Below are 144,179 nucleotides of genomic sequence, written 5' to 3'. Positions count from 1 at the left end.
ATGAAAATACTATCAAATAAAAATTAACAGATGATTATTTTTGGGCGCGACAAAATTAGAAAATATAATTGTTTTTGATATAACAAAGAGAACAAAAATAATCAAGGGTTATTTATTTTTAAATTTGCATATTTATCAATATAAACTCGCGAATATGATAAAAAAATAAAACAAGATAAGCGTAAAAAAATTTTAGCTGGATGCTTTGAGAACTTTAATAAGTCTAAGCTGCAACATTAATAACTGTATTAGCGCAAAGGTATATAAATCAGTAATTTTAAGAGTTTAAGAATGATCGAATATGCGTAAAAATCATGTATGCATAGTATATAATAGTATGTATATCGTATCACAAATTTTTCCGCACTATTTTTATTTTCTTTAAAAATCGCATCCATACTTAATTGGATAAACAATGTTAGAATGATATATAAAATGATATTAAATACCCAATTTACTAAATTGTTGCAGCAGTCACATGTGATTCAATATTTTTGCTTATAGAAATTATAAATATGTGTGATTTACGTGTAAAAGATAAATTTGATAGACAATATACCGTAAAATTTTAATTTTAAATCATATTTTTGCATCGAGTATAAGAAAAATATTTGAAGTGTGACTTTTTTCAATTTAAAAATTATTACCCATAACATGGCCATTGCAAAATGTGATTTTGTATTTATTTTTAAATATATTATACGTTTTGAATAATTAATCCAGAATCACAAATAAAATACCTTACACATGCATTTAAACTATAATGTTTTATATTTATATCAAAATATCAGTTATATTTTTAACACGGAAAATTCATATTTAATAATTATATTTTAAAGTCTTTAATTGCATCAAAATAAAAGTATAGACTTTTTATTATGGTGCCATGAGATTAATAATTTTTTCTTTTTTTTGTATAATATAAGTTTTTTTATTACATTAATCGCAAGAAAAATTAAATTTATACATTTATACCATATTAGAAACATAAAGTCCGACATCTGTGAATTTTAAAGACACGAAATGAAATAAAGATAAAATGTTTACTAATAAAGGGATGATTATACATTATATCTTAAGTTTTAAAATACCTATTTGTCCCATATATAAGCTAATTGACTAGGTTTTTCATAATATTTGAGAAATTTTTAATATAATTCAGGAATAAAATACATTCAACAAGTAAATTATTTTGTACTATCTAGCGCATATAAACGGCAGTATAATTATTTTACACAAATATTATAGGACAAAACTATACTGGTATCTAAAAATACAAAATATTATAGAAAATTTAAAAGCTTCGTCATTATTTTTAGATTTTCGCAGACATTTTACTTAGTTCTGGGTCGAAGAACATTGTATGTCCAATGGATAACATTATCGTTAATTTGGCATCTTCATGCAACATATTATTTTCTTATAAAAAACCAATTTCTAATATTTGCTTATTTCACACTATCAATTTGATTTTATAACTTTTCTAAATAATTTAATCTGAAATAAAATTTATGTGTGATCTTTGTATTTGTTTGGTTTAGTGATATAAAGCATATTAATTCCATGCTTATGCTGAAACTTTAAACACGCTATTTGTGTCGTAATATTGCGTATATACATTATGTTAAGATTATTTGATAAAAACACAATGTATTAAGGAATCAATTTTATTGTATAATCTATAAATATAAACCGTTAAATAGTTTCATATACTCAATTCATATAAAGCAATCTTTTTTCTAAATATATTCATAATATGACTAAATTTCAATATTTTCATAATATCAAACATGTCTTGATCTCATCGTTTCATCTTAACTGAAAAAAAAATTGTATTTAAATATATAGTTATTTTTTCATGTTAAAATCTGGGCAAGAAATAATTACAAAGAATCTTTTATTATTGTAATTATCCTATAAATATATGTTCTTTATATAAAAACTAATTTTATTTTTATAAATTTATGTAAAATATTATTAATCTGGAAAAGCCAATAGCTATACTACGTTGAAATAAATTTTTTGATGATAGCGGATTTTATTTAACTTTATAATTTCAAGAATAACTTTGATCAGAAGTTCGTAATATTATTTGCGTTTTTCGTTTTCGTTAAAGGGAAAAAACCTAATGTTTCGATGTTTGTTAGCGCAAACGCGTTATAATACTTGTTTTGTTTACGATTGAATTGTTACTTCTTCCTAATCAATAAATATTTTGTTTTTTATAGAGCTTGTATCATATATCCGTTATTTCTTCTTCTAAAAACATAAGTGAAATTTATAATAAATAATGTGTAATGCATTTTAAAATCGGTGTAGACTGCATTCATACCTTTAATTCTTAAATTTGACAACACAAACTATACTTGTAACATAAAGAAAGAATCAATTTATTACACTATCGATTGCTAAAGGTTAAAGACAAAAACAAAAATTTCATCATAAATTTTATAATTGCAATCATCAATTTAAAATATGCAAACATGACATAAATAAATAAAGATAAAATATGCTATACACTATATGATGAACGAATATTTACTCAAAGTAAATGTTTAATATGAATTCTTTGCATCTCTAAATTATATCAAGCTTTATTAACTGATACTTCATATTCTTCACAGATATTCTATGGGTGTGGAATATATTCATTCTCTTCTTTACATATAAAAGTTATATTAGAATGCCGCATCTAAAGCTATTTATCTCTGATTCGAAGTATATTTCATACTGGATAGTTTTATTTGCATCGAAATGTATTTCAATTAGCTGCCATGTGAGAAAAATTAAATCTTTAGCTCAAAATATTAATTAATGATTATTTAAAAGTATAGTCATTTTTAATCTACATAATTACATAAAACTCAAGAATATATATCGAATCTTCTATATAATGAAATGAATATTAAACAAAAATTGGTAAAAAAAATACGTCTCATGTTTAATCGTTAAATCGACTAACTACTAGCTTATAAATCAACTGATTAGATAAAACAAAACTTTAAACCAGAATTTATTGATCTTCAATTTTATTTTTATCAGTAAACAGAAAGCCACTATTTGGATGTTTAAATTTAACACACCTGGCTAGATTTGACTATATATCGTCTGTCATGCTTCGAAATATCCACTAACGCAAAATTTAGTTAGATATATATAATGTTTCGTATTTATCTATATATCTTTGCTTTCTAAATACAATTAAAAATATTAAAACTCTATAGCACCTTTAAACTTTAAATGTCTTAAAATAGAATCCGGGCATCAAAAAAGAAAAACATCCATAATTCATTGATGGTGTGGCGTATGGTATATTTCCACATCCTTTGGTAAGTTTATTTGGGAAATAAATAAAAAGAAGCAACCTTTATTAGATGGATTCAATTCAAATATAATGGATTTCTTGATCTATTCAAAACTAAAAAAAGACAAATAACTTTATGCAATACTTGAGCTAGTAAAAAAAATATAACAGATAGGTATTTTATCTGTAAAAAAACTTTATTAGATCAATACAGCATTTTATATTCAAAAGTACTACTAACAGCTAAAAAGTGTTTATGTCCACGTCTATATTTCTTTGAAATAATACAATCCAAAAAAAAATCTGTCTAAAAACACGTTTATATTTTTGAATATAATTTTCTGAACAGCCTATATTAAATGATTGAGTTTTGTTTGATTTATCACAGTGTATTACGTAAATATATAAATAAAAATAGAAGTTTTAAAATACGATAATTTTAAATTATACATTCTTTGACATGTTTTGTGATTTTTTATTATTATAAGAACACACGGAATTATTTTTTTTGCATCATTTTACTAATTGGGTTTTGAAGTTTTACATGATTCAAATTTTATAAAAATAATATTCAGAACAATATCTTTTTTAATAAAGTCTCGTGAAGAACATCTTAAAAGTTCGTTGTTTTCATAGTGTGCATTTCCCCTCTTTCTTTTTCCAAGATAAAAATCTTTTAAAATTAGATGATAATATCATTTAACTTTAATTGCTCTCAGAAGAACTTAGACTAATTGTTTTTTAATTACGTCACAAAAAGTAAATATTTTTATCAAAGAAAATATATATGTAAATTATAAAATAAATGTGCTCAGATTAGATGTAAAAATCGGTAAAGAATCGAAAATATCTTCCTTTATATAAAAAATTTACTTATACAAAATAAAATGTGTATGTTCTGTATTTTAAATCATAAATACAGTTATAAGCAATACATTTTTGTCCAACGATGTAAAAGAGTAGATATCGCTAAAATATCTATTGAAACCATACGAAAACTAATAACAATTGATTCCCCTTAAGCTTTTTCAGATTCATTGCTATTCATTTGCCAAATCATTTAAAAATGATATGAGCACAATTTATATTTCTAATTTATCAACGGCATTAAATATTATAAAGCTAATTAAAGGGTTGTTTTTTTATGACCATGAACCATTATAGCAAGTGAATCTTTAATTTATATCTATCATGCTTGTTTATAATAATTGTATATGATGTAATAAATTTTTTATGCTATCTAAGCATATAAAATTAAGATTTCGAATGCAAAATTACGCAGTTTATTATTTTTAAAGAATAATAAACTAATTATTTTACATTAAAACATTATAATGGCCTTAAGCAACATTAAAGAGAAACTTATGATTCTAAATGGAGGTGAATTTTAATATTAATATCGTGCCAATAAAGCATTTGCAAAAAAAATGAGTACTTTCATAAGATAATTCTTTAAATATTATTTTAGATATATTGAAACATGAAAAATAAAATAAAATAAGACGTTTTTATGAAGAAACGACAAGGATAAAATAAATATCATTATATCATAAAAATTCGTTTTTGATATTTTGTATTTGAACAAGCTATGATTTATAAAAAGAAAAAATTTCGTCATTATATGATTAAAATGATAGAAAAACCAAATTTATTATAATATGCTCGTGGATTAATTCTAGATATAATAAAATTCACATTCAACAATTTTTTGTATAATTTAAAATCAATTTAATAACCAAAGATGCATATCTTAATCTCTAATCATTTTATGTGAATAAATCGCAGGTTTAAAAGATTTGAATGATTTTTTGCGAAAAATATTTGGAAAATAAATTAGCTTTTATTTAAAATATAGGAATTAATTAATTTAAATAAAAAAATATTATTGATTAGAATACCATTAAATTTAGATCAAAAATTATATATAAATTATAATATTTTTCTAACGAATTAATTCTATTTTTTTAACTCTTTTTATGACGTAAATGACCTAACATATGCTAGTAAAATAATGTATAAATAGTTGATTTAATAAAATAATAAATATATCATCTAACATTTAAATATCAGATTGATTTAAATAAAAAATATTTAAACTATACTCTTTCGAGGTTTTGAATTTTTTGATGACTTGATTTATTAGAAAAATTTGGATTTAAAAAATAATTTTATACTATTTCAAAAGAATTGCTGGAATAAAAAGTTTGTAATTTTATATAAATATTTGTGTTAAAAATGAAGGTCAAATTTTTATTTATTAGTTTGCTCAAATTATAATCATCAATATCTTTTTTTATTTAATCTAATTATCTTTTAAATTTTATCAGAAAATTTTAAATCCGACATTAATGATTATTTTTTTTTGTGTATTTGCCCTTAAAATTCGCTTTGTTTATTAATATCCTCGGATTTCTTTGTACATCCTAAACATGCATCGAACAAAGGCGCTACTTAAAAACATATGAAGTTAACGAACATATGTCTTTAGATTTCGCTGTTTAAGATATGAATATTCACGAAGATTCAAGATCTTACTTCTGCTATAAAATATTTAACAACTTCTCACCTGAATATTTATACATAGGCCTCAAGTTTATTCAAAGTAAAAGATTTAAAAAATTTGATGCATTTTTCGTACCTAAGAAGAATTAGATAATTTGTACGAAGTATAATAATAGAAAATCAATTTAAAATCACTTTTACTCACAAGGACATCCTGAAATTCACTTTGGTTTAATTTCATTTTAGCTGTTCTTTATGCTTTTACCACTAAATTAAACAAGTAACATAAAATAAATTTATTAGATTTATATAAGAGCAAAAACTAATTATTTACTGTGTTTATTATATAATGGCACAAAACAGTGGTCCAAACGTCTAGCAAATATAATTATTTGGGTTGTAGATGGGATCATATATGCAACTACCATATAAAATAGATCTTTCACGATAATCTTTTTAATGTAATTCTAGACCCAGCATTTATGTTTATAAATCAATTAATGTACCATTTACTTACAAATAGCAAATTAATAATTACTTTTTACAATATTCCAATAGACCTGGTTTCGAATTGTGATGTATCCAGTAAACTATAAATAAAAAAAACAGAAATATTATTTTTTATTCAATCTATTCAATTAAATATAACGAAAAAAATATAATTGTATAGATTTCATTGTAAATATTCAAAAAAATATCTTCGCAAATATGGATATTTCGAAATCTACACGAATTTAAACATCACAAACTAATGGGTGAAACTAAAAAAACCGATAAAATTTTTTATACCTCAACATATTTCTGATAAAATAATATTATTGGATTCCAGGTATTTAATCCTCAACTTTGCATTCAGCCATGAAATATATGTTATATAATTAAATGCAACCGTTATATTTTGCCAGAATTATGGGATTCTAAATTATCAACATGTGATACCGTAAAAATGATCGGATAAATATATTAACATGATTTCAGTTTCGAAAACTTACAAACAGAAGTAGATTGATCTGATTAAACATCATAAATAATTAATCCCTTGTAAAAGTTACAAGTTTATGATGATTTGTGGTGTAAGTTATGATTAGAAGCTTGTTTATAGGTTCATACTTTTTTTTCAGCGGATAAATCATCGATCCTCGAAAATATACATCACATGCAAATATAAGATATTATATATTGTGATAAATAAAATAAATGACCAACAAAATTTTATAATAAGTATTATAGAGAGAATGGAATAATAAAAAAATGTATTCTGGTTCCTAGAAACCATCGTTGGAAATTTCCTCGCAAATCATGTTTCCAGAAGCCAAATTCTTTCTATATCAATAACCCATATGATAGCTATATTTGTGAAGATCACTTTAGTATATATTTTTTAATGGCTTTCTGAATTATACAATATTGATTTTAGACACCTATATCAAATTAATGGTTTTCAAAATATCGACCTAAACTATAATATAATTTTATATTATATTAAATACGTATCTATCTTCTGGTAAATTAGTTGTATAAATATCATCATATTTACAAACTAGAATTCTTTTTTTGTGTGTGGTAAATATTTAGGTTTTTATAATAATACGATGTGAAAAAAAACCTAAGAAAATATAGCGCGATTTTCGATTTTTATCATGATCTAATACTAATGGCGTTTTATTTGAATAAAAAACTTATCTTGTGGCAATTAAATGTGATGACGAAAATATACAGGGATGCGGTTTATCGCGATTTTTAAGAAAATACGCACACAATCATGTATGCATAGCAAAAACCCTTCTAATATTTGCATCAAAACATATTTAGACTATACCATATAACAGTTAAATCTATAATTTTTTTTTTTTCATATAGCACAAATAAATCGCACATTTACATACTTTTGACACTGTATGATTCTATGTGCTTTAAATTTGTTAGCAAGAACTATATAAGCGATTAGCTAAACTATAGTTAAATATTGGATGAATATATAGGAAGTATGAAAATATTATCAATACCGTTATTTAACTGTACATTTATATATATTAGAAGCAATAAAACACACCGATTCATTTGTTATAGCGCATTTTATCAGTCCTTATTATACTTTGGAGTCTTAGCCACCCCATAAATTTATATAAGATAATAAGGGATTAGATTTAGCGTCTAATGTGTTTACATTGCACAAATATCGCTTCAATCCGAACATATTTGAGCTATTAATAGGCAAAAATGCAGAAATTCATAATAGATGCGACAATTATATGTAAATTCGGCGCTTACGATCATCATATGATATTGGATTTCTATATTGCTAAGATATTCTAGTGTCAAATATTTAGAGTAAAAAAACATCTTAAACTGCATAAGAAAATGAAATAAAATCATTAAAATACATTTTAAATAATCTTTCAAAAGAAAATCTAGATAAATTATGAGAAAAAATAGTTTCCAATATTTAACGTTGATAAGTAATTTAACTCCTAAGAACACGATGGATGTAAATATAATAATTAATTTTATATTAAGGCTTGATATAGTGATTCATAATTTTAAAAAAGATAAGATTCTTACCGAATAGGTGTAAAAGTTCTGATTAAAAACACAAACACAATGAAATTTATTTCAATCTGTAAAATATACATTAAACATTACCGTATTTCTTCCATTTACGGCAAATAAAATAATTTTCTAGGCCATAGTAAATGTCTGTATATGAGGATATAAAACTAGCAAATTGTAGAATATCAAAATAAAGAAACTAGATTCTATAAATTAAAGATTTAAAACCGAAAAAGAGAATAAAATACACATGCTTTTAAATAGATGAGAATACTTCAATGTTTTAAAATATTGTTTTTTAGGCGAAATTATTTTTATATGATCGTCAAACACTTTAATATCTTAAATATAATAGATGCGATATCAATCTTCCAAAAAAAATGATGCCATAATTGTAAAAGATTCTTAAAATGCTTTTAAAGAATAAATAGAACATAATTTATCAAAAAATTAACGTTAAAAATAAGGATTGATTATAATTTTCTTTCTTTTCTTCTGGATTTTCTTTCAAAAAATAAGATAGTTATTCTAAAGACTTTAAAAACCTTTAACAATTACGTGAATGTAGAATATACATGTAGTAATAAATATTATCGAGATTTATATATAATATTTAGGTTTGAGTGAATCTTTAAACTTATACTATTTGATGTATTCATATACCATGAACGTGATGTTTTATACCTTTTTTATCATATTAAACTTAGTCTAATGCACTAAATATATTCAGTTTTTTATTTTTAAATACGAAGAAAAAATCCTTTATTATGTCTAAAAGCTCTTAATATGTGATCTAAGTAATTATAACAGTGTGAATGTTCTAATTAATATGCAATATATATTCGATACTATGGTGGATAACTAAAAGTAAACAAAAAATAATATTCTTTTCCTTGAAGAATAATCCTAGATAAATGAGTTAGGTTTGTGCTCTTTCATGCTAGAATGTGCAAATTGATTTAAAAAAAATAACTCTGATGTTTCTGGGATATATATGTGCCTTTTTTTTATCTAAAAACATTTTTAGCTATTGTAAAGCATTATTTTACATTCACTTTGTTTAAATTTTTTTCTTTAATGTGAATAACACCAAAATAAACATATATTCTCATTCTTATGCAAATCAATACTGGTACATATAAAAAATCGCCTAAATTTTCAAAAAAAAGCATCTGTTGCAAAAACTTTATATCTTTTATAACCTAAGACCGCAAAAATCGTGTTAACTCGAGTGAATTTTACTTTGAATTATTGCATAAATATAAATTACAGTTTTATAATATATAATTTAATAATTGCAATATCAGTTTACCTGTTTAATCTAAGCATAAAAAAAATCATGAAATACATTTTGTACTTATATTTTTTTCTTCAACATTCCTATTTTTTTGTATTATTAGATTTGTACAAATTTATAATTTTATCATAAAAAAACCAATTTTAGAAACCTGCGATTTTAGTGAAAATTGGCTCAAGAGATGATATTTGTGTGCTCAAGAGATTATTAATTTTGGAATAGATTCATACAATTTATTCTGTGGAAAATATAAAAAAAGTAACCACCACTATATTCTGAATTCAAAAAAAATCTTAACTTTATCTAGGTAATGCTAATTTACTTGTTACTGCAAAAGATAAGATGGTCTGTTTGATCCATAATGATTTCATTTTACGTTAAAGAAAATAATGCAAATATACATTATTCTTCCCATAAAGAAAATTAATACAGTATGTTAGAAGCAGAAGCACGTAACAGAAGCCGTTATAATATATTTAAACAAACAAAATTACATCTAGCCATAAATAAACCTTGTTGAAAATTATAAAAATGCTCAAAGGCAACAATCTGAGATGCTTGTCTATTAGAAACCTGGAGATATAACAATCAGCGATATTGAATTATCAGGGAATGCATAATAGAAACACGGAAATGCATTATTACAGAATCAGTAACGAAAAACGATTTTTTTCGCTTTGAAGCGCTACATTACGAAAGCTTAACATGTATTATCATTTTATCTTAATAAAATTGTTTTGATTTTACAAAATGTGGATTCCTATCTTCCATTAACGTGAGTAAACTGACAGTCTAAAAATATAACTCAGGTCAAATAACCTTTTCCGGGATTACTAAAGACTTTTCCCGTTATGAAGATGTATTGGGCCTAGGAAAATTAGAAGATATAACACGAGGTATTGGTTATTTGTATGTCTAGCAGATAGATGAAGATTATCGCATGTTGATTTTTATAATTTAAAAGATATATGTACTGATAGAGTGTTGCGAAATGAAGCAAAAAATGGGGGATATTTGCATTTTTTTAAAAACAAAGAATTTAACTTAATAGTTTATTTTAATTATGTTGCATTATAAAATATATTATCGATGTTTCTAGACCACCAATTTAAAGGATCCTTATTAATACGCAGTTCATATCATTAACTATATCCGAACAAGCGCAACAAGATATCTTGAGCACACAAAAAATGTATGCCGATAAAAAAATCTGGAATAAAATCTTCCAAGAAAACTGCAAGTTCTTAGGCAAACGTTAGGTTTATGTTAATAAAAGTCTTTGTGTTGAAAAAACATATTAAAGCAATTTTTAACAAAAAAAAGTCTACCATGTCGATTGAAAGATGAATTATTTCTATCGAAACCTTGCTTTTTTATGCAAATAACACATAAACAGAATGAGCGAATTTACACCTACAATGAAAGATACAAATGTGTTTTTCATGCGTAAAATAATAAAGCCTTTCTGATAAAAGTGTGATTTTAAAGAAATCTTATTTCTGTAAGAAAGACAGAAGAAATAAATTTTCGGCAATGGCATGAGATCCTAAAATTTCAGAGACTTATATGAACAGCAAAGGTTAAAACATTTCTAAATATTGTGGAATCCATGTCATTATAATATGATGGCTAATCTGTGTATTTTGATTAAAATTTAGATAGTCTGCAGCTCTCGTTTAAACCTCATCTTGTGAACACAATGCAGGGGCTTGGTGAACTTCAAATGGTGCTATTGGATATATCAGTGAATCAAAATACTGAATCACATTTATACAATAAGAAGATCTATTATATATATGTAAAATGTGAAGGAGTATTCTAAATTTTACCATAATTCACGCCGTTTTTTATGTTTTATAAGTACGTATTGTCGTGTCTCTACCTTTTCTCACCTTACTTATATTAAGAAGCAACTAAGAATACAATTGGCAGATATAATTTCTGAATTCAATTAAATGGAAAGGTGTGTGAATTTGAGCCAAAATATACACCATTTGTATCAGTACAGTAACACCAACTTTTACAATAAATAAAACGCATTTAGAAAATGTCTTTTATAGTGTATATGTGTAAAAACTCTATATTTATTAGAATTCATAAATATTTAATTGCGGTCTCGTTACTATCTTCATAACAAGAAAGTGTTCTCACAGGCATAAAGGTTGCCCACACCTGGTATGTACATTTAAATATTCATTTAATATTAACGGTTTACTTATATGCTATTTTTTTATCTCTTAGAATCATATGAACAATTATGTTTGATTTAGATACAAAAAGCATTGTAAATTTTATTTATGTGTGATATAAAATATATTTCTTCTTTAAATTTTTATTGAATCAAAAATCGCAATTTTTAGCAAATAAGTGGATTCTAAAATTGAAAAGTAACCTTTATTTAATTTTATATTCTATATTTTACAACTTACTTAAAAAATATATGCTTGCATAAGAAATATATAATTTTTGTTTTTCCTGCATATAGAGCAATAAACATCATCTGTTTTTAATTTTTTAAAAATGTGTTCGTTTGTAAACTATATATATACTTTTGAACTTATATTATATACAAATAATTCTTATGCGTATTATTCTCCTTAAAACTTTCAAATTATTTAATGTGCTTTATAAAAAGACGTTTTTATCTTTTCATAAATATTCATTTTTTGTTTTCTTCTTCTATATGTCTGCACCATATGATGTAAAATATGCGATTTTTTATAATCCTATTGCTTTGAATATGTTCCATTTTCACAAGCAGTTTTTAATGGTTACAGGAGAAATTTGGTGATGTATTGTTAAACTATTATATTATTACGCAAGATTGCATTCTTGTGCTGTGCTTGTAAATTAGAAAAAAAATATGTTTAGAAAATAGTCTCGATGGTTATTCTTTTATCACTGTCGTGTTTTAATCGATACTATTTTGATTTAAAAATTATAGCAAGCTTCTACATGCTATTATCTATGGGAATAATAAGCCAATTATATTAAAATTGCGAATTTTCATTACCAAATAAACCGTAAATTTTCAGGTTACCACTCTATTATTTCACGAGTAAAGCTTTCTAATTTTCTTTGAATTTTGACATTATATTTACCAGGGATCATATTCAAAAGCACTGGACCGTGTATATTAGATATTGCGATCAAAAACTTATTTTAGTATATCCGGTAGCCGACAATAAACATTTTATATGGCTATGTAAATTAAATTTCCAATAAGCGCAATGCTATTCGCCAACAAAAAACAAATAATGCTCTTTTTATCCGTTGAATTAAATTTATAAGAGTTTAATGTTCTCTTTTCGGTTTCAACTAAATATAATCATGGTTTTATATTATACACAGTACATTTTACACCTTTTCATATTAAAATAAGAAAATAATAAAAGAACTCAAAGAGTCTTCGATAAATTGCTGTACAATAGCAACTGCTTTAACTATTTTTCAATAGGCTGGTGCACATGAATTAGACTAAATTTATAATTATTATTAAAAAATATAAGTTATGCCAGAATAGAACCGGTAAATTCAACATCATATTTTGTCAGTGCTAATAGTTAAATGGTAATTATAGATGAGTGTATATTTGTTTTCTTCTATAATTATTGTTTAAAAAGTGTATTAAAGCTCTTTAAATTATTTAGCATTTCGAAAGACTTTGCTTTGTGATGCAGCTATTTGTAAACATAATAATTCCAGAGAAATTTCACTGAAATTTATTATTTTGCCTAGTTTTTTGTTTTATTAGATACTTCAGGCATAATTATCGACTTTTTATTTCCTTCTTGCTATAGCCGTAGTTATGTTTCATCTGTGAAGTTGTTTTATTCAGATGTTAAAATAAAACATTAAATAGATAAAAATAACCATTACTTTGGATAAAATGTTATATATCCCTACAAGTATTTACATCTCTTCATTTTTGGCCTGTGTACACCTTTTTTTTATCTTTGATATTGTAGTCAGCGTCATAATTTTCCTCTACATTCATTCTCCATGAATTTTCTAAAAATCTTTACATATGAAGTTATTTAAATTTCGTATCTGTTTTCTCTTTCAATTACGTTATTTAGAGTTTATACTATGTACCGATATTTGTTAACCGAAAAAAGTATCTTTTCTAAAGAACTTGTGATACTCTAACGATAACATACAAGCATATAAAACTATAATTGAAGACATAAATTCCATATAATTATCATAAGCCATTATATAATTTGTGATATTTTAGCTCATAGGATAATATTACTTGGTAAGATAACGACATATTTTTATGGTGAATATTTTCTCTAAACCTTTTTTATGAATTTCCTAGGATCACTAAATACGCTTGGATTTTTTTATATCTATACTCGAGCTTTTCTTGCTTCTATTTCTCATTAAAATATATGACTATTCTCTATGTACCAATCGTTGTCTTCAAAAATTTGATGCTAACAATATAAATGGATAATGCTTGTTTTGGAAATCTAAATTCATTTTACCTCCAAATAAATTTTGCCACCATATTTACGGCAATTTTTGAAATATTTCTAAGATTTAGATGTAAATCAAATGAATCTATTAATCGGAACATTCTTCTGTTAAACATGACGCAATACATGTCTCGTTTGATAGTATGAGCAAACGTGGCAATGCATTAATATTTCACAATTATAATTATATGAAATTTGGCTATTTATTTACCTATACGCTCATCTCTATTCCTCAATATTAGAAGTACGCTGGTAAGATGTATGGGCAGTTTTTATTAAATTTAAAATAAGCATAGAATATATATTCTGGTAGTTTTGTGACAAATCAAACATAAATATCGGTTCTAATAATTAAAAATTTTTAAAATAAAAAGTATTAAAAATAAAAGGAACAGAATTATAATATATATACATCTTGAAAACAAATATAAACATAAACATAAAAATAAATCGCATAAAATACATAAAAACTCATCAACATTTTCATTTTATCATAAGCCAATGTAAATTTAAACAAATAAGTGTTCTTTTAAACAAACTTTTGATACGCGATAATATAGATAATAAGTAGGGCGTAACATGAAAACGCATTTATATTTTACAAGTAACTTTTATTGAGTATACAAATTAAATACATAAAACAAATTTATTATAGTAACAATATGATACTTCATATTAAATCAAAATACATTTTAGTGAAGAAGAATATGAGTAAAAGATTTTTTTTCAAGATAAGAAAGGCCAAAAATGAATCTTTTTACGCTTATAAAATATCAGTAGGGCATAGATAACCCTTTTTATTCGGTTGTTCAAGTAATTAAATGGTCTAATAATTCATTAGGGTGACTGTTTTATCTTGATATACCATGTATCGTGTAAATTACATATAAATTGTTTCTAAATGTTGTAAATTCATATTTTAATCCATCATATCTATAAAAAATTGCACTTGTCAAGACACTTGAATCCATATATTTTTACAGAAGACGTGATTTTTGTGAAGAAAGATCACGGGAAGGTGTCATATAATGCATTACTAAGAAGTGCAACATTATTAATGGGCTTTATATGTCAAATTAGATGGGATTCATAAAAAGAAGAAACTTAACCCGTTAAAAAAGAACTACAAATCTACATAAATTTTTACTGAAATTTAAAGCTTCAATATATAAATCTAATTCATTTGTTATTCAAAGGATCCATATATGCAATATTTTAAGGATACTACTGATCTATTCAACTTTTATTCTATTATTTTTTTTCCAATTTTACAAGTATTAATCTATATAAAGAAGCAAAACTTCTGCATTTTTTTTTAGCTCGTATGTTATATTCCAGTTATTCATTAGGCTAATAGGAATAGATTATAACTAATTAAAAGTCATCAAGTTCGTGAAGAAGTTTCGCAACGTTTTATGTGAAATGATTTGTATCGATATACTATAAATAGGAAGCCTATTAATATATTTTTACTTTATAAATTATTTTTTTGTTTTTTTTTATGAGTTATTGTATATAATTCTTATGAGTTCAAAGGAATTTTTTTTTCTAATCTATAATAAAAACTTAATTTTTAATTTAATTCTTTAGCTAGAATTTTTGATTCTAATAGTTAAATTCTGTTTATAGCTAGTAGATATTAAATATATAAACTTCATAAAAAAATTCGAATATTGATAATAATTTCGATCAAAGGCTAATAATAGAATTACTTTAAATCTGTTAGTAAATTTTAACACATATTAAATATAATGTAAGAAGATTATATAATTATTTTACGCCTAAGTCTTCATTAAACTTAAAAAATATATTTAAAGACAACAAAAGAATAAATATATATAAAACTCATAAATTATGACTAGCTATTATTAGAACTGATTTCATTTTATATATAAAATAAAGTCTGAAAGAAACAATATTGTAGAAATATATTATATTAATTTTGTATAGTTTAGAAACAAAATGCTCACAAAACATATAGCTATCAAATATCTTAAATTGTCTGTTATTTTATTTATATCTTAGCAGTAACATAAAAATTTAAAAAATTAGTTCATTGATAATGCTTTCAAATATTTAGAAAATATGTAGTACAGAATCAAACGCAATTTCAATAAAGTTTTTATGTTTATATAACCAAGACCAACATTTTAAACTTGAACGGATAAATTTCTATGGCATTTACACCCTGTTTTTGTCAAGAAGGCAAATTAGATATATTTGCGAGTTTATATTCTCTAAAAAGTCTGTTATCTATATATATTCAGAAAAAGATGTAAAATGTATTTTTAATCATGCATAGATACATATTCAACTATTTTTTTTATCTATAATCGTTCAAATGATATAAAAATAATTAATATATATGGTGGAATGAATTTCAAAATTTAATTTACCTAGAAGTCTTTCTCTTCGTTGAACACACAATAAAGCAATATTATTATATAAAAATTCGAATCTTTTCCATTACTATTTTAATCGTTATTTAGATATTTATGCCAGAATTATTTAGAAAATTTCTTTCATATTATTATTTTCAAGTTTTTCTATGATTCATTTGTTTTTATTTGAGCAAATATTTCCCTTTTGCCGCTATCTAAGTACAACAATTTATAAGCATCAACTTGATTATATGAATGTATTTGGCGACTTTTAATGAGCTTTAACTATGATAAAACCTGAGGTTTATTTCATACAAAACAAAATAATATATTTAATATGATTTATTCATAAATTGCACAATTTATGTATGATTATTTATTCAATTAAAATCTTTATCCTTATTTTATCTAATATCATATTTTTATCTTTAGAAAAAACATTAATTTTATTATTATTCCAGATTATTCTATAATGACATAAAATTCAATCTTCTATGATTACTATTTGTGTATATGTAACTTTATTATTTATTTATATTTATATTTCAGATTTGGGCTTAAGTAATTGATAATACTAGGTAAGATATTATAAAACAAGCGACGATCATATAAGATTCTAATTTTTTCTTATAATTAACTATATTATTTCTATAGCTTTTGGTTCATATATGTTATATAGACTTTTAAAAACCACAATTAAAATACGATATGCAACATGAAATTCTGATTAAATTGTTTTTGTAATGCCTTCTATCCCCTTTGTAAAAAGTTTGCGTGTGAGTATGTTTTTTCATTCAACGTTTCCGTCTAGTAAAATATCTAGCCCTTTACAATCAAACAACAATATTTAATTATACAATGGTATTCTGTAAAAAAAAATATCTATTATATATGATTCTTATAAAGCAAGAAAACTTTCGCAATTAAATCCTGAACTTTCAAGTGAAATTTTTGTAAAAAGTTACATCGTGCATATTAGTAACTCTAATAATCTGAGTGAAGTGCGTCAAATTTAAAACAAGAAAACCTCTTGATCTTTCAAAAAAAAAAAACATTTAAATTTTTATGCTGTGTTTTCAATTCAAGAGAACATACTAGGTCTTTTGAATCTTTTTTCATTTTCCCTGAATATATTAGTTTCTTTTTTTAAATTTATATAAATCGATACAACCATCGCGTGTCAAATTTTAATTATATAGATTAAATAAAATTCCATCTCATCACAAAGATGCAATATTTTGCGTAATTCTTCTTGTACAATAAGATAAGGGTTTCAGATATCTTCTTTTTACAAATATTTTATAAATATAAAAAGATGTTAATTATTTCTCAAATGAAACTTAAAATGTAGCAATAATTTTAAAGCAAGAAAATGCAGTTTTATCTAAATTATTCAATATTAACCCTCATGCATCAAGTTCTTTATATTTTTTGGTTAAATTTTTGAAAGGTTTATCTTCTAAAGAGACAAATTGTATATAATTATATTGAAAAATATTGTTTTATTAAGTTTTTTGACAATATAATTGAGTATACTAATATATTTGATGAAATATTTAAAGCAGAAAAATAAGCGAAAATTTACCAAATATGAATTTTCTAGCCTATTATATTATTTTAATGCATAAAAATTAGTTTTATAATTTTGGCATGCTTTCTTATATTTTGTGAGTTATTAGTTTACAGTGTTACCTATTTAATCCATTATAGTAATTTATGTATTTAAATCATGTTAGTTTGCCTATTTTTTAGGTGAACTTGGTATGTCGTCTTTATTAAATATACTCTTCACATTTAACTATTTAATAGCGCATTTTTATACAGTTAATTATATTTTTGAATAACAAAGTTTTTTATGAAGATAAACGGCTCGCATGGCTTCTTTAATTATATGAGTAAAATGACAAAATGCGACAGAAAACCAGTTTTTACTTTTATTTTGTACATAAAAGTAATTTTTTTATTTTTTCTATATTGTGCATAACTTTAATAATATGAAGCTTTATTCGAATTATAATCAGGTAAATGTATATTTCTTCTAACAAAACACTCTATATTTTCTTTTAAAATCAGTTCTTAGTTTTTTGACATTAGTATATTGGCTAAAGAAAAGTGCAATAAGAACAAAAAACCTATATAGTTCTGATTTTCCAATATAAAATACGCAATCAACATATTAAGCATGCTTTTTTTAGAAAATCACGCATAGAAAATTTAAATAATATAGATTTATATATCAAAAAAATTTGTACTTAAAGTGTACAAATAAAAATTAAATACACATAATAGCTATAAATTAAAATATGAAAGGGCTTTGTTTGGATAAAAATATTACATAAACTAAAACAGCTAGTAATTTATTGACATAAAAGCTTATTTTATAAGTTTTTAGGTATAGAAAAGATGTAAAACAATGTCTATGTACTGAGAAATAAAATTTATGGCATTGTGCAATAGGTATTATATCGAAATTTATATTCAATCTTTGAATATATAAATTAGAGATCCTTTAGAAATATTATGTTATATTCAAACATTAGCAAAGAATAAATGAAGATGCGTGAAAGACTTTGATTGTATTTTAAATGAGTATTAAAACCAGGCGTATTTTTTTATAGAAGCTGTAATTTGAAAACGTTTTATAAGCTGTGTCATATTTTCCTCGTATTCAAGAACTTTACCAACATAATCAAGAAATTATATTTTCGGGCTTATAGAAATACTAAAATCCATTAAATATATATAATTTTGATTTTTAATTATTAGAAATAAAATCATAATAAGTGTAAAACATTCTTACAATATATAGACATTGTGGAATGAAAATCTTGAACTTAAAAACAATAAATTAGATAGATGCAAAAAATTAAATATGAAAACTGTAATATGAAGAGATTGAAGTCATACAAATTTTGTGTGTATATAAGAAATTCTATTAGTAAAATATAGCTTACCCGTGTTCGCAGATCGTGAATCCATTATAAGGCTTTATAAGCTAATTTTTCGAGTAAGATCACACTAAATACAAATAAAGAGTCAAAAAAATCTTTCATTTAATATAAAAGAAAAATTGAAACTTTTTAATAGAATATAAATTATGTTAGACAAAACAGACAAATAATTTAGTAAACTTATAAAGCCATAAACGAGATTAATACAAGAATATATGTAAAATTGATGATCACATATTATATTTCTATAATGTTAGAATACAAAATTACGATTGATATACATAAAAAAATATTAATTTTTTTTCTATAACGAGGTACCTGCATAAATTTATATATAAATTCGAAATTTATAGTACATGAAATGTGGAAAAAGATCTCAAAAGAAATGATATTAAAGCTATATATATTAATCCATGTGAAATACTGTTCATACATTTTTTTTAATAGAAGATGTATTAATTTACCTATTAAATCTTTTGATCATTTATTTTTTATAGATCCATGCAAAAAATGTCGTCCTTTTAGGAAACATTATTTGAAATTTGTAAGTTTTGATTCAATAAAAGCCAATTTAATATATTTTGAGCATGAATTACAGATTTTTTTGCGTTTTTATACATTTCAAGATAATTATTATGTTTATTTGCAAATTATGCAAACCTTTAGATTATATTTACGATATATATTCAGCATCATACGCTGTGCGCATTTCTCATTAAAAAATTTATGCAGACAATGCATTTACCGATTTTATTTCTTTTAATGAATAGAAATTTATATACTCAATACCATGTTCTGCTATCGATCCTAGGAATAATAAAATCTACATTTGTTTACTTACTTAAATTTATCACCCAAAAAATACCAAAATAAAAAAAAGTAAAAAAAAGTAAAAGGTATAAACATTCTTTGCTAAACATAACATGTAAATTTGTATAAATTTTTTTTCAAGTGAAAAAAACTAAAGAGATAAATATTTTAAAAAAATCCTTTTTAGATAAATTATGGTGTGATATTGATATACTTATCAATATTTTTTTTTATTATTATTATAATGTAATTTATTTTATAATTACTTTATATTAAATAAATATGTTGAATAAAATAATATTTAGCAAATAAAAAATAAGTTTACCAAATCAAAAATTATGTATATAATGATAGATTCAACCTAATATATTATTTTAGTTAATAGTATCATTTTTATATAAAAATTATATCAAAACAGTATATATCATCTATGTCTTTAATTAAAATTATAAAAAAATGCATTTTTATTTAACGACGCTTATTTCGCATTTTTTTGTGAAACCCTTTAATTGTTTTTTTGCATGTAGTTTGCTGTCATTAATGAACACAAAGTCTGTAATTTACATTTTCTATTGCAGATTCTTCATAAAAACCAAATTTTAAACAATAACTTTTGTGCAGAGAAATATTGATATTTTTATAAAGCCTCTGTCATAGTAGAATTTTATTTTTTTTAGTATTATAAATTTTTTTAGCTTTTCAGAGCATAATAATATACTTTGGTAAATTAGACATGATAAATTAAAAATATTTTCGCAATATCAAGTTTATTAACTTATTTAGCAAGAAAAATATACAATATATTTTATACAACACCGAAAACAGGTTTAAACTGCAAGAAACATAAAATAAACTCATTTAGCTAGCTTTAAATTTTTTTTGCATACATTGCGCTAAGGGAATTTTATATTTGCATATAATATTATGAAGAATATATCAGTTATCAATTTTAAAATACACATAAGACGAAAACAATATAAATCTTTCTATCGAGTCATTTAAAAAAAATTTAATTATTAAGATAGAAGAAATACATTAAATACAATAGATATTGTATTAATTTTGGTTTTTTATAGTTCATTACGTGTAATTTATCGTATTCTGCATTTCTAATTTTTTCAATCTAAACATAAGATAAGATGATATGTTACATGTATACACACAAATATATCAAATTTTAAAATCTATAAATTTATATATGATTCGAAAAAAAAATATAGAATATGCATATTTTTTTGTATTTAAAAACAATAAGAATTTCCATCCTCTATTGCATAAAATAAAAACGTATTTTTTATGATGTAAAATGATGTTCAAATATAAATTTGTAATTAAATGATAAAAAAAATATTTTTACTCCATTAATTCCTAAGCAATCAATAAAAAATAACTTTATCTCAGAATTGGGATTTTGCGAGTGTAAATAGTAATTCGGGTTAGTAACATTATATTTTGAATAAAGGATAGAATTTATAACTTGATTGGGATAAAAATCATACATTTTATTTAATCGTGTCCTAAAATGACTTCCACTATATAAAAACAATTTTTGTATAAAATTCATATAGCAATGCATTATCTGGTATACGAATCTTATTAAAATTATGCAATATAAATTAAAAGATGGGCTATATATTATTTTAAAAATATGGTGTACTATTATATTTTAAAAAATTTTAGTATGGTGTATTTGGATATAAAGATCAAAATTACCACATGATATGCAAAACTTTCTTAATTTATTTTTTGTTATCTAGTTTAATTTCGCATAACAAATTATGCTATACCCAAAGATTTGTTGTTATATAAATTAATATCAAATCATAATGATATAATGTGTTGAACGATTTATTTATCCACAGATCATTATTATGAGGATGTAAAATTAATTTTTGTGGTTATATCTTAAGATACTATATTCCGAGTTCAAACGCAGTGATCGGCAGATAATATAGATGTTTTTAAATCTTGATGCGATCCTGTTTAAAAGAAAAATTTATTTTCGGCAACGGTCTTTTTTAGTTACAAAGCATCTAAAATTGTAGGTTAGTGTTTATGTGCAGCGTTTCTGTTAATTTATTATCTCTAATTGTTATTGATATTTGCATATAATTTATAGTCAAAGAACAAAAAAATTGACAAGAGTAATAAAAACATCGACACAGATACTGCCATTTTTTTTATGTTTGTATGCATAATTGTAAAATCAACTGCCATTAGATATTCAAGACCATTTATACTGTAAACGAATATTGATTTTTCATGCATGAATAATTTAAAAGCTCGAAGTGAATATAAGACTAATAATATATAGAAAAAATAAATTTTTACATTTTTTATCATCTCTAATTGTGTAAATATATAATATTCAGGTGAATTCACATATAATAGACGAGCAAAACGAAGATTCGGGATTAATTTTGATTGTGAAAAAGAATGTTTGCTAGACATAAAATGTATTATTATTAACAAATGATATTTATTCAATATAAATTTTATTTTATTACAGAAAAAAATCTTTCGTGGCTGTAATAAGGATAGATTTTGCTGAATTTTTATTTAAAATATATAAGAAGATTATAATCTAGGAAAATTATAAATTTCTATTTTTTGTCTAAACATTTTTCATATCCGTACATAATATATGCATGATAGTGAAAAACCAAATATTAATTTGGTCAAGTTTTATAGACATTAATTTATCTGGACTAAATATTTTTGTTTTTATTTTCAATTTATTTTATAAACCTTTAATCTTACTTTATGTAAATCAATCAAATGTTGAACGCATGTACATTATAATCTTAACGAAAAAATACATATAGAACCTCATTGAACATCGTGTTGTTCCCCATCTGTAGTAAAATTCTTAAACACAATCTAGGTGCATACACTCTTATGTTTTATTGTTTTCTAACCAAGAAAAAGATATTTTGAACCAATTTTTATTATAAAACAAATATGCTGCATGTTTTCAAGTTCTATATTATCAGTATATTTATTATAGTATGTGTTTTTTTATTAAACATAATAAATGTTTATCAGATAATTTTTTTCAGTGTATTTTGGTTTTTAATATGGTTTAGTATACTTAAAATAATTTTACGCAAGTATTTCATTTGCGGGTTTATCAGGTTTTGATATATTAATTGAAGAAATATTAGAAGCGAATATGTATTTGGTTTTTTTCAAAATCTTATTTAAATAAATAAAATCAACCCATAAAATTTTTTATCAATAGACAGCAATTTTATATTACAAAATATTGCTTGTAGAGACATTTGATAATATAAATTATAATATGTTCACAAATGAATATTGAAATGTGTATTAAAGAAATCATGTGACTATCGAGTGGTATCCAGCTAAAAATATATTGGCTGGAAATAAAACGTAGTGTTTATACTAAAATTGATTTATAAGATTTTGATGGCAATAGGATGAAAGAAAAAGAAAGATCTGGAAATTAATGAACCTTTCATGTGCTGACATTTTCAAATACCAGATTTAGAGCAAATTTTAGTGTATGCTGTGTTATCTTGCCCACTAAAATAGATATGCTTATATAATACTAGAAACCGATCACCAGTCTTTGATATTTGATCAATGTACCTATATATATAAATAAACAGGGCAAGAAGGAATTGAAATAATTAAACATATCTTTGAAGATGGGTATTTCAATGTATACACATTCTAAGGTAATAATCGTTTATACAAAAAATCAATTTAAAAATTTATCACGCTTATGATTAAGTTTTTTATGTTATGAAAACATATAAAAGCATTTATCAACCTAAGTAAAATTTTTATTGAAAATTATGGCTATAAGATATCCGATAAGTAAAAAAAATTGCAAAATACGGTTTAATTGTATTTATCGCAAGCATATTTTTCTAATTCATAGCTTCAGAGCTATTATTTTAAAAATTTATTGTTTTTTAAGGGTAAACAATAAATCGTAAGAGCCCGATATTTTCGTGTGCTGGTTTGGTTACGCATAATAAATACACAATTTTTGTTTTATATAATATATACAAATTTAATACTGAAAATTTTGAGGACTTGTAATTTTGTTATAATTAATTAAATAAAAACAAGTGGGGATACAAAGGCAAAAAAGAAGATTATATAGTTATATTTAAATAATGAAAATATATTTAATACAAGTATAAAGCATTAAATCATTAAATCCCAGCTGAAGTTAAAGCAAAAATACAAGCAATAGGAGAGAGAAAAAACTTAAATTAACATATCTTGAAAAACATGTAGATTGAAAGTAACTATAAGATTTTGTTCTATCAGAAGTAATGTACTTTACTGTATAAAAATTATCTTAAGATTTCAATGGATTTTTCCTGTTCTAAAGATCAAATAAATCAGTAAATAAATGTAAGTCACCTTAGCGATATACGATTTATAAGAATATTTGTATCATTTTCGTTGATAAAACAATTTTTTAGCTAGAATAGAAAATTCAGAAATTTTATAACATTTATATTTATAAATCCACATCTGGTAGTATTAACCAGACTGAGGCATATATACAAACTTTTGGATTAAGAAAAACTTATAGCTAATAAGTATTGAACGGAGAAGAGGTATTGAAGAATATTTATGAGTGGGGGAACTAGCCGACAGTATTTTTACACGTTTGTAGGAAAGATCAAGCCAGTTGTGCTTGAGAACAAAAACTAAAATTAGAACGTATAGTTTTGCCCTAAAATAAATTTACCTATTAGCTTAAAGCTAATAAAAAAATATAATCAAAATGCATGTAATAAGTGCACAAAATGCATAATAATAATATCATAATGATCATTTAAATAAATTAAGATACACTCTGGTATCACAAACTAGCTTGAACATCATTTAATACTAAAAAAACATTATTTGTACCCATTTAAATCGTTTCTTAAACACAAACACATTACTATATGAAATGGCCAAAAGGATGCTACTTTTATGTAGGTCCATAACAAATAGTCATATTAAAATAGCTGCTTTATATATTTGGAAAACACTGAGTCATCTCTCTATATCAACTGAATTTGTATAGTGCATGGTTATTACATTATTAGGCCATGTAGAAGTTTGACAACATATTATGAAAATAAAAATAGAGAAATGGTTTTTAAAATTTGATATACTAGAACCCTTGTATAAAAAAAGATAGTTAAAATACGTTTTAGAAACTATAAAAATGACAATAAGGTAGAATCGTGCTATGTAGTATAATTGAATGGATCCCTTCATAGAAATTGTAAGAATCTATGGAATATAATTTAGTATAATTTTAATCTTTATTTATTGTAGATTATACATTGTTTTGTTTAAATAAATACAATTATTGAAGAAACGGTATTAAGAACATATAATGTAGAAATCTCTTGTATATTGAGCTTCTACCTATAAATTAATTGATGCCCAAAAATTTAAATATTTTTTTAAATATAGTATTTTTAAATCGTTTTTTAATTTTCAGTAAACGCTTCAACATTGAATATTATTTATTGACCCGTTATTATATATTATAGGGTTCATTTACCACTTCGATCTCTTGATTTTATGTTTTAAAATCTATGCATATTTTTAGTTTAAATCGAGGCCACATCTTCATTATATATAAAAAAAAACATTTTAAAACCTTTAAATACTAGATACTATCAGATAAATCTCGATTTCTCAGCAATATTATTTATTATTTCATTTCAATAAAAGTCTTAAATTTTTATAAAAAATACATTATTGAATATAAAATAGGTAAATTCCTAAATGCAAATTTATAACTTAAATTTAATAATTTGCCGATATTTTATATTTTTATAATTTAAAAAGCATTAAATTTGCCATAAAAACTTTAAGTAGATATAAAATTATGGTAAGTAAATGCAAAATATTTTAAATGCGTATGTATAATTGCTTCAATCTAAACTCAGTATTTTTAATAGATATAAATCTTTAACAACAATATATAAAAAAAATCGTTCACGAGTAACTAAAAAATCACAATTTGGGTTTATTAAACCTTAATAAATAATGGACTCAAATTATATTTTAGATAATAAAAGAAAAATTTATTTTTTGAGCTCTCAGAATCCAGACTACATTATATTTATTATCCTATTATGTTCTAAATAAATTCAGAATAATTGTAGATGTGGCTATTATGCATATAAATCTTAAAAAATATATTAATAATGAATATTTTCTAATATAAAAGTGAAAATCTTATAGATATATAAGACTCTAAAATACAAGCCTATTTAAAACTTTATTTCTATTTTATGTATTAATTTTTAAATCATACAAAATTATAGTATAAATATGGTAATTGGTGATTGATGATAATTTTAGATATTTATAATTCAGTTTTCTAGTATATTATATGCACAAAAATAAACAGAATAACTTTTTTTTTAAATTACTTAATATATTTATTGTGTTTGTGATGTTTTGATGTATTTAAATAATAGATTTGTAGTAATACAATAATATAGTTTTATATATAGTATTAAAACGCGTAATATATAAACTCTTAGATCCAATTTATATGTTTTAGCGCTGTATAAAATTTCTCTGATAATATGTCTATTAAAAAAGGGTTTTAGTATATTTAAACATGCGCATGAAGATTGTTGGCAAATATATAAATTATAATTTTTATAATAAGAAGAAAATGGTTTCTGTTAACGCTTATTTGTTCCTTTTATTCGTCTATTACAAGAATAAATTGCATGACATTTGCAACCTTTTTTGAACCATGGCCTTAATTCAAAAGCTTATTTACTTTTTTATGTAATTTTTTCTGATCATAATATTTTTCTTATAAAAAATGTGAACTAAAATGCCGATGTCTTAATTTTTATTTTTGATCCATAAGTATCAACAACATAAAAAAGCCAATATTAATTGATTAAGGTGTGAATGATCTCATAAAATTTGGTTCCAACAAGAATATCATCTGCAGCTCTATATATTAGAGAATAAATAATCTGCATGTTCAAGGGAACTTCTCTATTGCATGCAAATTTATCAAAAAAAAGAAAGATTAAATAATTGTATGAATTGATTAATAATGCAATAATTTATGAAATTTTAATGGCTTTTTTTATTTATGTATCGTAAAAGTATTTTTTGTTTATGGGCTATATTTATTGTCGTAATTTTAGTTTTTGTTCTCAGGCACAGCTTGCTTGTTTCTCTGTACGAACAGCGTATTTAATCTTCCGGCTATCTTCTCCTCTCCAAAGTCTTCTTCAATACCCCTCTTCCTTTCGAGACCTATTAATTCAAGGCTTTGTCTCAATACCAAGGTTTGAATATATGCAATTACCTGGTTCGTGACATCCAGTTCCTTCAGGTACCTTCTATGAAATCGTGTCACCACACTGTCCTATGTTATAACATATTGATAGATTTTGATTTACATTTGTATATTAATGACAGCTTCAGATGCAAGCTATTCTTATTAGCTTAATCTTATATTTTTAACTATGTCTATATTGTCAATAATTGTCACGGCAATTTCGATCAGAGTGATGCATTTCTTCTTTTTGTCATATACAAAAATATCAGGTCTGTCATTCGATAACTTGATGTCTGTTTCAATTCTTGTATCTACTTTGATCTCCGCGAATTCATTATCCATTATTTCTTGTACCTAGTGTCTGTGAATTTTCTTGGTTTTTTCGAAATTGTATTTTCATGCCAACATGAAGTGAAAAAATCTTACAATCTCGTTGTGTCTTCTTGTATAGTCATGAATAAGCATTTTTTTACATCTGCTTTCTAAGTGATCGACAGTTTAGATTGTGTCGTTACAGTGCAGGCTCCTTGATTCTTTTCCACAGAATACATTTCTATCTTGAATAAAACAGAATCTCGCCTCTTCTAATGGTCTGATATTTACATATTGTAGCCATTTTGAGGATCCATATAATTATAGCGTTAAAATTTTATGAACATCAAAGAGTTTTTAATGTAGTGTTTTATGTTGTATTTTGCCTACTAAACTCTCTTTTTAGAATAATTCCAGCGCTGAAGGATCATTTTCAACGAGTATATATTTTGTTCTTTGTAATATATTTATATCGGATAGGTGGATTGCATTTCTATTTTTAAATTTTAATATTGCGGCTTTTCTGGGTGATTGTCCTTTTTCTCTGCTCAGAGTTTTATATAGGTGGTATTGTATTCTTTCATATTTAAGCTAAAAATTTACTAATCCACATCCTAGTTCATTTCTTCAAAGATATAATCTTTCTTTTTTAGATGTTACAAGTTTATTCCATAGTCTATTGTATCTACCTAATTTTATCGTTTAGCTTTCTAAGTCTTCTGGTTTTAGTTTAATATATCCACGTAGTAGTTTAAAGGTGATTTTGCATCATTTATCGCTTTAAGTATTTTTCACCATTCATTTTTGTTTTGCATATTTTATAGAGCTTTCTATCATTACTTTTCTAATTTAATATATTGTTTCGGGTTTAGCTCTCGATTTGGAATCTTACAGTATCCCAAGATATTTAAATTTATCTTTTCCTTCTATTACTGTGGCAATATCTTTGTAATTTATATTGTTAGATGCTGAATCGACCACGTTCATTTACATTACGATACATCTGAAGATTTGTGTTGCTTCATCGGACATTAGTTTTAAGTTCATTTATTATTTTGCTAAAATCTTTAAATCGTCAATGAAATGGAAATTTATAGTTGTAAATGCCTTTTATCAAGATAAATGGTTATTGATGGAAACTTTTCATTTAATCGGCGGCTTAGCGGATCCATACAAAAACAAACAGTAGTGGAGATAGAATATTCCCTTGTATAATACCCTTTTATCTTTTTTTCTGCTGTATTTCTTCATTACTAAATCTTAGAGATAACCTTAAATTTTTTGTTAGTTTAGATATAAAGGCAATTATCCATCATGCATTGTAAGATTTTTTAAGCAGGAAAGAAGATACTCGTGGTTGATTGTGTAAATTTGCTTTTTTTAGGTCGTAAAATGTTACGTGTAATTCATGATTGTGATTACTTTTTATTGCAACGTAGATCATTGCCTGATCTTTGGCTCCCTGTACTCTTATGACCGTCCCAAGTTGGTTTTCCGATAGTAGATTGCGGGATTCGACGTCTTTCTGCAATATCATCGTAACAGCTTTTTTCTCAATTTTTATAAAGTCAACATGCATGTAAAATGTCTGAATTTTGATACATTTAAAGCTTCTTGTTTGAGTATGAGGTATGTGATCCCGGTATAACCAACTGTTTACCTCTTTGTTTTCAGGGCATACTTATTATACTGTTTCATATTATATTGGGTGCAATTTTGTCGTTTTTTTGTAAAGAAGTTGTATATACCTATGCATCCAGCAGCTTTCCAGTTAGGCAGGTAGTAGATGATTTTAAAGAATTCGGTTTCAGAAAAGGAAAACCATTTGTGGTGTGTTTTCTAGCGGGTTTTGATACAGGTAAGATCGAAGTTCATAATTTCATAGCTTTTAGTCACATATTTGACCTGAAATTTACAATATTTTCTTTTTCTGCCTTGATTTCCGGTTTTACTGTATATGTCAATGCTCTATAAAATTATTTCTGGTTAAATTTTAACTGACAGTTTGTTTTTGTAAATTCTTTCCTTTTTTTATATTGCTTACACATGAATTCTAATCGAATTTACTTTATTTATTTATGTTTTACTTCTATTACCTTTTAGGAAGTTTGCTTTATACTAATAGGAACCATTTCTTAACTGCTTGCATCACTCTGTGAAATCCCCCCAGCACTCATTGCCACCGGTACTTACCGTGGATTGGGCCCTTTCTCATATATGCAGTCATTATGTGGAGGATATGAGATTCTGTCTACTATAAATCGCTAAGAGTTACAAGCAGCAACCACACACTACACTTACTTATATCTTTGCTGAACGGAGTAGGATCTTTTTCATTCTGGAGGCACAGTTCAACAGCTTACGTAGCAACCTCCCGATTCTCATGGCTTTAAAATGCTTTATAGTATATCTTTTATTGTTCACTGGCCACTCCTAACCCCTTTCTTTAGTGTAAATTCGTTTCGGAAATTAGTGTAGTGTGTGTAAGTGGAACCCGCACCCCTCACACTGGGGTCCGACTTGTAAACCACTCAACCATACCACCCTTACACATGAATATAGAAAGAATTATGATGGATTTTTGCTAACAAAAAATATCACAAATGTCAAAAATTAGAATATTTGCAAAAAACAATGCCCCAGGTAAACGTTACACCATAAAAAAAATTTATGATAGATACATATATAGGTTCCATTTGAACAAGGAATAATCTTATTTTATAACGTAAATTAAAAAAATACATCTAAAACTCTATGGTTTAATGAAATTTTACACACAATAGCCATAAACTTATATAAATATCACAAAATAGACCTGATATTTTTCTATACAATAAAAAAGAAAATATGATTACGCTGATCGAAATAGGTATAACGAGCCTTGATAACTTGACTGAACTGTGAATGAAAAATATAGGAAATATGACATCTTGGCAAATGAACTTGGTTTAATTTACAAATGCAAAACACAAATAATACCATATGTGATGACTTGGGATGGGGTGGTCACAAAATATCATAAAAACTATGTTAAGGAGTTAAAAATACCGGAAGAAGTAGAAGCATACATGCAAGCTCTCACACTCCGCAAGACACTTGAACCCATCTCATTTGAGAGAAGAAGAGCAGTTGATGAAGATAGATCAGAGGAAGGTGTCAAAAGATGCATCAAGGAGTTTTGCAATATTCCCAACACGCTGAACACGTCTAAATAGATAAAATCGATAAAAAGAAACTTAACCCACAAATAAATAAATAAATAAGAATAATATCACAAAATAAATAAAAAAATACACCAAAAGCATGTCATTTAATTTTTTTAGGTCCTATTATATAATGGGTATAATAATATTTCTTCAATGGAATCAATCCTTTAAATCAGTCGAACAAATATTACTAGATTCAAAAAAAAATTACGTAAAAATATAAGAGAAGACAAAAATGAAAGAATATGCAATATTTTAATCGTTATAGGAATTTATTAAATGGAACCATAAGTAATTTGACTTAATTCTTTTTTAAAAGATGAGATTAACAAATATACAGAGGCAAAGTATAATATATGATAAATAATGACGAAAAAAAATCATGTTTCATATTGAATTTTATTAAAAAATATAAAAGGAATTATGTATTATGTGCATAATATCATTTACAAGTTATGAACAAATAGAGGTAGATAAAAATTATATATTTTTAGAAAGTATGAACTTCTAGATCCTCGTATTATTCTACAATATATATACAATAAAAAGTTATATGGTGGCTTGGTGTGTAAGTATGAGGGAACAAGGAATCACAAATGATTCAGAAAGTTTAAAAAATTTAAATTGGTTGGTCGCATATATACTAACTATAAAAACATGGTTTTTTATACTGATTTTTTTAAATGAAAGATTTTATGTAGATTATAACAGTAATACAGCCCATTACATTATGATGATGTTGATATGAAAAAAATTTGTGTTACGCTTATAGAAATTCATCTAAAGCGTCAAAAAAATACAAAAGGTATTTATTCCTAAAATATATCTTTTTATAAACCTTTCTATTTGAATATTTAGATGTTCTTTCGAATTAAAAGTATAAATATAAAATATATTTATCTTGCTTTTATCTGTTTATATGACGACGTGACTTAAAAAAAATCACAAGTAAAGATAGAGCTAATGAACAATATATTATATGATAAAAAGTAGTTGTAAGTCAAATTTTTTTTTATAATAAGCTTCGTATAGCCACGTGTGGTGTTTTAATGCTGAAATTGCTACTAATTCATGAAAAAATATGTTCATAAACGCATGAAAGTAAATTTAATCTATGTTCGTACGTCTAAAAACATTGATATAAATCATATTATATTAGTATTATTGAAAACTTTATTCTTAGACCATTTAAGTAAATACATGCATAAGATGATATTCAGGTTTAGGAGATAAATGTATTTATGTATTATCATTTTATATATCAATATACCCTTTTTTTCTAAATATATCATTACTATTTTTATTACATAAAAATGTTAATAAATATTTACATCTTTTTATATTTTATAACAAACTTAATCTAATTTTCTTATTTTTATAGCTTTGTCAACCGTTTCATGTAAATCTAGACCGTATATAAATTTCGAATAGCTTATGAGCTGGGCTATTTATATTTTGTTTCAATAACAGCTGAAATAAAATTGTTAAATGATCATATTATTGAAGAAAATCATATGTGGAATTTACGCTGTATTAATACATATTGCCAATTTTGATGTTTTTTATATTATTTTATTTTATTGTTTTACATCGTTTCATTTTCATGTATTCGATTTAAAAAAGTATATACAATTTAATATATTAAACACACATTATGTGTATTTTTTTCCTAAAAAAATCTTTTAAATGAATTAAAAAATTGTTTTTCGATCTAGTTTAATATTTTTTTACAAAAAAGTTCGAGAATAAAGATTTATTGTAATATTGATATAAAGACTATATTTTTTTGTTATTTTAGAGTATTAGATGTTGAATTTTAGCCGTGATAATTTCAAAAAAATAGGTATAAGTGAATGAAATAAACACATTAAAAGGTTATTTTTTGCGTGAAACAGTATTTGCTAAAAATTCATTTGCATATAGATAAAATCGTAATGATAATATATAAGTTCTATATCTTTTCATAAATTTCTAAAGCTAATTAAAGAATCTATTTCATGATTAGCTTTTTAAATCGTGAAAATATTATATTTTTTGATTTGTAATTCTGACTGAATTATATCCAGAATTTATGTTTTGAGTTATATGTTGAAATTACAGAAATAAAGCTAGGACAGCTATATTATTATGAAAACCTTGGATCATTTATCAGAATATTTTAATACAGTTTTCGATGATCATGTTTGAAAAATAATGAAAGGGATCAAATTCATTTTTCAAGATACAATTTGATAGAGCATTTTAGATTGACATACATTAATTTGTAGAAAAATAATGGGTGTAAATATATTAAGCTTTCAATGTGCTATGGTAGAAAATAAATAATGATTGGAAAAAATAATAAAATATAAAAAAAAAATTACATGCGATTTCACTATAAAGAGATTTCTTGATAATCTAAAATTTTAATTATATTAGTTGTTTCAAATACTATACTTTTGTTTTTTAGAGTTAACATTGTTCATATAAATATATAATTTTTAAATATAAATAAAAAAAAGAAGATAATCTAAAAATTACAAATCTACTGTACATATATTGAATAATGAGTAAAGTTGATTTATATGGATGTTAAAATATTCACAAAAATTATTTTATTTCATGTTTTTTATATACTATACTGTAACACTATTTTTTATGAATTAATATATATACTATTACATTGAGATCAATAAATTGTAATATAAGAACAATTTACTTTATATGAGTTGTAATCAGAAAGACTATAAAAGAATTTAGTCGTGTAAACCTGTTATGGCCGTGATAATATAAAATATATAAAGGTTATTGTTTCTTAAAAAATTTAATATTATTGCAAAAAGAATTATAATTTCTTATAACACAATTTTTCTTTTTTTTCAAAATAAATAACAAAACCCGTCGTTGCTCAATCCAAACTATGCAGTAATTTAATTTCGAGTAATAAAAATTGTATTTTTTCAGTGTTTATTGTTTTGCACTTTTTTTTTCGATTTTTATTGGGTTGCGCGTAAATTTTTGCTCTATTAATCATATTATAAGGCTGTTTTATGACTGTTTTGGAAAACTATTATATTTTAAGCAGAAATTTTTATAAATGGATATGCTTACCTTACGAAATAAATGATATAACATAAAGGAAAGTCAAACACAATGATTAGGTCAAAGTTTATGCGCATTTTAACATCTATTTTCTAATTATTATTATCATATCATTTCTACGAAGTTGATACCTTTCTAATAAGAGTGCTTAAGAAATTTTCGACTTAAATTCCTCAAGATTTTAAATCCTTTTTTATAATCTATTTTTTGAAAATTATAAAAAATTTTATAGTATATATAATAGAAATTATAAAATTTAGACACATATCACTTTTTTTTCATTTGAAAGTAATTGCACTACTTTTGCAATTTGTTTATTTGAATTTTTTCATTGCTTAGTATCAAAAGAAACAATATATCTAGTAAGTACAAGTGAAAAGAGAGTAATTAAAAATAACATAAATGCCAAAAATATACATCTTTATTATAGGATGATATATATTACTCGACTCTTTTTTAAGCATTTTTTTACTTCCTATTGATTAATCTTTATTTGAATATAAAAAATAAAATAAATACATGTTTTTCTTGCATATGCAAATAAATTTTTAAGAATAAAATTTTATTTTTTTGGCCTGACCATCACATTATAATAAAAACAAACATTCACACTAATTTATTAGATAAAAATATAATAAATTAGATTTATATATATTATTTTGTTGTAATCTTTCTTTGCTATTTTTTTATAATATATAAATTCTTTCAAATTCTTGAAAACATTGAAACGTTTTTTTTGTATTTGTCATTGTTTGTAAAGTAATTTATTAAAAACGTAATTTCTTTCTAAAAATATTATGTTTTAATTATTATATTTAAATGTCTTTTATACTAAAATCTATCTTAAACTTTTTCGTATTCATTTAGATATATGATTTACATGCAACACATAAAAGTTCACGCCAATGATAGTCACCCACATGAAAAAGTAAAAAATTTTATGCATCAATGCAAAAAAACATATTTACAGCAAAACTATTTTTATAAAATTAATAATATTTTTTATGTTTCTCCTGCTTATTTAAAATATTAGTTTCACGCAAGAATAGCCAAAAATGTATATTACTTTCTATTTTTTATAATTCAATTACTAAAGTGTATTCTTTTATCATTATAATGTAAATATGTTTTTTACATAAATATTTAAAAAATAAAAGTTTTCAACTGGTAGTGAAGAATATACGGACAAATATTAAATGCATTTATTGATAAATTTAATCAATAGAATAAAAGAGATACGACTGTTATCAATTAAAATTTTATAAAATGAGTTCTTAAGTATAATATCTTATAATTTATATTGAAAAAACATTTTTTAATTTTTTACGTATAAGAAAAAAACCAGGTTGAATTTAAAAAAGGTAACTTACGCACAAATAAGAATTTAGATTAAAACATATTACATATGATATTATTTGGTTGATTTTTTACCGTGATTAATTCACTTTTTTATAGAAAAAAATAGATATATAGCAAATGCATTACTGAGTTTTACATACAATATGAAAAACCCTGTCGTAAATGAAAAAATAGATTAAATAAATTTCATTAATAAAAACATTTAAGTAATATAAAAACTTGATTTAGCTGGTTAGAAAATAAAACGAACATTTATTTTTGTATCTAATTTAGTGCGTAATTAAATTTTGATTTTTTGATACGATTTGCATTTTGGGAAATAAAAAACTTTGAGTAGCACAAAAAAACGATATAAATATTCAGATTACCAAAAGATTTTTTAATACCAATATGTATGGAATTGTGGTTTTTGACTAAAGTCCACACAAAGTATAACCAGATAAGAATTTTTAGTTTTAATTTAATAAAATATACGTCAACAGTTTTTGAAAAAAGTTACGGCTTTATATATAAAATCATAAAACATCAACCTTAAATCACAGTTTTTTTAATCCTGCTAAACACATAATTCGAAAAACATCGTACATATGAAAATTAAAGTAATTTATAGTTACCTTAAGGTGCTTATTTTATGTCAATAAAGAATAACATATTTTTCAAATGTAAAGATGTTTTTTATTTAAGCATAATTATCAGGAATATTTCACAACAGAAAACCTTATAACATATTTATATATTTAATGGGCATTAATTGACGTATTGACATGATATTTTTATATTTTACTGTATTATATAGATTTATGATGCATTAGATATTTATCTATTCAAGTTTCAATTATATAAAACTAGTTATTTTATTATGTGTGCCAACTTTCTAATATAGATTTACGCATTTATAAGACATATTAAATGCTTTATTAGGATGTAAATTTATATTTTTCTAACTTTTAGGACGTTTTTTTAAGTATATAGACCATATTTATGCGCCTTGATAGTATAAAATTGTCGGTATTTTATATATATATAATTAACAACTCATTTTGATAAAATAGAAAAAGGTGAAAAAACTAAATGTGATTAGCTAGAATTAGGGTTTAAAAATATCAAAAAAGTAATATACGATTGAAAAGTTAAAATTATTATTTTATAAACTTGATAAAGAGGCTATTAACTTGTGTAATCTATTATTGTGGCTTTTAAATTATATAAATTTGCATAAGTAGGGGTTTATAAAGCTTTAAGGTGATACGAAAAAAGCAATCGTTTTTAGAAAGCGATATAAACAATATTTTGTTTGTATTGTTTGACGTAGAAACAACATTTTGTCACATACAACATAATACTTATATGTTAAGGTATTCAAAAGTTAAAAATTTTATATTATACCTTAATACTAAAAAACACAATCTATATTTCTGAGTTTAATTTTAAATTAGTACTTTAAGATGTTCTTCATTTTAATAGCGCATCTTTACAAGGTATAGGGTCAGGTATAATTGTAATACACCGCAAAAAAATATGCTGTCATAATCATGTACATAAAACATTCATTTTCTCATATAAGACTACAAAATTAATAGAGTTTGGAGGTATGTGTATTTTAGAACTGATCATTTTCTTAGAGATTAAGAAAATTTTTGAATGATATTTATGTTAAAATGTATTTTTATGGGCAACTATTGTTTTATTATGCTGTTTATTTATGAAATAAAGTCGAAAAAATACCCTGAATTTTTTTTTTATATAACTTCATAGGTCGTTACCCTTGAATCATAAAATTGTTCTTCGCATATGTAATCAAAAACATTTTCTATATCTAAATATAAGTAATTCCATCAACTATATTTACACTGTATTCTCTATTATTATATAATGTGTATATTATATCTATTCAAAATTTATGTATATTTATAGACTTTATAACACCTTTTTATCTGCCTTTAAATATAATTAAAGATCTTAATCTTGTCATTTCTTTGTATTATAGGGAATAGATATCAGTTCATGATAATTTAATATTTGAAAATCTATAAATTTGTAAGTTTTTAGAGAAAAAAGTTATTAATTTCTCTAAGACACTTCATAACTATACTCTTAGCTATCTCACATTTGATATCTTATCTTTTTAAGCCCTATTATTCTAGGGGTTTTCTCAATCCTATAGTGATATTGAATTTTGTGTTTTTTTAAATTTTATAATCTCCACAAAAGCACCACTTTTTTGCTCTAAAAAAACAGGATATCCAATGTTTTTATTGTAAAAACTAAATAAAGATTTATAAAAATTTGTAGTTTCTTTATAAAAATTGGAAATCTAATGATTCTTTTAGTCTTTATTTTTTTGGGTATAAATTTTTAATAACAATTATCATATGAGTAGACAAAAGAAGTTGATTTTGTAATATTGATATATTTAATCGCTTTTTTATATAAAACAACATATTTATACTTTTATTTGGCAAAAATATATTTTTTATCACTATTTTAGTTTCTATTCTACAGATTTTATTTTCTGTGCCAATATAAATTAGTTTTGTTTAGAGCTTGTAGTATAATTATATTATTTATACTTTAAAAATCAAATAAGTGGATATGTAAATAAAATAATCCCAGAACTTATTATCCTAATTGGTAAAGTAGAAAATTGTGCATTAATGTATTGTATTTTATGATTTCTAAATTAGTTCCTAGCTGTCAAGACTATAGAAGATTATAATCTATAAAAAAAATCGGATTACCTTATCATAAATTTTTATGAAAAAATAAAATACGATAATTAATGTTGAAATTCTATATAATTGCAAGATTTGATATACAACATATTTTATGATTTTAATTAGAACAAAATCTCGATTTATTAATGTAATATAAAGTTTTGAAGAATTATGGATCTCTAAATCACATAAGTTAACCTCTAAAATACATAAATACTGCTTCATCTCGTGATATTTTATTTAATTCTCTATCCTGCTAAGCTCAGTAATTTTTTTAAATCCTTTTGTTTATATTGCATCCATAACAATTATTCTACGATCAATGGTTTTGTATGCTGTTCGTTTAGAAACCGTAGAATTAAGTCAACCTATAATTAATTTTTTCTTTTAATTCTTTATATAATAACATGGATGCTGTTATATAACCAGAATAAACCATGCATTTGAATGCCAGCTAAACATCCAATCATCTAATTTAATCCTTGCAACAGAATTACATTCATTGAAATTGCATATATTTATACATATTTTATGCGGTGAATATTAAATTGAGCCATTAATTTATCCGTGAATAAGCACGTGTTATATCGTTTTGAATTGGTTGTATCAATTATATATACCTAAATTAGCATTCATTGGCGATTCGGCTAAATGAGTTTATTAAAAACTGGAACTGAGTAGATACTAAGAAAAACCAGTTCGACTTTATTTGCCGGCTAATAAATAATCACCTTATTTCACTCCCATGTGCCATAGTGTTTTAAGTTTTTTTTGGTTCATAAAATATTTTATTGTTTATATGTGTGTCTTTACTTTTTAACTACTATTAAAAGAAAGACGGGAACGAAGTACAACTCTATAGCACGATTAAAATTCGAAATCGTCTAATAATTTTAGATTCAAACATGAACGGATATAAAAATAGTGGTACATTGATATTGTGATGTTTAACATATATACACTTCTTTTGGAATCTGTATTGGGCTAAAATAAACAAATGGAGCTAATTTTATTTGGGAGTAAATAAATTAAAATGATTTTGCTTCCTTATTCCATTTTACCATGTAAAAAACGTATTCATGATGCAAGATTTACAAAAATATTTATTGAAAACCATAACTGGCAGGTAAAGAAATAAAATATATTTTATGTCTAATATTATCAAATATATACTCTATAAAATTATGGAATATAAATTTAGTGATGCTCATGTGATATTTTTTTAACATTAATTAATCTTATGTAAAGTATGAGCATTTATAAATATGATTTTGCGTTAAATGTAATCCCCTGAGAAACCATACTTTAAATAAGGCGGCCCTTGTTTCTACTTTCTATTGTGTTGCAGGATATATATAGTATAATAAAAATATTTTATTAAGAAGATTTTCAGGCTAAAATTAATTTTAAAGTATTTGACTTTCTAAAGGTATTTAAATTTGATTTTTTGCAAGCTATTTTATTGATTGGGGTTATCGAAAGTCATATAATGCTTTTATAAAAAAATATCATAGTTTCAAAGAATTTCTTGTCTGGTTTTTATGAACAAAGGCACGTATTTAATACATTCTATAGTTGAATTCCTGCTTTTTCTTTATTATACCGTCATCAGCAAGTAGAATTTATGCACTTCTATTAGGTATCAAATTTAAATATAGAAATTTGAATTGTCGGTTCTTTCAAACATTACGCAGAAAAGTAATGAAACAATTGGTAATATATAATAAAATATAAACTTTAAAATCAAGGCAAAGTATTTCAAAATTTCAATATAGAACAAAAACCTTGAAAATACATTTATATTAATTGTATCCATTTCAGGGTTATTGTGTTTTAATATGATGTAAAATTTATCTATTTCACCTATATAAAAAGTGCTTATAGTTGAGGAATCGTAGTAGCTTAAAAAATCGAAAGTATAGTTTTGCCATCATTTTAGACATTAAATATAATGTAACTTCTTTTAAAGGTTATATATTTATTTTAGTTGAAAATAAAAATATTTATTGTACGATTTTTATTTTATTATATATCTCCTGTGTTTTATAAAGATAAGAATAAATATAAATCAAAGGAATAAGCTTTGAAAATAGGTCAAAATATATTAATTTTTATGTTTTATTGAGATTAAAATTTTATTCTTGTCCTCCGAATATAAAATCTTTAATAATACAGAAACACTTCTATTTTTTGCGTGCAATTATTTTCGGATCCTTTTTTTATATTTTTTTATGCATTTTAGGTTGTTTAATTATAAAATGGATTGCATTTAGAAGAAAAAAATAGATGTAAAATTACATTAAAAAAATCCTTTTAATGATCATAATCAAAAGTCAAAAAATAGAAAAATTACTTGCTTATTATCCTGTAATTTAGTGTGGTTTTCTATTTGAGTAACTCGGTTTATTAGAAATGTAAAAATTGTGGACACTCTACACATTAGGAAGTTTAATGAAGGAACTACTAATAGCTAAAAAAATTAAGCTACTTGTTAAAAATACATATATACACAAAACTGAAATTTTTTATATAAGTTTTATTCTTATTCCGTAAAATAAATTTTTTTTTCAATGGATTTAAAAGTTTGTCACTGATAAATCCTAGGTTAAACAAATTTTTTATTCGCAAAATATTTTATTATTTGGAGTTTTGATTTATTTAAGGTTATGTCGCAACTAATATAATATAATTGACGTATAAGAATTCGAAGTCACAACAAAATTGAAGCATAATAAGATTTATCATTTTGATATTATCCTAAGTTAATAGGTCTTAACAAGTAAAGAAAGTTCGGAATAATTAAAGAAAATTGGAACAGACAATTATTATAAATATGATGTGTCAGTGAGACATTCATCAAGTTGCGTTTGAGAAAATTTTAGAATTAAATTTAAAAAATTTAACAAATAAAAGACTTGCTAAAAAATATTGCATCAAATTATAATGTATGTTCTTTTCTCTTTTCCTAAAAAATGAAATATGATCATTAAAAAGGAAAAATCTGTTTTTTCGATTTAGCTTTATTGATCGTTGCTTGGTGTCCTTGATATAATTTGGTTTTTTTTATAGTTTTGTTTTTTCTTTCTACATATTCCAATTACAGAATTGCAAACAACCCTTAATAAATATTTCAAATCTTTTTAACATATCTTTTTATACCTTCCCTTATTTTAATTACGTCAACTGCTTTTTTTCGAAAAAATTATATGTGTTCGAGTGTCTTATGAATTGTGAGAGCTTGCATGTATGTTTCTAATTCATCTGGGATTCTTACCTCATTTACATATTTTAAATTAAAAACGTCACTATAAAGAGTCATGACATATGTCATATGTATTCTTTTATTAGTATATAAAATCAAATACATGCTTCAAAATTAAACAATAATTATCTTTCTCATTTTAATGTTCATTAGAAGTGTCAAGGCTGATTATATCTTTTTTAATCACGTGATGAAATTTTATTTTTTATCATATAAGAAAATACGAGGCCTATTTGTGCATTTTTTAACACTTCTAAAATTCCAAATTACACTTTCATTTAATTATTGAAATTTTTGTAGAATGAAAGTGATGTATATTTTGATTGATTTTAATCTTTGAATAAGTATTTAAACTATGAAGTTTTTATAAAAATATATAAAAATATTATAATACTTTCCTAGAAATACAATATTTATATGAAACTAAATAGATTATGAAATTTTATGAGTAGTTTTAAGTGATTTGAATTTTAAGTTATTCTACCAGATTAAAAAACATTAATTAAGGATTACTATAAAAAAATTATGCTAGAGCTTAGAGAAAAAACATTTGTATTTTTAATGAAATTTTTTTTGTGCAAGTAAAATAAATTTTATTTGGGAAAAATTTTAAAAATGAATCAGAACGAATAAAGTAGTGGTTTCTAATCATGAAGTTCATATATAGTTTATTTTTTACATATTATTTTTCTTAGGACTATAAAAGGATTCAGATCGATAAAATTGCGGATCTTATAATTAATCAAAAATTCAAATATGAAATGTTAAAAAGTAGTTTGCAAAATATCAAATAAAAACAGCATCAGAACCACAAGTATTAGCTATATAGATTTAGATTTTTCTTTCAATGCTCTAAAATCGCTTCACAAATCAAGAGAATTATGGGCTCACTTAAAGTGAAAAAAAATATCAGTAAAAATCTAATAATTATTATATGCTCGACGGATTTATTTATATGTAATACTGATGAATTCCGCAATTTAACACCTGTTTCTTATGAAAATAGAATTTTTCGTTTACACCAATTCACAATTTATATTTTCACTGCGCTTTTTTTGCATTTTAGCATTTATCTTTCATTAATTTCTAATTCTTTTTTCTTTTTTTTATGCTTCAAATATATGTGATATAAATTTAGTTTGTCTTAATTTAAATTATATTAACCATATTTAACCCAATTATTTGCTAAAAGAGGTCATAATCTATGTTTAATTTTGAATTTAAACTAATATTTGATATGAATTATTGCTTACTTTTATTTCAACCAATATAAAATCATAATTGATATTTTTTTCTCTTCACTATTTGTTTTAGCATATATAAATATTATTTTTTCTTTTGTATATTTTCACCCAAATGTTTATTTTCTGGGTGCATAGATTTTTTATAGGTGATTTTGATTATAAAAATATTTTAATTAATATTACTAGAATATTTTAATTTGCTAGACCATATTTCTAAAAATTATTTGTCAAAAACAACATATTAATCTTTGTTTATTGTTACTCTCATATTTTTTTCGAATATTTTGCTGTATGATTGCTTCTAAATTTCTCAAAAAGTCGATCATGTATTTTCGCAATGCAAAACACTTTAATTAAAATAATCAGCAATTATCGCCTAACTCTTAGTATATTAATTTCAACGTTTTTATTTCTATTTTAAATAAGTTAAATAAAATGCATATAAATTAATTTTTGTTCATCGTATATTTTTGGATTATTGTTTTCCGTAAATTATTTTTGCGAACATATTGACATAAATTTATTAAATTTAAAGTATCAAACAAACTTCATTTATTCAAATAATCATGCTTTTCTTTTTTTTGAATGGCATACACAATACATAAAATTTATTTTTTAGAATGTTAAGTTCTTTGTAATTCAAAAATATATATGCTGAAAATTTGGATTCATAAATAATATTTTCTTTTATAAATTTGAAGGCATGTATTTTGATATACAATACAAATTTTTTTATTCGTAGGTTATTTTCTGTAAAGAAATTTTTGATTTTTTCTTCAAACATAGCGTCATTTTTCTCTAGTGTTACATCAAATCTATTACTATAGGCTATATACTCTTCTCATACATCTTATTGAAACCTCTCTTCTGTTCAAGACCTATTAGCACAAGGGTTACCATAATTCTTTAGTTGGGATATAAACCCAATTTGGTTTGTGACTTCGATTTTCATCATTTAAATATTCATCTTATACAAGGTCTAATTTTTCTTTTGGTTTTCGTGTTTGCTTGCGCAAAACTTTAGATTTCTCAATATTACAGATCCGCTGTATACTCTTAATAAGCATATGATCTTACAGCTTTCTAAATACATATTCTACGTGTAGGACAAATTAGTTTTTTTTAGTATTTGTATAATGTAAAATATATGATAAAAACTTAGTTGCTTTAAATAAATTTTTGGAGTTTTGCATTCAAATTATAATTTTTTTATGGGTCAATGTTATTTTGTGTATTTAATTTTATTGAATCACTCTTATGAATGCTCCTATAACATTTTCGATGAATACTCTATTCTAACACATTATTTTATGATCTTTCCGATAAACCGTCTTCTTTGCAGACTCTTTAGAGAAAATGTCTTCCTCAATCCTAATATTTGTGTGCATGCTTCAATTTTTTTCCTAAATACTTAATATAAGACCTATGTTTAAATTCTAAATATGGATATGCAATACAAAAGTTTTTATTCGTGGTGTTTTTTATATTACGTAGTTTTGCATTTTATTTTCATTCTTAACTCCTTAAATTATAAAACTTTTTTATAACTATATTGGATGAATTTTGGCAGCGCAAATTTTGATTTACTCTTTAAGCATAACTCCATATTTTATATTATATTTAAGGGGAATATTTTTGGTCTTATAATTTTTGGATTTTCTCATCATGTATAACACCTTAACTTATATAATCTCTATTATTTATGGGTTATTTAAGTATTCGGATTTTTATTTTCGCTTCAAGCATAACTCCATATTTTATATTATATTTTTATTTATGGGCTGGGCTAATTTTGGCAAAATAATTTTTGATTTGACTTTAAGCATAAGTAATTGATTTACTGTGAATGTATCATATCTATACTCCTGCATATATCCCTTTTTTAACATCTTCTTCGATACCTATCCTCTTATCAATACCTATTAGTATAAGGTTTTCTTAAATTCTATAGTTTGTATATATCCCACGATTCGGTTTGTAAAATCGAGTAGTTAATGGGAATTTTATGACATTGTGTCATCACTCCATCCCACGTCATAATATCAAATAACTATATAATTTTCATTTATAATTTAATGTTTAATAAAATAATTATAATTATTTTTTTTGTAATATTATTTGTGATTTTTTTCAATTTTTGTAAATACAAATCCAATTTTAAATTAATAATAAAATTTACATTTATATTTTTGTGATAATGGTTAAATGCTTTTAAATATAATTGAAATAAAATAATTTTTGTATTAATGCTAATATTTTTATATGTCCCTATTTTTAATTGAATGTCTATAGAAGAAACTGTAATGGAAGAGGATATAGCAAGAGTATAAATACGATGTCCGTACGGAAATCAATTACGTTATACTCAAAGAGAAAATGGATATTTACAATGTATATATTAGCCTATATACTAAAGTTTTTTCAAAAATTATGTTTTAAAATAATTATTGAATATTCATAATACGATTAAGTAAGTTAATCATGATAAATTTTCAAATAAGTTATATCAGAATGTATAGATTTCCATTTTTATTAAACAACTAATGAATAGTCTTCTTGGGTTTCGTAGGAAATCATCTTCTGTTTTAGATAGATAGATTTAGGCATTAATTTTGTTCACTCATGTAATTCCTTTTGCTATAGCTAAAATAGCAATAATGAAAGGCGGTATTAAGCCAGTTTTAAAAGCAAGTCTGTCTTCATTTGACCAAAGCGATGCGTGTCCTATTACATAAAGCATTACTAATAGGACACGCATCGCTTTCGTTTTTTTTGGTGTTTTTTTCTGGACAAAAGCGGCTGCAATGGCTAAAATAAGGCAACAGATGCCCGTTTTCCATTTCATATTAATCTTTAAAAGCAAAAATAGCATTGATAAAAGTCTTAATAGAAAATTCATGGCCATTTTCCCCAATTCTAATTTATAGATATATCCGCCATATCGAAACTCTTCAACTAAAGAATTGATAGTTTTAGTGCCATCAAAAATAAAGTAAGGCAATAACCAAAGCGTTCGATTTAAAACTATGATGTTGTCTATAATCAAGAACACTAGGACATACTGTGATACTACCAATATTATCTTTGCAATTATAATAAGGCAATTGTATATTTCTTCTGAATAATCTTCTTTTGATTTCTTTAGTATTCTCAAGGTTCTTATCCATAGAATGCATAATAATACAGCTGGTACACTTAATGGTGTAAATATAGTCGAGTACTTTAGTGTCAGAATATCATTTTCTCTTAAAAAGATATCAAAGGAGTAACAAAATAAAATAAGGCTATGGAAAAAATTGTCCCGATCATAGCATTTATGTATGTTCTACACAACAGTATTGTATATAAAAATATACTCTTTTCATCTTTTAAATGGGATAATCCGTTGGATCCGAAAGAGTCATAAAAGTCTCTTTTTTTTTATCACGAAGAAACATATAGGCTTTCCCTATTCTATCAAACTTTTCATTGCTTCCATTTTTTGTATCTGGATGGAATTCTTTCGACAGAGTATAGTATTGTTTTCTGACTTCTTCTGTCGTGCATCCTTTGTGTAAGTAAAGATCTTCATAGAATGATTGATATATTGTAATTATGCATTCAATAATTGATTTTATATATGTAATCGCTGAAAATTTAAAACTTTAATCAAATTTTAAATTATATCGCAAAAGCCCACGTTGCTAAAACAAATTTGTATTGAAAACTGGAAAGGTTGGTATCTAAGATTACAAGATATTTTTGATTATAGAAATAAAAATAGATAATTTATTATTTTTCAAATATTATTAGATGTATGATAGAGAACGAGGATTAAAATATTTGTAAGAGTATATTATAAATTAAATTAAAGAATATGGGAATTTTAAATTATATGTATTGTATCAAATTACAGAAAATGTTATATGCTTTAGTAATTAATCTGTGTTTCCCACAAATAAATAATAGGACTTTTTTAAGTTAAAAAATAGCTCTAAAATTAAAAATATGATTATTTATGTTTTAATTGAAGCTGTTAACTGTTTATTTATGCGTTAATCTTGGTATTATAATTTATTGGATTTTATCTTCGAGCAGAACTAGATAATTTATATTATATTTTTCTTTATGGGCCAATTTTAGTGTTATAAGTTTTTGAAAATTCATCGTTCAAAACTACATGACTACTCATATATTCAAATTTATGGGTTAATTTTGGCATCTTAGATTTATAGATTTTTTCACGAAGCAAAACTAAATAACTTATATTATATTTTTAATCATAGATTAATTTTGTAATATAATTTTCCAGATTTTTCTATAAATCATTACTATATAACTTATATTATGTTTTTATATATGTATTTATTTTGGTATAATAACTTTTTTAACTTTCTCTAAGCATAGCCTTACAACTTATATCATATTTATATTTATGTATTAATCTTGGCAGTATCGATTTTAACCGCAAAAATAGCGTAATTTATTTACCGTAGATACATCATATCTACACTCTTGGTTATATTCTCTTCATTACCTAACTTTTTTCAAAACCTATGAGTTCAAGTGCTTCCTTAATCTTTTTATTTGGGTACATGCCTGATTTTGATTTGTGGCTTTGATTTACATTTTTTATAATTAATAAATGCATATTATGGAAGATATGATAACAGTAAATTATTATTTTCCCAAATTTTATATTCATATATTACTATAATTTAAAAATACATAATAATTTAGTTAAATCAACCTTATAATTTTTACCTGAACATAGGGTTTATATAAATATTGGCAGAAAGATATTTCTTTTTACAAAATTAACTATTTTATGCTTTTTAATCTGTTAAAGAGCGAAATAATATATGTGCACTTTAACTTGACAACAATTAAATCAAAAAATTTCATTAGCAGCCACTTATTTGCAAAAAAAAATACAGTTTCAATTTTATTATTATAAATTAACAAATTTGTGACTTAGATTGAATATCATCAAAAAAAAAGTTGGGATTCTAAAATCATTTAAACTACAGTGGCAATTTTGAATATTTGGTAAATATATAATACATATGGTAAATTATATATATTTTTTGTTTTATTCTAACGGTAATATATATAATTTTATTGGCTGTACCATTTTAGAGCATCTTGATTCAAATAAAAAAAAATATTTAATGCCATAAGAAATTTATAATTTTTACATAAAGTTATTTATGATGCTCTTAGTCCAGAACAACACAAAAAACCAAAAGAACTTTTTTCGCGACACGAAACCAATCTTTTAACTAAAATAAGCTCATCATATACACATTCGAAATTATGATCGAGTTCTTGTTAAATGAAAGTCAAATATGTAGTGAAAGATCGGTGTATTCAAACAGTAATCCGCACTCAGAATAAATTGTAAACGATAATATATGGGAAAATGGAACTTAGAATACGATGTCTTTTGCTGAACTTCTTTAAATACCAAACGAATAGATAAATAATGTATAAGCAAATCTAAAACTATTAGATTTTCTGAAGAAAATTATGTTTATAACTATCCTGATCTTTTAACAATAAATATTTTGTAAAAGATGCCAATTTCTCGGAATTAAAATCAAAAGCGAATATATGTTATCGAAAATATTAAAAGCACAAACAATTTTTAAATAAAGACATGGATCTAGCGAATAAAAAATAGATATAACGTGGAGGAAATACGATTTCAATATACAGTAATCTAATTAAAAATCAATAGAATGGGAATGAGGAAACAAAATATATATGAAAAACATTTATACTGATTTTTATGGACAAATATCAACAGACTACTATCAAATGTTTCAAAAATATAATTTAAGATGCTACAAGGATAATTTATATAAATCTATACTGAATAGAAAAATGATAATAAATCACATATACTGGATTTCCATTATTGACATTTAAAAGACTGATTGATGTTTTTAGAGGAATACATTTATATTTACAGAAAGGTGATTAACAATAGATTGTAAATTCGTATAATAACCGGTAATAGCGAGAGAATTAAACCGGCAATGAACATTTTACTGCTAAAAGGCTCATGGTTTGGAGTGAAATTTCTGTTACTGCAACTTTCTATTATTGCGGGAATATAATCCATATTTACCTAGACTATTTTCATAAGCATGTTTAAATTATTAAAAATTAAATTGGAAATTACATATGTATTAAATATAATATCTTTTATTGGTCATATTATATTTATAGAAATAAAATTTGAAATAACTTTTTAATCTATATAATATCTTTTGATGGCCATATTTATATATTTATAGAAATTGCATCTGTATATTTTAGGGCTAAATTTATAGTTATGTTTTTAGTTTTGTTCTCGAGCATAACTTGTTTAATATTTACTCCGTTCAAGACTTATAAATAGTTTCTGGTATTTTCTCCTCTCCAAAGTCATCTTCAATCCTCTCCTCCGTTCAAGACTTATTAATACATTCTGGTATTTTCTCCTATCCAAAGTCATCTTCAATACCTCTCCTCCGTTCAAGAATTACTAATTCAAGGGTTTTTATCGATCGCAAGGTTTTTCAAATATATATCAAAAAATTTATTTACTTTAAACAAAAATTAAGTAAATGATAAGTTATCTAATAGACCAGCGCTAGATTTATATATCAGAAGTATGAAAATAATTTGATTTAATACATCACAACATCACTATATCTTATGATTCGTTTTATCTACAAAAAAATTTTGAAATGATTTTTCTCTTGCAAATATCATTTTCCGCTCATTTTAAATAAAAGCAATTTGTTTTAAATTATGGGTACCTTTTGGATCATTGAAAAACATGCATTATTGCACAATTATATCATAAAATAAGTTACAAGAAATGAAAATAAAATTATTTTCATAAGTACACACAAAATCTTTGATGATTTAGAATTGAACAGTAGATTGTGTTTCTTGACTAAATTTTTGTTATAATTAATTTTTTTTCTGCATATATTGATGGATCAAGACATTTGGCTTTTATATTAAAATAAGGTTTTTGTGTGCTGTGTTTTAAATGCAATATGTGCGACTATAAGTGTATATTAAATTCAACAGGAAATTTATCTTTTCTATTATGATTTATAGACGATATATAAAATCCTATTGATTTTTAATTCCAGTAAAATTTTTTTGTTATATTAAATCAAATATAATCTTTTCTTCAAGAGATAATAGTCTATCAATTCTATATTTTTTTAAATAAAAACGTTTTCTTTGTCATATTGACTAAATTTTTGAAAAAAACTTAAAAAATAGATTTGCTTTTATTTCCGTGTTTATGCGAATATAACATACTTATATTATAAATATGGATTAAACATTTCAGTCCAGAACTATTGACTTTATTAAAAATTTTAAGTTGATATTCGATTTATCTTAAACAAAAAAATAATTAAAGATGCAACATAATCTTAATTATAAATTTGAAAGCATGATTACAATGGTTTAATTATAATATGATTCTCTAAATTTCGTATAATATGTCTTGATATAAATTTTAGGGTAAACGAATTCTTTAATAGCTTCTAATATAAAAAAATATATATTTTAATTATATGCATTTTGATACAAATTATATATTTAAATCAGAATTTTATTATATATGGCTGTTCTCAAATGTTTTACCGTTGATCATTTCGATATATGAAAAAATACACAAAATCATAAAAATTTAGGAAGATTTATCTTTTCAGCACATTGAATATAAACAATATATGTATGATAACTAAAGTGCTTCATTCTGTTAAATCATGCGTTACTAAAGCTCACTGCGATCGAATTTTTTTATAATATCAGCATAAAGGAATTAAAAAATTGTTTATAATTTTTTTTTGTATATTATTTTTAATGAAAGAAAGTCTTGGGCGCCTATTCATTTTCTTAATTAAATATTATGCCATAGAAATAAAGCTAATCCCATCAATATAAATGAAAAAAAAACACTAACAAAAACATACCAGATATCATGTGCTAGTAAATTACTTAGTCAAGACAGTAATTCCAATACATAATTATATAAATTTTTAATTCCGTGGATTTAAATAAATATATTTGGCACTTTATATTCAGTAATCTGCTTAATCATTTAAAAAATGAGTAATAATAAAAAGGAAAAGACATTACAATATATATTTCAATTGGGTCAACTTAACTATAAAAATTCGGATTAAACTATCAGTGAAATCGAATTTTTGCCTTGCGTCCAAAAAATAGTTGAAGAACAAAATTGATTCACAAAATATAGCATGTATATATCTGCTGCTGATGCTTTTCTGAAATAACATAACATTGGTCTTGTATGTGAATAAAATCCTGTCGTTTTATGCTAAAATGCAATCAGTCCGAATATGACAGGGCTTAAAATTTAGAAATAGCAGATTTAGATTTAAATACATTCTAAATATTGCCTTTATTAGCCGATTTGCTTTTAAACAAAATTTCTAGAGGTTTTTAGATTATGCAATATAAAATAAAAAATATAAAGTAAAATCGGATCTTGTGTATTAAAATATGAAGAGGGATTTTCTTACTCGAGCATACCTTTTACTGACTATGTCACAAATTTTTAAATGGCATTTATAAAATTATATGCTATGAACTAATTGGAAACGATCAAAAAATATTTTATATGCAACAATTACCTCTTAATGTCATTTTTTATAAATATCTAGTATATGGGCCAAGTTTGAAGTATAAGTTATAATAGGAACTTTATTTTTATATGTGCTAGTTTATAAAGACAGACGAAACCTGCAATATGAAATCGTTTATAAAGAAATCGTGTGCTAATTTACTTCCAGTTTATACTATGCACTTTATATATTATAGGATTAGCTACATATTTCTGCTCTATTATTATAATTTACTTGGTTAGACCCTTAGGTTTCATTTAGTATTAATATTTTCCAAACAATATTATCGGTAAATATTCGTTTTTAATGGTGGAACATTAACGAAAAAATGTACGTTCTTTCAAAGATACTTGCGGATCTTTACATTGTCGAATCTTTTATGAGACAATAGTATATTATTTTCTTTGGTTTATTTTCAAAAAAATAATCTTTGCATTATCTATAATTATATCAGAAAAAAAATCTAAATAGAAAACAATATGAACAAATACATCGTTTTCACATATGCGGCTATTTTAAATATGACCATTAATATAGATCGATAGATGATGAAATTATTTCCGTTTTTATTATGCACATATTTACCATTTTATTGCTTTTAAACAGTATACAGAATTTTCCCCGTAAAGACATCATAATCTATTATCTAATACTTGGATTGTTTAATTTATATGTATGTAATCTTATTGTATATTTTTATATCTCTAGATGTTTAATGTGACTATAGCTATTTCATTTGTGGCAATATCAATTATTTATAATATGACATAGTTTATCGTCTATTTTACAAATTTTTTCTATTATTATTGTATTATCTAAAATATAAGGTGTACATGAAACCATTTTTATGTTCATATGTGAATATGATTTTTTTTCATTATGAAAACATATAATATTGCTTTGCACTGACATAAATGTTGTTTTTAGGTTCATGATATCCATTAAAAATCGATAAAACTTTAAGAAGCATATCTCAGTGTATTTTTATTTACTTATATTATTTAAATATTTTCCATCTATTCCAAACCAGTTTGGCCAAGTTACTAGATCAGATTGACATAGAAAGAAAAAGAATCATTTATTGTAATGGAAACCATTAGAATGATCAAAATTATATTGTGATTTTCAATAGTACTATGGTATTTATACTTTTAGTTATAATAAAAATGCGAATAAATTTTGCTAACTAAACAACTTAAAAATATAAATTTAGAAAAAACGGTACGCGCCGCAATAAAAAAATATACGAAACATTTAAAATTTGTAAACTTTACGTATGTGCAGTATCTTAACATAAAAGACAATCTATTTGTGATTTTTATACAGGAATAACTGATTAATTTATACGCTAAATTCTATAAATATATCATATTAAATAGAGAAATGCATTTTTTTTTCGATGCCAAATTTACTAAAAATGACTGTATGGAGCATTAATAGCAGAAACTTTATATACCTGAAAAAGATACAGATGGTCTATTTTATGCATTTAGACTCAAAATGTATAGAAAAAATCAATTAAATAAAATGGTCATAAATTATTTACACATCATACTTTTTATAGAATGATATAATTAGAACTAATGCAAAATTCTATGTTGAATTAGATTGACTTTATAGCATGAAAAAGCAATTTGTATTAATAATAGATTTATACTGCATATTCATTCTCTAATTACATGCATTAAATATAACTTTGATTGTCATAACATATATACGAAATAAAATTTCCTTTTTCTAGTTCTTTAAAGTCTACAGAATTAAATAAAATATAATAAAAACGTTACACTCGGAAATCTTCATCTACAATTGGCAATTACATACATCTGCGTACTTCTTATACCTAATTTTTCTCAAATGCACTTAATATTTACTACTTATTTTTGCGATATTTCTTTTAACGAACAATATATTCTCAGTTACTTTTTTAAGCAAATTTCTATCCTCAAAATCATTTTAATATTAAATTAATGCGTTTGGTCAATATCTAGTTATATTAATTAATTCTTTGAACTTATTTCATTATACCATTTCGTATAATATCTACTAAATTTGGAATATAATCCATAATTAATCAAATGTATATAATAACATGTACCGATTGTATATCGTGATCTTTTTCAATATAATATCTTTTTGAGCCATAAGAAGCAGCAGATTTTCATTTAATATTAAAATAATTCATGAAAAATAAAAGACATATTTGAACCGCCCATTTTATTGCAGATATTAATATATAATTTTCATGCACAAAAATAATTACTAAACTAATTTTTATACAAACAAATTGGCATTAATTAGACTTATATAAATGTTATGCCTTAAAAGTAAAAATGATCAAGTATTTATTTGGGATTCTTATCAGACTTAATATATATTTTTACGATTTATCTTTATCTTTTCTTATATTTTTAATGCTGAAAATATAAAAGTTACATGTGATGAATTTTTATATTTTTTTTGTATATTTCAACATTCTAAAATTCATTTATAATGATGAAAAAAGCTGTATGACATTTTTATACTTTGTTGAGTTATAAACGTTTGAACTTTTTTTTATTTTGACAGATAAAAAATTATAAATATTCTATTTAATGTAAAATCATGAACCATTCGATTGGAACTAAAAATTATATTTTTTGTTTTTATTGGCTATTTTGGTAACATTTGCTTGTCAGATATTCTCGATATATTATAAGTTTCTTAAAAATACATGAAAAGGTGGTTTATTTTTTTGCGCTCCAAAATTTTAAAAATTAATTCATTAAAACATATTTAAGACGAAAATATCAAAGTAAAATATAATTTGAATACTTACATAACAAAGAGGTGTTTGATTGTTTCTTTTATGTATTCTGAAATCTGCTTGATATTGCAATTTTTTTAAAGTAACTCATTTTTAAATACTACATCACCATTTATGTTGATTTAAATTATGATTTACGTTGGCATTGACTCGTATTATAAGTTAATATTTGAAGAATATTCTTGTTTTTTTACTTTATAATTGAATTACGTGCTAAAAATTTGTTATCGAAAGAATATCGTGGATCAAACAAAAAGAATAAATTTGATATTTTATTTGCCTACAGCATCTGTTACCGCTTCGATTTATCAGATGCTACTTTCCTCTTGATATAATTTTTTGTTTTCATATCACCTTGCGGTTCATATCTTATGGGTGAATGTGAAATTTGATAATGGGGGAATAATAAATATAAAAATTATAGCTGCAAAATATATATTTTAAATTTTTCTATCACTCATCGATAATCATATGATGGTAAGAAAATTTTTTTACTATAGCTTAATCTGTATAGTGAATTTTTATGCTTTCAAACGTTATAGAAGAAAAATAAATTTGATTTTTATGAATATTTTATTGAATCTTCGAAAATTAAATATAAACTTTATAAATAGAAGTGATAAATAGTTTTATATTTTTTTCAAGAGACCCTTATATCATTGATTTTTTAAAAACGAATGATGATAAATGACATATACGATCACAAATAAATTTCGAAGACCGATGTAAAATAAAATAATAAATAATATGCTTTTTTTGTTATTTATAATCCAGGTATAATTTTTTTTCCATATTGAGTTCCATCTTCACATTTTATGTGAAAATTTCTTATGAATTTTATTACGTGAATAAAAAGGTTTTTATAAATAGTGTATGAAAATACCGCATTATACGAACAAATCCAAAAGTATTTTTATATAATATATATAAATCTAATATCGAATTTTATTTCGGTGCAATTATTTTTTTCTCTGAAAATTTATAAAATAAAATTTACATTCTACTTTATGAAATAAGATTTTATAAACCCTAGCTTTTTATTAACTATTATGCTTTACATTTAATCTTTAGTAAAAATTGTTAATACATCTTTACACGCTAGTACTAAAATTAATTCGAAGATGAGTACCTTTGATGCGTCTATTAACGAAAAAAAATTGGGATAGGTCTTTTTTATTACTTGTATTACATAATTTTAAATGAATCAATTTTTTTTATAAGCTTAAAAGCAATAAACACAAGCCAGCAAACTATTCTAATATTTGTAATTAAAACGTAAAAATCAATTTTTCTGCTATGAGTAACTTGAATTGTGCAAAAATTACATAAAATAGGATTTTAGTAGGATTAAAATCCCTATAGCCAGTTTTTTTTAAAAAAAAATAACATGTCGGTTTAATTAGTCTGCCAATATAATTTATAATCATCAATATTATCCAAAAAAAGAAATTTCCAGCAAATGATGTGGGTTACATTTAGGAGATAGACAACTTATTATAGAATGTAATATTTTTTTTTGATATATAGACAAATTATTTCATATTTATAAGTATAAACAGCGAATACAAATAAATTCATGAGAAAAAATCAAATTTATTTGCAAATATATATTTTAATATATTATAGTTTAGAAAATTCACATGATAAATTTATTTTTTTATAATATAAAGTTTAAAAAAATAGAATTGTTTTTCGTTATTCTTATTATTGTATTTATGTGCTAATATTTTCTGCAGAAATGCAAAATATTATAAATTTTGTTCTCTCAAACACCAAGACTGCGCAGTATATATATTTTATTATTATTAAAAATAAGCATAACAAGCGAAATATAAACTAACAGGGAAAAATAATAATTACTTTAAACACAAATAAATTTGTTTCATAAAGTTTGCAAAAAAGTAAGCAATTTTTACTATCGATTGAACTTAAAAAGCATACTTAAGAAATAGCCACAAAAATAATTTTGTACATGTAAGTACATCCATTATAAAAAAAAACAGATAAATACATAAAAAAACTATAAATTGTTCAAAGGGAGTCCAGCTGTGTTACTAAGAATCATTTTTTTACTAATTATAGGAAATAATTTTTTGATTTCATATATTAAGGCCAAATAAATATTAGATAGCACATGTTTAATTTATTTGGATTTATCGTAGAAAAATCTTTTTTGTAAATTGTAGTAGAGTATTTTTGTCATTAAGGAGCAACAACTTTTTTATATTAGAATTTGATAGTATTTCCTAAGGCTTATCACATAAACTGATAGATAGATAATATGATATAAGACTTATTGGCATTTTATATAATATTTTTATAAAAGTAATACTGATGTTCTAAAATTTAAAATCAAGATTATATGAATCATCTAAAAATTTTCTTATTCAATAAAACAGAATAAATTTTCTAGTTGGGATAAAAGTTACCTCTCAAACTATACCCTGGAATTTAAACGACAATAATTGGAACTGAGGTTCTATATTATGAGACACCATTCTTAGTTGTTGCATAGATAAATAGCAATACAGAAGTTTATGGCTTAATACGTAAAATAGGCAATAAAAGGAAATAATAAATAAAACAACTGATTTTCGATTTGAAATTTCATTTTGCTTTTTTAAGAAAACCAAACCTATAAACAAAAAAACAATTCTCATCAATAAATGTAGATGGTACAAGTCATATTTAAATCCCAATGTAGGTAATTTTTTTTTTATTGTTACGATAAGTTTTGAAATGATATGAAAAGAATATTTTTTTTTGGAATTAAGATTAAATATTTTAGGCAAAAAATAGAATTAGCGATTGGATTGCCTGTAATTTATTTCTGTCAATTTAGCTAATATATACATCAAATTATAGAAACTTTAAAAAATTGATATTTTATGAAGTAAGTGATTTATCATAATATATCGACTGCATAATATGCTAGTAGATAGGCTATAAAAACAAATAAAATAAAATAAACTAATTATATTATATTATCATTATAATAGCCGTTTTTGTTATTAAAGTATGGTTTTCGAATATCTAAAAGCGTATCACCAGATTTTGATAATAGTCTGCCATGTTAAAATACCATTTATCCATCTATTATCCTTTTATATTTATCCCAATTAATATTTATTAAAAATTATATTTATAGCATGTGCCATGTAGTGGAAGGTTTGATAACACAATTTCATAAAAGATAACGATAAAACTCGAAGTCTCAAACCAGACAAGGCATATATACAAATATTACATTGAAGAAAACCTTTTTAATACTAAAGATCTGAATAGATCTAATGAAGAAGATTTAAGAAAGGTGGATATGGCCAATATTATATATGATATAGCGAAATCGATCAATATCGTTATTAAGGAAGAGAACATCGCAGATTACAATACAAAATTTCACATAAATGCTTTCTATCTATAAATTATTGTCCGAATTGTTAACATTGTCGTAAGCCGGAAGTGAATTGATATAAATCAAATGTAGATAAAAGATATATTCTATCGTAGTAATATTATTTTTATATATTTTTATGAAAAAAATGAGCATTCAATCAAATAAAGATCTTAATTAATAAACGAAAAAAGTGAATATTAAAACATTTTTTTTACGATTAAAATCATCTAGAAATCTATTCTCAGATATTTCGCTTTTTTAACTGTATAAAAACATGAAAATTTTACACCTTTTATTTTTAGTTAGAACATTATATTGAGTATAAGCTCTGATATGATTTTCTATACGAATTATAATCGATAATATTATTCTGGGGCCCATTAATGTATGCCTTAAAGTTATCGCTTTTTAGTCAATACACTTTTAAAAAATATTCGGATTGATAAAATATTGATTATTGTTGTATGTTTTTCTATGAATGAAATAATTTTGTCCTGATGCGCTTCTTTATTCTTGTGCTATATACTAGACCCAAATATAAAATATATGATCATTACGATAGATGCTTAACTCAAAACCCTAACATTTATAGTTATGACAGGGTAGAATTTAAAAAGCGTATATGCACTTGGAATTCTATAAAAATTAAATCAAAATATATAACAAAAAAATTGATTAAATTAACAATGTTATCTTAGTCTTTTAGTCACTATTATATGAATGTGGTCATTAATGTAAATACGCAAAATATACTCGGAGCAAATCTATAATGTGAAGCTTTTATAGAGAAACACATCTTTATATGAACTTTTTCACATATGTTCTTCTTTTTGTGATTACTTAGGAAAGCTACTATTAATATAAGTGAATGGTTCTATTTTTTTCAATTTTTACTGAAATATTAATAAGGAAAAATGATGTCATAACCATTTATTTGGTTCTTTACGAAATGAAAGATTACCTAAATTACAAAATGATCAATAATTCGTCCGATTTTTTAGTTGCTTAGAATTTTTTCGAAATTCTATTTAATAGTTTTTGTGGTTCATTTATTATTAAAATTTTGGTTTTAGTCACATAAAAATTTGTTTAAATAATTAGATATCAATCATCTATGTTTTTTTCTTATCTATCATTCTAGAGCATATATATATATTTATGTAATTTTACTTTTGCAATCACACTTTTTTGATCATTAATATCCATAAGATTATATACACTAAGCAAAAAACATACAAGTATTGGTATACCATTTACTGATGTGAAATTCCTGAAATGGCTTTTTATATTATAAAAATATGATTTTGATTTTATTATTTGCATTAGAGATTGAATTTATAATTTCTTCCGATAACAGGTTAACAAATCCATGATTATATTTCTGAATTTTTCTGATATCATTTTTTTGTTTTGTTAATTACTTTCTTATATTAGTAGTTCTAAATATCATGAAAATACAATTCTCGCCATAATATTTTTAAGAAAATAGTATTATATGTAATTTTTAAATTATAGAATGCATTATTATGGGGATAGTATAGTTATAAATCTATTTGAAATTCACGGATATTAATTATAATTAAATTAAGATCACTTTTTTTTTGTTTTAAATTATATCATAAATAATTCTATCGACACATAATCCAAAAAACTTACGGTATAATCAAATATTTTAACGCTATCATCTGTATTATTACGATTATTCGCCCAACAAAATGAAAAAAATTATAATTATAAATTTAAAACATTTTTGATCTTATTATCTGACATTTTTAAATAAATAAAATTTATTTTATACAAGAAAACCTAGTTTAAATCAATGCATTTTATGAAATTAATCCAATTCATGTGCTAAAATAATATAATAAATATATAAAATTCAAGTTATTAGCACGGAAATTTCATGAGATTTAATTTTAAAAGGCTTAAAATAATATAAGATCACTATACATTTAAACATTACTTCATTTTTTTATTTGTGTCATCGTAAATAAAGATGAACATTTATTATTTGCACTTGTTATTCATATTAAAAAAACCCAAGATAATCATTTTTTCATTGTATATTATACTTTTCCTCTTATTCCAATTAAAAGCATAGCTTATACGAATTTATTAGACTTAATAGTATTTAAAATATCTAAAAAGATATATAAAATAAATGAAAAACTATATGATCAAAGTATATTATAGTTGCTTACTAGTTTTCGTTTATTTTTTATACAAACATCAAGAAATAAATTATATCTCTTTGCAAAAAATCATAAAGGCTAATAAATATTTTCTCAAAAAAAAAATTGAAACACATTTAAATCTTGAAAAAATTTTATACATATATTAAATTTTTTCAAGATCTAAATGTGTTTCAACTTTTTTTGTAAGCTAAATTTTTTCTAATGATAGTAAATAACTAAAAAATTTGTAGATTTATCAGATTAATTTTACTTCATGTAAAATATACGTAATAGAAATAAATGCGTAGCATATAGTATGGTTTTATATTTATGTTTTGATATGATATCACTTTCCATGTTCAGTTTTTGATCATATAAAAAATTTTAATTTTTTAATAGCTTTAATAGATGGATATTTTATTGGCTTGTTTAACATTTATTATTAGCCTTTCCACCAAATCATCTTTGTCGTGTAATTCATATTCGTTAAACTTTTATACTATTGAATACTTTCAACTATAAAAAGTTAGGGCAAATTTAAGAAACATAATGGGTATGTATATATCTATAACATTAATGCTTAATGTACGCTTTTTATATTTTTATTTGTTTTAAAACACCTTTCAATCTTACATAAGGGTTTATTTTTTGACTTTTATATTGTATTGGATTTTTCAGGTATCTTATTATAAAATAAAAAAAATTCAGCTCTAAAATAGAGTTTTTATGATTTTAAATTTTTTTGTCAAGACTTTTTTGGCTTTTTCATTCCTTAAAATTTTTAATATTGAAATAGTTTTATGTATTTATATGTACTCTTCAAATATTTGAAACGATCAAAGTATTGAGAAAACTACGTAAAAATATTTTTATGCAACGTTTAGCATACCTTAATAGTTTATTTGTCTTTATATAACATATCTTTTAAAAATCAGAATTTTCCTATTCTATCTTATACGTGTAAATCAGAAGAATCATGTAAATTAGGATTCTAAATATAAATTATTATTATTAAAATATTATGTTTTATTGATATCTAAACTTAATTAATATATAAAATATTCCAGTAAAAGCTTTTGAATTTAATCTATTATAGATTATTCTTTTGTACAAAAATCTATAAATCTAAGTTATTTTAATTTTTATACTCCGTATAGTCTCATTTTAACCTGATTTCTTCGCCTGATAAGATTTTTTTTTAATTATGTGTATAGAATATAATAATTAACTTATAATTTTACAGAACCTATGATTAATATCGCGATATGGCGCTTAATATGAACGCACATATTTAGATCAACTAAAACATACTCACGCCGTTAGGCTCGCATATATATCATTTGAATTTATTATTCTTATTTTCTAATTTATAAATATAAGTTAATGTTATGTGGCTTATAACGCCCATATTTTCCATGTGTGGATGTAGTGGAATAGCATAGATATTTATTACACCTCTGTGTTGTTTATAATAATAATTAGTAATTTGTTTTCTAATCCAATAGGTTTCTTTATTTTATAAAAGATAAAAAAATGGACAAAGAATAATATTTCTTTGCTTATGATAATTTTTACAGTCCAAATATTAATTGTGCAAACCCAATAAATTTCATCTTTTATTATTTTGATTTGTTTTCCTACATTATTTTCGGCTAAAAGTGGGTATTTATCTTTGATTCTGCCCACACAATCTTTTTTACTTAGTACTAAAGTAATCTGATCTCGAATTTTGTTTAAAACTACCAGAATAAAATACGCGCCCTTATCTAATGTATTATGAGTTGGATATAGATAAAAAATATAGAAAATAAGTTCAGCGAAGATTATGCTGAGGGCTGTAAAAAATCGGACCCTTTCTTGATATTCTTTGCAATTAGAAACAATTTTACTTTAAAGCTTTAGTTATATATAAAATATTAAACATTCGTACTTATAAGATATTATAGGACATATAGTCAAAAGAGTCTAATCTTAAACATAAAAAATAAAAAATTTTGGTATAAGAACAGAAAAGATTATAACTATTCTTGTTTTTTCGCACAAAACGACATTAAATAATTCTTATGGATCACAAGCACATAGAGAATGCGCTTCCTGACACATAAAAATATATTATCACAGCACACGGTTAACCAACTAAAAATATAATGCAATATCGGCGAAAAGAATTATATGACATTGTTTGGATTTATTATAATGACCCGCAATTTTTTCTGCTCTTATTAAACAAAATATGGAAGATTTTACGGCTTATTTGATCTGTTTTGCAAATAAGAAACGCCAAAAACCCTAAATATAAATTTTATAAAAAATAAACGCGGTAACTATCAATTTATAATTGATTCTATTTTAAAACAATTTAAAAACTGTCAAATGTACAAATTAGATCTCATATAGAGATAAAAAGAAACCGATCTTATAAATTTACATATTATTAAGGTAGAACATGATCGTATAGTGGATATATATTAAAAGAAGTAGAAGTAAATCTTTTATAATAAGTTTAAATATAAAAAATTATTATAAAGACCTACATTCAGATATTTTTTTAGTTATATAATCAAAAATAATCAGGAAAAGAAAAACTGTATTTTTATAAGGTATCTATATATGAAAATATTTTTAGACAATTTAATATGCAGATTCAAATTTTTCGCGTTCTTTTGTGACCTATAAGTGATAGATAAACAGCAAAGAAAATTATTTTAAATAAATAACACTGTAAAAAACTGTAGTTTTTTTATGTTTATACAGGACTTTAATATTAGTACGCAAAAATTATACGTATTCTATTGTTATATAATATTGAAATAGCAATTAATATATACAACTGCGATTTTTATTTTATTATATTAAAAAATATCTAGAATCAACAAGTAAATACAAAAATATTATGGATTTGTCTATATAATCACAGGGTTATAGTAAATTAAAGGCGCGTATTCAAATCATTAAATTTCTTAGGTCTTAGATCACACAGAATAAAAAACATCCATTTACTCATACTGTCTTATAAAATAATAAAATCGGTAAAGAAACATATTTGTAAATCCTTTTGTTAAGAAATAATATTTTCGAAAGTTATTTATCTATATATTCATTATAATAAGAAATTCATATAAATTTCAAGATATTTAAATATTTGTGCCAAGTTCTAATTTGTCTGATTTGCAAAAATATAATTAAATATAAAATTTACCCATTCAAAATAGTGAAATTTATAAGTAAATCAGCTTTACTATATAAAAAATATATAACCAGCATTATAATATTTAGAATATATATAAACATATCTAAAAACAGGTTTAATATTAATTACATTATACATTTTGACATAAAAGAATTTCCGGATATCTATATAAAAAATTTTCCGGAAATTATATATATTACTTCGATTAAAATTTTCTAACTGTAACAGAAAAGGTATTTACGTTGTTAATCGTGGTCATATGCGTAATTTATTTTATTTTAGAGAATAAAAAAAGATTTTGAATTCCAAGAAAAATATGTGCTTGGTTCAATATGCTTGTCTGCTGGTTATAATTATTAAAATAACTTCGTCTTTCAGTTTATGATGAAGCTTATAATTTTGAAATAATTGTGAGATCTTGTTCGAATTTATTATCAGATTTTAAATCTACTAAAAAATAAAAAATATTTTTATTTGATAAAGAATCTAAGAACGTCTGATAATCTTCAACTTAAAAAAAATTTGTATAAAATTAAATTTTTATGCACCCAGAAATATTGTAAAAACTATTTTTTAATTGTAATACAAGCAGGAATAACGCCATTTATTCGAAAAAAATTCTATTCAAAAAGCATAAGTTTGTGTAAAAGTTTTGTAAAATAAGTTGTAATCATTATATCAAGGTTAAAATTTTTTTTTCGAAAGTGCAGTAATATTTTGTAACATGAAAATATATACAGAAGTTAAAGCCGAAACATTATAATTCATTGAAATTTTGTATTACATTCTATAGAATACAACGAATAAAATTTGTCTTAGTTGACAAAAAAACATATAAATTTTTCATTTGCTTGCAATTAATATTTTATTTTTTTATTCAATTTATTCATAGTTTTAATCTTGTGATTTCTTTCAATTTTTTTCATATAAAGTCCCCAATATAGATTTTTAAACCATTTAATTTGGCTTTTTTGTGCTATAAACTATATATTTGGTAAATGATGCGAATATGTGTTTTATTTTTAGTCTACATTTCAAGACCCTCTTATCATAAAGAAAGAATCAGGTTATTGTACTTTCATTGATTTTGTATTAGATTATAAAATAAGAAAGCTATATATGAAACTAATTAAGATTCCTTATATTTATTTTAGATATAAACTCAAGACTTTCTAGAAAAAAAAGAATCTTGAAGCTAAACTTAATATAAAAAAATGTTATTCCAATATTCACCAAAAAATCAAATAGTTCCATATAAACGTCACAAAAAGCTAGCTTCATAGGTTGTTAATTTAACACAATACATTTTATAGGTTCTTTATCTTTCTAAATCACATTTACTTATATTCTAACGATATCTTAGAATTTGAATTCAAAGCGATTTATTTACAATGCGATATGTTTGTTTAATACACGAATACAAATTATTCGGTCCTATATGGCGAATATTCAGCATATTATGACATTTTATTCTTTTTAAGGACTATAAATAGATGACTGTTAAACGCAATCATGATTTAAAACGCTTAATCTACATAATATCTAATAATCAGGAATCATATGCTAATAATTGCATAAATGAACATCCCTTTTGAATATATTGATTCTTGTTTTTAATAGCTTGTATATCCTATTTTTATAGACATACTATTTGAGTGATCGGTTTTTATGGATTAGCATTATTATTTTTAATAACAAATGGGTCGATTATAAATAAGTACAATACATTGGTTATTGATCGGTACTTTCGTAATATATAATATAGGTAAAGATAATCGAAGTAAAAATTTTTAAGAACTCAACCTGATTGACATAAAAAACAATAAATATATGTGTTTTTTGATTTGTCTACAATATCTCGCTCTTCAGCGTCACCATTCTACAGAACATAATTATTAAATATTAATTTCACAAATTTTACTTATACAATACAATGAAGTTTATCAGACAGCATTTTTGTTCATTAGTCAATTAAATTTGAAATTTTCACAAAAGCCATTATCTAAGAATTGAAATTTAAAAACGTATAATAAGAAATGCTCATGTGGTATTATATCTTGTAATTCTACGACTTTTGTCTTTTTTTGGCACAAGAAAAATAAATCCACAATATTAAAGTCAACAGCAGTGCTAGTTTATAATAATTTTATGTACAATAAAGAAAAAAATGTTTTTACACAAGATAAAGCATATATGAGCAGAAATCCACTAAATAAATAATAAAAAAGTACTTTTATATGCAAAGAATGTAGAATTTACAGCGAATATATTTTATGCTCAAAATATATTATAATTTCCGATTGGTAATCCACAGTAATTTTTCCTACATATTAAATTACTGTTTTTTCTAGCATTAAAAAAATAATAAAACATCATTTCGTTTATTTTTAATATTGGGGATGCAAAATTGTTTTTTATAGTGCTTAGTTTGTCTATATTATGCACTGAGTTTAACGTAAATGCATAATATACAGAAAAAATCGCTCTAAAGTAAGATCGTTACATCTAAATTAATTCTTTTACTATATATTTTTTGACTTCTTATATGTAAAATCATGCAAATTTAATATTAAAGTATGCAGTCAAATTGATCTGAGCACATCCAAGTGATATAACGCCTTGCAATTTTTTTTGCAAATATATTAAGAAAAAAGAGACTCTTTATATGTTTTAAGAATAATGCCAAAATTTTATTCTTATTCATAAAATATGGATTTTTTTATAATATCTGAGCAATCGAAAACATAATTATAGAGAACACAATAAAATGTAGCTTAGATATTACTCTAATTTTTAGACTGGGTACTTAAATGATAAATCACACATTTAAAAAATATTTACACTCTTTTATAAATATTAAAAATAGCATTATTTTTTTATTATACGGCTAATTTGCTTTTTTATGCATTGCATCTATGATGTGTAACTATTAGGAATAAAGCTCAAAATCTTATTACAACTTTATGTTCCTATCGATTATAAATCTAGGTCGACGGCTCTTCTTCTGTCAAATCATATAATTTTATTTCTTGTGAAGTGGGAGGGCTTGCAAGTTTTTCCTACTATATCTGGGATTAAAAAATTTTGAATATGTTTTAATATGGAATTTTGTAACCAGGTATCTCAAGTCATAACAAATGGCATATTTTTACATTTTATTTTAGGCAAAAGATTTACCAAGATTTCATTCTTCTTATATATCACATTCTCAACTTCTTTTTTTTTCGAGGCATCTTGTGCCGGTTTTGATTAACGCAAATATATTTATTTTTATAAAAGATAAATAAATTGGTTTTTGATTCATTCTATTGACTTAAAAAAATGCGTATATTTGTTGTGCTTAAAAGTAAATAGATACAAACGTGCTATGTAATCTTGTAAATAACTGAAAATACCGTAAATATATCTACCATCAGCATATATACAAAAAAAAAATTCACAAGTTGGATGTCTATTCGTAGAAACAGACTAGTATTATAATAACAAGATATTATGAATTTATAATCTTTCTAATATTTGAATTGTAATATAATAAAAAAACCAATAGCATGGCAATATTGAGGAATCCAGAAGCAATTTTTTATTTCTTCTAAATTTTTGATTTTTTATGTTATCTTTGTATAAACGACCGGGTTTAAAATTAAAAATATGCATTGATGTATGATTTTTTAATGCTAAAATAAATCGATTTCGCTTTGATAAAATCGGCTAATAATTCAGTTTTAAAAATACCGGCGAAATGCATTAGATTTATACTCAGGAATTCAACAAAAACAATTAAATTTTTTTTTTGTGGTATGTTTCTTATTAAAATTTTTTAATTTCTCTTGAAGCTTAACATCATCGATTCCCTGATGTAGTATCAAATCTGTAATCTTTATCGCACTCTACCATATTGCATCTTCTTACCACCTCTTCTCTTTCAAGCCCTTTTATCCATTAATTAAAGAATCATATGTTTTAGATGAATCTCTAAAATGTATAGATGTTTCACTTTCTTTCAGGTGACATTAACAGTATTGTGTTACATCACTATTCTATTACACGACCTAGGGTGTATTTTAGATAATTACGTTATAGTAATAGCTAGACTGAAAAAATTGGTATAATTAGAAAAAAATATTACTTTTTAATAGTTTATCATTTAGTAAATACGGCTCTAATCTGATTTAATTGTATACCAGCGGTACATTTTTGACTACACAAATCGGGTCAACGCTACGGGGAACAACCTGTAATAGCATAATATGCCTAATTTATTTTGCGTTCTAGAATCAAATCAAGTTATTGAAACACGCCAAAATCTAGTTAATTTTCAAAGCCAAAGGCAATCTTTACTTTTGGATTTGCTCAAATGTGTCTGCTATATGTCCTGCAGCTACGCTGCATATATAACATCTTTTCTAAATATTTGTTCTTATACGACAAAACTATTCTTCTGATCAATTTAAAAGTAGAATCTTGATCAAATATTTAAACATAACACATCTCCATACATAATTGAAACCATTTAAAAAATAAAGTGGAAAAATAATCGAAAACACGTGCAGTTATAAATATTCAAAATTAAATAGTATGTATGTTATATATGATTTTAAAAGTTATTAGTATTTGTGATATAAATGAAACAGCTGTTCAGGGGGGCGATAAATAAAAATTATTAAGCACTCACACAGTGTAATTTAAAAAAATGTAAATTTACATGTTGTTTTATGATTTTTATATGGCTTGTAAAAAATTGTTTTATGCAATATGTAATTAAAAACAATTCAATCGCTTACTGAATAAATATTAACATGACTATTTGATTTACCATAAAAACTTGGGTTTAAATAATTAATTATACACACATTAAATGTGTTTTTAACTTGAAAGCTAGATTTACGACTATTCTCTACACATAAAAAAAAACTTAAATCGACATTAAAGATTAAGTGATGAAGAATACATAAAAATTTCATAAAATATACAACTAGTGATATTTTTTAAAAATTGTTTTTTCGAGCCAATAAATATAAAGTTGGTCATAAACAGTAAGATTATACATTAAAAACCTATAAATTCCAATGTAATCTATAATATTTTTTTGACATTTGTATTACTAATTTGGTACAAAAAATTTATTAAAATATCCATTAAGTTAATTGTATAATCTATTTTCATGTATGTAATATGAAGAGATATAAAGTTTAAAATTTGTATGTATATATGTGAATTATTCCCAAGGCTAATATAATATTGTAACATAGAAATGGGTGCAAAAATATTATTAGTTCTAGGTGAAAATCAAATATAAAAAAAATATGAAACATAGTTAAATTATGATAAAAATATATATAATATGAATTTATTTGCAATATTTTTAAGAAATTCTTAACAGTTATAAAAAATGTATCCTATATCTTAATAGCTTCGATATATTTTGTGGTACTTTACTTCGTTCACACCCAAAACAAATATCAAAGCAAAAAGTGTTATTTAATGTGATACAAAAATGCTCATAGAAAACAATTATAATACATGTTATTAATATTATTGCATAAAGATTATTCAAAGTACTACTGATACAAAGTTTTAGATATTATCCAAAAGGTGACAAATAACCGCACATTTTTGAGAAAAATTTAAAAAAAACATAGTAATGTCTAAAAATTAAATAATATATCTTGTGGGGAAATAATTCAAATGTTTTATAAAGCAAGATGCAATGATTTGGCATAGTGGTTTGTCGCGTTTCGTTTTGATAACCTTTCTTTTACAATACATGATAAACACTGCCATGAAAGTTTAAGCCTTTCGAGAGAAAACAGCAATATTATGCATACATATGAAATTTTATATCATAATTTGCTTTTTAAAAAAAAGTAAAAAAATCCTGAGCTAGATGTCTAGTATGTGGTAATTGAATTAAAATATGCTTTCAACACATTAATTTATGCCTAGATGATTTAAATCTATAAAACCAATTATATTATAAATATATTTATTGATTTTTGTTCATTATATAAAAGGCACAATAATTTTATTTAAATTATACAGAATTTTTACAAAAGATTACAATTTTATGTTTTGATTTTATGAATTCAAATAAAGCAAGAAATAAGCACAGTGAAATGTCCTATCAAATTAATAAAAAAAATATAAATTATTTTTATAAAATATAATGTACTTATAGTAAATCTAGTATATTATATATTTTTAAGGGTAAATTAATAACGTCTGGTAAATAAATTGAACAGACTAGTGTGGAAATGTAATATGAACAGACGAAATTGGATTTAAATGCATCTAAAAAACATGAATGCATCTTCAAACTCACTATATTGTATAAAAAAGTAATTCAGCGCAGAGAAATCATGGCTCAAGTGTATTTTAAATATGTTAGACTAAAAATACCAGAATCTATTTTTCGATTTGTTTTTATTAAAAATCTAAATACAATTATCCTGAACCAGAAATATGCACAGAATCTAACAAATAATCTACTACAAATGCATCAATAATCGGATTTACAAGGAAATATATAATAATAAAAATACCTGTTTCCATTGATTTTGTATAGAAATATTGATGTGTTTTTTTTTAAATATTTTTTAATTCGATTTCATGATTAAACTTTTGCACTTATATCAGTTGTTATATCATTTAAAATTTGTTTTTTATCACACTTTACTATAAAAACCAAGAAATTAAGTCTTATTCATTATATTATATACATACTCTTAATGAATGCCCATTATGTGACATTTTTTATGGTGCATATCTTGTCATATAATATTCTTTTTTATAATCTTAAATCCATTTATGGATCTTTCAAACTTGAAATGCTCGCATATGATGTAAATATATAGAAATATTTCTACTGTAAAAAAATGTTGATATCTTGTTAAAATCATGAATGAATATATATTATAGAGACAAATAGCGCGTTAAAGCAATTAAAAAGATATAAGTGTAGATTCAAATTTTTTTTAAATTGAAAGTATATTGATAGACGCAAAAATATATGCTACTACCCATTTTAAATAAGCAATAGGTGGATATGTTAACAAGAATAAGACCAAAGGGATGAAGCTTGTATTAAATATATAGCAAAAGAAAAAAAAATTAGAAAATGAAGCTATAATTTATAATAGAAACAAGATTTTTTATATAAACTTTTTAAAAAAATATTTTATTAATCGTTCTTTGCGTTAATAATTGCATATTAAAATTTTTTAATGAATTAACCAAAAAAATTTTAATTATATGTATTCACGTTATAAAATAACCTACTTTGACGCGTATATCAGTATATAAATAGATTAAATCTGGCTGATATTTTATGCAAAAACTGAATGCCAACTATAAAAGAACAATTATATTTATGTGTGTCAAGTTTGATGATAAGATATTTATATAAGAAATCCTATATCTTAAGTACAATTCTACTATGATATGTGATGAAAGTGTGCTGACGCTTCTGATAATAAAAAAAAAAGATTTCCTATATTGGCTATCAGAAAAAATGTTTTTATGAAATCGAAAAATTAAAAACACAGTGTATAATATAGATGAGAAAATTGCTGGACATAATACTTTTAGAAGTAGATACTAATTGGCTGTAAATTTCTAATTGAAAGATTACAATATATAGAATATATGATAAAATATCTCGATATATTTTCGAATTCGTCTATTCTGATAAAAATGCATATTTAATATAATTAAAAACCGTATAAAACATCGCGACCTCTAGTTCTAAATCCATACTTAGAAAATAATTTTTTCGAAATTTTAGAAAAATGCAAAACCATTCTAATATAAAAGAACTTTAGTAACAAAACAACATTACATATTAAAAGAATTTCATTATTTATTTATAAGCATTAAATATATTCGGCTTTCCGTCTTCTATAAAGAGATCGATGTATGAAAACAGAAAATAAATACAAATTTTAGTTATATTTTACGTTTTTAAACTTTTAAAGTATTTATATAAAATTTTATTTCGCGATTTTAGCGTTTTTTTATGGAAAATTTTAAATACTAAAAAAGCAAATTCTAAAAAAGATTTAATTAACTATTTATGTAATTATAATCATTTGCTCGAAGAATAAGATAACTCTTTAATTATAGCTTTCTATAATAAATATGCACATTAATTGAGAATTTTAGAAATAAAGTTACAAATGATGCTATCGACTCGCTGCAAAAAAAAAATATTTTTCGTACGTATATAGCTTTTTATATCTTGTGTATTGAACATCATTATATTGGCACTTTGATACCAAACTTTAGTGTAAAGAATTAGCAAAAAAAAATTATTATCTCCTATTACAAATAAATCATTGTTTTATTCGCATCTATTTTACAGTTCCGTTATAAAAATATAATTTTTTTTTTATGGATGGCTCCTGTTATACCATATCGAGAGTCAATCAATTAAGATAATATAATATTGTTTATTGATATAAATATTTCTGCAATATATTTTACGGTGTTATTTTTTGTCTATCAGTTGCTTAACATATTAAATTAAATCGTTTTACGTCAATCTCGTCTTTAGAGGCAAATAGAATAATTATATTTTGTAAATACGTTATTTTATCTAAAATATTGAATTTTATTAGTAATACTAATATTTTTTCATTTTTATATGAATTTTCGATTATAAGCAACAGTTATTTATTTTTCGCGTTCACCTTATTTATCTAGTTTTTATTGCATTTTATGGAAAATTAAATCAAAGTAATAAAGATTAGTATTTTTTATCACCAATTTGAGTCATACGAAATACGTATACATTAGGATTTTAAATGAAATAAAAATTCGCAGTTTATCTCTTATATTAAGGTAAAATGCAAATAAACAACCAATAAATACATTTAAGTTATTTATCTCATTTTTTTTTACTATATAAATATTTTAGAATTTATATATTTGTCTAAAGTTAAAGTTGGCATAGAAATGTTGCTGCTGGTATTTGTATGCATCCATGAGAAATATATGTTACTGGGATTTTCAATATGTGAGTTAATCTATCTGAAATTGTTGTTTAAGCATTATCTACGTATTATTTTATATGTAAATAAAGAAAAAATCTTACTATTAGGATCAATTGTATTGTCTTGCCCATTTCGTGTCATTAGTTCACGATTAAGTGTTATATGAGTCTTAATAATATAAAGTGTTTCTTTTACACCATTTACTAATTTTTTTTTTAATAATTTTATATTGATAGAAACTTAATCAGACTTTAAAAAGGGAAATCTTTACATAAATATTAGTCATTCTCTTTAAAATTATGGGCTATGAAAATAAAAATTGGTTGAAATTTACAAGAAATTGATTTCGTGATTTTTTCAAATATATTCTTATAATAAATATAGTTTAGCCTGAATTGACTTTTCATTAAAATTATACGTTGATAATTACAAGATTTTTTACCATGAGTTATCAAAAATTACTTTGAAATTATTTTAATGCCGAAAATATTTTTTCATTCTGATCAAGTATCTAGAAAAGTACAATAAAATAAACTATTTTTTAGAACTTAATTCACTAAAGATGCATTCTTGCAGAGATAATTCTGATTTAAACACACTTGTAGATTCACAACGTTCTCAAACAAAAATTATCAGCTAAAGAGTCGCTTTTTTTCATCATATGTTTTCCATAATTTTCAGAAGATACAAAACCTTTTATCAATATTTTTTATACTTTGTTTTAAAGGAATTTATACGAGATCTGCGCAGAAACTGCTGATTTTTGCATAATGAAGTCTTAATTTTAATATATATTTATCACAAACAAAATTATAAACAAGAAAAATTCAGATAATTGCGGTGCGGTATTATTGAATATAATAAAAAAAAATCGTCATAAAACTAAATAGATACTTTTAAATCATTATAGCTCACTATTTTATTTTAAGCAAGACAAATCAAATAACTTTTTCTTATTCTTAAACAAGTCAAATTAATGAAAACGTTAGTTAGATATAATTATATGTGTTTTTATGTCTTTTCTTACAATATTGATGCTATTAACTTCTTTTCGTGTTTTATGATATAAATGTGTAAACATAGACACCGCTTGATATTTTTATATACATAAAACAACTAGTTGCTGTATAACAATATTAGTAGAATTTAGTTCATTCATACCTGCCATTATATCTGCTTGTTTTTATGTAATATCACTTGTGATTGAGTTCTGCGCTGCGATCTTATCGTATAAAAATATCAAGTAAAAAAATAATATATAAAATAGAAAGTTTAATATTAGAGCAGTCATGTCACTGTATTTCAAAAAAAATAAATTGCCTTTTTTTTATAAATCTGATATAGATCCTACATATTTCATCGAAAAACTTACATATATCAAAGACGAAAAAATTTTCTTATGCTTTTTTTTGTAATATGATATATCCTTCATTGGTATCGAGTTTTATGATAAAAAAATGTTTGTTTATTATAGCCTTTTTTAAATACAAATAGGCATATTTGTATATAAATTCTATACGTTGGAAGTCTATATCAAAATCTTATATCTTTTACCCCTGGTATATTACATATTCAATTAATTTATTCTGTAATATGTTAGTTTCGTTTGTATGCATCATTAGAAAACGGCTTCCTATATTATATATATGAACCTAATAATAATTTTTTTTATATGGCACAATCAAGCTTATTCTTACAACACAAAAGATATTTTTAAATAAAAGCAAGAGACAAAGGTATAAATCGTGCGTTTAAATATAAATGTTGTAATGATATTTTTATATGTAAAATTAATTGTATGTTTACTTTTTTACGTTGTATATCTATAATTCGGATTCTATGCCAAGAAATATTTATTAAATTTTCTAATTTCTTTAGCAAAAATAAAGATATATGTAGTAAGAATTTAAATGAATATATTATTTAAATTATATAGAGTATCGATATGATACAATGACTACAAACAATTTTTCTGAAAAAATTTCTGATTTATAGAACTTATGGTAAATCTCAATGAAAATATAAAAGAGATTTCGTATAATATTTATACAAATTCACAATACTTTATTATAATACATAACAATGTTGCTAGAAAAGTAAAATTAATCAAAAAAATGTATTCCTGTCAGCTCTAGCCACCAAATAGAAATTTAATACAAAGTATATGTTATTTCAATCCATTGCCAAATCAATATGCTTATTATGATGTGGATATAAATTGTTAAATTATATTTGTATGAAATAAATATTAAATTAATTAAAAAAACAGCAAAAAAGATTTGTTATTTTATATGTATTTAATGATATGGAGATAAGTTTCGGGGGTAAGGTTTAGAAGTATTTTGCTCTTCATCCACAGTTTTTCGTCCTTTAAATACTATAATCATTCTCTTTATCACAACAAAAATCAAAATTTATTTGATATTTTATTACGAAGAATGAAAAAATCAAATTTAAATGCAACATTTGATATAAACATGATTCGAAATTAAAATGCTAATAATTCAAAGACCATGAAAAGAAAAATGATAAGAATTCAAACAGTAACAGATCAAAAGGCAGATAGACATAATTCATGTAAATATATATTGGCTTGCCGTAAAAAGCTTGTAGATCTATCAATAACTAAAGTTTATTTTGAAACAATCGAAAAATACAAAACTTACATTTTCATAGTGTTTTTATAAGATGCGATCTTATTTTAATTTGGAATAGTTTTTTTCTTGATAATAGGGAATACATAATGTATTTTTTTTATAGAATATTTATGTAATGAATTTTTATTGAAATAATTACAAATGTGTCGATCATCTATTGGTAGAATTAGAAACATATAATTTACAATTTTCATGATAGAAGGAACTAACTATTTTCTTTCAATAAAATTATAAATTTACTAAAAGGATAATAATACAACTCAGTTAAAATTTAAACGGAAATATTATAATTTAGATACATTTTTAGTGTATATTTTGATAAAAAAATATACTTTATTAGGCGCTGAAGCATTTTCGTTCGATTAGCGAAATTAAAATAAAGTTATCAAAGAAAAATTTTGTATGAACATGTTTTATATAAATCTGACCTAATCATAGCATTCTAATTTAAACTTACTATTGATTAATAAATAAAATGCTTTATATTTATTATTAATAAGATTCAAAATGAAAAAAACAAAGCGGGAATTCCTATTCATTAAAACAACTGATAAACAAATTATAGCTTCTCTTAAAAAATTGATTCTACAAATAAATTATTACTTGGCTTCATACCTTTTTTTAATCTACAGCAGCTAGTTTTAAATTTATAAGTACGTAGAATGAAATCTGAAAAAAACTTGAATTTAAACGAGTAAAAAAAATGCTAAGTTTCAACACTGAAATACTATTTCTAAGCTCTATTTTCTAGTTTCACTTGTTTATAGATTTCATGGGAATATGTATCATAATAAAGGCATTTATTTATTATTTATTTATGGGTTAATTTCATTTAGTTCGATTTATCTATTTAGACGTGTTCAGCGTGTTGGGAATATTGCAAAACTCCTTGATGCATCTTTTGACACCTTCCTCTGATCTATCTTCATCAACTGCTCTTCTTCTCTCAAATAAGATGAGTTCAAGTGTCTTGCGGAGTGTGAGAGCTTGCATGTATGCTTCTACTTCGTCCGGTATTTTTAACTCCTTCACAGCACGTGTTATATATCAATTATATATACTTAAACTAGAATTCATTGACGGTATGGCTAAATGAATTTATTAATCAACTAAAACAAAGTGGGTAATAAGAAAAAACAATACGACTTTATTTTTCCGACTAATAAATAATTTCCTTATTTCACTACTTATATACCATCTAGTTTTAAGTTTTTTTTGGTTTATAAACTATTTTATTGTTTATATGTGTGCCTTTACTTTCTAACTACTATTAAAAGGAATACGGGAATGAATAACAACTCTAATGCACGATTAAAATTCGAAATCGTCTAATACTTTTAGATTCAACATGAACGGATAAAACCATCATGGTTCATTGATATTGCGATGTTTAACATATATGCACTTCTTTTGGAATGTGCTATTGGGTTAAATTAAACATATAGAGCTAATTTTATTTGGGTATAATTAAATTAAAAATTTTTGGTTTCTTATTCCATTTTAAAATGAAAATAGCGCAAATTTCATGCAAGATTTACAAAAATATTTAAGGAAAACCATGATTAGCAGGTAAAAGAAATTAAATATATTTTATATCTAACATATCCAAAAATATAATCTTCAAAATTTTTGAATACATATTTAGATATGCCCATGTGTAAATTTTTTAACATTAACGTGTACTTATTCAAAGCATGAACATTTATAAATACGATTTTGTGTTAAATGTAATCTTTTGAGAAACTATGCCTTTAATAAGCCGGCTTTTGTTTCTACTTTCTAGTGTGTTGCAGGATATTTATAGCATAATAAAAATCTTTCAAATAAGAACATTTTCAGACAAAAATTAATTTACAGAATATTTGACTTTCTAAAGGTATTTAAATAAGATTTTTTGCAAGTTATTATATAAATTGGAGTTATCGAAAGTTATATAATGCTTTCATAAAAAAATATTATACTTTCGTATAATTTCTTCTTAGGTTATGTAAGAGATGGCTTATGTATTCAATGCATTCTATAGTTTTATCCTCGCTCTTTCTTTATTATACCGTCTTCATAAGAAAATTTTATGATCTTCTGATGGATATCAATATTATATATACAAATTTTAATCGTCGCTATTTCTCTAATTACGCAGAAAAGTAATGAAACAATTGGTAAATATAATAAAATAAAAACTTTAAAATATGACAATATTTCAAAATTTTCAATATAGAACAAAAACCTTGTAAATAAATTTATATTAAATGTGTCTATTTCAGGGTTATTGTGTTTTAATATGATGTTAAATTTATCTTTACCACGTATATGAAAATGTGTTTTTAGGTGAGAGATTGTAATAGCTTAAGTATCGAAAATATAATTTTGACCGTGTTTATACATTAAAAAAATGAGACTCCTTTTATGCAGTTTATATATACATTTTAGTTTGTTTTAAGAATATTAATTTCACGATTTTTATTTTATTATATATCTCCCGCGTTTTATAAAAATAAAACCAAATTAAAAAATAAACCTTGCAAACATGTTCAAATATTCATTGATTTTCATGCTATATCGAAATAAAAATTTTAGTATTGTAGTCATATATAAAATCTTTAATAATACAGAGGAAATTTCTATTTTTTTATACAAACTTATAAAATCGTGGATTTTTTTAACATTAAATTGCATCTGAGAAACTCAAAATATTTTAACAGATTATAGTGTTACGCAGAGCTTATATATTCATTAAATGTATAATAAAAAAACAAGGCACCTATTTTCGTATGATTTTATGCGATGATGTTGTTAAATTGAAAAAATGGAATACATTAAAAAAATCGATGAAAAATAAAATTATAAAAAGCTTATGTTAATCAATAATATAAAGTATAATCATCAGAATTTTTAAATCGTTTACTATCTATTTTTCAAATCAATTTTGTATTTGAACAACTCTGATTTTTAAAAATGTAAAAATCAATGAAATTCTGCCCATTTTAAAAAAAGTGGGAATATTAAAGGCAAAAAAATTGTATTACTAGTTATTAATTCATATTTTTTCTATTCTGTTATATTGCAATTAGTTTTATTACAAATCAATATACTATTTTTTTTTCTAATAATTTAAAGGTTTTTTTATAGAAAAATTCTAGGTTAAAATTTTTATTTATTTTCTTGCAAAATATGCTATTATTTAAGTGCAGTTTTATTCAAGGTTATTTTGCTTCTAATAAATATAATTTACCTTAAGAACTTGAATTCACAAGGAAACTGAAGCATAAGAAGGCCTTATCATTCTAATATAGCCCTAAGTTAACAGTACTTGATAAGTAAAAAAGTATCACGAAAATATAAGAAAAGTGGACATAATCAATTGAATAAATATATTGTGTCAGTCGGACATTTATCAAGTTAAGTTTGGAGAAATTTTTTTAGAATTTCTATAAAAATTTAACCAATAATAGATTTGCAAAAAAAAATATTTTTCACCTAATTATAATGTATTTCGGTTTTTTTCTTTCACTATAAAAATACTATATGATCATTAAAAAATAAAAATCGGTCAATTTTATTCTAGCTTAATTATCGTTGCATGTAATCCTTAGAATAATTTGGTTTTTTTGATAGGTTTTGCTTTTATTTTTTTTATATTTATTTTACTGTGTGTAAACAGACCGTTAAGAACATTTCACATCTCCTTAATATATATTTTTGCATCTTACCCTGATTTTATTTTGTTAACTGCTCCTTTTTCTCACAAATATTATGTGCCCGAGTGTCTTTTATAGTGTGAAAGCTTGCATGTATGGTATTACTTCATCTGTGATACTCTACTCCTTTACATATTTTTATGTAATTACGTCCCTATAAAGGGTAATTACGTATGAAATATTTTTTTTTATTGGTATATTATACTAATTTCATCTTCAAAAATTTTAAACTTTTTGTATTCATTATTTTTATGTTTATTAGAAGTTTAAGGCTGATGGGATCTGTTTTAATCAACGGGATGATATTTTCCTTTTTTATCTTATAAAAAAATGTTAGGTCTATTTTGTGCATTTTTTATTTCGTCATAAATTCTAGGATAGACTTTTATTTACTTATTACTATTCTTGTAGAATTAAAGTGAAGTATATTCTCATTGATTTAAATCTTGAATACGTATTTAAACTATGAATTTTAAAAAAATATATAAACATATTCTAATATTTTCTTGAAAGTACAATATTCGCATACTTAAATAGATAATAAAATAATGCGTAAATAGTCAGTGGTTTGAATTTTAAAATACTTCAACTAGACACACAACACCATCAATTTCAAATTACTTTTGAACATGTTTATGCTAGACTTAGAGGGGAATAAATTTATATATTGTAGAAGAAAATTTTTATACTGCAGGTAAAATAAATATACATTGAAAAAAATTTTAACAATGAATTAGAACGAATAAAGATAGGGTTTTTAATAATAAAGTTTATTAATAGTCTATGCCGACATTATATGTTTTATAAGATTAACAAAGATAAACATCGGTATAATTGCAGATCTTATTATTTACAAAAGTTTTCAAATATGAAATGTTATAAAGTGGTTGGTGTAACATCAAAAAAAATAAGCAAAAACAACACAAATACTGGCAATATTAATTTATAGTTTTCTTTCAATGCTTTAAATCGTTTTTTAAAATCATGAGAAAGTAGGGGCTCTCTTATGATTATAATAAATATTTTAAAAATTTATCTGATTATTATATGCTCGATATACTTATTTATCTGTAATACTGACGAATTCTGCAATTTTACCCCTATTTCTAGATACATAAAGATTTTTTTGTCTATATAAATACAAAATTGTAATTTTTACTGTGTATTCCCAGCAGTTTAGCATTTACATATCACCAATTTTCAATTTTTTTTATATTTCAAATATGGTGGGACTAAATTACGTTTTTATTTGATTTTACTAATTTTAACCAAAATATATATTTTACTTTAACTTATACGAGGTCATAATTCATATTTTTTCTTATATTAAACTAATATGTGATTTGAATTTAAACCAAAATATATTTCAACCAAGATATAATCATAATTGATGTTTTTTCTCATGACTATTTGTTTAAGCGCATATAAATATTATTTTAATTTTCTGATATTTTCACCCTAATGTTTATTTTGTGGGCGCATAGATTTTTAAAGGTAAATTACTATTATAAAAATATTTTAATTAATATTACTAGAAGAATAAATTTGCTAGAATATATTTCTAGTTGTTATTTGTCTAAAGCCACTTATTTATCTTTAATTATTATCCCTTTCATAGTTTTTTCATATATGTTGCTATATGAAGTTTCTGAATTCCTCAAAAATTCGATCATGCATTTTCGCAATGCAAAAAACACTAATTAAAACAATCAAAATTTCTCACATAACTCTTGGTACATAAATCTTAATGTTGTTATTTCGTGTGCAATAAGTTAAATAATATGCAGATGAATACATATTTGTATTTCGATTTTTTCTGGTTATTAATTTTCAGTAGTTTATTTTTAAATATCGAGGTATGAATGCGCTGTTGTTAAAAACATATTTATTAACTTTGCTAATGTAATGTATATAATAAACTTTATTTATTTAAATAATCATGCTTTTCTTTTTTTCTTAGAATGGCATACATATTACATAAAATTTATTTGTTATAATATGCAGTTCTTTATAATCTAAAAATTTATATGCTGAAAATTTAGATTCATAAAAAAATATTTTCTTTTTCAAATTCTAATTCATGGAATTTGATATACAATACAGATTTTTAAATTCATAGGTTATTTTCGGTACAGTAATTTTGGATTTTTTCTTTTAACATAGCAGTATTTTCCCCCATTGTTACATAAATTCTATTAATCTTTTTTATATTCTCTCCTCTTACATCTTATTGATATCTCTCTTCTTTTCAAGGCCTATTATTCGAGGGTTAAATTTTATTCTATAGTTGGAATATAGACCAATTTCATTTGTGACTTCGATTTACATTAATAAAATCTTTTGCTTATAAAAGGTCTAATTTTTCTTTTGATTTTTGTGTTTGCTTGCGACAAACTTTGGATTTACTTAATAACGACCCGCTGTATAATCATAAATACATCATCTTACAGTCTTTCTCAATACATATTCTACGTTTAGTACTCTTAAATTATTTTTTAAAGTATCTAAGAAATAAAAAATATATGATATAAACTTAGAAGCATAAAATAAATTTCTCAAGTGTTGCATTCCAATGATAATATTTTTATAGGTTTATGTTATTTAAAAAATTAATCTTAATGAATCAAAACATATGAACTTTCTAGAACATATTCGATGAATACTTCATTCCGCCTCATTATTTTAAAATCTTCCCCGATAAACTTTCTTCTTTCCAAACTTTTTAAGAAAAAAGTCTTTCTAAATCCAGATGTTTGTGTGTATACTTAAATTGAAATTCCTATATCCTCAATAAAATACCTATGTTTTAAATCCAAATATGGATATTAAATACAAAATTTTATATTCATGGGTTATTTTATTTGTAGTTTTGCATCTTCTTTTCATTCTTAACTCCTTAAAAAATATAACTTTTTTATTCTTGAATTAAGTTAATTTTGGCAAGGCAAATTTTGATTTCTCTATAAGCATAACTCAATATCTTATATTATCATTAAAGAGGGTAATTTTGGTATTGTAATTTTTTGGATTTTCGCTTCAAGCATAAACACCATAATTTATATTATATTTTTTTTCGGGTTGGGCTAGTTTTGGCATTATAATTTTTTATTTATCTTTTTTAGTTTAGGCGATCGATTTACTATGAAAGTATAATATCTATACTCCAGTCTATACGATATTTTCCCATCTCTTCCATACCTATCCACTTCTCAATACCTATTAGTATAAGGTTTTCTTTAATTCTATAGTTTTTATATATGTAACAATTTGTTTTGTAAATTCGAGTTCTTCATGGCACCTTTTATGGTATTGTGCCATCACTCCAACCCACGCTAAGACATACGCTATAATATCAAATAACTATATAATTTTTATTTCTAATTTAATGTTTATAAATACAATTTCAATTTATTAAATATTATCATAAGTGTTTTTTTTAATTTTTGTACATATAAATCCAATTTTAAGTTAATAATAAAAAAGTATATTAATATTTTTGTAGATTATGGTTAAATACCTATAAACATAATATAAATAAAATCATTTTTGTATTCACGCTAATATTTATAAATGTCCCGCCTTTTAACTAAATATATAGAAGAAATTGTAAGAGAAGAGGATATAGCCAAGAGTATAGATATGATGTATGTATAAAAATTATACTTATACTCAAAGAGAGAATCTAAACTTACAATACATATATTAGCCCATAAACTAAATATTCTTCTTTAATTTTCATAAATTGTGCTTCTAAATAATTATTTAATTTTCCTAATAGGATAAAGAAAGTTAATTAATGGTAAATTATTAAAACGTTATATAAATATTTTTGGATTTCAATTTTTATTAGACAACCAATGAATAGTCTTCTCGCGTTTCGAAAGTAATCATCTTCTGCCTTAGATAGATGGATTTAGGAATTAGTTTTATCCATTCATGTAATCCCTTTGCTATGGCTAGAATAGCAATTATGAAAGGCGGTATTAAGCCCAGTTTCAAAAGCAAGTCTGTCTTTATTTGACCAAAACTGAGACATCCTATTACATAAAATGTTATCAACAGAACAAACATTGCTTTCGTTTTTTTTGGTGTTTGTTTCTTGACAAAGGCGGCAGCAATGGCTAAAATAAGGCAACTGATGCCCGCTTTCCATTTCATATCTGTTGTTAAAAGAAATACTAGCATGAATATCAGTCGTAATAGAAAATTCAAGGCTATTTTCCCCAATTCTTTTTTATATTTATATCCGCCATATCGAAACTCATCAACTAAAGAATTGATAGTTTTAGTGCCATCAAAGATAAAGTAAGGTAATAGCCAAAGTGCACGATTTATCGCTATAATATTGTCTATAATTAGAAACACCAAAACATACTGTGATACTACCAACATTATTTTCCCAATTATAACGTGGCAATTAAATATTTCTTCTGAATAATCATCTTTTGATTCCCTGAGTATTTTTTGGGTTCTTATCCATAGCATACATAATATTACTGCTGGCAAAATTAATGGTGTGAAAATTATTGAGTACTTTACTTTCAGAATATCATTTTCTTTTAAAAAGATTACCCATGGTGTAACAAAGTATAATAAAACCATGGAAGAAATCGTCCCAAGTATAGCAATCAAGTTTGTTTTACACAAGAGTCGTGTATACAAAAATATGCTCTTTTCGTCTTTTAAGTGTGATAATCCGTTGGATCCAAAAAAGTCGTAGAAGTCTCTTCGTTTTTTATCACGAAGGAACATATGGGCTCTCCCTATTCTATCAAACTTTTCATTGCTTCCATTTTTTGTGTCTGGGTGGAATTCTTTTGACAGTGTATAGTATTGCTTTCTGACTTCTTCTGTTGTGCATCCTTTGTGTAAGTATAGATCTTCATAGAATGATTGATTCATTGTAATTATGCATTCAATAATTGATTTTATATATCAAATCGCTGAAAATTTGAAACTTTAATTAAATTTTAATTTAAATCGCAAAAGCCCACGTTCCTAAAACAAAATTGTGTCGAAAAGCTGTAAAATTGGTATCTAAGATTACAATAAATTTTGATAATGGAAATAAAAAAGTGAAAATTTATTATTTTTTAAATATTATTAGATTTATGGATAGAGAAAAATGCTAAAAATATTTGTAACTATATATTTTAAATTAAATTTATTGAACTTGAGAATTTACAATTATATATATTGTATCAAATTACAGAAAATGTTATAGGCTCTAATCATTTAATCAGTGTTTCACTAAATAAAACAATGGGGTATTTATAAACTTAAAGAATAGCTCTAAAATTAAAAATATGATTTCATATGCTTTATTTGAAGTAGTAAACTGTTTATTTATGAGACAATCTTGGTATTTTAACTTTCAATTATCATATCAAGCATGTGTCCTTAAATTAAATTATATTTTTATCTATGGGTTAAATTAAGTATCATATATTTTTAGATATCCCCATTAGAAACAACTCAAAAAAATTTATTATATTTTTATATATGGGTTAATTTTGGAATTATTATTATAAATTTTCATCTCGAACAAAACTCCATGACTTATATTACATTCTTATTTATGGGTCAGTTTTGGTATTATTATCGTAAATTTTCACCCAAAACATAACGTAATTGATTAATTGAAATTTATCATATCTAAACTCTTGATTATATCTTCTTCGATACCTACCTTTTTTCAAAACCTATTAGTTCAAGTACTTTCTTAATCTATAGTTTGGGTACAAGCCTGAATTTGATTGTGACTTCGATTTTCATTTTTTATAACTAAAAAAATGCATATTATGGGAGATATGATAACAGTAAATTATTTTTTTCCTAAAATTTAAAAGCATATATTTCTATAAGTTAAAAATACTCAATAATTCCATTAAAATAACTTTATAACAATTATATGAACTATGTGTTTTTAACGCTATTAGCAGAGAAATATTTTCTTTGAAAAAAATTAACTATTTCATGCTTCTAAATTTGTGAAAGAAAGGAAATGATTTATGTGGACTTTAACTTGACCAGAAATAAAATCTCAATATCTCATTAGCAGCCATCTAATTGGCACAAAAAAATACAGATTATATTTTATTATTAAAAATTGACAATATTTGTGTCTTAGATTAAATTCCATCACAAAAACGAAATTAAGAATTCTAAAATTATTTAAAATACAATGGCAATTTTGACAATTTAGTAAATATAATACATTATAAATTATATTAATTTTTTGTTTTATTTTAGTAGTAATATATAATTTTGTCGGCTATAACATTTTTCAACATCTTAATTCAAATAAATAAAATATTTAACACCCTGTGTAATTTGTAATTTTCAAATAAAGTTATTTATGATGCTCTTAGTCCAGAACAACACAAAAAACCAAAAGAATTTTTCCGCGACACGAAACAAATTATTTCATTATAACAAGCTCATCATGATACATATTCGAAATTATGATCAAGTTCTTGTTAAATGAAAGTCAAATATGTAGGGTAAGATCGGTTTATTCAAGCAGTAATCCGCACTCAGGATTATTTATAAACGATTCTATATGGAAAAATGAAACTTTAAATACGATGTCCTTTGCTTAACTTCTTTATAATACCAAACTTTTAGGTAAATTCTGGATAACCGAATCTAAGACCAATAAAGTTTCTTAAGAAAATTTTGTTTATAACTATCCTAATTTTTTCAACAACAAATATTCAGTAAAGGATGTTGATTTCCTAAAGTTAAGATCAAAAGCGAATGCATGTTTTTGAGAATTTTTAAAGCACAAAGAATTTCAAATTAAGGCATATATCTAGCGAATAAATAGCAAATATAACGTGGAGAAATACGATTTCAATATTGAGAATTCCATCAAAAAATCAATTTAATATGAATGAAGTTACAAAATATATTAAATAAACATTAATACATATTTTTCAAGACAAAGATCAACAGTGTACTATCAAATGTTTGAAAACATAATTATTTGCTTCAAGGATAATTTTATACAAATCTATGCTGAATCGAAAAATTGCTAACAAATCACATGTCCTGAATTTCCATTATTGGCATGCAAAAGAGTTTGATGTTTTTAGAAGGTTACATTTATGTTTACAGAAAGTGATTAACAATAGGTTGAAAATTAGTATAATAACCGGTAATATCGAGTGAATTAAACCGGCTATTGAACATTTTGCTGTTAAAAGGTTCATGGTTTGATGTGAAGATTATGTTAGTTTTAACATAAATAATGATCAATAACATATATGTTCACATATAAATATCGGATACGTTTTTAAAATAAAATATAGACCACGAAACAATTTTTTTGATGTCATTTATGATACAGATAAAAAATTGATTTTCTGTATTGAATTTCATCTTTAGATTCCGTGTAAATTTTTTTGCTAATTTTATTCCGTGAATAAAACAGGTTTATTTAAATAGTTTATGAAAATACAGCATCATACGACTTCCTAAAAGTATTTTTATTTAATCCGGATAAATGTAATAACAACCTTTCTTTTATTTAAATCTTTTTATTTGTAAATCCATAAAATTATATAAATTAATTCAAAAATAATTAGATTTATCGAAACTATCTTTTTTTGATATAATGCTTTATATTTTCTCTTAAGTGAAAATAATTATACGGCTTCTTACACTAAAATAAGAATTAATTCGACGATGAGTATATTTGATGTGTTTGATGAGAAGAAAAAAATACTCATGGCACTTTCTTGTATATTTTTATTGCGCAATGTGCAATGAATCAATTTTACATCACTATATTGGTATTTTATGAGTCAAAAAGTATAAACACAAGTTGGTAAACTATTCTAATACGTATTATAAATACATAAAAAACAATAATTCAGCTATGAGTAACGTTATGCGTGCAAAAATTACATAAAATATGAATTTAGCGGAAGAAAATAGCCTTGTCTGTATAATTAGTCTGCCAATATAATTTATAATAATTAATTTTATTTTAAAAACATTTCCAGAAAATGACGCAGGTTAGATATAAGATAATGACAATTATCATAAACTATAATATTGTTTTTTGTTGTATAGACAAATTATTTTATATTATAAGTATAGTAAGCGAATACAAAAAAATCCATATAAAATATATAATATTTCTTTGCAAATATATATTCTTAATCCCCCTAAAATATATAAGTTTTATATGAATTTTGTCTTTATTTTAAGCAGAGGTAAAAAAAACATTCATACATAATAAATTTTGATATATTAATATATAAAAAAAATTCATATGATAAACGTATTTTTTATAGTGTAAAGTCAAATAAAAGAATTGGTTTTCGGTATTCTTTTTATAGTTTTGACAGGTATATATTTTTTAAAAGAACATGCAAAATATTATAAATTTTTGTTCTTTTGAATAGCAAGACTGCGCAGTACATTTATTTTATTATTATTAAAAATAAGCTAAGTAAGCGAAATATTAATATTAGGCAAAAATTATAATTACTTGATTAACAAGAGTACTGGTAATACATAAATTTTGCATTTAAATTAAGCAATTTTCACTATCGATTAAACGTAAAAAGCATACTAAATATTGGTCACAAAAATAATTATTTACATGTAAATATATCCAATAAAAAAATTTTCATTAAATCATAGATACACAAAACTTTAAATTGTTCATAAGGGAGTATTATTATTAGCTGTGTTACTAATAATCACTTTCCGCTGATTATAGCAGATGGTTTCTTGAAATGCTGCATTAAGACCAAAAAAATAATATATAGCACATGTTTAATTATTTAGATTTATCGTAGAAATAACTTTTTTTGTAATTAAAGTAGATAGTTTCTATCATTAAGAAGCAACAAAACTTTTTTTCTATAGAATCTGATAATATCTTCAAAGGCTTATCACAGAATATAATTAAATAGATTTTATGATGTAAGACTTATTGCAATTTTAGATACTATTTTATAAAAAAAAACACATGTTTCAAAAATTTTCAATTAAGATAATATGGTTCGTCTAAATATTGTCTTTATAGATAAATAAACAGATTGAATTTTGTAGTTTGAATAAAATTTACTATTTTAACTATAGCCTGGAATTAAAACCACATAAAATGCAATAAAGATTATGTATTGTATACGCTGCATACTTGACCGTGGCATAGATAAATAGAAATACACACGAAATTTTATAGAATCAGGTGTGTGTGGTTTTTTCCCGAACAATAGGTGATCATTGGAATGATAAATAAAACAATCGATATGCGAAATAAAACGTTTAAATATTATAATGCTTTTAAAAAAAACCAAACCTATTAACAAAAAATAATTATGATCAATAAATATCAATTACTGAAGTTTTATGTCAATCACGCAATAGGTAATTGTATTCATTATTACTATAAGTTCTTAAAAAAATATGAAGTAATATTTTTTATAATAAGATTTAATATCTTATGTAGAAAATCATGAGAAAATTGTATTTTAAATCGCTTCCCTTTAATTAATTTCTATGGATTTAGTTAATACATAAATTTAACCATGTAAACTTTAAAAATGCTGTTTTTTTATGTCATAAGGGATTAGTTATTATTTATCAACTGCATGTTATGCATGTAGATAGGGTGTTGGTAAATGAAAATGAACGATTGAATACCAACAATTTGAAATTATATATCATTATAACAGCCTTTTTTTGTTATTAAAGTATGGGTTTCGAATATCTAAAGGCCGTATCACGAGATTTTATGATATTATGCTATGTCAAAATACCATTTATCTACCCTACTATTATTACAATTCATATTTATTAGAAGCTATATTTACAACATGTTTCGTAGCAATGGATGGTTTGGTAACGCATTTTCATATTAGATAACGGAAGTACTCGCAAGTCAAAACCAGATCAAAGGATATATACAAATATTAGATTGAAGACTACCTTTTTACGGATAATGATGTTAATAGAAGTAATGAAGAAGATTTAAGAAGAGCAGATATGGCTCATATTATATACATGATGTACCTAAAGTAAATCAATCTCCTTATAAAGAGGAAGAATATCGCAATTATAATACAAAATCAACACTTAAATATTTAGATCCATAAAATATGTTCCAAATTGTTGTAAGCTGTAAGTAAATTAATATAAATAAAATGTATATAAAGGAAATATTTAATCTTAGTAATATTATTTTTGTATTATTGGTATAAATGTGCATTCAAACGAATCTAGAACTTATCCAATAAACTAAAAAAGTAAATATTTTTAACATTTTTTTTACGATTAAAACCATCTAGAAATCTAATCACAGACATTTCACTTCCTTAACTATATAAAAACATGAAATATTATAACTTTTGATTTTTCTTAGAATATTATATTGAGTCTAAGTTCTGATATGATTTTCTTTACAAATTATAATCAATAATAGTATTCTATGGTCTATCAATATGAACATACAGTTATCGCTTTATAGTCAATATACTTTTAAGAAATTATGAAATGATAAATATTAATTATTGTTTTTCGTTTTTCTATGAATGAAATAATTATGTACTGATGTGCCTTTTTAATCTTGTGATGTTAAATAGGACCAATCATAAAATATATGATCATTACCATAGATGCTTAACCCAAAACCCCTATATTTTATAGATACGACTGGGTAGAATTTAAAAAGCTTATTCACTTGGAATTCTATAGATAGTAATTCCGAATATATATAGATCCATTAAATTACACACCGTATTTTTAGTATTTTACCCTCTTCTATATGATTGATAATAATTCTGAAAGTTTGAGGTCATTAATGAAAAAACCTAATATATACTCGGAGGAAATCTATAATATGCATATTTAATAGGAAAACACATCGTTATATAAATTTTAAACATATGTTCTATTTTTTTTTACATCAGGAAAGCTATTATTAATATTGGTTGATAGTCTACTATTTTTCAATCTTTACTGAAATATTTAATTATAAAGTGACGTCATAACCATTGATTTTGTTCTTTGCAGATAACAGAATCACCAAATTTTTATATGAACAACAATCCATTCGCTATTTGCTTTAAATTTTTTCTATACGTTTATCAATGGTTTTGGTGGTTAAGTTTAAATATAAATTTTTGTTTTAGTCACATCAAATTTTTTTTAACATTTAGATACCAATTATCTGTTTTTTTTGTGTAACTAACTACAGAATTTAAATATATTTTTGTAATTTTACTATTGTACTCACATCTTTTTGATCAATAATACCCATAAGATTATGAATACACTAAGTATAAAACATACAAGTATTAGTTTACCATTTACTGATGTGAAATTTCCGAATCGCCATTATATTATAAAAATATAATTTTAAATAATTATTATTTGCGGCAAAGATTGAATCGATACTTTCTTCCGATAACAGGCTAACAAATCCATGTTTATATTTATGAATTTTTCTATCATTATTTTTTTGTTTTTCAATTACTTTCTTATATTATTGAAATTTATATATCATGAAAATACGATAATTGGCTTATATTTTGAGAAACTAGTTTTATTTGTAATGTTTAAATTATAAAAAACATTATTTTAGGGTGATATTTGTATAAATCTATTTGGAATACACGGATATTAGTCTAATTAAATTAAGAATGACTTTCATTTGTTTTAAATTCTATCATAAATAATTCTATCGGCACATAATATATAAAAATCTCGGTATAATCAAATGTTTAAACAGTATCATCTGCAGTATTACAATTTTTTTAAAAACAAACTTATAATATTAAATTTAAAACATCGTTATATTCTTTTATCTGACTTTTTTATATGATTTAAATTTATTTATATGAGAATACCTAGTTGAAATCGATGCATGTTATATAATTTATCTAATTCATGAGCTGAAATAATACATCAACCGAATGAGATTTAAGGTTATAGCCTAGAATCACATACAATTTTATTATTAAAGGCTTCAAAATAATCAAAAATTTTTGAGTATTTAATTTACTTTATTCGATGATTTGTGTAATCGTAAATAAGGATGAATATTTATTTATGGTAAATGCGATTCATATTTTATTATTTATTTCAATTAAAAGCATAACTTAAAAGAATTAATTAGACTTAATTTTATTTAAAATATCTATAAAGACATATAACATAAATGGAAAATCATCTTATATTTGTATTTTTTAATTACTTACTTTTTTTCGTTTTTTTATGTGTAAACATCATGAGTTAAATTATATCTCTTTGTATAGAATCATGTAGGCTTATTACTATTCTCTCTTAAAACATAAGTATTTGATGCTGATATTTTTTTTGCTAATATAAATAATTTTTTCTAGATATATGAGTGTTTAAACTTTTTTTATCCAATAATATATATTCTGCGAATAGTAAATAACTAAAAATTCGGTGATTTAAATAGATGGATATTACTTCATGTAAAATTGACGTAATAGAAATAAACGCGTAGCATATTGAAAGATTTGAAATTTTTATATAATTTCGCAATGTGTTTAGTTTGTGATCATATTGAAAATTTCGACTTTTCGTTTAAAAATTTAGATATACTTTCGTATGTAGATATCTATTGGCTTTGTAAAAAATATTTACAGCCTTTTCAATTGATCATTTTCAACGTCTCATTCATATTCAAAAATCTATCCACTATTAAATACTTTCAACTATGAAAAGTATAGGCAAATTAAAGAGGCAAGATTGAAATGTATGATTGTATAAAAGTATATGCTGAATGTACGAATTTACGCATTTTTATTTGTTTAGAAACCCCTTTAAATCTTACATAAGGGTTTATTTTTAGTACTTTATATTGGATTTTTCAAGAATCATGATACAAAATTAAATAATTTATACTCTTAAATAAAGTTTATGCTTTATAAATATTATTTCAAGACTTTAAAGGCTTTTTTGTTCTTTGAATTTTTTAATATTGAATAGTTTTGAGTAAGTTATAAGTGCTCTTGAAATAATTTAAATATATAAAATTTTAAGAGAACTATAATAAAATATTTTTATGTAAAGTTTTACATACCATAATAGTTTATTTATTTCGTTAACGCCAATCATATAATTAAAATTGGAATTTTCCAATTTTATCTTATACGTTCAAATTAGAAGAATCATGTAAAATTAGTATTAAATAAAAAAAATTACAGAATAAGCTTATAAATTTATTTAATATTAATATTTCTTTTGTACAAAAATCAGTAATTCTAGGATATTTAGATTTATTTACACCACATGGTCCCATATTTACCAGAATTCCTATAAGTTTTTTTATATTTTTATGTGTATAGAATATAATAAGTAATCTTTAATTTGTGAGAACCTAAGATTATTATTCTCGCTATTTTGTTTAATATGAATTACAATAATTAAAGTTATCTAAAAACATATTATAATCAATAGGCTTGCCTATATATTATTTAAATTTTTATATTCTTTTTTTTAATATATTTATTTTAATTTATGTTAAATGGCTTAAAAGGCCTTCATTATCTTCTTAGGATGCAGTGAAAAAACAAATATTTTTATTTACCCTTGTGTTTTTTTCTCTAATAACTAGTGTTTTCCATGTTATAATCTAATGGGTTCCTTTATCTATTATATGATAAAAAGTGGCCAAAGGATATTATTTATTTTCTTATGTGAATTTTCTATCGGTAAATACACCGAGCACATAAATTTTTACAGGCAAAGAATTTTTTTGCGAAAACCTAATAAATAGTATCTTTTAACGTTATTATTCTTTCGTATATTCTTTTGATCTTTAAAATTCACTTTTTTTGCCAAAAGTGGCATAAATACAAAATTCTGGCCACACAACCTTATTTTATATGATACATAAATATTCTGTTCTTGAATTTTTTGTAGTACCAACATTATAAAATACGTGCCCTTGTCTAATATGAGAAGATAGATGTAAATAAAAAGCATAAGAGAGAAGTTCTGCGAAGATTATGCATAAGCTATTAAAAAATATTGACCCTTAGTAAATATTCTATGTATATTGAAACCAATTTCATATAAAAAAGCTTTGAGTTAAATGAAAATTAGATTAATATTCTTATTTATATTTATTATAGGACATATCGTCACAAGAGTCTAAGCTTAAACATAAAAAATGCAAAAGATTTGGCATAAGATCAAAAAAAAATTAAGATGAATAGTTTTAAAACTCAATACGACATTAAGGAACTTTATTGTATGAGAAATACATAGAAAATCTGCTTCCTAACTTATAAAAATATATTATCACAGCACTGGGTTAACCGAATCAAAAATGAAATGCAATAAAAGTAAATAGCATTTTTGCATTGTTTGGATTTATTTTTATGACTAGTATTTTTCTGCTCTCAATAAACGAAATCGGGAAGATTTTACGGCTTATTTGATTTGGTTTGCAAATAAGAAACGCCAAAAACCGCAAATATAAATTTATAAGAAATAGATTGGCGTTAACTTTAAATTTGCAATCTATATAACCTTTAAAAAATATTCAACAGTCAAAAATACAAGTTGGAGCACATAAAAAGTTAAAAAAATAACTATTTTATCAAATTTACAAATTATTTAGGTACGGCATGATCATAATGGCTGATTTTTATTCCAGTTCACTAGAGGGAAATCTTTATTCATTTAGTTTGTTAAAAAAATTAACCGAAGCACTTCATTCAGAATTTTTTTGGGCAATATAATCAAAAATTATCAGGTAAAGAAAAATACACAATTTGAAAGCTCTTTATATATATAAAAATTTTCAGATGGATAATTTGAAAGGTCTGATGCTTATAGTAAATTTTCTAACCAAATATGCGATATTCATACAGCAAATATAAATTTTATAAATTAATTACACTGTATGAAAAAAATTCAGTTCATTTTATATGTATACAGGACTATAATTCAAGCATACAAAACTATCATATATTTGATTGTTTTCAAATATTTTATTAGCATAATAATATATTATTCTTATATTTGTATTTAATTATTATGAAAATTTCTTTTGGGTTGAACATTTAACCTTTGAAAAATATTTATAATTTGTCTTTACAATCACAGAGGTCATAGAAAAAAATAAACATCTATTTTCATCTAACTGCCTTAATAAAATAATAAATCAGTAAATAAATTTATTTGTATACCTTTTTGTTGTGAAATAATATAAAAAGAAAGTAATTTACCTTTATTTTAATTATAAAAAGAAAGACATATAAATTTTAAGATATTAAATTCTTAGTTTATAAGTTTTAATATGCCTGATTTGCAAAAATGCAATTTTATATAAAAATTACCAATTGAAAATAGTAAAACCAATAACATAATTAGCTTATATATTCAAATAATATACAACAAGTAAAAAAAGATTTCTAAAAATGCAATAAAATCTAAAATTGGTTTTATATAAGCTTACGTTAGCTATTTTAACATATAAGAATTTACGTATATTCATCAAAAAAATTTTACAACAATTATATATAGCTTATATTTTATAACGTAAACTGTAACATCATAAAAGATATACGTTATTAGTTGTAGTTTCTTGCCGTGATTCGCTTTTACTTTAGAGAGTAAAAAAACCTTTTGAATTCTAAGAAAATTATGCGCTAGGTTCTGTATTCCTGTATTTTGGTTTTAATTAATAAAATTACTTTATTTTCATATTTGAGATGAATTATATTATTTTGATTCGATTGTCAGATCTTTTTATGTATTTGTATAAACTTAAAATTCGGTAAAAAACCAAATAATACTTCTATATCTAGGAAAATCTAAAAAAGTCTGACAATCTTTATATATAAAAAATTTTTTATAAATTTAAGATTTTTATACGCACAGAAACATCGTAAAACTGTTTTTCTACTAAATACAAGCAGGAATAACATCCTTTATTACAAAAGAGTACAATTAAAATACCAGAAGTCTGTGTTAAAATATCTTAAAATTAATTGTACTCATCTTGTCAATTGTTTTAATTTTTTTTTGGAAGAGCTGTAATATTTTGAAACATGAAAATGTATACAGAAGTTAAAGCATAAACATTATAATTCGTTAAATATTTTATTTGCAGTCTATAGAATACAAAAAATAAAATCCGTTTTAGTTTACAAAAATAAATCGAAATTTTGATTTGCTCACAAATATTGTTTTATTTTTTTCTTCAATTTATTCTTTGTTTTAATCTTGTATTTTATTTCAATTTTTATATATAAAGTCCATAATATATATTGTTAAACTGATGAATTTGATTTCTTCTGCTATAAACTGTATGTGGTAAATGATGCGAACATGTGCTTTATTTTTAGTCTAAACTGCAAGACCCTCTCTTATCATAAAGAAAGAATCAGGTTATTGTACTTTCATTGATTTTGTATATAGATTGCAAAATAAGGAACCCAAATACGAAACTATTTTTGTTTTTTACATTTATTTTTAGATAAAACATAAGACTTTCCGGAAAAAAATCTCTGAGCTAAACTTTATAATAAAAAAATATTATTCTGATATTTACCGAAAGATCAAATGGTACCATAAGAGCGTCTCAAATAGCTAGCTTTATACCATTAATTGAACATTATATATTGAATAGGTTCTTTATCTTTTTAAATCACATTTACTTATATTCTAACGATATCTTAGAATTTTAATCCAAAGCTATTTATATACAACCCAACCTATTTGTGTAATATACGAATACATATTATTCGGTCATATATGGCGAATAGTCAACGTAGTATGGCATTCTATTCCTTTTAAGGACTAAAATCAGATGGCTATTATGAAATCATGATTTAACAACGATTATTCCACATAAAATCTAATTAATAGAATTACATGCTAATAATTACTCGATTGAACATAATTTTTGAATATATTGATTCTTGTATAAAATCGCATTAAATATCCCATTTTTATGGTCATACTATTTGAGTGATCGGTTTTATGGATTAGCATCATTAGTTTTAATAACAAATGGGTCGATTATAAATAAGTACAATACATTGGTTATTGATGGTTATATTTCAATATAAGGAAACGATAATCGAAGATAAATATCATAGAAATCTACCCGACTACTATAAAAAACAAATTACATGTGTCTTTCAATTTTTATTGGGTTATTTCGTAGTTCGGTGTCACCGTTCTGCAGAACATAATTATTTTATATTTATCTCACAAATTTTGCTTATACGTTACAACAATGAAAATCAGATGGTATGTTTAATAATCTGTCAATTGAATTTCACAATTTTCTAAAAATTCATAACAGAAGAAATGAACATTAGAAATGGCAAATAAGAAATGCTCATGTGATGTAATATCTTGTATTTCCACGTCTTATATAATTTTTTTAAAATTGTTTACAAATAATAAAAAAATACATTTAAATATAAAATCCAACCACCATGCTAGCCAATATTTATATTATGTAAAATAATGAAGGGTTTTTTACGCCAGATAAATAGATATATGAGTGTTGAACCTTTAAATTGTATATAAAAAGTGGTTTTAGAAGTACAAATACATAATAATCAACAAAACTAATATGATCAGCTCAAAATTTAGTAAAATACAGATAGATGATTTACAATTCTATTTTTTTGTTATTTAATTACACGTTTTTCTAGCATTAACTTTATAATAAAACATTTTCTCGACTTTCTTTAATATTATACATGCAAACTTGCTTTCTATGATGAAACTTTTATCTCCATTTCTAATGTGTGACACATAAAGAATATAATTAAGTAGAAAAATTGACTAGTATGATGATTCTAATGCATATAAGGCGGATTTATTGGTTTTATTGATTTAGAAGCACAAAGGTATGAGTTTTTTACATGAATTTATATTGAATTGAGCTTACTCATGTAATATGATACCATGCCAATTTTTTGGGTTTAAAATTAAGGACAAATGATTTTCTTTTGTATTTATTAGAAAGTAAATACTAGAAATTTTTGTAATTATATGTGGATTTCATTTTTTTAATATCATGGCAATAGAAACATGCCTATAGAGAACATAATAAGGGGTATTATAAAAAGTTCATATATTGTTTTGATTGAGCTACATAATACAACATGGACAAATTTAAAAATCATAACGCTCTTTTAATTATATTGGCACTTAAATATATTTAAAAATGATTTATATACCATTAGTTATTATTGGGCTAAGTTGCTTCTTGTTTTCATTTCCACCAGCTGTAATGTATACATGTCAATATGATATCGCTTAACTCTTTAATGCATCTTTTAAAACTCTTCGAATACACTTTTTCTGTCAAATAATACGACTTGGATGTTTTGTTAAGTAAATGAGCTTGCATGTAAGTCCTACTTCATCTGTAATTCGAATCTTCCAAAATATATTCTATATAAATTGCATTCCACAGCCGAGTCATTACATATGGTATTAATATTTTTATCTATTTGACCAAGTAAATATGCCAAGATTTAATAATTTATAGATATCCCTTTCCCAACTTCAGTTATGTTTTCAGGGCTACTTATACTTTTTTCGATTAGCGAAAATACATGTTCTTTTTATATACGATAAACAAATTTGTTTTTTATTTATTCTATTGGCTTAAGAAAAATGGGTATATATATGTGGTTTAAATTGAATATATACAAATGTGCCATATCATTTTGTGAAGAACTTTAAAGGCTGAAAATCCATCTATCATAATCATATATACACATTAATAATTTTCAAGTCGGATGTCTATACGCAGAAAAGACTAATATTATATAACAAAACTTTATGAATTTATAATCTAATCGATACTTGGATTGTAATTTATTATAAAACTATATGCATATAAATTCAGGAATTCTTATGCAAAATAATATTTGTTCTAAATGTTTTATTTAAGATCATTCATGCTGCTTTTACAGATTATTCAATATTTTTTTTATTTTTAATATTATTTTTGCATTAAAGACATGTTAATATTTCTAGTATTTATATGATTATGTTGTAATGGTGTCATTATAAGTCTTTTTTTTAAAAATATAAATCAGTTTAAAAAGTCGGTGTTAAAAATATGCGCATAGTAAACCAAATAATAATTTAAGGAAATGCAATCCAAAATTTATAATTAATATTGTTTTTCTATTTATTTGATTTTAATATTACAATACATATTTCTCTTCACCTATAACATGATTGATTCCCATTGGCACATCATATTTTTATCTTAACTATATACTCATCTTGCATCTTCTCGATACCTCTTCTCCTTTACGAACTTCAAGTAATTATGCTTCAAGTATCTCTTATTTTCATGTAACTCAAAATTTGTAAATTACTTTTACTTTCTTTCTAGCAACATTAATAGTATTGTGTTACTACACCATTCCATGTAACTAAATAGGGTATATTTAAAATATAATTTCGCTACAATAAATGCTATAACGCAAAATTGGTATAATTAGACAAAAATATAATAATTAACATAGTTCATCAGTTAATATAATTTAGCGCTTATAGGTTGCAATGATATTTCAAACAAAAGGTGTTAACTACGCCAATCGCTGAGCAACCCAAAATCACTATTAATAACATTGTTGCTTTATTTACTCTAATCTACGTATAAGAATTAATTAAAGTATATTTTCACGCTAAAACATGTATATTTTCAAAGTTAAAGGCTCTCTTTTATTGGGTCTGCTTAAATGTGCCAGCTGTATGTCTTGCAGATAGACGGCATATATTACGGCATCGAAAAAACAGTTTTTCTTTGCACAAAGAAACTAATTTTTTCATCAATCATCAAGTAGACTCATGATAGAATATTTAATCCTAACGTTACGCACCACATAATATAAACCATTTATAGAAGCAAGTTCAAATATTAATCAAAAACCATTATGTTGTATATATGTTAAATTTTATATTATAAATACTATGCATTGATTTTATAATTTATTTGTATTTATGATGTAAATGAAATATCTTTTTCAGTGGATCAAAAATAATAATTATAAAGCTTCGTATACTGTAATTTATTAAATGTAAAGTTTCTTTTTGGTATATGATTTTTGAATTGCTCATATAAAACTATTTCGGATTTTACTCGTAAATGTAATTACAAGCATGTCTATTGCTAACTGGATATAGATTAACAAGAATATTCAATTTACTTAAGAACTGGGGTTACAATTAATATAATCCTAAAAGCAGTGCCTGTGTTTCTTACTTTTAATAATAGGTTTGTGACTTTAAACTATATCTAAAATCCAAATTATGGTATTTAAAGATTATATGCGTGGCACATGTATTAAAATTTTTAAAAATACACAACTAGTGTTATTTATGTAAAGAAATATTTTCTTTGGCCAATGATACCATATTTAGTCTTATAGAAGTAAAACTATGTACATTTAACCTAGGAAAATACCAATGTAATCTACAATATATTTTAATAAAATATGAACTAATTATTGAGATGAAAATTGATATAAAAGCGTTTTGAAAATTATATAATCTATGTCCTATTAATGTAGTATGAAGACATGTGCATCTTTAGTGTTATTATATTTAAGTGAAATATTTAAAATGCATTTAAATATGAAATTATAATATAAAAATGAATAAAAAACATGAGCAGTTCAAGGTGAAAATCATACATAGAAAATGTGAAACATAAGTTTTGTAGATATAAATATGTAAAAGTAGAAATAATATGAATTTAACACATTATCATATAGAATTATAAATTTTGTCAAAACATGCATCCAATGGCCAAATATTTTTGAGGTGTTTGAGGTATATTACTTCGTTAACATCCGTTAAAAATAGAAAAACAGAAAGTGGTCTTTAGATCTTCAAAGAATTTTTAAATTACAAATTTTATAGAGGCTATCAAAATTAGAAAAAAAAAAGCTTATTTGAGTATTACTCGTGAAAATAAAGATAATGTCTAATAGTAGAAAAATAAACGCACATTTTTGCGACGCTATTTGTCGCAAGTACACATTTAAAATTTGTAGTAATATTTAAAAATAAAATCACATTTTTTTCCGTTTACCATGCTGATATTTTTTTAATATAGATACAATTGATTGTGCATATTGGTTTAAATAGTTTCGTCTTGATCTAATATATTTTATAATGAATAATAAATATTACATTGAAAAAAAAGCCTTCCAGAGAAAATTTTTTTATCATGTATACTACCATATTTTGAATCATAATTTGTTTAAGATTCGAAAAAATTAAATACGAAATTTCTATTATGATATTATGTATGTGGTTATTGGATTATATTCGCTGTAAAATGCGATAAATACATGTATAAAATTATAAAATGCATTATAAATCGTGTAAAGAAAAAAATATGGAATAAAAATACATAGTTCACTGTTTGTTGTATAAAAAGCATAATATTTGTGTTTAGAAGTATACAATATTTTTTTTAAGGATTACAATTTTATGTTTTTGATTTCATAAATTCATATAAAGCAGGATATATAGGTCATATGATACATAAAATCAAAATGTTACAAAAAATTCTCTTTTGAATATTTTATAAAAAATAGAACTTCATATGACAAATCTATTCAATATATTTATAAAAAAGTAAATCAATGCATGTAAGTAAAGAATTTAAAGAATAATGTAAATATACCTTATAAAAACAATAAATTAATAGATTTAAATACATTTAAAGGCCGCTAAAATATCTTCAAACTCACCTTATTGCTAAGAAATAGCTCTTCTGCACAGCTTAAGAGTATTTCCGCAATTTATTTTTATAAAAGTGCCCGAACATGTTTTGAAAGGTTTCTATTATATATGAAAAAATGATTATTTCCAGAACAAAAAATACCGTGTAAAATCCACTAAATTTAACAAGGAAGCTACCTGACATGCCTCTATAATAATAATTACAAGAAATTATAAAATAATCATACTATATTTGTCCAATATCATTAAATATAAAGATATATTATAAAGTTTATTCTCTAAAATATGTTTTTTAAATTCGAATTCTTTATATAAATTCTGCGCATAGGCAAGTTGTTAGTTTATTAAAAATTTTGCATTATTGAATGATACTTAGTTTTAAAACCAATTACCTAAGCCTTATTTATTAGACAAATATTTTCTCCAAAATATAGCCATATTTATCATTTTTTATTCTGCATTTCTTGTCATTAAATATTTATCTATACCCACCTAAATCCTTTTATATATCTTTTTAACTTAAAATGTTTGAATTTAAAGTTTATCATATAATATCTTATTAGAATATTGTTGATGTCTTGTATAAATTCTAAATAAATAAATGTTATATATTACACATAAATCTTTCTATAATCAAAAGGATATAATGGCTGATTCGAAAATCTATAAAAATTATAAAATATTGATAGACGCATAATTATATATTATTGGCCATTATAAATGTGCTTAGTTAGGATAGTTAACAAGGATAAGTCTAAAGGGATCAAGCATGGATTAAAAGGATAGCAAAAGAATTATAAAATATTTTACAAAATGAATCTTAAAACGATTGAAAACAAGATTTATATATCTAGAACCGGAAAAAATGATTTTAAAGAACACGCAATCAAAAAATTATATAGACATTTATTTGCATAAAAAATGGAAACTTTTGTTTTCAGCTAATGAACACTTAAACATATAACCACTAGGTATTTAAGACGGTATTATTTTCTTTATATCGATTTTATCCATTTAGACGGGCTTAATTTACAGGGAATATTGCAAAAAAATTTGATGCATCTTTTGACACTCTCCACACCCTTATTCATCAAATGCTCTTCTTCTTTCAAATGAGATAAGTTCTGGTGTCTTGCTGAGTGTGAGAGACTGCATGTATGCTTTTAATTCATCCGGGATTTTATACTCTTTAACATATTTTTTATGACTTTTTGTGACCCCTCCATCCAAAGCTATCACATTTAGTATTATTTTTGTTATACATTTGTAAATATAACCAAGTTCATTCGCCAAGAAAGCATACTTCCTGTATTTTTAATTCACAACTTCAGTTATGTTATAAAGGCTAGTTGTACCTATTTAGATCAGCATAATCATATTTTCTTTTTTATTGTATAGTAAAATATAGGATCTGATTTTTTTTAATTAAAATATTGTTATCATTCGGCATCAACTTTTATTATTGCATTTTCGTTTTTGCGATTATCTTTATTGAGTGAGTTTTGATCTTTCAAAACATATAAAATAAATATTCATACATAAAATTTGGGCTGATATTTTACTCATAAATGGAATGCGAAATAGAAAAGAATTTACAAAAGAAAAATTATATTTATGTGTGTCAACTTTAAAAATGGTCTGATATTTACATCAAAAATCATAGAAATATTAAAAAATCAAAATATTATATATGATGAAAGTTTATTCAAGCTTCTAAGATCAAAAAAAAATAATTTCGTATATTAGCTATCGGAATAAAGGTTTTTAAGAATTGCTTGAGATGAACATTAAGTCTTAAAATATGATGAGACCTCTGACAACGCATTTAAAATATCTAGGATTAATAATCGTCTAAAAAATTTATATCGAAAGATTACAAATATATAGAAAATATATTAGAATATCTAATCTATTCTGCATCCGTTTATTATAATTAAAATACAAATTGTATATGATTACAAACCGTATCTATCTATCGACGTCTAAGTTTATATCCATATTGAATTTCATATTTGTTCGAAAATAATAGAAGAAGGTAACGCTGAGTAAATGTATAAAATATTTAAAAAAGAAACCGATATTGTATATTTTAATTATTGTATTGCTGTTTAATACGTAGCAAACATTGCGGCTTTTGGAATTATAAAATGATACATACATGAAAAAAGAAAATAAATATAAATATAAATTTTAAATTTCTAATTTACGTTTTTTTACTTTGAAAGTATTTTTATAAAATTTTTGTGCATGAATTTTACATTTTTTATCATACATTTACATAATTTTAAAAAAGCAAATTTGAAAAAGATTTAATTAACCATCTAAGTAATTATAACTATTTAGCTTCAAGAAAATATTCTTACACATAATCGCTTCTATCACTAAATAAGCACATTAAGTGATAATTGCAGAAAATAACATTAAATATAAATTAAATTTATTGACTTACTGCAAAATAAATATTCTTTCGTGGCTATATAGCTTTTACATCACGTGTAAGAAAACAGAATTGTATGACACTTTGATGCCAAACTTTTGATTTCACAAATAAAAGAAAAAATAAATTTTATAATATATCATTACAAATTATGTTTAAAAGTAAATATTTTTTTTTGTTATCACATATATTTTCCAGTTCCTATACAAAAATATATGCATTTTTTATATGCAGCAACTGTTAATACAATCGAGATTATGCCAATTTAGTAAATTTTGTTGCGTATTATTTATGAAAAGATGTCTTAATAATATATGTTAAGGTGTTATAATTTGTTAATCAGTCGCACAAACTATATTTAAAATTAATATTTATCTGTTAATCACTTCCTTTGATGCAAATAGTAAAAAATGATATTGTAAAAAACGAAATTTATAAAATTATCATATATTTATCTATTTTTGGGAAAATATATTTTATTTTATTACATTATATATAATAATTCGCGATGGCAAGTAAAAGAATATATATTAAATTATATTTACATTTTTAAAATGTTTTTTTGTGCATTTTAGACGAATAAGTAAATAATTGTGCAGAAATCGGTAGTTTTTTTGATCTATTAATTATTTTACGAAATAAGTAGACTGTAGGATTTTATAGGCTAAATATAAATAGCAGTTAAAGCATTATATTCAGGTAAATGGCAAGTAAACACATTATAAATATTTAAACTATGCTTGGAAATTAGTTTTTTTTTTATTACTAAAAATATTTAGCATTTATATCTTTGTTCAAAGTTAAAGATGGCATAGAAATATTTCTGCTAATATTTCATGCATTAATTATAAAAGAAAGCTACTAAGATTGTTAATATGTAAGTGAATACGTTAGAAATTTTTGTTAAACCATTATTAACGCATTATTCTTTATGTATTATGATATATTGTCTATCTAAGGAATCAATGGTATTTTGACACGTTTTGTATATTATAAAATCATGTATAAGGCAAATGTGAGCCTTATGCACTAATGAATTTTATTTTATCTTTTTCGTGTTATCAACCAATACATTTGCCTGTTTTGTTCTTGTTAAAATGTGTAATATATTATAAGAAACAAAATTTTGATGCAAAATAATTGTATTTTACCTTACATATTAAACATTCTTTTGCCAAATTAAGGTTATTAATACTAAGGATTTATTTAAATACCCATTAAATTGTATTTGTGGGTATTTTAGCAAATGAATTCTTATGGTAAACATACAGCTTGGGCTAATTTTTTTTTATTTAAAAAACAAATACATTTTTATTGGATGATTTTACACCGCGATAAATCAAAAATACATTTATAAATTCTTTAATGCTAAATTTTACATATTATGCAAGTTTCTACATATGATTAAAAAATACGAGGGTTTATAAATTTATATACTGAAGATGACATCTTGCCGAGTAAATATCGATATAAGCTCACTTGTGAATCCAAAAAGTTTGAAATTAAAATATCAGCTACGGCGTTCTTTTTTTCATATAGTATAATATGGTTTAAAAGAAAACAATAAGATACTTATAGATGATTTTTATTATTTTTTTTATGGGAATTTATAGAAAAAAAAGTCTTACTCATAGATACAAATATAATTTCAAGGATTTTTCGACCAGCAAATCACGGTGAGTTATGAAAAATATAAAATTATTATTTATTTACCTAGAAACTAGTCTTTACCTTTAAAAATTTTATATTTAATTTTTCGATTTAAAGAGCATAATTTATAATCATTTGATATATTTAATAATGCTAAAATGCAGTAAACTCTTTGTTTCGAGAAAAATGAGCGTGTTTTATATGTGTTTTCTCTTACTTCATGCTATAAAAAGTCTTAATATAGTTTAGAGATATAAAGGCGTAAAAAAACCCGGCTTGATATTTCCATATACATAAAAAGACTATTTATATCAACAATAATCTTATAATTAGATACAAGAATTGCATTTCATATTAAAAGCTTGTTTTTTTTACCGTATATATTGTGATTAGTTTCTGTGCTGTAATGTTATGGATTAATTATATCGAATGCAAGTATAATATTGACGAAAGAAACATGCATGTTATATCAATTATGTCTGTGTATATTAAGAAAATTCAAACTGTGATTAAAACTATATTTTCTATAATTTATGAATTTAATATAGACCTAATATGTGTCAACCAAGTATTAAAATGACCGAAATAGAAAATAAAAAGCAAAAATTCTCGCTCGAGCGTATTTTTTTACAATATAAAAACATAAAAAATCATGTTTTATCCTAAATGCCTGTGTAGGCTCAATATATTTAGTTATAAATAGACAGAAAAAACGTTTATATTATATTATAATATGACATATATTTGCATGACATTAGTCTTGGATATTATCTGTGTTTTAGATGTCTTGAAGACTTTTTTTTTAAAAATATTGGCGAATAACTTTATAATAAAATATTTACGATTAAACCAACAGTTTTTATCCCAGATAAAAAACATATTCAGTGTATTTATTCTGTAAGCACTTCTTTTATTAAGTTTCGACGCAAAAATAATAGCTTTCTATATTGTATAGATGAACCAAACAATATTTTTTTGTGTAGCTAACAAGATTATTTTAACATGAAGTACAATTTTTGTGCTACAAAATCAAAAGGCAAAGGATCTTGCGTTATAACTCAATTTTTTACAATGATATTATGATATGCAAACTTTTTTTTGTTACTTTTAATTTTTTATACATATATATAGTTCAGATTCTTTGCCGAGAAATTTTTAATATTTTATCTAAAAAAAGATTAATGCGGTAAAACTTTAGGTAAAAATATTGTGTAAGTTTTTATAGAGTATCAGTAGAATACAATGACTACAAACATAATTGCTCGAAAAAAATATTTCTGGTTGATATAACTATGGTAAATCACAAAAAACAATTTAAAAATCATTTCATGCAGATATATAGATATTCTTCTAACTTTGATTTAATATAGTTCAATGTCTTAGAAAACATGCAAATTGATCAAATGAATATAATCCCACCAGATATAACCAAAAAATTATTTTTTAATACATTTTATATGTTATTTTTATTATTTTGTAAATTTCTATCTCGTTTAGATGTGAATTTAAACTGTTAAATATATTTTTATGAAATAGATATTAAATTTAGTACAATATGCTGTATAAAAGATCTGTAAAATAATTTGTATTTACTGATATATATATTTTTCACATATTTTGAATTAGTTAGTAGTTTTTTCTGTTTTCAACTACAGTTTTTCATAAACATAATCATTTGCTTTATCACAATAAAAATTAAAAAAATCATTTCGAAGAACAATGAAATCAAATTAAAATTATAAATAAAAATAAATCGTAATTATACGACAGACTTTTCAAGCAAAAATGATAACAAGTTAAATAGTAACAGGATTTTAATACTTACTGGCATAAACCTTAGTATAGAAATTTCGGCTTGCCGCAAAAATATTGTAAATTTTATTATAAATAAAGCGTATTTTAAAGCAATCAATCATAAAAAAACGCATTTTCTTTGTTTTTTATATGATGCAATTTTTTTTCTAATATCATATTAATTCAATTTATACACATCTTTTTTTTTAAACATGTGAAAATCACTACTTGATAGACTAATAACATAAATTTGCAATTTAGATAATAGAAGGCTCAAAAAAATTTTTTAAATAAATTTTAAATTTGTCCTAAGGGATAATCTGGTTTGATATTAACAAACCAACAAATATTATTGTATAGACACAGTTCTTTGTCTTAAGATTTGAATAGAATATACTTTATCGGATGCTGATACATTTTGACTTGATTAGCGAAAGTAAATGTAAGTTATCAAAGAAATTTTTTGTATAAGCAAGTTAATCTAAAATATCATGACCGTATCATAACAATATAATTTTTAACATACACTTAATACAATAAATTTTATTTTTTTATATTAAATAAAAATACAATTCACCTGGCAAAAAAAGTCGATAATTACTGCCCAGTCAAAAATCTTAACTAAAATCTAATTTGTATATTCCCTTCTATTATCTAGTTCATAATATAATTTATTTTAGGCTTTATGCCTTTTTTTCAATTTACAGCAGCTAGTTTTCAAATCTATAAGTACCTAGAAAGAAATTATAAGAAATTTAAATTTTAAATAGTAAAAAACATATATTGTATAGATTATAGATTTTCTAAATTCTTTTAAAAAAATTAATTCTAAGTTTTAACACAAAAAAATAGCGCCTGTTTTGTAGATCTATTTTAAATTTTAACTTTAAAACAGAGTTTACCGCATATATGTCAAAATAAAGCTATGGTTCTAAATTTTTGTATACTTTTTAGTATTAACTGCTAAGAGAACATTGCATCTACATTTTTTTCGTTCATAAATGTATTTAAAAAAATACACGTAACAGTATATGAGCATTCATTCACATCGAAATACTAATACACGGAAGCTTCAGTTAAAAGCCAAACTATAACTAAAAAATCTGTGTATAGCACATAATTTATATAAATTTAGTCCACTCAAATCTCGCATTCGCGTTACATCTCTATGATTTGTTCTTATATCCGAAACCAATATAATTATTGAAAAATCTATAAGCTATAAGTTTCTATCTTTTATTGTGTTTTGTAATAGAATGATATGTCTTTTATAGTTTACTTGATATCAATTCAAAATATTTAGTATATTTTGAATATATAACATTCTAAAGTATTATAGGCGTTTTTTGTATTTATTTGTTATGTTTAACATTATTTCTACGATAAATACAGATTTAAAAATAAGGATAGTAGAAATCCGATCACATATTTGGTGAAAATCATAATTTTTTTAAATAGAAACCATACAAACCGAATGAGCGTGTTAGATAAAAGCATACATTCACACCAAAATTGAAAACAGCGGAATTTATTCCTTTTTTGGTTAAAGCAAAAATTAATTATACATTAAATTTTTTTAAGAAGCCGTGTTACTTTACGTTTTTTATTTGAAATAAAGTCGAATTTCATGAATTTTATAAATTATCTTGTGTATATAGTAGAAGACGGATAATAATATTCTTGTTGGGAGTGAAAACATGGATAAATTTCATCTGACGGAAATGTTTTAGTGCGTAATTTATAACACTACGATAAAGCCATCAATTCTTATATATAATACAAAATATTTTGAGTGCAGAAAAATTAAAACAGATCATCTATCATAAAGTAGGCACAAAATTTTTAGCTATATGACAGCACAAAATTTTTATGAACATAATACTCCAAAATCTTTGCGGTTAGAAGAAGATTAAAAATATTAAGAAAAGCAGATTTTCCATTTTTGATTATCTATAAAATGGAGTATTATTAAAGATAAAGAATCAATATAAAAAAATATTTGCATCGTTTTATTAATAATTATTACTTAAATGAACATTTAAGATAATTTACTAATACTGTAATATATACCAGCACAAATCAATACATTTTTTGGGGATCATAGTTAAAGACGGCAGAAAGTAATATTTTTGTGTGTTCCTTATGCAAATTTTATTTTATATATTGAAAATAAACACATAAAAGATAATGCATTATATATTAGTGGTTATTATAGTGGATTAATCGTCTTTCTTTAAGATAATTGAATATAATTTTTTGAAATCAATCAATCATTGTGTCTATTACAAATAATAAACACAAAAAATATTTCATAAATAAAATATATCTTCTATAAAATACAAGAATTCTATTTTATAATGATCGGTATAAATAATTACAAATGAATTGTGATGCATGAACTTAGGAAACCATATTTGTCTTATATTACTTAATGAAATTATAAAAATAGCGATATATCTTAAACATTAAACCTTTATAGATCAATATACTCCTTAGCGCCTCTATCAGAAATAAATAAAAAATTATGGTTAAATGCATATAATTAGCGGATATCGTTCAATAAAAACATTTATCAATAGATGGGTAAATATTCATTATAGATTCTATCTATTTAAAGGTTATCAGCATTTTAAGAATATTGCACAACTCCTTAATGCATCTTTTAATACTCTTCCTTGATCTATCTTCATAAACTGCACTTTTTCAATCAAATATGATGAATTCAAGTGTCTTTCAGAGTGTGAGAGCCTGCATATATGCTTCTACACCGTCCGGGATTTCTAACTCTTAATAGAATAATAGTTAATAGTGATTTTACAAAAGAACTTTTTTATACTATAAATAATATTAGAAAACAAAAACATAATTTTTTGGTACATGAGAATGCATAAATTAATTTTAAAATTTAAGCGTATATAAAAAATAGATTTTTATATGACTAAAATGCCACTACACAGGTTTATATTAAATTGTATACAAGCCTTTGAAAATGCTCTAGATGCAATGCAAAAATATTATTACAAGCTTTAGAGAAATATCTAAATTTTTCAAAGAAAGCTAAAATATAATATCTGTTTTTAGCATGATAGAACGTCTATCAATCACAAAAAACATTGGAAATAACGGTTTAAATACACGGCACAGATTTGTTTGCCAAAATAATTAGCACACATATTTTTGAGTAAACTTTTACCGGAATTATTATATGGAATATTCGGCTTAAGTTCATTTTTATGGTATATATTGGTGATCCTATTTGATTCAGAGTAATTAGTTTTGTTATAAATCTGTAAACAGCATTTGTGCTCTTTCTATATGCTCATGAAGATGATTTATAATATATGAATTATTTAAATATATTTGTGCTGTTTTGAAGATGCCTATACAACTGTCTTTTTTAGCATTTAAATTTTTTTATATATATAGTTTTTAGGATATTTCGTATTTAATATATCAAAAAAACAATTTTTTTTGAATTCATGTAGCACTTGCAACTAGCATAGGTATTATTAAATATGCTTTCCTATATTTTTTTATATTTTTTTAGAACCTAGAGCTATGAGATAAATTTCTATAAATATGCATGTGAATACATCAATTTGAATTTTTTTAAATTAAAACAGCTTAAAATACGTTTTTATATTGCAAAATTTAGTCATGATTTAATGTGTGTTAGTTATATTTGTGAAATTTAGTATGTTTTTCTGATGGCTCAATATTTACTTATAAACTATGAGTGCTAATCTTTAACGTTTTTTATACAAGAAATTTATAGTTTTCTTTTAATTCTAGCTTTTTTTTGTAATTTATGTAGAAATTTTTAATTTTTTTTTATAATACAAAAAAGATCTTGATCTATATTCATTTATTTTTGTGTGAAAAAAATGAATATCAATATATATTATATATTCATTTGAAATAAGTGCACAAAATAACAAAACACTATATTTTAAAACTATAACAAACAGATAAATATATGATCTTTTCGTACAAAATTTATCAAAGCATTGGATTATTGTTCATATTTGTAATGGTTATAACATAATTGATTATTTTTCGTTATAATTTTTTTCTATATATGAAATATTATTAACCTTAGACGTGTGTAATAAGGTTTTATTGGATATTTGTAGTATTAATTTGATTTTATGCTTTTATTTTATGTACCAAAACAAATTTAACGGGTCTGTGATCTAAAAAAATATTAAAATGCTATATATATTTGTGATTATTATTATTTTAGTATGTATCAAATCTTTTTTTGTTATGGCTTGTGATATAGAATATTTTCTAAAAAAAAATCGATAAATTGATTAATTTGGCATAAAAAAAATAAAAGAACTTTTTGCGAGTTGCTTTAAACAAAAAAATGAATGTAATTTTAGTTAAATAGTATACAATGGCAATTAATATTAACTGGTAAAACAATGCAAGATCTGCATTCTATAAAAAAAACAAACCAATTATTTAAATAAAATTAAGGATTAAATAAATTATATATAAATAACTTATAATTGGTAAATTTGTTTGTAAAGATATTTATGAGACCTTAATGAAAAAATAATGTCGGATTTTACCATATAAAAAATAACTTACTGTGTAATAAATTCTTAAATATGTATAGCTTTTTTTGATTATATTTGCGATTACCGGCCACTCTAGGAGTCCGGAATATATTCTAAATATTTATAGGTATAAAGTTATTTTGAAATTACATTTTAAAATGTCAATATATGATACTAAATTGTTTTAAGTAGGAATTTTCAGATAGATTGGTATTTATGTCAACTAGTAACAGTAAAATAAAAATTTATTATTTGTTAAAAACATTTTCATTAATGATTGTTTTCTAATCCAATGCAAATATGCATCTAAACACCGTCATACAAACATATCAAAATGTATAATTACAAAAATATGCCCTATATTTATAAATATCGATTCTTCTATCTATTTTGCACTGAATATGAAACCTTGATGGGTATATAAAATGTGCCATCGCTTTTACCATAAATTGGCTTTATATTAACTCTTATATCATTTATATAGATTATACATGTATCAGACTGAAATTCATTGAAGCCACGATCGGATCAGTTTTTAAGTTTCTTGATTCTGTCATTACTCATCAGTTAGCGCAAAAGTTGCTGATAATATTCGTTTACTGTGCTTATGATGTTCTAAATGCGAAGTTGCTATTTCCCACTAATTATTGGATATCAGACCAAATTATGAATTCAATGTAAGCACACATTATGAAATCTATTTAAACCATAATATAAATTTGTAACACTAAATAACAACATTATTATTGATACTGTGGGATATAACATATTTCCAGATCTTTTGCTAAGCTAATCAGGCTAATTTATACTACAAAGGGTAACTTATATCTGAAATTTAAATTCAAATTCGATGTATTTCTTAGTTAATTTAGTATGATGCTAAAACGTAAAACGCTTTTAAGGAATATTGATATAATATTTGTGCAAAAATAATGGAAATATAACAGTTGGTAATTTGATTTGTAAGAAACTCTGTTCAATAAATTCTTGCGCAATTATATCCATTACCCCTGAAAATACATCATAAATGAAATTGTCTTATTTGTTTGAAATTATATACTTTTCTAGAAGAACATATTTTCATATTTGAAAATGATCGCTCAAGCAACCTAAATTGAAGATACTACTTTCGTTTATTATCACTGTTCGTCACGTAAATATATAATTCAACTTAAATCTCACATACAGCATGATTTTATAGAAAATTCATTTGTCGGCTACTGCGTGATTTTAGATTATTATAAGGGTATATAAACTATTCTTATTATTTTATGGGTTAATTTTCTTTTTATCGATTTTATATATTTAGACGTGTTCAGCGTGTTGGGAATATTGCACAACTCCTTGATGCATCTTTTGACACCTTCCTCTGATCTATCTTCATCAACTGCTCTTCTTCTCTCAAATGAGATGAGTTCAAGTGTCTTGGGGAGTGTGAGAGCTTGCATGTATGCTTCTACTTCGTCCGGTATTTTTAACTCCTTAACATATTTTTTATGATATTTTGTGACCACCCCATCCCAAGTCATCACATATGGTATTATTCTTGTTTTTCATATGTAAATTAAACCAAGTTCATTTGCCGAGATGTCATATTTCCTATATTTTTCATTCTCAACTTCAGTCAAGTTATCAAGGCTCGTTAACCTATTTCGATCAGCGTAATCATATTTTCTTTTTTATCGTATAGAAAAATATCGGGTCTATTTTGTTTGATTAAAAAGGGTATATAAAATTATCATTTTTGCATAAATTTATTTCTTTATTTGTTGTTTTGATGTTTTGTAATGTTGATTTTTAAAAATCATATTCAACTAAAATTTCATTTTATAATGTTTTGAGAAGAAGACTTTAACCACACTTTGTATTGCATAGAGTTGATTTTCTATCTTTTTTCAAAATCAACATCAAATAAAATTTATTGATCTGGGATCTTAAATTAGCTCTCATTGAAAAAGAATACTGATGCATATTTTTACACCGCAAAAGTAATTTTATAAAAAAAATTAACACTTTAAATTCTGTGTACATAAATAAGATTGAAAAATCTGAAGTTCAGAAATCCACATTGCTTTTAATAAATGATTTACGTTTTAGCAAGAAATTATTCGTTGTTCTGGTTGAAATTATATCTATGGGAATGAGCAATATATTTTTGAATAATTTTAAAGACAAGAGTCATAAAAATTTCTTTCATAATATAATATATGATAACTTTTATGTTTGGTAAAGGGTGTCTATTTTTGAGTTCAGGATAAAATTTCTAAATTAAATTCTTTTATAGTTGTATACTTACGATTTAAAATTTATAGTTCGAAATAAGCATTTGATAAAATTAAAGTCCATGTTTTTCACCTTTTGAATATTTTAAGCTCAGAGAATTCGCAGTTTGTTTTTTTTCTTGCTTCTATTGAAAATTCGCCCTATAGTTATGGAGTTTTTGTGCTATTTCTTGAATAAAATTTAATGTTTGAGCAAAAAAATATGATATATTTATCATAAATAAAATATTTTTTTTTATAACGACAAAAGAACAAATAAATTTTCTATTTCCTTAAATATAATAGAAGAGAAATTTACAATTAAAAATTTAGGGATGGTGATATATTATGCTAATAACTATAAACTAGTGTATAATAATGAATAATTTCATATTATGATTTCTACATATTGTTTTCGCTTCATTTAAAGCATGAAAAGACAAAAAAACCATATAAGTAAAAAAAAAGACATTAAATATATTGCAAGAAAATACAGAATATATTCTACAAAATATAATGAGCATTTGATGTATATTTATTAATATTAAATTTTGTATTTCTAGAAGTGTGAAATTTCTTGTCATTTTATGGATTAAAAAAAAAATTGGAATATTAAATGAAGGTATGAACAATTTGTTATATAGAATTTTATAAATATAAATAAATATTCACTAAGTGCAATAGATTCTAATACAAAATAAGAACTAGCCGTGTATTTATCAAACACATAGAGTCATATAAGAAAGAATTTCAGTTTTAGGACATTTTATATAATAGAACAATAGTTAAGGCTTACTTTTTTCGAAGTAGAGTATATATAGAAATAAATAATAATTTAATTATAAAATTTCAAGTTTGTAAATGTGATTTATTTGTGTAATTTATAATAAATAAACATATTTTTCTCTTGGTTTTTGTATTTTTTTTATCTTTATATATTATTGTAAAATGTATTATGCCTCAAAACCTTCTAGTAAAATGTATTGTACAGGTTTTCCTAAATATCAATATAAATATTAAATATTTTAATAAAGTAAGGAGCTTCTTATATTGATTAAATGACTTGTTTTATTGTTTTAGAATACGCTTGGAAATTCATACAACGTGCATAATTAAATTTAAATTCTAAGTGGATTTAAAAACCATGAAAAATTCCATTTTACACATTGTAATTTTTTATATTTTATAAGAAAAAAAATTCCGTGATTTATTGAGAATTGTTATAATAAATCTTGAAACTTTCTTTTTTTCTATATATACGGGTTTTTATATAAAGATCGCATTATTATTTTTATCAAATGCAAGCGAATTCTATTTTCTCTCGGCAAAGCATTTTCGATATATAAATATTTTGGAAAAACAGGATTTTTTATACCTAAGAAAATTTATTTTAGACGTTATTCACAATGATACTTAACTGTATATATCTTATGTTCTTTGAATAAACGTCATTACACTATCAAGGATCAAATAAAGGCTCTAAATTAAAAAACAAGATGACGTGAAATATATTTTCCGAGAAAAACTCTTTTAGAAATAATGCAAGCGAAAATTATATTCGTAATTCAAGCATTTATAGATTTAACAGGCTATAAAATAAGCAATCAGGCTAACCTAAAACCTATTAACATAAAAACAATAAAACATATTGATTTTCCCGCCCTTATATGTATTAGATAGTTTGTATTTATGTTGTAATTTCTATAATATTTTTAAAATCACTTGACTCATTTACAGGCTACTGACATACATTCTGATATATTTCATTTTAACGTTCTATTATGCTTTTATCATCAAGAGAACTTGTTTTTTATAAATTCTCATAATATATGCGATTTAAGTACAAAGAAAGATTATTTAATCTACGGATTTTCTAATATTATATAAATATGGTCGAAGTAGTGGGAAAATATACTTATTTTGAATTTTTTCTATGATATTAGCATTAAATACCATATAAAATCTTTATTATAAAAATTTTTATCCCCAAAATTATCGATTTCTGGTGTTATATTATTTGAAATCCAAACTGGGAAAAGGCGATAGAAAAGAAAATATATGAACCAATTTAATAATGATATTAAAAAGAGACGTGTTTTTAGTCGTGAATGTCAAATTTTATATGTCTTTTTATGTTTATTTTACATTTTATATACCATTTTAATAAAATATTCATTTATGGACAAGTATTTTTTTCTATATTGTATCTATTCCATATAAATTTAAAGTAATTTTTATTTATGGGCTATATTTATAGTCGTAATTTTAGTTTTTGTTCTCAGGCACAGCTTGCTTGATACTCTGTACACACAGTGTATTTATACTTTCGGCTATCTTTTCCTCTCCACAGTCTTCTTCAATGCCCCTCCTTCTTTCGAGACCTATTAATTCAAGGGTTTTTCTCAATCCCAATGTTTGAATATATGCCTCAACCTGGTTCGTGACATCTAGTTCCTTCAGGTACCTTCTATGATATCGTGTAACCACACCGTCCCATGTTATAACATATGGAATAATTTTTGTCTTGCATTTGTATATTAATGATAGTTCAGATGATAGCAGGTCATATTTTCTCAATTTTTCGTTTTCAACTATGTTTATGTTGTCAATACATGTCACGCCAATTTCGATCAGTGTGATGCAGTTCTTCTTTTTGACATATACAAAAATATCAGGTCTGTCATTCGATAAATTAATGTCTGTTTATATTCTTGTATCTACTTTGATCTCTGCGCATTCGTTTTATATTATTTCTTGTACAGAGTGTCTGCGTATTTTTTTTGTTTTTTTGAAGTTGTATTTTCTTGCCAGCATAAAGTGAAGACATCTTACAATCTCATTGTGTCTTCTTGTATAGTCATGACCAAGCATTTTTTTACATCTGCTTGCTAAGTGGTCGACAGTTTTTATTGAGTCGTTACAATGCGGGCACCTTGATCTATCTCCAAAGAATATGTTCCTATCCTGAATAAAGCAGAATCTAGCTTCTTCTAATGGTCTGATATTTCCATATTGTAGCCACTTTGAGGATCCTAATATTTCTAGCGTTGTATTTTTATGAACATCGAAGAGTTTTTGATGTAGTGTTTTTCGTTTTATTTTACACAATAAACTCTCTTTTTGTTTTAATTCAAGCGCAGAAAGATCTATGTCAACAAGGCCATATTTTGTTCTGAGGAATTCAATTATTACGGATAAGTGGGTTGCATTTTCATTTTCAAATTTCAATATCGCGGCTTTTCTGGGTGATTGTCCTTTTTCTTGGTTTAGAGTTTTATATAGTTGGTAAAGTATTCTTTCGGATTTAAACTCAATATTTTCCAATCCACGTCCTAGTTCATTTCTTTTAAGATATAATCTTTCTTTATTCGCTGGTTGTAAGTGTATTCCATTTTCTATTAATATTCGCCCAATTTCATCATCTAGCCTTTTAAAATCTTCTGGTTCTAGCTTTAATAAGCCCACATAGTAGTTTATCAGTGATATTGCATATTCATTAATCGCCTTTATTATGTTTTTATACATTTAGTTTTGTTTTGCATATGCTTTTTACTCTATCAAGCATTTCTTTTCTAATTTTATCAATCGTTTCGGAATTGTTCTTGATTTGGAATCTTCCAGTATCCCGAGGTATTTATATCCATCTTTTCCTTCTATTACTGTGGCAATATCTTTGCAATTGATATTGTTAGTAGCTGATTTGGTAACATTAATTTCCATTCCTATACATCCGAAGAATTTTGTTGCTTCATTGGACATTAGTTTTAAGTTACTTTCTTCTTGCGACAAAATCTTTAAATCGTCAATGAAAAGGAAGTGATTATTTGTAACTGCCTTCTGATCAAGGTTAATGGCTATTGAGGGAATTTTTTCATTTAATCGGCGGCTTAGCGGATCCATACAAAGAACAAACAGTAATGGAGATAGACTATCTCCCTGTATAATCCCCTTTTCAATTTTTTTCTTTAAGATTTCTTCATTGTTTAATCTTAGAGATAACATCCAGTTTTTTGTTAACACAGATATAAAGTCAATCATCCATTCTTGTATGTTAAGATTTTTTAAGCAGGACAGAAGATACTCGTGGTCGATTGAGTCGAATGCTTTTTTTATGTCGAACCATGTTACGTGTAATTCATTATTATGTTGACTGTTTATTGCAACGTTTATCATGGCTTGTTCTTTAGCTCCCTGTACTCTTCTGACTGTACCAAGTTGGTTTTCTGATAGTAGGTTTCGGGATTCGACGTCTTTCTGATGTATCATTGTGACAGCTTTAGTTGTCAATTTATATAAGTTTGACATACATGTTATAGGTCTGAATTCCGATCCATTCAAAACTTCTTGTTTGGGTATGAGGTATGTGATCCCAGAGTAGAACCAATTTTTTACCTCTTTGTTTTCAAGGCATATTGATTTTACTGTTTCATATAATATTGGGTGTAATTTTGTGATTTTTTTGATGAAGAAGTTGTATATACCATCGCATCCAGCAGCTTTCCAGTTAGGCAGGTAGTTGATGATCTGGAAAAATTCTGTTTCAGAGATAAAAACCATTCGTGGTGTGTTTTCCAGCGCGTTTTTGCGCAGGTAAGTATCGAAGTTTAATATTTCCGTGCTTTTTGTCCACATATTTGACCAGAAATTCACAATATTTTCCTTATCTGCCTTAATTTCCGATTTTCCGTATCTGTCAATGCTCTATAAAATTGTCTTCTGTTGACTTCGAACTGGGTGTTTGTTTTTGTAAATTCTTTTCTTTCTCCATATTGCTCTATCTGTTTATTTATTATCGTTATTTTTAGTAATCACTTCAAGGACATCATTTTTTTTGTCAAGTATTTTATTATGTTGTCTCATGATTTTTCTTAGAAACTTTGTCTCACTTTCTGGGAGTTTACCTGAGCTACTTACGTATGATTTGAGGGTTGTGTTGATATCATCATATCTTTTTATTTTTTCCTCCTTTATTAGTACGTAGTTTAATCCTTCCTGGACAGATTTTGATGTTAACTCTTCGTAACTTTTTTGAACAGCTTGCAAGATCTTTGCTATATCGCACATGTTTTGAGGGCGGTGGTTAGTGATATGCGCATTAACCGCTAAATTCAGACCTTCAATTATATCGCTTTTAACTTTAGTATATGGTATTTTTCTTGTTCTAGGGAGTTTCATGATGTCCGTATTTTCTAAGTCCGTCAGTACTCTGAGAAATGTTTTTTTGCATCTGTAGAGGTTAATGCAATGGTTAAGTGTTTTATAGTCTTCCTCTTGATCGCTTTGTTTTCTTCTTTTCGTTTCTATTTCTTTGAACTTTCGGACTTGTCTTCTTTTCCCATCATTATCTTTTAGAACGTTTGATGATTTAGCTTTAATTTCAGTCATGCTCATATCACTGTTATAAATATCATTGTAACTCTTTAGGAACTCTTGCCAGCCAGATCTCGGCATTCTTCCGAATCGTTAAAGGATCGAGGTATAAGCCTCTTGAATCCGCTGCTCTTTCTCGGCGGGTGTATTCTTGCAGATGGCTATCAGAGTAAGAAGAGCCGTGGTATGAATGCGTGTGGTCGTGTGAGTTTCAGGCAAGTTGTCTGTTGAGATTATCGTTACAGGATCGGTTTTTGAATGTTCATCTTTGTAGTTCTACCCTCCCGTTTTTTCTTTATCCCCCATTTTGTTAATTATTTTCCATTAAATTTAAATAATAATGTTTAAAATTAAATTGTAAAGAATCCAGCGTAAAAGGACAAAATAGGCAAAAATAAATGATAATGATAATAAAGCCAATTATAGGAATTTAAAATATAAAAACATTATAAATGTTTATAGATAGGCAAACGATTTAGAAATGAGAAAAAAAACAGCGAAGTGTCCTTGATATTTTACCCTAAATTACGAATCACAACGTTATAATAAAATTTAGCGCTTGTAATTATACGTGAATTATGTATAAGTAAAATGAAACAAAAACACAAAGAATAAAGATTACAAGGCCCTAGACTTTCAATTTGCGCCTGATAATGTATTTGCAGTAAGTTTTGCACATTCACCTTCATACAATACTCTCTTATATATATCTTATTAGGTGATGGTCCACGGTAATACGCTTATCGATAAGCAACTTGTGAAAAATGGCTCCTATTTTTTTCATGTGTATAAAATATTTGACAACAAAATGCATACAACCCATTGTTTCATAATATCTATCAATTTTTTTTTCGATAAATGAAATAATTTCTTCTTAAAAAACAACATTATAAGAAATTGTACAAGAAAAATAACGTATAATTTTTTAAAATTTGTAGGTAAAATTTATCTATGTTCTTTCTAGATGCTAGGTTTCTATGACCCGGTAAATTTATATGATACACAAATTTAATCAGCATTTTTATCTTTGAAAATATATAAAAGATGTACCGATTTGAGAAACGTTGATTTCAGAATAGATTACTAACTTATTATTTTATAAAAATTCCAACGTAAAATAGTGCAGATCTTTTGTAATTTTTGACTTTAATAATTTCAGACAGTGCAAATGGCTTATACTTTATATTTAATTTTTAACTAAATAATAATTTTTTTATTATCATTAGATCTTTCGGTTTTAAAAGTGTACTTAGTGTGCAAAAAAACAATTATACTGAATTTGATATCACAATGTTCACAGCGATCTGGTTTTAAACATACGGCGCTATTTTTTATGTTTTTATTCAAATAAATATCTTAGAGCAAATAAAAGTAATAGCTGAATTTATTACAAGATTTTCGAACCTAATTTTTTGGGTAGAAGAAGAACTGTAATATACTTTGTCCGTGTAAAACTATTCCAGTTTTAATTTTTGTATCAAAATACTATAGGCTGAATCAAATTATAGAGAAATATAAGATTTCAATGTTTAAGTGTAAACTAAAAATTCTGAATTCTTCCAAACCTGCTATAAATGGTCATTTTATATGATATTAATTATTATCAACAGCTTAATACCTATTATAAAGGATACAATAGACACTATTTACCAATCAATAGACGCATATTTATAAAATTATATTTTAGGAATAATAATTTAATAAAAGGTTTTTGTATAAGAAATTAATTCCATTAAATTGCCTCTCTACCGTAAAATTTATAATATAATGTGTCGGCGTAATACTTATTAAAACACTATATGACGGCAGCTATAATAGAAAATTATATAGTTATTACGGACGCACAAAGACTTTCTAACATTAATGACATATTCGCAGTAAAAAAATAGATACACATGGCGTGTTATAAATCATAAATTTCGAATGCAACAAATAAGTGTATATATAATTTTTCTTTCTTCTTTTTGGAGTGATTAATATTTATTTTTCCTATAATTATGGCAAATATTTTTTTAGGTTCATAAGCTTAACATTTTTATATAAGAAAAGATACCTTAATAAATTTACAGCACTTAAAAGTATTTATATATCTGTAAACGAAAAAAAATAAAAAAAGACATTTTCTGATTATTATAAATTCTTATAAGAAAATATATTCAAGTATGAACGACAATAGAACATGCCGAAGCACGGTGGGTGTAAAAAAACCATCATGATTGTATAAAAAACCCGAAATGATTACAATAATACAAAAAATCTAAATTTTCATGCTATTAAAAATTTTATATTACCACAAGAACAATAATTATTGAGTTCATCTTTTAACTTGTTAAATATTATCGAAAGTTAACACTTTACCTATTTAATATTGATATGAATTAATTTTCTATGGAATACTAACGATTCATCATTAGATAAAAATCATATATCAGCATTTAAAAATAAAAATTTGAATTTTTAAAATCTAAGTTTTCTCCACAAGAACGCGTGAATATATAAGAATCTTAAAATTGTGGAAAACAGCAAAAATAAAAAATTAACACAATTATATAAATTTAAGAATTTCTAACATATTCAAGACCTTTAAATGTCATAATAATAAGTTAATATTAGGAAAAAAAAATTATAATTTTTAATATAATATAAATGCCATAAGAACATAAATGGGTTGGTTTATCTCCAAATAAATATAAATCAAATTTATTTATCTGTAAATACGAGACAATATAAACAATCTGGATTTTTTGCAGCTGAGCAAAAGAAAACAAAAATCCTTTTCGTTTTTCAAAAATTAGACATCAAATTATGCTGTTTAATATACACACAAAGACAAAAAATGAATCTTATTTATAACCAGTCTTTTTAAGATTTTTTGTTTTGAAATAAAATATTTAAAAAGTAAAATCTATCCTTAATTACATCATTTTATTTCTGCCTTTAAATATATATTTTTGGTAAAAAGTCGTAGACCTTTACGATAAAACAAAGATTTGCGATATTTTCTTAAATTCAGTAGAAGAAGTACCAAAGCGTTTATGAATACTTTAAGTATTAAACAACTATAATATTTATATAATGTAAATTTTCATAGTTTAATATCTCTGATATTGAATAAAATTTCTTTTACGCATCATCTTTTTCTTTTATTTTAGTATCACAAAATTATATTAAAATAATTTTTTAGAAGTTAAGATAACTTTTCTGACAGATATATAAGATTTCAGTTGATATTTTCATTTGTCTAAAGATGAAATTTTATATAAGTACAGCATTATTGTATTCTATATTTTATATTGGCAAAAAAAATTATCACATGTCGTGTTTTTACAGACTTACTATTATATCAAAAGTAATTTCAGCTCTTTTAATGTATGTTACTGAACAATATACAGTCCCTCTTATATATAACTTGGATTATAATCAATTATTATGAGTTTTTGTAAATTATGTAATATTAGAACAAATAAAAAAATTTCTGCACTTATTTGATACTTACATAAAAAAACCAAAAACTTATAATTTTAGAAAAAGAAGAAATTTATATTTCTTATATAGAAATATCATGATGTATCGGATTTCTTCTTAACGTGATCATTGCAAATTCAGCAGATTTTGTGGGAGTTTTGCTTCTTTTGATTCTGATGAAATTCGTGCGAAATATCATCAAATTATTGCAGAATGAACCTTTATACAAAAGTGATTGCATTCAGGTGCTAATATCATAAGAATGAGTAATATAGTTTACTCTTACACTTTTTTTGCTCAATATTTCAAACCACAAAACAATATGTTATTGGTAATCGTACTCTACTAAATTATACATGTGATTTGTCTAATATGTACTAAATCAAATAAGTTTAGAAATAAAGTTGCATATTTTATAGCAATTAAAAAATGTTATTCTTTTTATATTTTTAATTTAAGCACATTTGTTGCGCTAAATAAGCAAATATGAACACAAATTATTTCGAAAATACTGTTACTTATCTATCTGTTTGGTATTTTACAAAAAAGTGTCTGATAATATATAAGCAATTCGGATTTTTTTGTAAGGATGAATTTTTAGTTTGTTAAATTATAAACTTTAACGTATTTTTTTCTATCAATGCCTCGAATGTATATTTACGTAAATTAGTTATGGTAATTAATAAAAATTTGTAAAAATTAAATATTTAGGAATTTTTATTAGTCTATAGAATTTTTTAACCGTAAAGAAAATAATAAGAATGTCAAAAGATAATGAAATTTCTATAGAAAAAATAATAAATTTTCAAAAGCAAATATTACTAATTGTGTTAAAAGAAGTTTGATATATAGAAACTCTTAATTTACGCATCGAAACGATCCTTTCCGATTTTTCTATCATATATTTTTCGACAAATATAACAATTCCTCTAAAACGGAATATTCTCCGGAAAACTCTCTATGTCCATCTAGATATGTTTGCTAATTAAATGATTATTCTTTCTATAACTTTCAAGGTTATAAATATCCGTAAAGAAAAGAGACAAAAATTGAACATATGCATAAAAACCACAAAAATATTTACAAAAATGTCCAAAAGCGTTCTAAAAAATAGGAATATATTGTTTTAGAACATTTTTTGGATTACTTTTATAAGTTTATCATCGAAATGATCTTGCAATCATGATAGTACTATGAAGCATTTTTGCAGCACCTAATAGACTTGTATAAAACGGTTCTAATCCAAATATCCAATCTTCTCGCTGTTTCTGCTTCAATTCTTTCTACTTTTTAAGAATGATGTTCTAGATGTTCTGGTGCATATTCATACTTCTTTTTTTGTATTTTAAAAATCAAATATCAGCCGAACCTATATTTTATAAAAATATGCATATAATTACAAAAATAAAGAAATGAAAATCTAAATATTTTCATGTCTAGAAAAATTATGTGAATATTTCAGCAAATATAAAACATAGGAAGAAAGCCTGTATGTAATATAAACTCTTGAAAGAAATTGGGGTGAATATTACTCCTCGATGGTTATCGAATTCACAATATATATTTATCTTGGATATTTACAATAAATAATTCATTGTTAAAATAAATTATATTTTTCTTGGATATTTACAATAAATAATTCATTGATAAAATACACTATATTTATTCTCCATATCATTATATTCATTGTATCAAGAAGTATTTTCTAATCTCAACGGCTTAAAAACAAAAAGCAATGTTATGTTGCTATATGAAAATATCATGTTAATATGTCTATATATCTATGATTCAAGCATGTAATTTGAAACTTCATTTGCATTTTTTTTTGCTTTCGTCCACAAAAGCGAATATATAATATTTTATATGCCCGAATTAACGATTAAAAAATATTAAGAACAATAAATTACTGTTATAACGGCCGTAAGTATGCAATAAAATGTATAATTAAGCAAATCTTTTACTAAAAATATAGAATAAAATACATAATCTTTAAAATGAAGCAAAAATATAAAAATTTTCTCTTTGTTTCAATTTTAGCTTCAAAAGAAACTAACTATCATAATATGTTATGAAATAAATGTAGTTGCTGTTTTTACATGTGAAAGGCTTTAAATGAAGCATCATTGAAGTCACGGTAATTTCAATATAATATTGACGCTTTTAATTGGAATAAATACTTAATTCAAGAAACTTTAAATTTTAAAAAAAAAGAAATATTATTCACATAAAAAATTTAAAATGTATGATATAAAAAATTATATAGTTACATTTAAAAATATTCGCCTTATGTAATTGCTTATAAATTTTTGTAAAATCTTTTTTGCTAAGTTTAGAAAACGGTCATAAGGTTTTTAAATGATAATTTTCCGTGTTAAAAATATTGGGTGACCATAATAAAATATAATTAGAGGCTCTTTATGATTCTTATTATACATATAAATAAGTCACAGTCGATACTTGTTATTTATTAGCACTATATTAGGCAATAATTTTAATATGAAGAATATTCATATAAATAGGTAAAATCGGAATTTTAAACTAGTGAATGAAATAGTTAAAATTAAAAGTGTTCTAAAGTTAAAATAGACAAAAAAGAATAAAATAAAAGCGATGCCTGCTTCGAATGTATTTGATCCATAACTACTCAGCTCGATATCGTATAGACATAAATCGGAATCTAAAAATTAATATACATTATATAGAGTATACGTAAACTACAGAAAAATTATATGCATATAATATGTTAAATACATATATGAATATATAAAATCGATAGCAATTCAACTTATATGGTAACTATACAAAAGGCATTTTTTAGAAATTGATAATCGTATTATATTATCAAATAAAATCTTTTCAAAAAGACAATATTTGTGTAAAAAAAAGTGAAATACATCTAAATTTTACTGTAATCATGTATAAAAGGTCTAGAAAAAATATAAAGATCGATAAAAATATAATATTTACTATATTACATTATTTCGAAATGCGATAATCTGTATTAAGCTTAATATTTGTTTTATTTTGAATTCAAATATAAACAAAAATATAAAAGAAATTTAATAGGTTTTTTACTTTAGTGTAACACAAAATATTCCGAAGTGATCATGTAGGAAAATATATCGAACAAATTTTATAAACTACGGGATTGACATGAAAATATATCATAAATTTACAATCTATTATTATAAAAAATTAAATGTTTACGAGAATTTAATTTAAAATGATTTAAGCATAAGGTGATTGTATATATTCTCCGAAACCTTTTTAGATGAAGTTTTTTTCTGAAATTCAGTTGGAATTTTTTATATTTTTGTCCCATTTATGCATTTAATATTCGATATGATATTCTCTATTTATTTTATATTTTATTTATACATTATTTATTGCCTAAATTTTGTAATTCTAAGTAATATTTGAATGTTTATGATAAATCATTTATTGTTTATTTTGTCTTTCTCATAAAGAATAAATTCAATAATATTCTTTATAAAGATTATTACTTTTTATTCCAAAAAATTAGCTAAATTTTTATCAATTGGAAATGTGTTCTTGGAATATAATATTTAAATATATATTTGGCGAAACGCTCCAGTATTCATTCATATGCTAAAAAGACAGAGTATGTTTCTTAAATAATATACCGATATTATAAGTGTAAGGGTGAAAACATTTTAACGGAAGTGTTAGCATTCACATTAACAACAGAATGCTAATATCGATTACATTATAATCACACAAAAAATATAAAACGAATATTTTGAGTTGGAGCAGATTTAAAGAACGCAAACATGTTTTTCTTTTTAAGGGTGGCTTCGTTAAACATATGTGCATTAAGATAGGATAGAAAGTAAAACGTAATTAAATATAAGAATTGCGATTAATTTAGTTAAATAAATATAAATTTAGCATTTAAGTGCTTTAAAACCAATCAAGATAACTTCAAATATTGAACTCTATAAAATAAATGCGTATATATTCAACTAAAAATTCAAATTATTGTTTATGGTTCTTCAAGACATTTTTAATTTCCAGCAAATTATTTTTACCAGAAAGCGTCAAAGTATTGTGCTCTTTATTTTGAAAAAATTCAAATCATAGTTATAACAATTTTGCCTGTAGCAAATAATTATCTTAGATGAACCACTAATTTTTATTTATGTGGTTTAATTTATTTATATTAGTTTTTAAAATATAAAGATTTTAATAGAACAATGCTTTATTTCAAATGTTGAGTTTAAACTTTATTACGAATATATTTAATTTAAATAATATATTGTATGTTTAAAACTTTATATATTCTACTTCTTTAAATATTTTTAAATAAATATTAATTATGGAAAGCAATTATTGGTAAATCTATAGAAAAAATCTCCGGAGGTCGCATTTAGATTGATAATTTTGTGATTATATGTTAAATTCTCGCATATATATAGTCTAAATAATATTTAAATTTCAACCATTAACATTTATGATAACAAGCATATTTATAACGATTTCTTTGCAAAATTATAGATAGATATTAATAAAAATAGTCACAAGTGATCAATATATTAGCATATACGAATGATTTACCCAAATAATAAAATAAATACAATATGGAAAATGAATTTTTTATATGAGCAAAGTAAATATCACCCCAAAAATAAGATAAAGTGAAAATAAATAGGAGAATATATTGAATAAATATGAAGGAATGTAAATGATACAATTTCCTTATAATTTACTAAATCGTTGCTTAGCATACCTAGTTAGGATGATATTAATGATGTTCATGGAAATACAACAATAACTACCAAGTTCAAATTACGGACAGTGCAGTTAGCTGGCTCGTTTAAATGTGAAATTTTACATTGTTTATTTTTTTGCTCACTGAAATCGGATTAGGCACTTGAGCTAATAGTTGTATTTAAAAGAGTGTATATATTTTAGATTGTCTAGTATAAGTATTATCTAAGAGTTACCAATGGCAATTGAAGCTAAAAAATACGATTAACCAATAAACTAAAAGGAAGTCTTGAGTTAATCGGCTTTGAAAGAAGAAAACACATTGAAAAGGATTGAAAGCGGATATGACATATATAACTTTCACAAAATCTGTAATATAGAGCAAACTAAATATTCATTAACTGTTTTTCATGGTTACGCTTTTTAAAATATCTATTTTCTTTGGCTAGACTCTGTTTGATAATATTTAATATTGCAATGTTCCTCAATGTATCTCTTTTCATCTTTCATCATTCATTCTTATAATGGACCTCTTTCTCACATAACATGTAATGAAAAATCTTCTATCGAAGTTTGTGACCTTGCATGTATGTCTCTACTCCATATAGGATTTTATTCTCTTTAATATACAGGTATTAAAAAAATAAGAATTAATTTTTATTTACGGTATGGCGGAAAATATTGTAAATTTAAACTCTATTTATGAAAAATGTTTAATAATTATTATTTTTTGACCCAGCTACTCATATTCTTCATAAAAATTTATTTCTAAAATTGGTTTGAATTTGTTGTTTAGTATACTGAGCACTTTTGAAAGAATATAACTGCTACAAGTTAATATTGAATAATTGATATCATGTGTTGCTTTATTGTCTTGCGGATAAATTAAAACTATAAGAACCAAAAAAATAAATGATCAGCAACATCTAGAATTTTTATAAATTTTTTTTATTTTTTAATTCTTAAAAAAATTACCTTCAAATATAATATATCTAAATCAGGTATAAATACTATTTTAGATTATATAAAATATTATATACGAAAGGATGAATTCCGATCAACAAAAAGAGGTAATCATAGTATAATATGTCACCATATTATATATTTAATATACAAAATAACTGAAATCTTATCTAAATGTGCATAGAATGAAAATTTGAACAGAAGCAAATGGATAAAAATAAATTCGAGAAAGGTCTTAAGAAAGGATAAAGATAAATCATGGATGATTATTTTCTATAAAAATACTTACACATCTATTTTATGAAGCTATCTATAGTTGTAACGAAACAAGTAAAGAAAGACAATTATTAAATTGGCCTAATCTATTTAATTATAGATTCATGTAAAGATTAAAGTGATTTACTATTTATATAATTTACTTATGTATATTTGAAAGATATTTAATGGAAGAAAATGTAAACAAATAATGAAGAGATGAAAGTATTTATCCTGAATATATTCTCTTTTGTAATTATTTTATGAATGGTATCAGTGCTTTTACATAAAGTAACATATTCTCTCTTAAATCGTTTATTTAAGATTTTATCGACAAAATCATTTATATGTTTAAAAATAACTTATAAACCCTTGGACTGAATTAAAAATATGATAAAATAAAAATAAAATTAATAATAACCCTTCAAATTACATTCAAGATATATTAAATATAAAGGATACAAGTGATTATATTTCAAATTGTAAATCATAAAAAGTAAAAGCTAGATTATATAGAAAAGTTAGAAATTCAAGCAAGAAATAATAAAAACACATTTGCATCATAAAACCATTGAAAATTTATTGTATAATGATTTAAATCAATGGATATATTAACCATTAATATAAATTTGAAGAAATTAAATTCAATTTAAAGATGAATTGTATCATATCCAATGATATTATAGAAATCTAATCATTCGATGAAATTATGTATAAAGAAGACAATTTTTGTGCCTCAATATAGAAATAAAAATTCATGTAATACCACTTATATAAACATGGCATGTATGATTTTTCAATACAAGTTTATAAAATCTACTCTAAATTTAGAATTTGCAGTCAATTTGACGGGTACGAATTAAATGAACGGTGGACCATGTATGTTTGGCTAATCTAAAATTTATTGGTGACTATACTTTGTTAAAAAATCAGACATTCAAGACTTAATTTAATCGGTTCAAGCACATTAGAAATATACAGAAAACGCAGCGCTATAAAATATTGCCCTTACGTTTATATTTACTCTATTAATCTTTTTCAGTAGACAACGCTTGAATACTGATTTTAAGTATTCATATAAATCAAAGAGCGTATACTGTGCTATTTTCGGGTAAAAATCAACATACAACGTATATATTTGGTTTTTATCACCATCAATATATTTAAACATTTATTTTCATAATTCATATTGTAGCTTATAATAAACATTAATCCATTTACTTAAAATGAAAACAGGATTTATAGTTAAAAGACAGATTAATATATTCCTCCGTGCTTATATTGCATAAATTCTGGAGCTAGATACGCAAATAATAAGATAATCACTTTAAAAATATATTTATCCTTTTAAGATATCCATATTGATTGGATTTCAATATGAAATTTTTTTAGAATTGCCATGTATAATCACAATAGAATAGAATTTGTTAATTTAGTATATACTGTACCAATATATGAGTGTATGATTTGTTTAGATAGACTATGCTCAAAATTACATTTAATTTCTATTTATTTCACTTGATACTTTCTTAGTCATTTCTTTGCTATTTAAGTCCATAATACGTCATGTATGTATCATGCAAAATCATTTTGATCCTATATAGCTATTTTCAAAACATCCGAGTTTTTAATTTCATCCTTTTTTCGATGGCCTTTGGTTCTTTTTCAGTATAGATTATTAAGATGCATAAAATAGTGTTTCTATTACTAATATACTTTAATACTAATGTATGTCTAAATGTGAATGATTTGATATGATTTGTTGATAGAGCTTAATTTATGAAATTTTTTGGTTTTTGATCTGGTGAACAACTTGCTAGATTTTTCGTATGCAAAGCTCATTTATACTTTCTCTTATCTTCTATAATACTGCTCATCCTTTCGATTCCTATTAATTCAAATTTCTTTCTAAATCTCGGGGTTGTAAGTGTGGATTATTATATTGTATAAAATATTCAGCACTATAAGAGTTTTGGAATTTTGATTGTATTGCCAAATATCGGTTTCTATTAAAAAAGCAATCCATTAATGTAGTTGTATATACAGTGGGTACTGTTTGGGTATGCTGTTATTTCCTATGAATTAATTTTCAAATTATATTGATTGATATCTGTCATAAGTTAATTCACAAAATAATTCGTTTGTGGCTTTTTAAGTAAACGATCTTATAGATCTTTTGACAAATTGAACCCTTGTTTTACAATTTAAAAATGTGTATTGCTATATAATGTCATGTTTATATATAATCTATTGGCTTGATCCATAAACATATTTTATGTATATTTTAAGGAAATTATTGTGTCTGTGATTCGGCTATAAATGCAGTACAATCATATAAAGAAAAGTTGCGCTTGTGGCACGCAGATATTTACTAACTGCAATATAATATCATTTAATAATTGTTAATTTTCTTGTTTTAAAAATAGAATGTCTAAATTTTCTTTGTTGTGGGAAATTGATTTAAAAATGTATGATATTAGTAAAAAAATATCAAGACGTCAATACAGCAACGATTGCTATTAACGAACAAAGAAGAATATAGATTAACATAACCAAAAATCCACTGGTATATGCTTCGTATAGGATATCAACTGAATTATAAAATAAAACAATTTGGTTTTGAATTCATATATGCAAACTTTAAGAAATTTCAAATAAAACCTTTCCCTGTTTTTAAATATAATCAACCTAATTTAAATTCATTTGCATAGAACTTCAGATCTAATACGTAAAAAAACTAACAGATAATATGTAAAATTATAATTTAGCTGTCTATACGACTGAAATTATGTAATTTTTGACATACTAAAGTCATAGAATTATCAAGAGGAAAAAGCTATTTTAAAAACAGCCCAAAGCGGATATAACTATGATTAATATATTTCGTGCATTAATTATACTATTATAACTTATATTGAATTTTTTTTTATTTTCAAGCTTATATTTCAAAAAAAAAATTAAAATCTTTTTTATATCATAATAAATAGCCAAATCTTGTAAAATAAATTAAGGAACCATTTCCACCTAAGAAAATAATCAAAAATAAATATTGTGGATTTTTTCTATCCAAGTAAGTATCCCGAGAAGCAATAAAAAATCCCATATATTAATTAAAATTTTCAAGTTTGTGATTTAAATATCATATAAATAGATGGATTTTCGTGATTTTATGTATATAATAGGCTTTATGGGTGTCTAAAAAATCATTATTCCGCCATAAAAATACTTGTATATATAGAAATGTATATAGATTGAAACATAAACACACCACAAGACACTATAACCTAAATCATTTGAGAAAAGAAGAGTAGTTGATTCGTATTTTTAGGTAAGGTATCAGAAGAAAATTACGCGGTATACATTATTCATAATATTTTAAACTGGTTAAAGTAATGCTTTTTATCAGCAGAAGAAACTAAAATCAAAAATAAAATATGATCGGAAATAAGTAGACAAAAATTTATATACTTTAGATTCTGAAATAAAATATAGTTCAATTTTTTTCTGATATATAAATTGTTTTATCTTAATTGTTAGTTTTTTTATGAATTTCAAAAAGAAAAAAATTTACACATTTAAAGATAAAGAAATAAAGATTTTATATTTGACTATTTGAATAACAGTAAAGCACAAAAAGAACGATCGGAAAATTAACCGGCTCTTATATAAGAATTTTAAACATTAATAATATTATGCGCTATAACATAGTGACTACAATATACCCTAAGTCGTATATTAATAGGTCATAAATTAGATATAAAACAATAGCACACGTATATAGGATAGAATATTTCGAAGCTCGCTTATTTACTGGTTTTATGTACAAGAATGTGTATATAAAGGGTTAAAAAAAATATTGGTATATAATTAAACAAAATATATTGGAGAAGAAATTTATAATATGATAGACAAAATTTATAAGCTAAGAATCAAATCATGTCAAAAATAAGGTGTTTTATCTTGGAAATTTGTTATTATGATATTTTTAGATTAAAATGTGCATTATTAACTATGAATAATCTAATATATTTTTATTCATTTCTAAAAAATGTAAAACTTCAAAATTATTAAGCTTGTAAATGGCGCGATTCATTGTAATTTATCAGCTTTAATGCAGTGATAAAAATTGCAATAACGCATCAAAAAAGGTAAAATATAACGGTTTTGTAAATTTATGAGGTTTATGAAATAACAGTTCAATAATACGGAAAACTTGATACATATTTGATGTTATGAAATTGGGATCAAATCATTAAAACCTACATTATTAATATTAATTTGTAAAATTTTGTATCCTGTAAATCTATTAAATCCTATTACGAGTTCGATATAGAGTTGTATAAAGTTTGTATATAGCATTAAATATGTAAGTTGTAATTTTTGTATTTTATTTTACATAAATTGTAATTATTATATATGATATCCGGTATGTGCACATAATGAATCAAGTATTTTGAATATTAAAATAATAAACTAAAAACATAAATTTTGATTTATGAATAGTATTTATGTTTTATGCGTTAAAAGACCATATATATTTTTATTTATGCGTTAAGTTTCTTTGTATCAATTTTATCTATTTAGACGTAGTCAACACATTGGCAATATTGCACAACTGCTTGATACATCCTTTGACACCTTCCTCTGATTTATATTCATCAACTGCTCTTTTTCTCTCAAATGAGATGAGTTCAAGTGTCTTGCGAGTGTAAGAGCTTGCATGTATGCTTCTACTTTGTCCAGGATTTTATACTCCTTAACATATTTTTTATGATATTTTGTGACCACCCATCCTATGTCATCATGGTAATACCCAAAATATTATTTTATTATAATATCACATGGCGACATCAGAAGAAAAATATGAACACGAGAATATTTGGAGTGAAATCACTGAAAAACAATAGATTTAAGATAATTTAGTCGTTTTCTAAGTACAACCGATAGTATTTCAATACCGTATTGCCTTTAAATATTAATAGCGTCGAATAAATAAAGATGTTGGAATTATAACATCGAATGAAATTTAGTAGTGGTTAAGAATGGATTTATAGACCGTTTAATAAGGATAAAGATGTGGATAATGAATTAAGAAACTTGTATCCTCAACGAACTTCTTAAGTTGATAGAGCGTTGGTGATTAAAGTAAAAGAAGATGGAACGTGGCTAAAAAATCTTATATGTGTAAAAACACAAGACTAATTGCAGTATTCAACAAATAATAAGATGAGAAAAGATATTATAAAAATTTGTATATTAATAATTTGCATAGAAATATAACGTGGCATAAGTATAAGCTTGTAAATTTTCGTTTTTTAAGCTTTAAAATCCGTAATAAGCAAAGAGAGGAGGCTTTGTTGTAAATTAAAAAGTACAGAAGATTTCAGATTTCAAAAGAACGTAAAGGAGAAATAAATTCAAAACTTGGAAAACTAAAGTAATGCAAAGAGTATGAATAGTTTATGAGATCTTATAAGGGCTATTAAATATCAAATTAATAAATAAGAATGTTAATTAATTTATTGCACTTTATGGTCTCTTCGATTAATATGCATATATATTAAAAACCATATAATATAAATCAAGTAAAAAAGGTATATAAATGTGTTATATTTGAAAAGAGCATCGGATTATATATAATTAATATTTGCATACATATAATGTCTTTTGAATTCAAGAACAACGTGCATGTGTGTAACTCTATGGTAATATATTTGCATTATTTTTCACTGAAAATGCAAAATATATTTTATGCAATTATTATGATAAAAAGAGAAAAAGATGCTGAGATATATCCACACTTTATGATTTTTAATCAGGAAACCATAAAAAATTCTACACATGATTCAAAGAGCCTTAGAATTGTTTTAAAATAAAATTTAAACGTCCATATTACAGTTCCTGTCAGCATTAACCGAATTTAAACTTTTATGTGTTACGATATAAAATATAATTTGAAAGTAACGTAGATATCATAGAAAGTATTTCGGAATATCAAACAACAAAATGCATAAAAATGATACAGAAATTTCTATAGTACAGATTAATTTATAACATTTATTGTACAATTTTTATATGAAATGAATGTATTTGACAATAGTCGGTAGAAAAATAGCAAGAGTGGGGTGGTGATGGTATCAACGGTGAGGTTTCTAACTCATGGCTGCAAGTAATTTTGTTAAGTGCCTATATTTGCAAGATACGAGGGAAACGTTTTCTATAAAAACATATTTATTGTCACCAAAATAGGTATAGTTCAGAAAAAAGCCCTTTGATATGCATAAAATCTGCAAGAACATAAAGTAAATCATTTAAACACACTACGAAAGAGATTAAATCACAGAAAAATAAATATTTACGGATTTTTTCAATAAAAAATATGAGCATAAATAAAGTGGAATAAGATATATGTTAAAAATATATCATACAGCATTAAAGAATATAACGAAGAACCCGTTTTTGAGAGCAGAAATAGTGTATCTGCAAAATTCAAGATTTTTTTCGCCATGGAATATAGCAATTACTAATAATTGCAATAGGTAGCTACATTTCTTATCCAATATAAAGAATATATTAATATGAGGATGATACATCGCTTTAAAATTAATTCTAGAATGTACGATTGCAATGTATATATATAAAGGACAGAAAAAAAGATTAGAGATGTAATCTATCGCATTAAAAATACGCTCGGAAATGCTAGAAATAAAAATCATGTCTTGGATAAAATTATATAAAGATCATAACCACAAGGCAGGTATTTGTAAATATAAAGAAGATAATATTTTTAATATTTCAGCGTAGAAAAGCATAATAAAAGGATATAAAAAGATGCGTAGTGTGTAAAATAGTAAATAGAGCAATTTAATTTATGCTTATCATTAGAAAATTTAATAAATTAAAGTTTTTCTGTTTAATATAAGTAAAAAGAAAGCCCATACTGATTTGAATAGATGATGAAAAATATTAGGCATTACTACGGTCGTCAAAAGTGAAAAATTAGTAATTATATAAACTATATAGAATACTTTGCAATACATATCATAAATATTAAAAAAAGTCATGATAAAGAGTTTGTACACTTTGATTGGATAACTTCTTTAGTATAAAAGATAATCGATCATATTTTACTTTAGTAAAATATCACCAGATCAATGAATGGTTGATAAGACTTATCAGAACATTAAGAGAAACTGCAAAAAAACAACAGATATAGCTTAAAATAAAATTAGAAACATTTGATCGATAGGTATAATAAAAAGTTGCATACATCGGTAAGATGATTACTATGAAAGCATATAGTAAAGAGGATAAAATTGCTTTAAAATAAAAAAGATGGTATAGTAGGAAAATTACAAGGAAAGAAAAAAAGAAGATAAATTTTCCTGTAAGAAATATATGAATAGCGAAGAAAACAATCTAAAATTAAAAAAAAACAAAAAGGGAACAAAAAGGTGTATAGATATTGGGGCTCGAAAGAAATATGATCCAGAGCTTATGGTTAGACTTCTAAAGGTTTATTTTACCACAAGAATTTTAGTTGTATCAAAAGGATTTACGAGATTACGAAGCATGTTATGCAAGGTAATTTGTTAAAACTTAAAGTAATCAAAATAACTATTTTTATTTTTTCAAACTTATAGACCACATAAATATCATAAAAGATGAATAGTGAAGGTCTGGAAATAGAAAAATTAGCTGGCTTTTATTATATGAATAAAATCGTATTCATGTTAAATTAATTCACTTTTTAAAATTAGTAAAATAAGTGTAGGAATAATTATCGAATTTTCAATATGTTTACCGCATAATATATCATGCTTTTCGTATTTTTCGTTTATGTTCTTACTTTGGATACAATCATCTTCTTTGCGTATCTCTTTTTACTCAATGATCAATTTATTGTATGCTCTATATATCATTTTAATGCAGTAAGTAAGAATTGTATTTGAATGAATGATAATATCCGGCTAATTTTTACTTTAATGATATAAAACCGAATATATACACAATTTATTTACGTATGTCTTTATACTATCTTCTAATAATAAAATATTTTTGTATTAACCCAATTAAATATATAAAAACCAACAAATAATTTATGGAAAGATATAGGTTTAAGAAAAAAAGTGCTTTAGACGTGATTTAATAATATATTAAACATTATTTTTTTTTAACACATTGAAAATCAGCCGAATAATATATTACATATTATAGATGATATATTACAAATACCATATATCATCTAGTCTGCTAAAAACTATACAAAATAAAACATATTTTTTTTATAAATATTGAATTATTTTGTTTATAAAAAGTAAAGTGCGACTTTATGACTTTCCATGAGTAAATTACATAATATTGTGGTAATAATACGATCAGAACTATATATATAAACATAAAAAATAGCTATATTATTTAAAATACATTAACCATATAATTTATCATATTCTTAAAAGGTAAAAAAAGGTGCTATAATAATTTATAAAGTCCATTTCAAATAAATACGTTATGTTTTAGTTTGCGTATAATAAAAGATCAAGCTTTATTTAATTAAGCTCGCACATTTATATTTAAAAACCTCCACACATAATAAAATCCAAGCTAAGCAACAATAAAAAGAGTAATAGGTCAAAAAAAGACATATTAACAATATAAATAAATATTATCAGTTCAAATGATTGCATACAAATAGTAAAGCAGAATGATATCGATAATACACGTCTTATATTTTAGAGATTTTATGAATAAATATATTTATTTTATTTTTACATTGTAAATATACTTAAATCATAAAAAAATAATTTGAATAATTGTTCTTGGCCTTAATGCAAGTTTTCATGAAGATAGCAGTGTATTTTGTTGTAGAACATTATAAAAAATCAGAAAGTAATATATTTAATAAATAAAATATATATAAAAAATAATAATTTATAAACGCTGATCAGGTATCTACGATTAAAATTTAAAATTATAGCTATTTTTCTACACTATTGATAATTATTGTAGTTCCTTTACAGATAATATATTTTGCAATAATTTAAAATATATACATTCAGTTGCTATTTTATATACATGTAAAGGATATTACATTTAATAAATATTTATGATATGATAAGAGTTTAAAAAGTGATAGATCATTTTAAATGCTCTTTATATTTTATTTTGGCATAGTTATATATATCCAAAATTTGCTGTATAATTAATAGAGATTATATGTTGATGTATTTAAAACTTACATAATATTCCAAAGAATTCGCGTTGAATAGAGTTGAAGATACTTGTCTAATTTCTAAATTCTTAACTGCAAAAAAATTGTGCAAGAAATTGAAAGGTTATGGCCATAAAAATTTTTTAATTTATAAATAATTTTATCATAGTGTGTAAATATACAAAAAAATAATATATAAAGATTTTTAAAATATTAAAAAATCTATCATACTACAAATCAGATCTAAATTTTCTTGTAAAAATGGCTTTTCATGGTGAATTCATATAAGAAAATTACGAAAATACTAGACTTATAAAATATGCTTAATAATAATATCAGTGATTTTTTATCCTAGGGAAAATGAATTTTTTATGTTTAAAGATTTCTACCATTTAAAATAGCTAATTCGCTCAAAGGCATCATATAATTATCAAATAAATAAAAAACCAAAACAATTATAAGTAAAAAAAATGAATTAATTAGAGATTATTTTCATTTTCCCGTGGAACAGAATTCAAAAGACACAAATCAGCCATTGAAAACAGACGAAAATATAAAATATGTGCTGTAAAAATATATAATTTAGATTTTTTTAACTTTATTAGTTTCCTAAATTGAATGGAGATGGTAAAAACAAGATAATATTACATGCTAAATTTAATGAAAATAGATGAGAATTCTGCATTCTACATATAAAGGATTTATATTTTCACACGTCGTATTATAAGCATCAGAAGTTATACGTTTTTTTCAGCCTTTTCTGATATCTGATTTTGTTCGTACAAATAAATATATTAACTGATCGGGTGTTTGACTCAACACTAAAGATTCATCCACACCACGACAATATATTTACAAATTATAGACAGCTAATACAATATTGAAGAACATAAACTTTAGAAAAATTCCTATTCTTTTATTATTCCAAATAGTTGTTGCGATACAGAAAACACGCCGATATAGATATTTACAATGTTTTAAAAATTTATACAGTTTTATGATGAATTTTTTTCTTGAAGTATAAAAAATATCTCTAATTTTTATACACATTTATTTATAATGTTATACATTCTATGAGAAATGAAAAAGTAAAAAAAATATATTTGTTCTTTTAGATAATAAAAGGATTGCTAGCTATGGGTTATAAAATATAAACCACATATCTATTAAACACAAATCAGCAGTAAAGAATTTATAGACACCACGTGTCACTAAAAACAATAAACTTCTGCAATATATATAAAAATATCAAAAAACCAGTTTAAAGATATCAACCCTATAAGAACAACATTTAAATTTCTAAGTCGACCTCGTCAATTGGGTTATGCCATGCTGAAACATCCCTATATTACACATAAAATATTTCATTATTTTACTATCGTTTATGAATCGATAAAGGTTTTTTACTGCGACACAGACGAGCATGTGCTTCTATCTATAGCTTTATTTTAGTTGCATATGTCTGCCAGTGTTTGCTCTAGTCCTTGCAGAAGCTTAGTATTAACTATCTGTTTGAAAATCTATAACAAAAGCTTTCACTGTGATGATTTTTAGATTCGATTATATTAAAGATTTTAGATCGAATGTTTATTACTCAATGTAAACGTCGCACAACTTGGTTTATGAGGGTGATATAAAAAACATATTTATGCATGAATATTTGTGTGATTTATCCAACAAGATATAATAACATGGGATTCAGATTCAAAAATTAATTATTACAGACTATTTTTAATACATTTTAATTTGTTCAATTAATACGTGCTGTCAAAAATATTAGTATGTAAAAAACAATTACTTATATGTGATTATGAATTTTGTAAAAATAAATATATAATAGCAATGAAATTCGAGGTTTAACGCCTTAATTTTATTTAGACTTTTGTTGTATTTTTAATGAAGATTCTTGTATGTGTTTTTGATTTTAAAAACCCAAATAATTACAAAATCAAATCTTAACAGCCATATTTTTTTGCCATCCATATTTCTTATATTAATATTAAAAGGCATTTCGAGCCTTTTATTCTGGATCCTTTATATCATGTTTAAGACAATAACAAAATTTAGATTCTTTAATTTTGGAAAAATTAATTTTTATTTGGTATATTCATGCGTTTTAGATCTTCATATATTTAATCACCAAAAAAATTGTGATATGATGTTTATTAATTAAATATAACATATTTTTTCATATTTTCATTATAATTGTATAATCATATCACAATTTTATTTAAATTTGTTACTATTATATAAATCATATCTATATTTATAAAAATATTAATTTTAATTGCGTAAAAAGCACAAAAGAGTGATACAATGTTATAATCTATGTATATGTAAAATCATATCTTCCAAAAAAAAATTGAAAATAAAATACACCAAAGTATAAACGATTGAACTTAAAGAAACACACTAAACATTATTTAAAATACCAATAGTATGCTTAGAGCATCTTATCGGTTAACTTTTGTCCAGAAATAAAACCTAAATATTTCAGCTTAAAGACAAAACAAATTTTTTACAGGTTAAAAGCTTTTGATTTTATGTAAACCAAGATAAAATTAGTATATAATTTGCAAAAATATAATATAAATCATCCTTAAAATAGAAATATATACATATTACAGATATTGCAACTATATATAACTCAAGATAAATAAAAATTTGTTGTCTTTTCTGTAATTTATACAGATATTTTTTGCCATAATTAATATAAATGCGCCGCATGGTTCAATAATTTATTTTTTCGTTTTTGGATGAATTTTTAAGCCGTAAATAGTTTCTTTTAATTTCAAAAACATATGTTTATATAACTTTTTAAATAGTAAATAGTACATATCTTTTGTCGATATAAGCATCTAACTTTAGAAAAAAAATCATGTATTTCTTTCATATCATATATTATATTATTATACTATGATTGTTTTTTTCTGAGAACTATATTAAAAACTCACATCGAATTTTTTTGTGTATTTTCATAAATTTATGCTCATAAGCAACTATAATATCTTACATAAGTCCTATAAAAGATTGTAAAAAAAGGAATTTCATCTGTTCAAATGATTTTAATTATTGCAGAATATATAATTAAAGAAGTTACACTAAAAGTAAACTAGCGTATATATTTACTATCAATCGCTTTAATATTGTGTAATCTAATTGGGGGTTTATAACCAGATCTAAAAAAAAATATTTTACGTGACTATTATCTATAACTTCGTATATATTACAATTCACTTTTTTTAGATTTTACCGCATTTTAGATTTTTAAATGCTACATTAGGTCTTTATAGAAAATAATTGCATTAATCAAAGAATTATATATACACTTTTTTGTACCTATTAAAAATTTAATATTAAATAAGATTTCTAGGATAAATTGCTAAAATTTTCTATTTTAACAGATAATACGATAAACAATTTAGTTTAGTGATACTAAATGATGCATCCAGCGAAAAAATACTATTATAGATTAGCTATAATTTTTCTTGATTTGGTTACCGTTAAATTATAAAAAAAGCATATTGTAACGAGACAATAGATGGTGGCATCTTAGGATTATAATTAGACAAATCAATTAATTGCATTTAATGAAAATCAAAGATAAATAAAAAAAATCATATTTCGTAAAATAAAATTTGGTTAATATACCTACAAACGACAAACGAAATAATTATAAGAAATAATGCTTTGCTAAAAATTGAATTTCGTCTTCTTGAATGTTTTATAATCTTGTAAACTAAAAATTTTATGTCATTTATGTTGTCATATCTACTAAGTTTCTACAGAATAATTATTCTTTCGCTTGTATATCATTCCACTAAAAAGACAAACATACAGTACCGTATGTACCAAGTTTGTCTTATATTAATAAAGCAAAGAGTAGTATATAAATTGAATATTATTACAGCTTATATTTGAAGTTTAAATATTTACATAAGTAAGAATCTAATAATAATATAATTAAAAAAACATCTGCAGTAATTACTTAAAAAGTGGCGACTGGTCGAATTAGTATTTCCTAACAAGACCCAGATTTCAATTTAAAATAAGTTCAGAAGAAAATATATTTATATTCTAATTCTATGTATGCTAAAAAGTTATCACCTTTGAATTAATTTAATTTCTCCTTTCTCCATGAATTAGTAATATCAAACGCTAAGTATTTTTATGGATTGATTAATATACAACCAAAGACTTTATGGTCTCTAAAATATAATTAAATCAAAAATATTCAATGGTAAAAAGGTGAAAATTTTTAAAGAAAAAATAAAAAAACAAAATTTTCAGTTATTCTTTATATTTAAAGTTGCTGTTTTATAAGCCCAACTTTGGTTCATCTTAAGACTATTCACATATTAAATAAACACGAACGGTCTTACCTTAATATTGTAATCGATTGTTCAAAGCATGAAGTCTTATTGAACTATATTCGAGAGATCAAATGAAAAGTTGATACATTTATATACGAGTATAAATAGAACGCAGTGTCCTACATTTTTCCAGACGCGCTACTCAATCTCAAATGTGGAATAAATTTCTTTTTATAAATATTTCTGGTTTTAATGTGCTTTGTCGATTTTAATTTGTTATAATTTCGGTTGTATGATCTCATATTTTGAGATGATTGTTTTTTGAGCTATGATGCGTGTTCGAATCTATGTGGCAGAATATTTTAAATAAGGTGTTCAGGGGGATCGATTACATCGAAAGTTCATGTTTGACATCTAATTTACATATCATGTTTTTACGGAATTATTTATTATTTCTTTAAAGTAAATCAGAAATTTAAATGATAATAATTACATCACGTAGTGTCTTTTTATATAAATATGTATTTTTGTACTTACATAAGGATCAAACATCCGTTTCTTTAACATCGGGGCACTGGATTTGGTTAAATATAAAAAGAAAAGGACATTTAGACGTCAATACATACTTTGGAAGCAAATTAATTTCTATTTCAAACAGTATACATGCAATAGAACTTCCACATTATTATATTTTAAACGTAAATTATTTTTATACAAGCAACTTATATTATTAAGATGATAAAATCAAAAGTTATGATATATTCGCAAATTCTGTTCACGATCAAAGGAATGACATCCTATTTGCTCATTCTTATATCGCCTGATCGTTTACTGGCACAAAATTTGTTGGAGCTAGATCAATACCTATTTTAAAATTTCTAGTTTATTATATTATAATGGGGCAATTTACTTTTATAATAGTATAAGACTTTATGATCCATTCTATAAAGATTTTATAAAGTGTGAATTAAGAATAATATCTAATTTGATTTTTTAGCTACATTCTGTTTACAAACCAGATCAAATAAAAATTAAATTTGCTGTTTTATAGGACTGTATATTTTAGATTCTCTCATATACCCTAATAGTTTTTCTAATATTTGTGTCCGCATTCTCAGTGTAAACAATACATCTTAGTCCTAAAAAAATTTATGATTTTATTTTACATGGGAAAAAAATAGGTGATAGTATAATAATTATTCACTATATTTTGTACAAAAAATGATACAAATACACAATTATTTCATCAAATTATGTAGATATTTAGATGTATATTCATAGTACAAGAGATTCAGCTGAAGAATATAATAATTAGTATTATTATAAACCAACCATGTATATGGGCCCGTATATTTAGCCTAATTCGTAATTTATGACCTGCGTATGACCTTTATAGAATCCAATTTCACACTGTTGCATAATTGTCACCTATAAATTATTTTTAGACATTGAAAGCATTGGGCTTCATTATATGAATAGGCCAAAAAATCATATTATACATATAAAACATATACAAAATTATCTTTTCAGTTTTGTTTTTTCCCATATTATATATACTCAGACATTCTTGATTAAGGTTCATCATCGTGTTATTTCTATGCATTATATTTGCTATCATAGTATCATAAAAGAATAAAAATTTTATTTTTGTAGATAATGTATCTATAACAACCACTTAAGATTATATGAAATGAGATTCGGTTTTTTATACTTTAGTAAATACACTCTAAGCATGTATGTTTTTATTAAAGAATCATATCGAATTTAATTTATATTCTGTTTTCTTAATGCAAATAACACTTTTATTCTACGAGTTAGATCCTTTTCCTAGTATTTTCATTTGCTGCTTAAATAAATTACGAAAAGTGCCCGAATAGTAAAATACAGCGAGATCAAAGGAGTTCATCTATATTGTATATTATTTTGAATAAATATAAATTTAGCAAAATTTACTAAGTCTATTTTTTTTTACAAAAAAAGATATGAAAGATTTTTATGTGGTACATATTATCGATTTAGAATATTTTGATTATCTGTCGTATGCAGAAATATATTCAAATTTGTCCGATTTCTGCTTTAAATATATTTTGAGCGATATTTAATGCTAGCTTTCTATAAACTAACACTTTAAACTTTTGTTTAAAAACATAACTGTGTATAGTTATATATTTTTGCTATTAAAATGTCTACGATTCAAAACGTGTTTAACATAAGTAAATGCAGCACATGTAAGTTTATATTATATTTAAATATATATAGTTATTAAATCGTATAAAATCCATCATTTATAATTGGATGCAGAAAAATAACTAAAAACTGTTAAAAATAAGTAAATTATGTAATGGGAAAAAAATAATCGTTTTTAAATATTTTTTAACAATTAAAACGATGAAATTTTGCGAGTTTTCAGACGAAAGGCAAAATAAATTCCAAAAAAAATAAAATAGCCGATTTATGCATTAATTATATAGTTTATGATAATCATATACCTTTAATGTCTCATAATCAATAAGTTTAAATATTTATATATTATCGATATAAGTATTAGATAGAGTTAACTAATGGTAACCAAGATAAAAAACCTACGTTCAAAAAGCTAAATATATTGAACCTATTATTTACCTCGCTAATATATATTTTGCATGCCCGTAATATATTTAGATCGCATTCTACATTTATCATCATTAAATAAACTTACTTTGTTTTAAATACCACATACAAGTTTTTAAATAATAAGAATCTACAATTAAAAATGAAAAAAAATTAAAATAATTAATACTGCTTTTTTTCATTTTCCTATTTTAAAAATATGCTGAAATGTGTGAAAAATTATAAGAAAAATAATGAAAAATCTTTAAAAAATGTAAATATTGGCTCCTCTTATCTACAGATATCATTAATAATATAAATAAGACACGGCTTAGAAATACAAAAAATTACATATATCGATAAATTAAAAAAAGGGTTATAAATCTAAAGAAAGAATTATTGCATAAATAATTTTACCAAAACTAAATATATGATGTTCTGAATAAAATCGATTGATAAATATCGTTGCCATGCCAATTAGATCACCCTTACGTGAAAACATCACCATCACAATAATATA

This window comes from Rhyacophila brunnea, unplaced genomic scaffold, assembly GCF_057557595.1.
Source record: "Rhyacophila brunnea isolate RB1 unplaced genomic scaffold, BYU_Rbru_1.0 scaffold_74, whole genome shotgun sequence".
NCBI classification, from domain to species: Eukaryota; Metazoa; Arthropoda; class Insecta; order Trichoptera; family Rhyacophilidae; genus Rhyacophila; species Rhyacophila brunnea.
Note: the sequence above shows the minus strand (reverse complement) of the source record.